Consider the following 144,179-nt stretch of genomic DNA (forward strand, 5'->3'; position numbering starts at 1 on the left):
TCTCATAATGAGTAGACAGCAGTCATAGAGGTTCTATCAGTCTAACTTATATATGTCTTTTCTCCTGAGGAGACAGCGAATGGAATAAAAAGGAAAAACAATGGTAAGAAAACATCCATTTTTGTTGTTGTTGTTACCATATAATTTTAAAGTTCCTTCCCCTTTCCCGCATAAAAAAAGGAAATTAGAAATTAAATACAGCATAAGAAAAGTATTTTATGATATTTACATAGTGTTTTTAATGTCTCTTTTTTGTTTTACAGAAATATACATAAAAATCATTAATATTTTACAACTGTTTTAGTAAAGCATTGAAGCCAAAGGCAAGTCCTGTTTTCTATATTCACTGACATCAGAGCAAAAAGTATTCCTAAACTGCAGCATGCAACTTAAATTAATTCAGGAGTGAAACTAGACTACCTTTTTCCAGGATGTTCTTGAGAGGTTCTCACTTTGTCTCTGTTTCACCCACATTGGCATATTTAACCTGTGTTATAAAAGCTACAAATGGTTACAGTTTGAAAATTTTATTGCAAAAATTACAACTACTTTTCAGTAGACTTTTAATGTAACTTTTATTTGAAATAGTTTAAGATTCAGAAGCAGTTGCAAAGTACAAAGAACTTCTCCCAATGTATATATACCATATAGTAGTGTCACAATCAAGATATTGATGTTGATTCTAGTAGACTTTTATAAAAGGAGAATATGTACTTATTCCAGCTTACAAAAAGCAATTCATCCATTATGAATCTTTATACTCTATATGTCTGGATGTTGTGGTAGAAATCCTGGATTAAAAATAAGAAGATAAGTAGAGCAACTGAAAACCTAAGGAAGAAAAAAGGAAGACGACAACAGTAACTAGACAACTCTCACTGTCTCATAACTCTATATGTCAAGATTGTTTCATATCCCAGGTACAGGTAAGTTCTTTCTTCCTCCTTTCACTTTTCCCTTCTCAGGGAGCTCTCTCATGGAACATCCAGGAAAATGGGTCAGGCTAATGACTTCTCAGACCTGTGCACTGAGGAGTAAGAACAGCCAGAAGCACATACCAAACCTGCACATGTACCCTCTGAGTCTATAATACTAATTGTAAAAGACTGCCAGAAGAACAAAGCCATATATGTTTAATGAGCATAAATAAAGTATTTCATGAGAACTAAGAATATTGATATGGCTCCGACGAGTGGAGGAACACCAGGGCTCTTGTCTTGCACCAAATTGGTTAAAACCAGACAGACACACATGGGGTGGTTTTAAGGAGTGGAGAGTTTGATAGGCGACTTGTAAGAAGGAAAAATATCCTCCATACAGAGACAGAGGGAGGGGGCTCCAAAGCTGGGAGAGGAAACCCCTGAGTATCGCAGAGACCAGCCAGTTATATGAGGAGGCTGGTGGATGCAGTGTCTGATTTGCATAGCACTCAGGGGATTAGTTTGACCAGGTATATCATTCACATAGCCCATGACAAAACTGGCCCTCCCACCTTAGCCTATTAATATGCAAACGCAGGGTGCCATGATGTTACATATATGTGGGGATGCACCATATGATGTATTTAAAATTTTCAGATAATTCTTTTTAATAAATTTTGCTCCTATCAAGTCATGCCTTTTTATTACCTCTAAGTATGATTTTTCACTTTTTAACTGATAAAGTAACTACTTCATGAGAAGTAGTCAGATTTATTTTATTGAAGTGAGGGTGCTTAGGATTCTAGGGTAATTTCTTCACTATTTTTTGTGGGTCAAATACAAACAATTCCATATGATTAAATGAGTTAAAACTAGAAACATGAATCATGAAATCTAGATTTCTAAGTGGAAACTCATTTCAGAAGAATTTTTGCCTTTTTAATCTTTGGTTACTTTTTATCATTAAAAAACACAAAATTAAGATATTAATGGAAATATTGAAAGAAATCACTTTGGTGTTGCTCTGGCAATACATTTTCTGATATTGCTAAATCCTGCTCAGTGTGAGTCACTCTCATGCTATGTTACAGAAGCTACAATGCTAAAATTGGTTCTCTAGGTAATAGCGTTTCTGACAAATTAATAATGTGATGCTTTGCTCGGCCCATGAGATTTTTCATTACATATTCCCCAACTGTTATTTACAATACGATGACAACTTGTAATTTGTCAAGAGGTAAAGAACAGCAGGAGTAGCTTTAAGAGATGAACGTAAATGAATCTCCATCATAAGAGGGGTGGTCAATGGTCGTTTGGAAAATTCACAAGTCATTGCTTTTTTCTCCCTTCTCCCTCATGCTTCAGTCCTCGTTTGTTATTTCCCTATACATAGACTAGAGCAAAGACCAAATTCAGATGTAGGTAAAAAAGACTCTTCATGCCTTGGTATAATCACCAAAATCTCTTGAAAAAAGAAATTATGGTAGCTTTCTCAAAGCTAGCCCTCTGTACTGTACCACAGAGAAACAACCAGCTGAAACACAGGCTTGCAAATGGTCAATTGCCCAAAATAAATTTCATGATTTATGTGATTTCTCTCTAGTGAGTAGTCCAAGAAGCCAATTTCATTTTTCTTCCTACTTGGTGCTCCCATTAAGAAGAGGAGTAGTATTTTCTAAATAATTTATTTGGAAGGTTGATGATATGACTGACTGGACAAAGCTGGAAGCACAGTATTCAAATCTGCCACTACCTGCTGTGGGATATTTCAATATTTCAGTATATATTGTGTAATTAATTAGCCATGATGTGAAACTGGAAACATAAATGCCAGCAGAAGAGGGGGAAATTCCAAATTGTTACTATGCAGGAAAAGGCAAAAACAAATTGGAACTGAGATAGGAAAAAATTGGAGTTGATATGAAAGAAGATAGGATTAAAAGCAAGGTTAGTCCTGGAATTAGCAGAAAGCAAAGGATATTTAAAAGAAAAGCTAAAATAAAGGCAGAAGTAATCAAAGAATAATGAGAGCTTTAAAAGATATAAAGAAAAAAATGGAAGCAGCACAGTAAAAATTTATGGTTTACAGCTTATAATAAAAGCTTATGAGTAAAATCAAAGAAAGCAAAGTGTTTTGTTTCTGTTTTTGCTTTCAAATAACTTTGAATGCTACTCTAATACAGGTATTTCAATCCTAGGCCTAGGTATAAAAAGACAATGTAAAAATCAGTTGCCAAAATCTAGGAGATGTTTCTACTAAATGCCAAGCATGTGAAACCACTGGTTCTGAAAATGTAAACCACTAATCCACCCATGCTCTGCTGCCTAAGTCACAGCTAGCTTGCCCATCTCAAAGTAAGAAGGAAGGTATTTTGTTGATTCTATGTCTTCTTCTAGGTCTCTTGTTCAAAAAATCTTAGTCTAACTAGCCAAAGCAATCTACTAAATATTCAATGCAATCCCTATCAAAATACAAATGACATTTCTCACAGAAATAAAAAATAATCCTAAAATTTATACAGAATCACAGCAGACCCAGAATAGCCAAAACACTCTTGAGCAAAAAGAATAAAGCTGGAGGCATTTTATTACCTGACTTCAAATTATAATACAAAGCCATAGTAACCAAAACAGCATCTACTGGCATAAAAACAGACACATAGACCAATGGAACAGAATAGACAACCCAGAAACAAATGCATGCATTTATACTGAACTCATTTTTGATGAAGGTACCAAGAACACACAATGGGGAAAGGGCAAACCCTTCAGTAAATCATGCTGGAAGAACTGAATACCTATATGCAGAAAAATGAAACTAGACCCGTATCTCTGGCCATATACAGAAATCAAATCAAAATGGATTAAATACTAAATCTAAAACCTGAAACTCACAGAACTGCTAGGAGAAAACATTGCGGAAACATTCTAAGACACTGCTCTGGGTAAAGATTTTATGCCTAAGACCTCAAAAGTCCAGACAAACCAAAGCAAAAATGGACGAATGGGATCACATAAAGCTAAGAAGTTTCTGTGCAGCAAAAGAAACAATAAACAAAGTGAAAGGAAAACCCACAGAATGGGAGAAAATATTAGCAAACTACCCATCTGACAAAGGATTGACAACCAGAATATATGAGAAACTCGAACAACTCAATAGAAAAAAGACCAAATAATCCAATTAAAAAATGAACAAACGATCTGAATAGGCATTTCTCAAAAGAAGGCTACAGATGGCCAACAGGTATATAAAAAAGTGTTTGGCATAACTAATCATCAGATAATTGCAAATCCAGACTACAATGAGATACTGTCTCATCCAAGTTAAAATGGCTCTATCCAAAAGACAGGCAGTAACAAATGCTGGCAAGGATGTGGAGATAGGGAAAACCTTTTACACTGTTGGTGGGAATGTAAATTAGTACAGCCACTATGGAAAACAGTGTGGAGGTTTCCGAAACTGAAAACGGAACTACCACATTCTTCAGCAATCTTGTTGCTGGGTATATATCCAAAAGAAAGAAAATCAGTATATCAAAGAGATATGTGGACTCTCATGTTTATTGCAGCACTATTCACAATAGCCAAGATATGGAATCAAGCTGCATGTCCATCAATAAATGAATGTATAAAGAAAATGGGTACATATACCCTATGGAATATTATTTAGCCATAAAAAGGATGAAATCCTGTCATTCATAACAACATGGATGGAACTGGAAATTATTATGTTACATGAAATAAGCCAGGTGTAGAAAGACAAATATTGCATGTTCTCACCCATATGTGGGAGCTAAAAATATTGAACTCACGGAGACAGACAGGAGAATGATGGTTATAGATAGTAGAATAATGGTTGCCAGAGGCTGGGAAGGATAATAGGGGGAAGGAGGATAAATGGGGGGTGCTTAATAGCTACAAAAATACAGTTAGATAGAAGAAATAAGGTCTAGTGTTTAGTAGAACACTAGGGTGTTGTTAACTATAGTCACAATAGGGTGACTATAGTTAACAGTAATTTATTGTATATTTCAAAATAACTAGAAGAAGGAAATTGGAATGTTCCTAATACAAAGAAATAATAAATGCTTAAGGTGAGTGATATGTCAATTACCCAGATTTGATCATTACACATTACACATGCTAGTACCAAAATATCACAAGTATCCCATAAATATCTACAGCTGTTATGTATCCATAATACTTAAAAAATTCTAAAAAGTCTGAGTCTCTCTAAATAACATATTAAATATCTTCCTGTGACTTGAGTGTTGCTTTTCTAGTCAGAGTGCTATGGAAATTTCTAATTTCATCTGTAACTCCCTGGTAGTAAAAGAGAGTAAAAAACATTTTTAAATGGCAGCAACTGAGTGTTTGGGAGAGTGGATATTTGGGTGGGCATGGGAGACCAGCACCGGTACATTGAATCTAGGAATGCATATTTCACACACACACACACACATACACACACACACTAAATGGTTAAGGATAAGTGAAAGAGAATGAAGAGGAAGATATTTGAAAGTGATACATTCTGGGTATTACACAATAATTTTCTCTTTATTCTGACTTCAATGTGTCAGAAATCAAGGTAGTGGGTTAGAAGATGGGCTATTTAAGAAGAAGGCAGCTACAAAAAATGGAAGCCTGATTAATGCAGTGAACTTGTCCAGAGGCTGGAAAATTAACCTGCTATTCATAGACTGATCTGAGGAGGGGAATCCAGAAAAATATGAGCAGATTGAGAATTCAGATAGGAATAATTTATACAACAGGTCTGTTGGCTATGTCTGGATAGATTTTACTTTATTCAAGCCTGGCAGACAAAATAACATATCTGTAGCTTGTGAAAACATTGTAAAATAAGCAAATCATCATATTGAGAAGTTAAAGAAAAGATCAGTGGAAATAATTTAGTATGGAAACTAGAGAAAAATAATAATATCAATAATAATGTGACAGCAATAAATCATGTGGATATCTTCAGTAGCATGCAAAAAGCAGAACCTCTGTAAAACAAGGGCAGAAATCTGTGAACAGATTTAATTGAAGAGGAAAAGTTAATAATCTGAGATGAAAAGAAGATACCTGAGTAAAAGATCACTAAGAAACTAAAAAGGCAAGATGAAAATGAAAATCTTTACTGAAATAATGAGGAGCAGAACTGGCACTGTGGACAGCTGAATCTGAAATGCAGAGGACATGTGAGAATTTTCTACACAAAGCAGATGTAAGCAAGTTAAAGATATGGGGAAGAGGGAATGAAAGTTTGCATGTGTTCCTAAAGAAAAAAAAAAGTAACAGCAGAAGCACAAGCAATTCTCAAAGCAACAAAGTTTTTCCCAAATTAAAAATATTACCCAAGAATGGAAGTTAAGTAAAATTACATACACCATACAAACAAAAAAAGACAAAATAATTCTCAACGAACTAAATAATTTTTTAATTAACAAAACAAACAAAAAACAGATTACTTGGAATGGCATAACAGTTCTGATAATCTTAGACTTCTCTGAAACATTCAAGTCAGAAGATAGTTAAAATAAATCCTTTAAGTTTTTGTAGAAAAATTGTGATGTACAATGTTCGATATGCAATTTGCATGGTATATAAACCTAATATTTCATGACCACAGAAAGTTTATCAGTAAAGAAAACTGAAAATATTTTCAAAACTTTGATGGCTCAGAAAGTGTACCATAAACCATCTTTCTTAACAAAATGTGTTCTTTTTCTTTTCTCATGAAATTTACATCTTGAATCCTTCCATATATTTCTACATCAACATTCCATTTTTACCAAATTATTTCTATCAGCATCAACAAATACTACAGTCTCTGGTTAAACTATATGGAACTGCTGCTATTTGGCTCTTTTTGACACATAAGAAAGGCAAGTTGAAATTTATACAGAATTGAATATATGAAATTTATTATACCACCTTGATGAATTTTTGCTATATTAGTTTACTCTATCAGTCAGAGTTCTCTGGAGAAACAAAACCAATGGGAGATAACTACATCTCTATCTATCTGTCTATCTATCTATCTATCTATCTATCTATCTATCTATCTATCTATCTACCTATCTATCTATCTATCTGAAGGGATTTATTAGAAGGAATTGGCTCATACAATTATGAGGCTGAGAATTCTCCTGATCTGCTGTCTGTGAGCTGGAGACCTGAGAAAAGCCAGTGGTATAATTCAATCAGATTCTGAAGGCCTGAAGAACCAAGAGAGACAACCTGGTGTAGATCTCAGTCAGAGGGCAGGAGAACCCCATGCTTCAGTTCAAATGGTTAGGCCTAAGAAAAGGGGAGGTCTTTCTTCTTCCTCTGCCTTTTGTTCTATTCAGGCCCTCAACAGATTGGATAATGTGCACCTATACTGGGGAGAAACACCACCTTTATTGAGTCAACCGATTCAAACGCTAATTTCACCACTGGGCATCCCATGGCATTAACCATCATATTTGTTTTGTCAGCTTTCATCCATATAATCTTTTTATTTCAATCAACTTCCTCTTTTTACTTAAAGAAGTTCAGTTTCATCCTCAGCAATAATCTCCAGGACATTATGGGTTTCATTTACTGCTTACGCTATTTTTTTTTTTCTAATACAGTACCACTTGCCAGCTTCTCAGAATAGCAGCAGACATTCCATACTGGCTCTATGAAAACTGGCAGATGCTGGGGCCTGCTAAGTGCTGGCCACTGGACTCTCTTGCTGTACACCCTGCTCTGATGCTAGCCCCAGGTGAGGGAACTCTTATCAACGAGGGGCTGTGTTCCTTTCCAATCTTTCCCAGCTAGTAGTGCTTGTTATTGTCATTTCATTATTTATGTATTTATTTATTATTAATTGATTCCATTATAATTATTCATCAAATAAACTTGAATATAAAAATCAAGTGGGTGATTGTTTTTATAAAAATTAAATTGACTTCTCTGGAAAGAGTCAATAAAGGTTCTTCATAAAATATCCTGGTAAATTTGGTGTAGGTGAGAAAACTGTAAAATCGTGGAGAAAAAATGCAAAAGCTCTAGGATTCTGCCCTCAGATTGCTTGGCAAGTGTCTTTAAAGTCTTCTCTTTTTTATTTCTTCTTTCTTTCCTTTGCTCTACTTTATTTGAACCTCAGATACAGGTACTACATTTAATCATTCTCTTGATTTAAGCATGCACATTGAAGATTCAAGGACTGGGTTTGCTCTAGCCTCTCTTAACAGACAGAACTAGCCAATATATATGTGAATTCCAATCATTGTAAACACATATGTCTGTAACTACTTGTAAAATATATATTTATTTGCATCTATATTGAGCAAACATGAGTTTATACTGATGTTCCCAAATCTAATCTAGTACCACATGGTTCATTCTAGCTTTCTCCCCTGGCTTACCTGCTCTATCCTAGTCTGACAGTGAGGAACTGGCTCCCCGTCATCCATCCCTTTTTTATTTGTTCAATGCCAGTATACATGTACAGTGGTTTTAAAATTGTTAACTCAGATCTTTGTGGGGAACAACTTCACCAACTAAAGTACATTGATTATGTATAGTTTCCTTTGTTTATAGTCATAGTCTGTACTCATTTCTAAAATTACTTAGGTCTGGCAGGGCGTGGTGGCTCACGCCTGTAATCCCAGCACTTTGGGAGGCCGAGGTAGGCAGATCACAAGGTCAGGAGATTGAGACCATCCTGGCTAACACGGTGAAACCCCGTCTCTACTAAAAATACAAAAAAAATTAGCTGGGCATGGTGGTGTGCACCTGTAGTCCCAGCTACTTGGGAGGCTGAGGCAGGAGAATGGCGTGAACCTGGGAGGTGGAGCTTGCAGTGAGCCGAGACGAGCCACTGCACTCCAGCCTGGGTGACAGAGCCAGACTCCGTCTCAAAAAAATAAATAAATAAATAAAATAAATAAAATTACTTAGGTCTTTAATTTACCAAAGTTTTGTAATTTTTCATGTACATGTATATATTCTGAATGCATTATGTTAGATTTATACATAAATATTTCTTTAATTTTTTTGGTGTTAAGGAAGTGTTTATTGTGTTTTATGTTCAATATCCAAATTCTAACGTTCATTGCTGGTATATAGAAAACCAATTCATTCTTGTATATTCACCTTTTATCGTGTGACCTTGCTCTCCTTGCTTGTAGTACATTTTTTGTTTATTCTTTGGAGTTTTCTACCTAGGCAAACAGACACAGTTTTATTCCTTCTTCCCAAGCTGTAGATTTCTTATGTCTTTATAAATTTATTTATTTTGTCTTATTGTCCTCCCGGTGACTTCTAGTAAAATGTTGAGTGGAAGTGGTGAAAGAAGACATTCTTGTCTTGTTCTTGATCTTGGAGGAGAAGCATCCTATTTCTTACTATTATTTATGTTAGCTGTAGGAGCTTTTTGTTGATGTCCCTTATCAAGTTGAAAAAGATTCCCTCTGTTCTTAGTATTCTGAGGGTTTTTAATTGTGAATGGGTGTTGGATTTTGTCAAATGTTTTTACTACACCTATTCATAGGATCATATGATTCTTCTTCTTTGGCCTTTTGGTGTGGTAAATTACATACATTGATTTTCAAATGTTGATCTCAGCTCACTGAAATCTCTGCCTCCCGAGTTCAAGCAATTCTCATGTCTCAGCCTTCTGAGTAGCTGGAATTACAGGCGCAGGCCACCATGACTGACTAATTTTTGTATTTTTAGTAGAGATGTGTTTTCACCATGTTGGCCAGTCTGGTTTCAAACTCCTTACTTTAAGTTATCTGCCATTCTCGGCCTCCCAAAGTGCTGGGATTAAAGGCATAAGCCATTGTGCCCGATCAAATGTAGGTCTTTTAAAATGCGCTGGTAAGTATTCCTTCCTCTTTTATTGTTTTTCAAAGATATTGTATAGAATTTATATTATTTCTTTAAGTGTTTGGTAGAATTTACCTGAGAAAACCCCTGGACGTGGTGGGTTTTATTTGTTTTGTTTTTAGATTTCATTTTTGTTGTTGTGGTTTTTTTTTTTTTTTTTTTTTTTTGAGACAGAGTCTTGCTTTGTCTCCCAGGCTGCAGTGCAGTGGCGCGATCTCAGCTCACTGCAACCTCCGCCTCCTGGGTTCAAGCAATTCTTTTGCCTCAGCTTCCCAAGTAACTGGAACTATAGGTGCACGTGCCACCACACCCAGCTAAGTTTTGTATTTTTAGTACAGACAGGGTTTCACAATATTGGCCAGGCTGGTCTAGAACTCCTGACATCATGATCCGCCCACCTCGCCCTCTCAAAGTGCTGGGATTACAAGCGTAAGCCACTGTGCCCGATTTTGTTCTTCGTTTTTAACTACTAATTTAAAATCATTAATAGACGTAAGACTACTCATGTTTTCTATTTCCCTTTTAATTAATTTTAGTAGTTAGTATCTTTCAAAAACCTGATCGTTGCATCTAAGTTAATAGGTTTGTGGTGCAAAGTTGTCTGCAATAACTCACTGATTATTGAGCCAGAGGATCAATAGCCTCTATGCTGATTATGAATTCTATGTTTTTTTCTTGGTTAGCCTGGAAAGAATTTTATCAAATTTATTAATCTTGTCAAAGAAATAGCTTTTGGCTTTGTTGATTTTCAATAGCTTTTTGTTTGTTTTCAGTTTTATTAGTTCCCGCTCTAATATTAATACTTTTCTTTTTTCTGGTTGGCTTAATAAAAATTACCTAATTTTTCTGCTTCATTTAATTTGGCTTTCTATAGGCTTAATTTGTTCTTAATCTAATTTCCTTACAGGGAAACATATGTTATTAATTTCAGATTTTTTTCTATAATGTGCATTTTAGCACTATGAATTTTCCTCTAAATACTGTTTTCGCTTCATCCTCAAACCATAAGTTGTATTTTTATTTTTATTTAGTTAAAATATTTTGTAATTTATCTTAAGACTTCTTTAATCCATAATAATTATTTTAAGGTGAATACTTTAATTTCCATATATTTTCAAAAATTTAGATATATTTTTTGTTATTAATTTCTAGCTTAATTCTCTTGCAGCCTCATAATATACTTTGTATGATTTTTATTCTTTTAAGTTTATTATAATGTATTTTATGGTCCAGAATGTGATCTAGTTTAGTGACTGTTCCATGTATATTTTACTGTTTTTGGGTGGAGCATTCTAAAAAGGTCAATTTGATCACATTGTTTGCTGTTGCTGTTCAGGGTATCTGTTCTTACTTATTTTTTACCTGCTTGCTCTAGTAATTAATGAGAGATGTTGAAGACTCAAAGTGTATTAGTGGATTTGACTGTTTCTCCTTGTAGTTCTTTCAATTTTCTTTTTATGTATTGATATTTTATGTTGTTAGGTGTATATGGTAAGTCCATACTTAGTGAAGTCCACAGGTTCTTGGAAATTGCAACACAACATAGAGCAGGTCTCCACATAATATCATTTCCTTCAATGTCATTTTGCTAAAACATTGATGAGGGGAAAAAATGGTTTTGTTATCTATCATTTCATTTAAAGTAGTGGTTTCCCAGAACCTATGGATGGCATTAAGTGAGGACTTATTGTACATGTTTAGGATTGTATGTCACGAAGTATTGACACTTTTGTTATTCTGTAATTCCCCTCTTGATCCCTGATGATTTTTCTTTGTGTGATGTCTACTTGTTGGAATATAGCTATTGATCGATGTCATCATGGTATATCTTTCTCCATCTCTTTACTTTTAACCTATCTGAGTCTTCATATTTAAAGGAGTTTCTTAGAGACAGCATATGGTTGGATTTCATTGTTCTTGTTTTAAATAAATATGATAAGCTCTTTCAAATGTTATCTTAAAACCACTTACACTTCGTGGCTTATAATCACTTATAGTGCTTATAAATATAACTGGATTAAAATCTACCATCTATGTAAGTGTTGTCTATTGATTTCATTTGTTGTTTTCTTTATTCTGCCTTTTCTACTTTTAATTGATTATATAATTCTATATTATCTACTGTGTTACTCATTTTTTAAAATTTGTTCAGTTTGTCCTACCATTTATAATAAATATTTTTAAATGTTAAATATTAAATGTCAAATCCACCTGTCAACTGACATTATAGTGCTTAATATGTAGTACAGTTACCTTACAACAGAATATTCCTAATATCTCATTTCTATCCCTTCTGGTGATGCTTTCATTTCTCTTACCCAAATTCTATAATTACCCAGTAAATTATTACTATTGTTTAAAAATTATCTTTTATATCAATTATGAATAATGAAATAAAATATTTTTATATCTTAACTTATTCCTTCTCAGTTGCCCTTCCTTTTGTGACACACAGCCTTGCTTTTGGCCTATATTATTTTGTTTCTGCTTAAATAACTGTTTTTAACATTATTTAAAGAACCAGTCTACCGGCAATTAATTAATTCCTTCAGTTATATTTGTCTGAGAAAACCTTTACTTCTTCACTCTTGAATATTCATTTTACTGAATATAGAATTCTAGGTTGGTAGGGGTTTTTTTTCCTTCTGTTATTTAAATATTTCACATCACTCTCTTCTTGTTTGAATAATTTCTGAAGAAAAGCCTCATGTAAGTCTTATCCCTATTCTTGTATAGGTAAGTTGTTTTTCTCTTTCTTCAAGATTTTAGCTTTGCCTTTAGTTTTCTGAAGTTTAAATATGATATGCTTAGGTTGGTTTTGTTTTTATGTTTTTTTTTGTTTGTTTCATATTTAACATCTTTGTTTTCTGAGATTTCTAGCTCTGTGGTTTGCTGTCTGTCAATAAAATTGAAGAGTTTTTAAACTATCATTACTTCAAACATTTCTTCAGTTTTATTCCCTCTTTCTTCTTCTTCTGGTATGCTTCTCCTTCTTATGGTTTCTGAAGTTTTGATTGACTTATTTTCTATTGCACTGATTCTTTTCCTCAACTGTGTTACCTCTACTAATTAATGCATTGGAGTCATTCTTATCTTCAGCTACCTGGTTTTTAATTTGTAGCACTTTCTTTTGGTTCTTTCTGATAGTTTCCATCTCTGCTGATACTGCCCTCCTAGCCTTGCATATTGTACCCATTTTCCATTAGCACCCTTAAAATAATCATACTTATTTTAAGTTTTTTGTGTTCCAACATCTGTGTTTTATGTAAATTTGATCCTTACACTTGTTTTGGCAATTCAGATTGCATGTGATTTTGTGTTTGCTTTTGTTTTGTCTTTTGATATGCCTTGTAAAAATTTTTTGAAAACTGAACAAGTTGTATTAGGTAATGGGTACTGAGTTACAGAGACATTTAGTATGAGGATTTTTGTTACTATGTTTGGAAATCCGGACTGTGTTTCATGTTTGTTGTAGCTATAAGTACCAGAGATTTTATAATCTTCTATTGTTTTTATCTCCTCTCATGGTGTTGGGGCTTCCCTTTTTATTGTTCTCCAGAGAAAGGTTGTGCCTTTTCCAGCTCTTTTAGCTCTCTATTATTATTCTGGAGCCTTGCTGGTGAGGTCATATGCTAATTAAAGTCTCATTCTTTCAGTGGGCCTGTGTCTCAGGGGTGAGTGAGATCTTTGCAACTGTTTCTATTGCTTATACATGGTCTACCCTCTTCCCCATTTACCCATTTCCTTCCATGGCTGTAGTGGGTTTTTTTTTTCTTGTTGTTGTTGTTGTTTCTATTTCTTTGAAACCCCTCTCCTGGTTGACTATATTTTTGTTCTTGTTTAAGTTTTTTTTTTCTTCCCTTTGGTGAGACAGAAATTCTGGATTTTGCTGGAGTGAGGCAGAATTTATTTCCTCTGGGATGAAGTTTCAGAATTGTCTTCTGAAGGAGTCCTCCTCCTTGGAGATTGGGCTTCTGGTAGTGAGAAAAGTTTGAGAGTGCCTCACAATGGTTATTCTTCTCCTCCTCAGTCAGGGCAATGAGGGGATTCTTCTCAGATCTTCACTATGACGATCTGGTAGGGGTCCTGTGGAGAAAGTCTGTGAAAGTATAGCTCCCCTGCCACCACCACCCCTCCACGTCGGCAGCCCCCTGGAGCTTCTCACTCCCATGCTAGTTCACATGCAACCTCCAGTACTTCTTCACAATTACATGTGTTTCTGCCAGTTCATGAATTCCAGAGGCTTCAGCTCCATACAGGCAAATAATGGATCCTGTATCTCTCAGGATGTGCCTATAGCTCTAGACATTAGGGTTGTAGTAACCTAAGTAATGTATAAATTTAAAAGAAGTAATTGTTTTTTAGTTTTCTAGCTTTCAATAGAATGGAAGTGATGGTTTCCAAGCTCTTTCCATGCAAGAGCTGATACTAAAATAACCCACTGGTCTTTTACCCACACAATTCTCCTGAATACCTGAGATGACCACAGATGATTCAGAATATTTGATTTTTAAGAGAATAAGTAAAATTAAATTAAAAATGTTTTTAAATATGTTAAAATATCTTGGAGAACGTGTCTGTAGACCTGAATTTGAAAATAACTGATTCAGGTGAATGCTCTTTCTGAAGCACAGGGATATTTACATCAGGATTTTCAAACTGTTTCCTTGACAGGTTAAGTTGCTTTAGGTACTGTGCAAACAAAACACAATCTATCAGACAATGAAGATTTTAACTGCCTGAGGAACCTGCCTCTATATGTTTTATATAGAAGAGTTATAAAAAATGAGTTCTGCTGCTAAAAATGTTTGAAAAACCTTAGTCCTTAATGATCTTTCAGAGCTCTTTGAACAAGGGCCGTGCCCCACAAGATGAACAAGAGGTTCTTAAACAGCTGTGTAATTAAATAAGCTCAGGAAATGCTGTGTTAAAGTTACACAGATTATTTACTTCAGTAATTTTAATATTCTAGTTTGTGTGGTGAAAATTCAGGAGGGGAACACGGTATATTAGATGCTTTATGTTTTTGAATTAAGGTAACAGTTGTATGGGCGTTTGTTTTGTTTTGTTTGTTTTTTGTAGGACACCAATCTATATTAGTGAGATAATTAGTTTCTTGCAATGAATGATACAATTTGGGAAACACTGCTCAAATTAATGATATTATGATACATCTATTGAATGCATTATATTTTTTCAGGCACTAAGTGCTTAGCATGTATTCAATTACTCCATTTTTATAGATGAGAACTAAAGGTGTGTTGTATAACATGCCTGAGGTTATACAGTGAGTGAGTCACCAGGATTTGAACCCAGGTTTGGCTGACCTTCTATTATTGTAAATTCAAGATACAATTTATTTCAAATTCTTCAAATATGTCTTTGGTCTACCAGTTTTCTGACCTCCTGGCCTATCTATTGGCTTTCAGTAATTTTAGTTATTAGATAGGTGTTAACATTTCTTGTAAAACAATTCCACAGTTTTGTCCATGTGGGGCCAATGGACTAGATAAACTAGGACACGTACAAATCTGAAATTTTCTCTTCTCTGAATTTTCACAATTATATGCATTTTTTAATTTCCCAAGTTATTTTTCCTTTTGTATTTTATTTCAAAATTTGTATTTGTCTAATTCAATTTATTATCTTTTCTTTAACTTTTGATTCTCCAGCATTTTACTTTCTGATTTCAACATATATGGACTACTTCTATGTTTCATGTTGGATGTCCCCACCTTCTTGCAGCTGAACAGATGAAGGGAAAAGTGGTTGGGAGTAGTAAAAACTGATTAATTAGTATAATGAGGACTACTCTTGGAGTACAGGAGCCTGCTAGGAAGGAAAAATAGCCAAAGTCATGATATTTGTAATGAAAAAAACATAATTTATGTAGTGTGATTATTTTTAACCTTTTATTTTCAAATACTTGTAGATCCACAGGAAATGGCAAAGATAGGACAGGACGATCTCCTGTACCCTTCACATGGTCTTCCCCAGTGCTTACAAAGTAAATATCAAAAGCAGGAAATTCACATTGGTTCAATGTGTGTACATGGTTCTATGACATTTTATCACACGTGTAGATTCACGTAACCACCACTGCAATCAAGACAGAATTATTCCGTTATACTTGGTGTGATTTTTGACTCATTGTATACTATGCTATGGATCCCAGCTGACATTTTTAAATGATCTTTTCCAGGGAATGGAACACAATGAATTGTGGCTTCTAAAGACAGTCAATGAAAGAGACAACTAGTGACGTTCAAAAAATTTGAAGCAAAACTCCACTCTGAAATAGAGATCTAGAAAAAATTATCAGAGATATCAGATAAAGCATGCAAACACTGAGATTATTTAAACTCCATGAGAGGAGAATAAAGAAATGAGTTGGGATACAGAGCCTAATGTCAGAAATTAATCACCTTGTAAGAGTCATGCAGTAGGGTCCTTTTCTCTCTAACATCTAAATTTGAACAATCTGATGCTTTGGAAAGATGCATATTTCTAGAGGAAAGGCTGCACAGCTACTCTCACAGGGGTCTCTAGCATTGATTATCAACTAGACTTCATAATAAACATTAACCCAGAACTGCACTAAAATTTGGGGCAGATCTTAGCTTGTACATCTACCTGTTACATGCCTCTTTGCTCTACATCTGGTATAATATATTGCTATTTTTAGTTCTCCTTTATTCTTAAACTTACCGTAACACCTTTTTTGTGTGGCATGCACAATTATCAGTTCAATAGTGTATTTTGTCTCACAGAGATTATAATGACACATATTCTAACTTGTAAATGTTGCCATGATTTCAAAATCATTGCTTTGCTGCATTAATTTGTAGTTCTAGTGTTATTGGTTCTATTATACTGAAGACTGACAACATTCTTTAGTAAATAATTATTAGCTAATGCTATTTTACCCTGTAAGCACAAACACTTGGTTACAGATTTTCTGATACAACTAATGTAAGGGCTTTTTTATTCAAGTTAAAACATACAATATAAAATGATAGTGTTTATAGATTTCTTATTTATTTATGACTCTTTAATGAGGCATTGTTGGGATTAAATGGCACATGGAATAGACACAGAAAGCATACATTTCAAAGGACATTACACTGAATTATCACAATACATTAAAAGATGAAAATAACTCTGAAATATATTTTGGAAGCCACTGTTTTGTTTTAAGGTGATATTTAATATGTGAATGTAGTTTCCAGCAATACTACATAGGCCATGAAAATATAATTCAAAAAATAATTATTAACTCCAAAACTACTATGATAAAATATGGCTAGAGCTTAAACTATAAGAAATAAAACATTTAACTACAACTCTGCAACTTCAGCAAATATAAATTATTTTGCCCATAATCTTTCAGAACTTGTTTTATTCATACACAATTTTGCATTTATTAATCAAAGGCAATTTTGTACTTTGCATTTTTTTATTGCCTATCCCTAAATAAGTATTTTATTTTTGGTTAAATTAGTAGTTTTTAAGAAGTTTATAATATCAATTTAAATATTCTCTAATGTTTGAACAATTAGTTTCCAAGTTTTCACTGTTATTAGTACTTTAAAATAAAGTCTTCAGAGAGATAAATACCTCGTAGTTTTCTATTACTGACTTAAACACAATCCCTTGATACACAATCATGAATAGTCCTTAAATGTAGTTAGATGAAGAAGATGTTAAAAGGGGCCCCTAAAATTTATATAATATTTTCCCTTGACTTGAGGGGAATATTTTTTTAAATCACACTATGTATTTCAGTGATGTATGCTACTTTGTATTTAAAGGAAGGCAACCCTTGTGTTCCTAAGTATCATTCATGTTCTTCACATTTAGTACAGGACAACATTATAAGATTAAGGGAAAATATTTTCTTGAATGTCAACTTAGTACAGATACTCCAATGTCACTCACAGGGGTATTGGGGTGGCGACTCTGCCTAGTGCTGCTAGGAGGCCATATCAGCCTTGGAAAGGGGACAATTGTGTGGGCCTAGATTTCTAAGGGTTGGGCAATGTCGAGAATGTTAGCTGGAGAATCCGTACAGAGATGCACATATTTATCTTGTTGTGATAGAACATGCTGTGATACCACTTTCTTGTTTTTATGGATTATTATTATTAAGCAGTATCATAATAAATAAAAGCTTTGGTAATAATTTCAACATGAAATCAATATTGTTAGTCATTCATTTCAGGTTGTCTTTTCATCCATATGATGTATTTTGAAAAGCTGTATTTTGAAAGTATACAAATTTTGAAGAAAAAATTGAAAATAATAAAAAGCTATTTATGAATAGGAAATAACCTTAAAAAATGTCTGTTAAATAGCAAATATATAGGTATAAAAAGTTATCAGTAGTTATGTAAATCCAATAAGCTATGGCCTACAAAAATTGGTAGACGGGGCTGCCACATTTTTCAAATATACAGAAAGCCCATTTAAATTTGGAATTCAGATAAACATGGATTTGTTTTTAGAATATCTCATGTAATAAGTATATATTGTATGATGTTTGGGATACACTTATACAAAAATGTCATATGTTATTTATCAGAAACTGAAATTTAACTATGTTCTCTCTTTTGTCTGGCAAACTTATTTAAGACAGGAGACTCACTGGAATTCCAGTATTTTGGTAACTAATGCAATAAAGGTTTAGTTAAGATCATATTAAACTCTGACTTCATCATTCTACTCACATAAGCACAATACAGCCAAATAACCAAGGCAACAAATTTGACTTTATCTCTTTTTAAATTTGAATTTATCTTTTTCAGATTTTTTTCACTCTTCACCCACATATACACACACATATTCATGAAAACTAACCAGTTATTTGCAACATTTTGAATCTAGTTTTAGGAAGACATGTATCTCTGTGATTGTTATTGCCTAGTTATTTATATCATAGGGTTTATAAAAGGTTCCACTAAGTAATGAAATGTTAGATGGCTTGTCTGATTTAAATAACCAAACTTTAAAAGGAGCTTATTCATTATTATATATAAAGCAATTTTCCACGAGCACAGCTGTGCAATTTTATTCCATTGAAACCTCCTCCCACTTAGCAAAATATTTAGATATGTAGACATATAGATAGAGAATTATAATAGGGCAGAGAGGAAATAGACAATGATTAAAGGATAAATTCCATTTGCCACAACATATTTTAATGATTTCCCCCCCATGAATCTACTGCCTTTGGGGTGTTTGGTGGCTAAAATAGCAGTGAGAGCTTGTTGTCGCTGAAGCATGTTGTTGCAAATGCTTTATGCCTTGCCTTTCTCCCAGTGACTCTCTTGCTTTCTTTCCTAATGGTATCATTTGCCACTCATAGAACTGTTGCAGGAAACACAGAGATCGGATCAAAGGTCATTGGTATTGATAGCGCTTACTTAGCAGGTGCCTCTGCAATCAGTTTTAATGAGTTTGAGCCCTACTTATTTCTTCTCCTGCTACTGGTCTATTGAAAAAAAAAATAGTTACACCACAGTCACAAACTTCCTTGATAAACTTTGATTTAAAGAGCCAAGAGGCAAAACCCAAAATAACTCCTGATGCGTGTGTTCCTGTGACAGAGGCAGTTAGAGGAGGCTTAGGAAACTCATCTTTGAGTGATAGTGAAGAGTCAATATGGCATTGGCCTCATTGTTATTCCACAAGGCTCATCTGCAAAGTGTATCTGCAAGGTGCAATTTGAAGTGACTATTTTAATCACAAAGTTTCAATTGGGAGCAACATGAGAGATCACCACCCAAATTTTCAGATGTTCAATGCCATTTTCAGGCAGGCTCACTTTTTTTTTTTTTTAATCAAACCCTGAATGTCCTGCTCACTATCACTTGTTGGTCTTTTTATTCATTTTCTTTGACCCATCTAGGATTTTTTTAGGTGACCTAGATCACCTAAAATAGAGTTGTGAGTTGCTACCAAATCTTGAATGGGTGGTCCAAAAAGCACATAGATAAAAAAACAAAAATTATTTAAACCTTTGCCAAGGAAAGGGCACTCACTATAACTATCATGGCTTATTTAAAAAGCAACAATAAGTCACAACTTGTGTGTTATCTACCTCCTTTAATTTATGCCTTCATCTGATCAGTTATTCTTAAAAATGTTATTAGAACACTCTGTGTATGTTTGTGTGGCAGACATGAAGTTAAGCAGTAGACAGTGCTGAACACGGGCTATGATCTTTGCCCCAGTGGAGTCTAGTGGTAATTATGTGTTGACTTTTACTAGTTTGCTAAAACCTAAGTTAATTTCTTTGATTTTATGCCGAACTTATTAACTCTTGATTCGATTTTTAAGAGAAGTCCTATGGTAGAACCTATTGAGTTTAACGCTTATTTTACATGGATAATTGCTTGGGGCAGGGATAATCTTTTTTGACCACTGGGATACATTAGTTATCTATTGCTATGTAGCAAATTACACCAGCTTAGTGACAAAAACCAACAAGTATTTATCTCACTCTGTTTCTGTAGGTCAGGAATCCAAGTGCGGCTCAGCTGCTGGTTCCGGCTCAGCGCCTCCCCTCGGCTTGCACTGAAGATGTAGGCCAATGTTGCAGTTATCTGGAGGTCTGGCTAAGCTGGTGATCCACTTTAAGTGCACTTATGTGACCAGTGGCTGGGGACTTCGGTTCCTCACTGCAAAGGCATCTCCATAGGACCGTTCATAATACAGCAGCTGGCTTCTTTAAGAACAAAGGGAGCAGGAGTGAGAGACAGTCCATGAAAAAAAGCTGCATTGCCTTTTATAATCTAATAGTGGAGGTGACACGCCATCATTTCCACCATGTTTTATTGGTCACACAGACCAACTCTGGTACAATGTAGGAAGGGATTACACAGGGAAGTAACACCAGAATATGGAAACATTGGCGGGGAGGTGGGGGGGATCCTCTAAGAGACTGCTACCACCTGTGGTTTTCATAATACCAAATATGGAAAAGTTTTACTATTTTAATTTGCAACAGCTAACAACGTCAGTGGATGAAAATAGGGTTTTTCTCTGTCAATGAAATAAAATTGTTTAAAAATTGTTACTATGCTGCCTTCTTAATTGATTAAATTGGTTTAAGCAGTTATAGGTCACCTTCTGAATCTCATATTGGTGTGCCCTTCTGTGCAGTCCTACTGAAAGTTTCTCTTTCAGCTTGTTAAAAAACATTTCTTCTTCTTGTAAAAATCATATGGGGCTATATTAGTTTTCTGTTCCTGATATGATTTATTAAATAAACTTAGTGGCTTCAAACAATATCATTTTTTCTCACAGTGTCTATGGTTTGGACCTGATGGGGGCCTCACCTTATGCTTTCAGAGGATTGGACTCAAGGTGCTGGCTGGGTTGCATTCCTTACTAGAGACCTTGAAGAGGAATTTTCTTCCACCGATATTCAGGTGTTTGGCTGAATTCTGTTCCTTTTGGTTGTAGGTCCGAGGTCCTCTTTACTGGGTAGCTGTCAGATGGAGTGTTTACTTGATAGCTATCAGATGGAGCCTGGTCTTTGCTCCCTGAAGCGCCTGTTTCTTTTGTGCTTTCCATATGTCTTGGCCCAGCAATAGCAGGTCAAGTCTCTCTCATGCTTTAAATCTGACTTCTCCTTCTGCCCCCTGTTTGCCTTCAATCAAAGAAATTTATTTGAATTTAGGGGTTTATGTGATTAGATTTTGCCCACCCAGATAACCCCAGATCATTTATCTTAAGATCCTAATCAGTGCAGTATTTGTAGCTAGGTACTTTTGTCACATTCCACTTCTTGCCAATAGAATTTGAGAGCCTTCCTTCATTTGGTCTTCTCTTTGTCCCAGGAGGTTGTTCCTGGCGCACAATTCTTGAGAACCTTGTGGATGTTGTATGAATTTCAGAGGTTCAAGCCACTAGTTAGAAGCACTGTCCATAAATCTCTTTGAGGTGATGTCTTCTCTATCTTTGGCTTCTGCTGAGATGAACTACCCCCTCAATCTTCCTAAAGGCTCTCTGGTTTAAGAGGATCTGTGAGGCACACCCTCAGTCTCTTCAAAGAGCCCTTTGTGTTACTCAACAAGCTGATATTTTGATGTTTCTGAGGTTTTAGTTAAAAAAGAAAAAAAAAAAACACCTGTAGGCCAGGCAAGGTGGCTCATGCCTGTAATCCCAGCACTTTAGGAGGCTGAGGGTGGCAAATTGCTTGAGCCCAGGTGTTCAAGACCAGCCTGAACAACACAGAGAAACCCTGTCTCTACAAAAAAATATAAAAAACAAGCCAAGCATGATGGTGTGCACCTGCAGTCCCAGCTACTCAAGGGGTTGAGGTGGGAAGATGGCTTGAGCCCAGGAGTTTGAGGCTGCAGTGAGGCATGACTACATCTCTGCACTCCAGCCTGGTTGACAGAGCAAGACACTGCCTCAAAAAAAAAATAATAATAATAATAATAATTAAACTTTTAATTTTTTGTCTTTTGCCACCTGGATAGCCAAGAATTCCCCAAATCATCAAGTCTTGGTCTCTTTTTACTTAAAAGGTTTTTCTCAATATATCTCTCTTCTTACATTTTCTTACATTTTACTACCAACAGCATAAAGGAACTAGGAGCTTTCAAACATGAATTGTTTTTTTGAAATCTCCTCAACTAATTATCCAATTTCACCTCTTACAAGTTATGCTTTCCCCATAACTGCAGGACAATTCTGTTCAGCTTTCTGCTGCCATACAGCAAAGATGTCTCTTTCTTCCCTTTCACATAGCATGGAAAACTTCCTTCTGAGCCCTCACCAATAGCACCTTTAATATCCATATTTCTACTAACCGTGTGCTCATGACAATTTAGATCTTTAAGATGATGTGCGGTTCCTGTTTAATGCTCCTTCATTGATCTAAAACTACTATGATTTATTTTGATACTGGTATAGGGCAGAAAAGATTTCTTTTCTCACCCATGACTAGCTTCGTAGCTAAGACACCTATGACAAAAGACAGATTAACAAAAGAAAAGCACACACATTTTAATGTAAGTTTTATGTGACACGGGAGCCTTCAGAAATGAAGACCTAAAGAAAGAGGTAAACTCGTGCATTTTTATGCTTAGGTTAGATGAAGAGTAGACAGCTATAAAGTGTGATTGTATGAGTGGTCTTATCTCATTATAATAGACTGGGGGCAACTTAACAAGGCTTGTTTTTTTTTCAGATTCTTCTAGGCATCCTTGTGTCTTCAGAGATAAGGATATTAACGAGGGTCTGACAACCCTCATTCAGATGAAGGTCAGAGAATTCTTTTATGGCCTGCTTTAGGTGAGAAGGGTGGGAGAAGGTGAGATTGACCTTCCTGCCTCTGCTGTTTTCTCAAATGTTAAGATGTTATATTTTGGGGTAGCATACCCTAAACCCCAAGACTGGCATACCTCACAAAATATTCTTCAGAACCTTAGAGACTTTATAAATACACATGTAAAATAATCTACATATATTCTGTTTCTAAAGTAAATTTATGTGTACTGCCTCTTCTAGTGATGACAGACATCATAACTGACGAAGACACTCTTTCCTTCTGAGCCAAAACACTGTCTCACCATCATGCTAAGCAATGCACTCCAGGCATCATTAATAAACCCTAAGTTTTTCATGTGGAAGAAAATTATTTTCCAAATACTACTTCCTCATACTATTATCTAGCATAATCATTGTAATAATATTAAACAGAAACATGCCTAAAAATACAAAACCAAAATAATGAAGATGTCTTATATGATTACTTGATGAAGCCTCTTAATTTAACTATGTATAATACAAAGAAAAATGTTTCCTATCATTTTTACACTATTACTTTTATCTTAAAAAATGATCATTGTGAAAAAACTCAAGCAACAAGAATAATACAAACAATAAATCAAGAACTACCCTCATTTCTCATCACCCAGAAATCGAAACTCAACATTCGCTGGAGATCATTCTGGATATCTCTCTCTTCCTACATTTGCATAGGATGATAGATGAATAGACAGAATTATTCATAAAAATAAAAAATTTCAAAGACAGAACATAATGCACATGTGTTTCCTATAAATGACTACATTTTATTTTATTTGAATCACAGAAAAAAAGAATAAAATTGAAATAGTGGTTAAATATCTAGTAAAAGTTTATTCATCTATGAGAATGTTTTTATCATTTTCTAAAAGATATTTATATTTTATTTACTTTTTAGAGATGAGATCTCAGTAGGTTTCCCAGGCTGGAGTGCAGTGGCTATTCACAGGCATGATCATGTGCATAACAGCCTCTAACCTCCCAGGCTCAAGCAGTCTTCTTACCCCAGTCTCCCAAGTAACCAGACTATTGGCATGTGACATTGTGTCTAGCTCATTTAAGAAATTTTTAAAGGACACTTCTAAAATAAAATAAAAATCATTTGGGTGTTAGGGACATTTGTGTTTGTTTGGTAATTATGCATTTCAACTTTAGCAGCAGGTTTGTCTCCCTGCTAAGAAAAATAATAAATTCAATTAAATATTCTTATACAAGCTGCCCTCATATTTTTTTTATTTTTGTTAGTTGTAGATGTGTTTTTAAATTGTCAGCATGGTTGATAGTATATTAATAGCATATTGTATATTTAGTCTTGATTTTATATTTTAAATAACTCCATGTTCACTTTCAGCTCTTGTCATAAAGCCTCCAGTGTTCAGTTCTTTATTTTATTTCATTTCATGATTGGTTGAATTTCATCTTCAAATAGCACCCTTTTATTTTTTTTTTTCAAAAAGGATTATTGGTGTCAGTTTGGTGCCTTTGAAGTTAAAGAAAACCTCATCTGATGATAAAATTCTTGAGACATTCTTTCCTTCAGATCTTTGTTAACATTGATCTCCTGTCTATAGGAATTTAGTATTGTGGTGGAGAAGACAAAGCCAAGATAATATTGGTCTTTTTAGGTGATTCGTTTTTCTGCTTAATTGCTCATAGTTTAGCCTTGAAATTAAATGACTTCACCAGAATTGACTTTATCAGTCTTTGTATTGTTTTTGTTTTTGTTTTTCCAAACTGGAAATGAGAGCTTTTTAGATCTGTCAACTTGCATTGTGAATTCAGAAAACATTTCTTCTAATATATTTGAACAGGTATCTTTTTTCTTCTCCCTTTTCAGCTTTATTCTTCAGAAGCACCCATTTTTATATGTTGGATCTCTTTTATCTAGTGTCCAATCATTGTAATTTCTATATACCATTGTTTATTTCACTTCATTTTATATAATTTTCTCAAATCTGCCTCTACAACGTGATAATCTAATCAGTTTTGTTTACTGAAATATATCTTTCACCTCTATAATGGTATTATTCTTCCCTTTTCAATCTTTCTTACATTCTACCAGTTCACTTATTTTTTGTGGTATAATTTATATGAAGAAAAAGTCAGCCATTACTGTTGTATGAGTGTTAAAAAATGTATAAAGATGTGTTACCACCACTACACAGCAAAAGACAGAATCATCTTGATCACATTCAAAGTTTCTATGAACCCCTTTGTAGGCAATCTACTTTCCCATCCTAAGGCCTTGGCAACCACTAAACTTTTTTGATTAGATAGTTTTGTTTTTTCCAAAATACCACATAAATGAAATGGTACAGAATATGATGTTGAGTCTTGTTTCTTTTACTTAGCATACTACGTTTTTAATACAACAATATTGCTTTGTTCAGCAATCTGTTCCTCTTTAATGCTGAATAATATTCCATTGCATGAATGTAACAGTTGTTTGTTTAATCCATTCATCAACTGAAGGACATTTAGATTATTTCCATTTGTTGGTGATTATGAATAAAGCCTTAAAAACATGCACTGCACATACAGCTTTTTGTGTGAATATGACTTTTTATCTTTGTCATATAATGAATAGTGAGATTGTTAAACTCCTTGCTAAATGTAACTTTATCTATATATATACAATTTTTATAAAGTTTTTAAATAAGAGTTTGTAAAACTTTATACAAACTACTAAACTCTTTTCCTGAGTGGTCAAACCATTCTGCATTTTCACCAGCAATGTATGAGCCCGTCATTTCACATTCTCACCAGCAGCTGGTATTGGCAGTTTTTAGAACTCCATTGTAATTGGTGTATAGTGGTATCTCATTGTAGTTTTAAGTTGTATTTCCTTAATGACTAACCATGTTGATTTTCTTTTTATGTGTTTATTTGCTCTCTACATACATATCTCATCTTTGGTTAAATGTCTGTTCAAATCCTTTTCCCATTGCTTTTACCTGGATATTTGATTTCGTATCGTTTATGTTTGAGTGTTCTCTGTAGAGTCTGAATATATATGCAGAGGTATTTTCCATGACTATTTTCTCAAAATGTATGTATTTACTTTTCCTTCTATTAACAATGTTGTTCAAAGAACAGCAGGTTTTAAGTCTGATGATGTCTAAATATTATTTTTTCTTCCATTTATCATATTTTTGGTGTCATATCTAAAAACTATTTGCCTTCTTCAATGTCAAAAATACCATTTTCTCTGTTTCCTTTTGGATGTTTTATAGTTTTAGGCTTTACGTTTTGGTGTATAATTCCTTGGAGTTAATTTTTGTATTTGATATGGGTATAGGAAAAGGTTCTTTGTCTTATTTATTTTATTTTTTTATTTTTTTGAGACGGAGTCTTGCTCTGTCACCCAGGCTGGAGTGCAGTGGCGATCTCCGCTTACTGTAACCTCTGCCTCCTGGGTTCAAGTGATTCTCCTGCCTCAGTCTTTCAAGTAGCTGGGATTACAGGCACGTGCCACCACGCCTTCGAATTTTTTGTATTTTTAGTAGAGACAGGGTTTCACCGTGTTAGCCAGGATGATCTCCATCTCCTGACCTCGTGATCCGCCCGCCTCGACCTCCCAAAGTGCTGGGATTACAGGCATGAGACGCCACGCCCAGCCAGTTATTTGTCTTTAGTTGCATGTAGATGTCCAATTGTTCCAGCTCCTTCTGTTGAAAAGACTCTTTTTATACATAATTACTTTTTTTCACCTTTTTAACCTTTTTCACCTTTGTCTTTTTGAATTTCTTTCATCAGTGTTTTATAGTTTTCACCACAGAGGTCCTGTGCATATTTTGATAGATTTTTTATTTAAATGTTTCATTTTGTGTTACTGTCCTTAATAATTTTTTTTAAATTTTCCCTTCTCAACTCTTACCACTGCTGTATAGAAATTCAATTTATTTTTATTCATTTTGTGTTCTGTTATCCTGCTAAACTCATTTATTATTTCTAGTAGCTTTTTTGAGATAGTTATTTTCTAAATATGCAACAATGTCAACTGTGAATACAGACAGTATTTTAGTCATTCCTTTTCCATTTGTATGGCTTTTATTCTTTTATCTTGCTTTATTTTAGTCTCTGGTCATCTTCAATAAAATGATAGAGTTGCTATATTGATATATGTTCCACATCTCTCTATATATTACACACACACACACACGCACACACACGTGTGCGTGTGTGTATGTGTGTATGTCAACCAGCTCAATTTGAATTTCAGGTAAACAACATATAATTTTTAGTTTTCTTTTTTGAGACGGAGTCTCGCTCTGTCACCCAGGCTGGAGTACAGTGGCTAGTGATCTCAGCTCTCTGCAACCTCCACCCCCAGGGTTCAAGCAATTCTCCTGCCTCAGCCTCCCAAGTAGCTGGGATTACAGGCATGCACCACCATGCCCAGCTAATGTTTGTATTACAGTAGACATGGGATTTCACCATGCTGGCCAGGCTGGTGTGGAACTCCTGACCTCAGGTGATCAGCCCACCTCGGCTCCCAAAGTGCTGGGATTACAGGCAGGAGCCACTGCACCCGGCCACACCTAATTTTTATTACAAGTATATCCCAACTATTACATGGGACATACTTTTACTAACTTTTTATTTATGATTAAAATTTAAAGGTATTTTCTGTGTTTTCTATGGCAACCCTAAACAGTGGTGGTGACATAAGCACATCAGTATTAGCACCCGTATAAAAAAAGAAAAGTTCAGATTTCTCCTGAATCACTGCTTTTCGTGCCTGTATCCTCACAAATGGTAAACTCACTGGCTGAAGTTCATATGAAATATTTTCATGATTCTTTTTTTCCCTCTGTTTCAAAATAGAATATCTGAATGTGTTGTTTAAATCTCAGTCAAGTCCCAAAAGTCAACATTAAACTCAGGCTCATAAAAACAACTTTTCCTCCTCCTCCAGCTCCTCCTCCTCCTCCAGCTCCTCCGTCTCCTCCTCTGCCGCCTCCTCCTGCTCTTCCTCTGCCTCGTCTGCTGCTTCCCCCTCCCCCGCCGCCGCCTCCCCCTCTCCCACCGCTGCCGCCTCCGCCTCCGCCTCCTCCCCGGCCTCCTCCTCCCCCGCCTCCTCCTCCCTCTCCTCCTCCGCCTCCTCCACCTCCTCCTCCTCCCTCTCCTCTTCCTCCCTCTCCTCCTCCGCCTCCTGTGCCTCCTCCTCCGCCTCCTCCTCCGCCTCCTCCTCCTCCCTCTCCTCCTCCTCCCTCTCCTCCTCCTCCCTCTCCTCCTCCTCTCTCTCCTCCTCCGCCTCCTCCTCCCTCTCCTCCTCTGCCTCCTCCTCCTCCCTCTCCTCCTCAGCCTCCTCCTCCTCCTTCTCCTCCTCCACCTCCTCCTCCTCCCTCTCCTCTTCTGCCTCCTCCTCCCTCTCCTCCTCCTCCTCTCTCTCCTCCTCCGCCTCCTCCTCCCTCTCCTCCTCTGCCTCCTCCTCCTCCCTCTCCTCCTCCGCCTCCTCCTCCTTCTCCTTCTCCTCTTCTGCCTCCTCCTCCCTCTCCTCCTCCTCTCTCTCCTTCTCCACCTCCTCCACCCTCTCCTCCTCCTCCCTCTCCTCCTTCTCCTCTCTCTCCTCCTCCGCCCCCTCCTCCCTCTCCTCCTCTGCCTCCTCCTCCTCCCTCTCCTCCTCCACCTTCTCCTCCTCCTCCCTCTCCTCCTCCTCCGCCTCCTCCTCCACCTCCTCCTCCTCCCCCTTCGCCTTCTCCTCCTCTTTTGCCGCCTCCTGCTCCTCCTTCTTCTCCTCCTGCTCCTTCTTCTCCTCCTCCTCCTTCTCCTACTCCTCCGCCTCCTCCTCCTCCACCTCCTCCTCCTCCTTCTCCTCCTCCACCTCCTCCTCTTCCGCCTCCTCCTCTGCCTTCTCCTCCTCCTTTGCCTCCTCCTCCTCCTTCGTCTCCTCCTCCTCCTTCTCCTCCTCCTCCTCTTCTTTTTTTTTTTTTTTTATGGAGTCTCGCCCAGGCGGGAGTACAGTGGCACAGTCTTGGCTCACTGCAACCTCCACCTCTGGGGTTCCACTGATTTTCCCGCCTCAACCTGCTGAGTAGCTGGGATTACAAGCACCCTCATCAAGTCCGGCTAATTTTTGTATTTTTAGTAGAGACAGGGTTTCACCATGTTGGCTAGGCTGGTCTTGCCCTCCTGACCTCAGGTGATCCGCCTGCCTCCGCCTCCCAAAATGCTGGGATTACAGACGTGAGCCACCGCTCGCGGCTTCTGTTGTTCTTTAAAATCATCATTTTTCTAATGTTCTCATTCTCTGCTGGCTAGTTTAAGGGCTGATTCAAAAAATAAATTTTCACACTGTGAAATACACAAGATGAAAAGAACATTTATAAAATACCCATACTGTGCATCTCTGAATAATCTTTTTTTCACATCAGCGGCAGTACAAAGTAGGTGAAGTTTTAAAAGATACTTCAGCAAATTACAGATTACAGCATGTTATGTATCTTCAAGGTGAATATTCAAAACTATCAAGAGAATACTTTATTTCATCTTTAATGAAGTGGGCTGTTTATTCAAAAAGCCCACAGGGCTAAATCCTGTAACCTGAGATAATCCAGGTACTAAATCTTTAGATTTGTTTTAACAGATACAAATAGTGGGATCAATCATTTAAGAATGTAATCAGTTTCTCTGCAAATTGTCCTTTGCTTTATTCATTTGCATATATACACTTGTGGTATGGGGATTCAAATTCCTCATTCTCAATTACTATAATGTATTTTGCTGCCTTGCTGAAAATGTAACATTCATATTACATTTTTCTTGCATAATTTTAATGATCTTATAATGATATGATTAACGTTTAGATAAACTAAATATTTACTAAGAGAAGTGAAATACAGATGTTAATTTGCTTTGTTCTCTCTTTACTACATTGAAAACTTTGGGGACTTGCTGTTTAATATAAAGATTAGTTCACTCGGTCAAGAACTCTTACTTTTGAAAAAAAATCATGTTTCATTTGTCATTTCCCTCAAACATTGAATAATGGCTTAAATGATGTTAAATTCTCTCAGCAAAGTGGGAACATGGGGCTTGGAAGCATTATTAGTTTTTATTAGTTCTAGTTTCATTTAATAAGAAAATTTTGGATTATATAAGTATTTTAAAAAGAATAAGATATTCTTTTCTGCACTGGCTGATTTGTGGAGCCAAATGATAATGTACTTATGTTTAATTCTGTCCCAAACTTTAAAAAATGTACCCCCAAATCACTTTACAAGTCATACAAATTGGACTCTTCTGAATGGGTTTCATAGACTTTCCAGAAAAATTTCAAAATGGAGTAGGAATTGAAGAGCACCCTGAATATTCACAATTATTTGCATGCTGCCTTTTGGTGGACATATAGATAGGACATCCTGCCACTGGGAAGGGAGAGCACCAAGTGTGGAGCGGTTCTATTCTTCACTTCTTTCTATTATTTTTAAAGTGATTTGAAAATACCTCATTTGTATGCACTTCCTGAATGTCATATATGTTAAGATTGGCTACATATAAGAGATCAGCCTGAAACTAAATGACAGCTTTGCCAATATAAGAATTGATCCAAATCCTTCTATGAAAAACAAAAATTGCATTTAATGAAAAGTTAAGTGCCTAGTTTTATCCATCTATAATTGTAAATGGAATTAAAACAAATTGCCACAAACAAGGAGTTGTAGTAAAAATGTCAAATCAGCATTATATATATTTTTTTTCCCTGAGATGCCACCATCCACTCGTAAGTGGAATCATCTGTATTGCAGGAGCTGAGGGGAATGACAGAGGAGTGGAGAGGAATGCTTTCTGATAAATCAACTACAGACTCAACATGAATCGTCAAATTTAATAATTTAAAGATTCATGAAGAAATAAGTGATGCCAAATGTGCTTTAAGAAAAATATCTGTTTAAATGATATTAATGGTAAGGCAGAATATAGCAAGGTGAACCACACTGATAATATTAAATTACCCCAAGAAGTTCCCTAGTCAGAATCCCTATGCAGAAATCTGCTTGCCAACTGTCGTTCCTTTTCCCATTGGTTTAGTTAAGGGTTGAAGTTCTTCTTGAAGTTTCTTTTTTAATCATCAGATCCCGACCTTACAGTTTTTGCTGACTACTTTCCTTCAGGCTGTCTTTGCTCCTGTCAATTTAGGATTTCCAGGGAATTATTCTTCTTTGAAATGCATATTCCAGGCTTGCAATGCTGGCATATGTACACTGTAGAGTAATTGTGGAGGCCAAATGTTTAATTACACATGACAGCTGGAGCTGTAGGAGTCCGAGGCTTGCTTGAAAACAACGTATGCCCTATGCAGCCTTAAGAGAAGGAACACAGTTTACACACACACACACACACACACACACACACACATTTTGTTCCACATTTTGTCCACTACATTTTTAAGAAAAATAAAATCAGCTACAGCTTTAATAGAAGTTCAACTATTTGCACTTGAATGTATTTAAGTAAGCAATATAAAAGCCTTTTTTCCTCAAATCCAACCATGCATTTTTACCAAAAATGCAGCTAAAAATTCTGGAAGACCTTTTCTTCCCCTGTGAAGGGTTTGAAGATAACATGTGGTTTAGGAAAACAAGTGGTGTAAAGACAAACTATAGCTCATGGGAACACACTACCAAAGAGTTATTAATGAAAAACCAATTAAAAAGGATCAATTGAAAATGTTGAGGGCCACAATTTTCATTATATTGTTACCAGTAAAATATGCCCATCTCTTTCATAGTTACAAATTACCATATCTCCAGCACATTTATATACCCACAAGAGGGGAAGCAACGTGACGTTGTTGCAATGTTATGTTTCACATTTAGGTTAAACATAAATTTTTAAGGTTCCCTTAGATGTGTTGACACTGAAGATTTGATAATAGCTATTTCTCCCCAAATATCACCCATTGAACATCAGTAGATGATCATGGAGCAGTCCTCGAATGTTTTGATAGTAGGAATACTAATGGCTTTCAGTTTCCAGGATTATATTGTGAATTTTAAATGCTTATTGAATCCTCGTAACCAATCTTCCCACATGTTCTGACTTTAGGACTTTTTTGGTCCCCATTTTCCTGGTAAGAAAATGTATGTCCAGGTTAAGAAATTTGCTGAGGTAACATAAAAATCAGTGGTAGGGCTGGAATCCCAGAGGCCAGGTTTCTCTATACACCTTATTATATTGCCTTCAGTATTTATTTCTGTCTTTTTGCATTTGTCAATGAAATGGAATATTTACAATGTGTGTGTATATAATAATAATAATAATTTACAATGTTAACTACCCAAAGTAAGTTCTTAAATGCGTCTGAATGGGCCTAGCACATGATCCAAAAACAAGATTGGCTTGATTATTTTAACTTTGAGTCTGTAATACAAAAGAAGAAGGGCCTCCATACCTTGTTTTACAAAGCTAGAGGAGTCAGAGGAAGGAATAATTTAAGCAGTCAAGCATAAGACTCTTTTTTTTTTTTTTCTTTTGAGATGGAGTCTAGTTCTTTTGCCCAGGCTGGAGTGCAGTGGCGTGATCTCGGCTCATTGCAACCTCCGTCTCCCGGGTTCAAGCGATTCTTGTGCCTCAGTCTCCTGAGAAGCCAGGATTACCAGTGTCTGCCACCATACCCTGCTAATTTTTATATTCTTAGTAGAGACGGAGTTTCGCCGTGTTGGCCAGGCTAGTCTCAAACTCCTGACCTCAGGTGATCCACCTGCCTCGGCCTCCCAAAGTTCTGGGATTACAGGCGTGAGCCACTGCACCCAGCCACACAGGACTCTTTCAAACTGAGGTGTAGTTTAGATTATCTATGGCTAGAAAACAAAACACATGTAAAGTAGAGATTCGGCTACTATGGGCAAGTAAGCGTCATGTCGAATCCACTTTCCACTTCCTTCACTAGAAATATCTTCTTATTGTTAAATTTATTTTCCATTTTTAATGTTTTTCTGGGCATATTTTACTTCCAAAGAAATGCTTTACATACATCTAGGGATTCCCTAGATATCTGTGAAGGACCGATGCCTCTTTTCCCCATTGTCACTGTAGCTTTGCTGGGCCACCAAGAGCGGCACTACTTTGTCTTCATTCTGCCATACAGTACTTACCAGTTTGTATCATGCCAAATGAGGCTTTCTTTCTACCTTTGTCAAGAAACAAATGACAACAGCTATCTTTATCAATTTTTAATGAGAATGTATCACCCCTGCAGTTCAAGCTAAAAGAGAACAGGATGAACTATAACAATGAGAGCTTTCAGGGACTAGCTCTGGGTAGAATTGGAAAGACACTTTCTCTCATCGTTTCCTAATTGAGTAAAGGTAAATGACATCCTGGCACTATCTGCAATGCACTTGGCAATCATGGTTTGGCATCAAATTGCAGAGCTTACCTACAAAATGAAGCATTTATTTAATTTTAAAACAGAAAATCTATGACATTTATTCATTTGCCAACTCTAAAATATAAAAATGTGAAATCACTTCAAATTGTTCAATATCATTTTAAAATGTATTCCATTTGTGTAATTGTATTGAGGCCACCTGGTATTTCAAAGTTTTTGAGTAATTTCTTTTATTTTTTTGCAACTGGAAATAGTTTAATTTTTTTTAAAGAGTCTTTAATATTTAGTTATTTGCTTTATTTTAAAGTTAGGGTTCAAATGTGTTAATACTAAATTACTAATAGGTCAACAATGGTTTAAACTTTATTGTATACTTTAGATAAGGTCTCATTTGTTTTTTGTGCTGTTAAGAGATGAATCTTTTAGTTACAGCTCTCTCGGTGCCACTCGTGAGGACCTCAACTAGGAATGCTGTTTGGTATTGGAAATAAGAGACTTGAAACCATTTTGTGGGACAAATTTTGATAAAAGGAAATTAATTTTTTAGAAAAAGCTTCATTTATAAGATATTATTATCACCAAGAAGGGAGAAATTGTCTAATTGCAGGAATTGAGATTTAAACCTTCAAAGACCATCACTGAATCTAACTTGATTTAGCTCATAGTAGAACAAACAGCAAAGAAACAAATTTCCCCATCAAAATACTCTTCTACCCTGAGCAGTGTTGGAAAATTAGGCTGATAAGGAAGGAAGGAAGATAAGCAGGGTCATTACCACGATGGGCAGGTTCTTTAAGCTAACGACAAAGCCAAGCTGGGAATTTCTTGGTTTGTTTTAAGAAGGTAGATATTTTGTAGTTAGTGGTGAATTTTTATGACATAGTTGACCAATTTGAGTAATTAAGCCAATCTTCCTTCCCTAATTTTTCTTCCAAATTGTCCAAATCAAACTAAAAATTTTCTGGGTAATGTAGACAAAATACCTAGTTGGGATTGGTTTTACTTACCCAACCAGCAGAATCAGACAGACCTTCCTGGATGTTCTCTCCTATTTACTGCATTATTTTTACTGTCTGTATCTCCCCACTCTAGTGCCTTTGTTCATAGCCATACAGTCCATGACAAATAACTGTACTTCCGGATAAAAACTTGAAAACTGATACATATTTGATCTGTATATTAAGTAATTTAGTATATAAAAATAAAACTGATTTTGGTGTGCTTTTACATAAATTTTTGAAATTCAGGCAATAAATTTTAATGTCTTCTATTTGAGAAATATAAAATGCATCTTCATGAAAATTTACTTAGTAGAAAACATAAAGTCAAGTGGTATAGAATCACATGAAGATAATTTAAATTCTGTGACTTTAAATAATGCCTTTGCAATTATAGAATTGGTTTTCAATTGGTTGAGTCATTGAAAATAATTAGCCTGAGAGATATGTGTTTGGGAAGTTTTTTGTTTGTTTTCTAAACTTCTTCATAAATTAACTGCACAACTGTAAGTTCCACGTATATCCAAAGATTTCTAGTCATGAGACTGAATCGTCAATGTGTAAGGGATATTGCACAATGTGTAAGGGGTATTAGAAAAATTGTTAACTGTGGAGTAAAAAATACCTTTTGCCTTTGTTTCAGCAATTTTAAGCTAAGTAAATGCTAAACCTTTGGCAAGTCAGTTAACTTTTCTGTGACATGTTTTGCACATCTGTGAAATGAAAAATATAAGTGCCAACCATTTAGAGTTCCTTCTACTGAAACCCAGGTAGTATTCACTCCTACCTTTTCTCTCTGAAACTAAATTGCTAAGCTTTGGGAGTAATCAAGAGTCTTAATCCTATTGTTTCTCTGGCATAGCTTAGCATCTTTTTCAGATGGTCTGTTTATGGTCCCACTGAGGGGGTGCCTGCTTCCCTTAGTCTGAAGTGATCAGAAAGTGTAATCCCATCCTTTTCCCCTGGCTGCCTTGTTTACTCAGCCTCCAGCATGAGTAAGGTAGTACAGGCAGTGAATTTTAGCACTACTGGAGGCCAATGAAGGGAGGTCTGTGCAAGGAGGCATTTCCTTTGGATGCTGCCTTCCCTGCTAAGTTAACTCTCCTCTCTTGGTGTCTTAGTCCATCTGGCTGGCTATAACAAAACACCATAAACTAGGTGGCTTATAAACAATTGAAATATATCTATCTCTCTCACAGTTCTCACAGCTGGAAGTCCAAGATCAAGGTGCTAGCAGATTGGGCGTCTGGTGTGGGCCCTCTTCCTGGTTCATAGACAGCCATCTTATTGCTGAGTCCTCACATGGTAGAAAGTGAGGGAGCTCTCTGGGGTCCCTTTAATAAGGACACTAATCCCATCCATGAAGGCCCCACCATTATCACCTAATCACTCCCCCAAGGCGCCACCTCCAAATGCCATAACATCAGAGGTGAAGTTTCAACATGTCAATTTTGGAGAAACACAAACATTCAGAGCATAGCACTGAGATTCCTACCTAGAAATTCTGTATTCCCCTCTTCAAGTGACTCTCACTGATCAGTCCCCTCATGAAAACTCTAGGCCCTCAACAGAAGGAGATCTCCAGGTTTGGTTCCCTCCTGGGTCCTAGTGTGAGGGAGCCCAGATGCTTGCACCTGTCTAAACACAGCCCCTGGGGCAGTCGAGATATTCTAACCCATTGGACTTGGAAACCTTGAGTGTTCCGTTTTCAGTTCACCCTTCCAACCAGCAGTAAGTGGCAGGAATATGGGGCTGCTGGTTGCCTTGCTCAGTGATCTGTTAAGAAAACACAACATTTGAAAAACTTAATTTTTAAGTCAATAAACTCTCATGGACAAATAGGTATCCATGATTGCGGTGATGTACTTTGTCTTATTAACCCTTTGGTGGCCTGATGACATCAAATGCACACATACAGGAGCAAAACTAAATTGCTCTTATTGTGCCACCAGCTCTTGGTAAATTCTATTTAATTAGCACCTATATCTCATCCTCCCCCTCTACAGGTAGAGGTTGTTGGGCTTTCCAGCCACATTTTCATACGTTGCCATTGTGCATGGGCATAATAAAAAGTGTTGCACAAGTGAGACATTATTACTATAGAAATGAGGGCTAGTTTGCATCTGCATTTCTTCAAATCTATGATGCCATCATTGTAAAATATATAGCATTATTGTAAGCACCAATAAGACACAAAAGCAAAACAATGATGCCATTAACTCTGATAAAACAGTGATTTTAAAATACATCCCAATTGCAGAGATGTTCAAATGTGAAAAAGTATGCATCCTAGAATCTATAAAACATAACAAATAGAAAAAATATATATGCATTTACCTAAGGGGTTGTAACAAAGTAGACTTCAAAGGCATATATGCATTTCTTAACAAGTAACACAAGTAATAATTGCAACACAGTATAACATAAGTTAGGTTCCAATGTGTCAATCAAGTTCACATAGTCCTTTTAGCTTTCCTTCTGAGGCTGGCTAACTAATTTGCATATAATATCATTTTGAATTTTTTCTATCTTAACACCATTTGTCTTAACTTCTTTTCCTGAGTTAGGCTCACTTTTGGATTTAAGACCTCTTGAACTGACTTTTTAAAAGTTGTTTTTTAGTGAAAAAAATGATGTATGGGGTGTGTGTGTGTGTGTGTGTGTGTGCTTGTGCGTACGTGTGTCTTAGGAGTCAAGGCATAAATAAGGCCACAATTAAGCTATGGCTTTCATGTGTGCCTGCTCATTGAGTGCATTTATGTCCTCAGAAGGAGTCCCTACAGAAGTGCATTCACTTAGCGTCAAATACTAGGATTTGCACTCATTCTGTGTTCTGCATTATTGTATAGCTCCTTAAGAATAATTGTATTGTGTCATTACTGAGAACAATAATAAGGTAGAGATACAACTCATAAGTGGGGACATATTAACAGTATAATAAAAATGATAGAAAAAGAAAACTGAAGTGTCATGGCTACGAATTTAGAGAATACTAAAAGTCTTTGAAATTGTCAGTATGTTTTTCAAAATGGAGACTGTATTTCCACTAGCATCAGTTCCTTTATTCAGGAATTGAATGTCTTTTTTGGGTATGAATCAGTGTCTTCTGTTTTATTTTTCCTTTCTTAAAAAATTATTTATTTGCATCTCTTTTGAGGTTATCACCCATCTTGAAGGGCTGGGGGTAAAAATCCTCACTAGCTTCTTTAAAACCGTAAAATGATATAATGAAATATTTTTACCCTGAGAAGTTAACACTAGGTGGGTGTTTAGGATCGTGTGTTTGTGACTATAAGGAATTCTTTCCTGGCTTCTAATTTACTACAGACTCAGAAACCCATGTGTTGACCTACATGTCCAAGCTCAACAGATGAGTGTTTAAGAGCACAGGAAGTGACACAGAGAAACAAAGCAGGACACCTGTCTGGGTCACTGTTGACCCATCATGCTTAACTAATTTTTCAGTGATCTCTGACCCAGATTTCCACAGTTCCACAGGGATTTCTATCTTTCATCTAACAAATCCTACACCGGCATTCAATTAATGAAACAAAACTCAACTTTGTTATCTGATGAACTGAACTCCTAGAGCCATTGAGACAATTGTTTTATTATTGTATTGACAAATTATCCTATTAACAACTGGCTACTACAAAAATCAATTAAAATCTTGGCTGACATGTTGGAATATAGTTAAATAAGTAGAAATGCGAATTAAAGAATGAGTTAATAGTTTTTTAAAAATATAGTTTGTAAATTAGTAGCAATTAGATCAAAATCAGAAATATTTGTTGAAAATAAGAATGCTAAATTATAACATGCCATATGGAGCTGCTCTGTGTTGAGTTTAATTTTATTTCATGCTGATGTACTTAGGAGTATCAATGCTTTATTTCATTTTCTCTAACATATATTCCTAGATATCCTATTTCTCCTGATTCCTGGCTATTATAAGGAATTGGTGGATTCCCTGTAAACCACTCTGTTTTTTTAGTTTACTGGTAAACTACCTTGTAAAATATTTAATATGTGGAGTGAAAAATAATTGAATCTTTGAACCTTTGACCATAAAAGTATTATTCATTAATTTATTTACTTTTTATAGTAACTGCTTATGTGTTTAGAATATTGCGATAAAATCCATGGTCAAGGGAATTTAAAGCTGACTAGTATTTTGACTTCAGGAAGTAAAATAACTTGACTTTTATTCCTAAAGTCAAAAGTTTGATTTTTCAAATTGTTGGCTCAATGAAAGTTTAACTTTTCTTTTAGCTAGTAATAGAAAAAAATCTGATAATCTCTTGGTATTTACTTTTGCCCGCTGAATAGCCCACTTAAATGATACTTTAAGTAAAAGTAAGTAAAATTAGGTGTGTTTATAAAGACAACATTATACTTAAGATGTTTAAGAATCATATAATTCAACTCTCAAAGCATACTTTCAAGAAGAATAATTAAAAAAACCACCCCTGAATGAGAGACAATGAAATCGTCAAGGAAAAAACTATACTTCTTCCAAAGTATATTACCTTTAATGGCATTAAAACTGTCTAAAAACCTGGTAAGTGTTGCTTTGGAGGGTGAGGGAAATTAATCTCACCTAGTCACTGATGTATTGCACTAGAAAGTGACTTGGAAATGTATAACTTTAAAATTTGAAAGAGAAGGAAGAATAATTTTACCACTGAGCATGAGCCAAATGTTTCATGGAGTTGTCAGTATGATATCTTTCTCTATAAATAGGTTTGCTGATTGCGGAAAGCACACATTTGTCTAAATGATACCTGATCTCTGTCATTCACTTAAATGATAGATTTTATTTTCTCCTGCAAGATGCCATCAGTCAGTTTTGAAGAGGGAATATTGATAATCAAGTGAAAGAACAATTCACCTCCAGAAGTACATAGACACAAATGTGAATACAAAAAGTAAAAATAAAATGCAAAGAATAAAAGGAGACCCAGAAACCATAAAGGCTGATGTGCAACCTAAGTTCAGGTTACTGACTGAGAACCTAAAATAATAAAAATGGATTGTTAACACATAGTGTAGCCAGCAAATACTTTCTCATATTACTAAGAGTGCTTCTACATATATTCTTTCTCGCTCTTTTAGCTACTTGCTTCAGTGTCCTCTGTTTCAGAAGTCGCTGAAATAATTATCTAAACAGGTATTTAGACATTAGAGATGTGGTTTCCAAATAATTTTACAGCACTATGAACAACAGAAGATATGCATTTTATCTTCTCCTTCTTTGAACTTTGTCCCAGCCCTTGCTTTTTGGCCAAGGGGGGTTCACTCACTGAGAATTTCAGGGGTTCTCTTTGACATTCTGCTGATCTCTACAAATGTCCTCTTCACATTGACATCTGTCTAAATGCTACCTACTTTTTAAGACTAGCACGTGTTCCATCTCTACCATGAAACCATCCCTTTGCACTTCTGTGAGAACTGGCTTTCACTCCTCCAATTACTCTAGTACTTGAAATTTGTACAACTCTTAAGAAGTTCACATAACGGTACCATTCAAGGCAAAACAGAGGAATGCATTAGGAAACACACACAACAAACAAACACAGACATAGGCACAAAATTAGAGAAAAGTGCTGTCATAGTTGTCCTTTGCAGGCTCAGGATAAAGTTCAGAGATGCTGCCATTTGCATAGATTTCCTTATCTCAGTAAAGAATAAGGGGCAGGAAAGCTCCCTTCAACTCCCTTCATAAGGACCCTAATCCCATTCACGAGGGTAGAGCCCTCAGACTTAATTGCTTCCCCAAAGATTCCACCTCTGAATACCCTTACTCTTGGGTGTTAGATTTCAGCACAGGAATTTTGGAGAGACACATTTAGAACATAGCAGAGAGCCATGGTCTCTTGTTCAATTTAAAACCCTGAGTCTGTTTGTGACTTAGAATCACCTTTAATTAAGGTTAAGCTAGGTACAGTTGAAAAGTGACTCCATAGTAACATCACAAAGATACAAATCCAGTTCCTAGTTCAAAAGGCTTGTAGTCATGTACCAAATGTACTTTGGAATGGTGATTACAGTGATTATTTCTGATATATTTTGATACTACCTCTAGATTAACAATAATTTCTGGGGACCCGGAACACCTCTGTGCTCCACTGGTCATAGCAGTGATTTACGGGAATTAGGTGATGGAGTTTCAACCAAATTCATCATAAGGTTCAGACCTTATTTCTGTATGTGTATATTCAGAATGGACTTTCTAAACTTGGCAAAAAAAGCCACTTTGGTTCCATAACCCATGGAATGGAGGCCAATTAATGTGGAAAGGGTCAATACAAAGCCTTCTAAATCACCTCTACTAATACAGTACTTTAAAATGAATACTGTATATCTCTGTATATTTATGATTTAGAGTGACAATCATAGATTTGAATGCAGGGATGGGTGTTTCCCTAATGTTTGTTTTTATTTTATTTAAAAAAGCACTTTGTTGAGATATAATTTACATGCGATAAAATTCACCTTTTTAAAGTGTGTACAATTCAGTAGTTTTTAGTATATTCACGATGTTGTGCATCAACACCAAAATTAATTTTAGAACATTTTCATCACCCCCCAAAGAAAGTTTGTACACATCAGCAGTCAGTTGCCATTCCTCCTTCGCTCGAATCCTAGAAACTACTAATCTATTTTCTGTCTCTATGGATGTGACTGTTCTGGACATTTCATAAAAATGGAATCACACAGTATGTGGTCTTTTGTGACTAGCTTCTTTTATTTAGCATAATGTTTTCAAAGCTCATCTGTGTTGTAGTATATATTGATATTTCATTATTTTTGAGTAATAGTCTGTTATGTGGATATACCACATTTATTCATCCATTAACTGTTGGACGTTTGAGTTGTTTTTCTTTGGGTTATTACAAATAATACTGCTATGAATATCAGTATACAAGTTTTTATGTGGACATATCTTCTCATTTCTCTTGGGTACATACCTAGGGATGAAATTTCTGGATCATATGCTAACTGTATGTTTAGCATTTTGAGGAGCTACAAGACTGTTTTATAAAGTGGCTGGAATAGTTTACATTCCTACTAGCAGTGCACAATGGTTCCAATTTCTCTACATCTTCACCAACACTTGTTATTGTCTGCCTTTTTTTTAATTATAGCCATCCTAGTGAAATAATATTTCATTGTGGTTTTGATTTCCATTTCTTGAAAGATTAATGATGTAGGGCATTTTTTAATGTGTTTATTGGCAACTTGCATATCTTCTCTGGAGAAATTTTATTTTGAAATTATTTGCCCATAAGAATTCTCTATATGTTCTGGATACATGTCCTTTATAGGTATATGATTGGCAAATTTATCTGCTCCCATTTCGTGGGTTGTGTTTTTGGTTTCTTTTTTTGTCAGCTTCACAGAGGCATAATTGACAAGTAAAAATTGTATATATTCAAGGAGTTCAATGTGTTATTTTGATATACATATACACTGTGAAATGATTGCCACAATTAAGCTAATGAACATATCCATCACTTCACATTGCTAACTTTTTTGTGTGTGATGAGAATACTTAAGATCTACTCTTTAAGCAAATTTCAAGTATCCAATTAATTATTATTAACTGTAGTCACCATGCTGTACATTAGTTTCTAGATCTTATTTATCTTATAACTGCAGGTTTGTACCCTTTGACCAACATCTCCCCACTTCCCCAATCCCTCCCCTCTACCCCAACAACCAGTAACCACCTTTCTACTCTGTTTCTATGGATTCTATTTTTTTAGGTTCTACATATAAGTGAGATCATTCAGTATTTTTCTTTCTGTTTCTAGGATATTTCACTTATTACTTAACATAATATCCTCTAAGCTCATTCATGTTTTTGTAAATGTCAGCATTTCCTTGTTTATTAAGGTTGAATAATATTCATTGCATGTATATATATGTGTGTGTGTATATATTATGTATATATGTGTATATCTAACTATCTATATATCAATATATATCATACTTTCTTTATCCAATCATCCTCTGACAAACACCTACTTTGTTTCTATATTTTATATATAGTACAGTACTACAATGAACATGGGAGTGCAAGCATTTCTTTGAGATAGTGATTTTATTCCCTTTGCCTCTATACCACTTCTAAACAGAAGTGGGATTGCTAGATTACATGGTAGTTCTGTTTTTACATTTTTGAGGACCCTTCATAGTGTTTTCCATAATGGTAGTAGCAATGTACGTTTCCATCAGTCAATAACTATATGAGAGTTCCCTTTTCTTCACATATTTGCCAACTTTTGTTATTTGATTTTTTGATAATAGTCATCCTAACAGTTGAGAGGTGATATCTTGTTGTAGTTTTGGTGTGTATTTTTTTGACAATTAATGATATTGAGCACCTTTACATAAACTCTTTGGACATCTATTAATATACATCTTCTTTGAAAAAAATGTCTATTTGTGTATTTTTCCCATTTATTAATCCTGCTATTTGTTTTGTTTTGTTATGTTTTGTTTTGCTATTGAGTTCTATGAGGTCCTTGTATTTTTTGGTTATTAATCCCTTATCAAATATAAGGTTTGCAAATATGTCCTCCCATTCTATAGGTTGCATTTTCATAGTGTGGATTATTTTCATTGCTGTAAGAATTTCTTTTTAGTTCCACTTGTCTGTTTTTGCGTATGTTATCCGTTTTTTAGGTATGTCCAAAAACTCATTGCCAAGACCAGTAGGAGCTTTCCCTCATGTTTTATTCTAGGAGTTTTACAGTGTCAAGTCTTATGTTTAAGTTTTTAACCTATTTTGAGTTTTTTGTTTGTTTTATTGTGTGTGTGTGTGTATGGTGTAAGATAAGGATCCAATTTCATTTTTTTCTATGTGGATATCCAGTTTTCCCAAAACCATTTATTGGAGAGACTGTCCTTTCTTCAATGTGTATTCTTTATGACTTGTCAGAGGTTAGTTGACCTTATATGTATGGGTTTGTTTCTGGCATTTCTATTCTGTTCCATTAGCCTATGTATGTTTTATGCCTGTATCATACTGTTTTGATTACTGTAGCTTTGTAATATAATTTAAAATCAGAAAATGTGATGCCTCAAGCTTTGCTTTTTTTGTTTTTCCTCAGAATGGCTTTGCTTTTTCCATTACTTCACTTTCTGTCTATGTTTTGAAAGCACAAGTGAGTCTCTTCTAGGTATCATATAGCTGGGTCTTGGGTGGTTTCTTTGTTGTTGTCATTCATTTGTTTTTTGTTTTGTTTTTAAACAGTGATTTTATCTCTTTTGATTGAAGAATTTAATCAATTTATATTCAAGATAACTATTCATAGGTAAGGACTTATAACTGCCATTTTGTTAATTGTTTCCTGGCTGTTTTGTAGATCTTTGTTCTTTTCTTCCTCTCTTGCTATCTTCTTTTGTGATTTGATGATTTTCTGTAGTTGCATGCTTTGATTCTTCTCTCATTATCTTTTGTATATCTACCATGTTTTCACTTTGTATCTATTATGATGTTTACCTAAAACAATTTATAGTTATATACTCTATTTTAAGCTTATAACAACTTCAATCGTCCACAAAAATTCTATACTTTTAAAAAAAAAAAAGAAGTACAATTAAAAAGGCATGTCAAATTCTAATAAGGAAAAAAAAAAAAAAAAAAAAAAAATTCTATACTTTTACTCCATTCCCTCCCCAAATTTTATGTTTTTGATGTTACAACTTAAATGTTTTAATATGTATCTATTAACAAACTTTTGCAGCTATTATTAATAATTTTATCTTTTAATATTTATACTAGAGCTATAAGTGATTTACACATACAATGTACATACAATGTACACATATTGTAATACCATTACAGTATTAGAGTATCCTGAATTTGACTATATACTTACTTTTATCAGTAAGTTTTACACTTTTATATATTTTCATGTTACTAATTAGCATCTTTTGTTCCAGCTTGAAGAATTCCCTTGCACATTTCTTATAAGGCAGGTCTGATGCAGATGAACTCCTTCAGCTTCTGTTTGTCTGGGAATATCTTTATCCCCTTCATTTCTGAAAGATAGTTTTGCTGGAGAAAGTATACATGGTGCAGTTTTTTTATTTCTTTCAGTGCTTTGACGATATTATTCTCCTCTTTCTCTCAGCCTGCTAAGCCTCTGCTGAGAAATCCATCGATAGCCTTATAGGTGATCCCTTGCATGTTAGAAACCTCTTTTCTCTTGCTGCTTTCAAGATTCTCATTTTGTCTTTGATTTTTTTTATTGTTTTATGTCTTGGAGTATTCTGTGTGTTGAACTGATTGGAGAGGTTTTGTTTGTTTTGTTTGTTTTGTTTTGTTTTTGAGACAGAGTCTCTCTCTGTTGCTCAGACTGGAGTGCAGTGGAGCGATCCCGTCTCACTACAACCTCTGCCTCACGGGTTCAAGCAATTCTCCTGCCTCAGCCTCCCGAGTAGCTGGGATTACAGGCGCATGCCACCAGACCCGGCTGATTTTTTTTTTGTATTTTTAGTAGAGACAGGGTTTCACCATGTTGGCCAGGGTAGTTTTGAACTCCTGATCTCAGTTGATCCACCTGCCTTCACCTCCTAAAGTGCTGGGATTACAAGTGTGAGCCACCGTGCCTGGCGGATTGGAGAGTTTTAAGTGTTGTGTTCCTAGATGTCCATCTCTCCCCAGATTTAAAAACTTTTCAGCTCATTTCTTTAAGTTTTCTGTCCCTCTTATTCTCTCTTATCTTTCTGACATGTCTAAATTTAAATATGAGTTATCTTGATGGTGTTCCATAAATTATGAAGGTGCTCTTTATTTTTTCTCATTCTTTCGTCTTCTATTTTCAAATTAACTGTCTTTAAGTTAACAGATTATTTCTGCCCAATCAAGTCTGCTGTTGTTATTCTCTATTGCATTTTGCATTTTATTTACTGTATTTTTCAGATACAGTTTCAGTTTGGTTATTTTTTATGATGTTGTTCTCTTTATCGAACTTCTCACTTTGTTCTTGCCTTGCTTTTTTCAATTTTATTGACTTATCTGTCTGTGTTCTCTTGTAGCTAGTTGAGTTTCTTCAAAACAATTACTTTAAATTTTTTGTCGGGCAACTAGCAGGTCTGGATTTCTTTTGGAGTTGCTATTGCTATTATGCTGGAATGATATTATCTTTCCTTGGTATTGTCATGTTTCCTTGATTTTTTTGTTTTCCTTAAAGGCTTTTATCGTTGTTTTTACATTTGAATAAAAACTCACTTTTTCCAGTTTCTACTGACTGTTTTGGGAGAGAATAACTTTACCAAAAAGTCTAGCTAGGGATTTGGGGGCTCTCATAACTTTGTTATGGATATATCTTCTCACACCTCTTATACTTTCTTAGGGGGTAATTTTTAAGATTACATGCCTTCTGTAGATTTTACAACTCCAGGCTGAGTGTTGAGAGCTTTTCTTGTTTTTCACTGAGTCGGCACCCTGAAATGCTCACATTTGTGTGTTTTCTGAGCCTGCATTGTCAAGCTGGCTGTCTGCACAAAACAGTTACACTCACTGAAAGTTCAGTTTAGTAAGCTGGACTGGCGATAGTAAATGAGGTGCATGGAGTCAATAAAGTGTCCACAAACCAATTGTGAGGGGAAATCAGTAGATGAGACTTCCCAGGTAGCTCATGGATGGGCTTCCTCATGGAGTCTGTTGAGTGATAAGTAGGTTCTGTAGCCTCCTTTTCCTGCTGTCAGCCTTTCTTAATCACTCAGACATGCCAGTTAACTCAGTATTCTGTGTGGAGCAACAAAGATTTGGGCCTCTTGAGCAGCATCTTATATGGGTGCTCACTTATTAGGCTTTAACTTTCTCCTGTGGAGGAAATTGTAGGACAAGGAGATCTCTCCTGGCACTGAATTGTGGAGTGGTGACCTGAGAAGAGTGAAACTGTTCAAACTGTTCTTCTTACCATTTCCCATGTATTTATTTTCAGATATTTTGCTTCATTGGTGTGCTCGAACATTTCTGGATTCCTAGACTCCCAGAAAGGTACTGTTGTTCGTGGGTAGTTGACAAAACTGATAAGTCTTTCAGGGGATGAGGGTAGAAATCTCCTATTCTGCCATGTTACTGAAATCCCTGTCTTCTAACATTGATTTCTAATTTGGCTGCTTGACCAGAGATAATAATGGGTGAGTCTTGTGTAAGAGCAGGTAGTGACTCAAATTTCAGTTATTATTCAATATATAGTTTATTCTTTTTGGAGAAAATAAATCATCTCAGAGCTACCATTCTTATCATTGGTTTTTACTCCAATAAACTTAGAACATCAGAAACAACTTTCTTTTACCTGAAAATAACAGTTATAAATCTTTTCTGTATTCACTCTGAGCTAAGCCAGTTCTTCATCATTTTATCATAATTAAATCTCTTTAAACAACATGATCACCTTATTCTCTCAGAGAATATCACACTGATCCATTTATTGATGGAATCATGACAATAAATAATAGGACCCTGTGAGGATGAAGTACAAGTATGCTAGATGTCATGGTAAGAAACATAAGTGATCAAGAGTATATAAGAGATAAATCTCCTGAAAATCTACTCAAGTATTTGAGGGTCTAGTGGTCTGGGATGCACAGATAAATTGTTGCATCACATACTCTTTACCTCTATGCCTAGAGGCTCTCTGAATCTTGGAGACAATTTCACATTGGGTGTGCTCACTGCACGCATTTATGGTGTAATTCCTAGGGATGTCAGCTTTATATGAATTCCAAGATAATAACTTCCTTATTTCTTCAGCTAATCTTGCTTCAGATCATTCAGATAATTTGACTTTATTACTAGTAAATCCAGTGTGCTATATGGACCATCTGGTGTTTTGGAACAAAATCATGCCCTTTTTGGAAAATAATCATTTTCCTCTAGAGAAAGTCTCCTGGCCTTTGCCCCTGCGCCCTGGCTGAGACTGATTACTTGGTCATCTATACCAGGAAGCCATGTGACCTGAGCTGTTCTTCATGATTTAATGCTTTCGTATTTACCAAGTCCTAGAGGTAGACATCCTCATCACTACACAATAAACTCTATAATCAAATAGAAGTGATATAAATAAGACTATACTCAAATGGACCCTGAGAACACAAATAAATTGTCTGAAAAGGTGGCTAACTCTCTGAGAAACTATACTTCTGATTCTTGCCCACACAAAAGGCATCATGGAGGATTTTCCCCTGGCAAGCTGCTTAACAAAGAAAAAAAAATGCCTGGTTTAATATGTATTTCACACACAAGATGTGGATTAGGAGTGGATTATTGCAGTATTCAAGCCATATTTAAAGTGGTTCTACAGTAAAATGAGTAAGAAAAATTTTCCCTGTTGGCAAAATTTTGAGCAGTATATCTGGTGATATGGTTTGGATTTGTTTCCCTGCCCAAATTTCATGTCAACTTGTAATCCCCAGTGTTGTAGGAAGGGCCTGGTGGGAGGTGCCTGGATCATGGAGGCAGATTTCCCCCTTGCTGTTCTCATGATTATGAGTGAGTTCTCCTGAGATTTGGTAGTTTAAAAGTGTGCAGCACCTCCCCCTTCTCTCTCTTCCTCATTCTCTGGCCATGTAAGACATTCTTGCTTCCTCTTTGCTTTCCACCATGATTGTAAGTTTCCTGAGGACTGCCTCACTATGCTTCCTATACAGCCTGTAGAACTATGACTCAATTAAACCTCTTTTCTTTATAAATTACTCAGTCTCAGGTAGTTCTTTAGAGCAATGTGAGAATAAACTAATACATCTGGTGATCCTACTTTCCCACAGGAGAGGTACAAAATTGTACTATATGATACACCTTGCCTAATGTTTTGGCTTAACAATCAGAGACTTGAAAAAAGTTAAGATTGGAGGAATGGTAACAAGGAAGTTTGAGTTTTCTCAACTTGATAGGTGGGCATCTCAAAATAGGACCCGAATAATGTTTTTATCTCACCTGAATACTCATTGAAAGATCCACTCTACAAAGGAGACTCTACATTAAGGTGGATATGATGACCTAGCTTGTGGAAGTCAGTCATTTTCTGTAGGAATCTCACTGTTTGCTCATGGGCTAGAGGACAAATGGTCATTGTGGCACGTCTAGAGTTTATACTTGGGCTCAGCAACATAGACTTTTTCTCAAAGGGACAATTCTGGTTGCAAATTTCTTTTATTGATTTATTTTTATTTTATTTATTTATTTATTTTTGAAATAGGGTCTTGCTCTGTCATCCAGGCTGGAATGCAGTAGCATGATCATTGCTCACTGCAGCCTCAATCTACTTCAGCCTCCTAAGTAGCTGGAGCCACAGGCATGCACCACCATACCCACCTAATTTCTTTCTTTTTTTTTTTTTTGAGAGATCGGGTCTTACTGTGTTGTCTAGGATGGTCCTGAACTTTTGCACTCAAGCAATCCTTCTGCCTCATCCTCCCCAAAGTGGTAGCTCACTTCTGAGTGGCCAGTATACTGACAGCAAAAATAAGCACTGATCTTTAATATAGGGTGGGATGATTCATTTTATTTGTCAACTTGGACAGAATATGGTGCCCTGTTGGCTGGTCAGAAACTAGTCTAGACATTGTTGTGAAGTTATTTTTTGATGTAATTAATGTTCACAATCAGTAAACTTCAATTAAAGCAGATTAACCCTCATAATGTGAGTAGGCCTCCTCTGATCAGTTGAAGGCTAAGAACAGTTTCCCAAAGAAGAAGAAATTCTGCCTCAAGACTGCAACATAGAAATCTTGCCTGAGCTCCTGGCCTGCTGGCCTGCCCTGTGGATTTTAGACTCAAGACTGCAGCATCAAATTTTTTTTTTTTTTTTTTGGTCAAAAAGATAGGGTCTTGCTCTGTCCCCTAGGCTGGAGTGCAGTGGCGCAACCTCCACCTCTCGGGTTCAAGCAATTCTCCTGCCTCAGACCCCCAAGTAGCTGGCACTACAAGCATGTGCCACCCTGCCCGACTAATTTTTGTATTTTTAATAGAGACAGGGTTTTTCCACATTGGCCAGGCTGGTCTCGAACTCCTGACCTCAGATTATCCACCCATCTCGGCCTCCCAAAAAGTGCTGGGATCGCAGGCGGGAGTCACCGCGCCCAGCTGCAGCATCAACTCTTACCTGAATTTCTAGCCTATCAGCCTATCTTACAGATCTATACATTTTAGACTCACTGGCCTCCACAGTTGTAAGAGACAATTCCTTAAAATAATCTCGCATTCTCTCTTTCTCATCATATATATCCTATCGATACTGTTGCTCTATAGAATGCTAACTGGTATAGATTTTGTTACCATTAGTGGTTAAAGATGATGAGTTTTTCTGAATTGGTTCTGAGATGTCTAGCATTGGTTCTCTAATCTGATTAGATTTAAAGTCACTAATGTCTCTATTTCCAGCTGTAAAGGTAGAATTGATAGTTCATGGTATGATGTGGCAATAGAGATAGACAGATTACCATTGGATAATCCTATTCAAAATCTATAAAAGGCAAGATTCTGAGTGACCATGTATTTGACACCTTAGAACACTTTTGTCAAACTAATGTGCGTAATGAGATTGACCCCTAATTGTACTAGGCAAAGTGATAATAGTAAAGGATGAGCTCAGGGACTCAAAATCCCAGGTGCTGTATGAAAATTTGTATGTTTGCCCTGAAAGAAATTCTTATCTTCTGTAGCTGCAGAGCTTAGATTGCCAAAAACCAAAGCCAAAGCCTCATTCTGTGAGTGGCTAAATTATCAGCCACAATGAATTCCCAACCTCATAAGGTGGCTGCTGTGAAAGTAAGGATATTGGCTAAGAGAAGATAAGATTCTAAAAATTGAAATGGGAATATGTGAGAAAACCCTGAGAAAACTGGGGACATTGAACCCCTAAATGCTGACGAGACTCATTGGCCAAAAAAGCAACCTTTCCATTTCCATCTGAGGGATTAACTCTGTTTTGCCTGGTGAATGGTCTCACTTTATTCTAATTGTCATGCAAGATAATACTGAGTTTCCTCAGGACCTATCCTCATCACCCTTCTTTGTTTGTAGAGCTATAACCAGATTCAGGTTTTAGCAGGCCCCTAGAGAGGATCTACAAAGTGTGACCTATGAGGACGTGCACTAAGCTCCAACTAAGTTATTTTTCCAATTTATGGAGATAAAAATCAGGGGAATATGTGTGGAAATGAAGTAATAGTGGAAGAAATATACAGTCTGAGCAAGATATGTTTATTGACATGAGCCTACTAAGCAAAGATTCTGAGTTTAATGTTGCAGTTTGAGAAGTTAGAAAGGGATCTGTTTGTTTGATTAGTTGGCTGAAACATGACCCAAAAGATGGCCTACTCTTAGTGAAATTGAAATGCTAGATTTTCCTTGATACACTGTAAAGGAAGTTATCCAAACGCTCGTGGAGATTCGTATGTTAGGGTGGGTTGATCATGTCAGATCTGCTCACTCACCCTAGGAGGTGAGTGTGAAAAATAAATTTGAGAGTGCAGTCCTGCTAACTGGGAGAGCTCTTTGGTTGCTCTTTTCTGAAAATCAGTAATTAAGGTGGGAAACGCTGCCAGAATGATGTTAGCTATGGATTTAACCTCTGTTTATCTAATTAGAATTACTACTTATAATTTTGGTTTTCTATTTTTTATTCCACATTCCCTTTGCCCTCAGTCAGCATCTCCCCTGTGAAGATAGTTTTACATGACAGATTTAACTAAACCTGCATTCCAAATAGGTTTGAGCTCTTTATGATTCTAATTTTACTGGAAGTAACATTTACCTAACTAGTATTACACCTAAATATTCAGTGGGCCATTGTGAGAAGGGTGAGATACCTGGTAATATCATTGATTCCCATTCAATACAAAGCCTCACTTATTTTTAAGTGAAATAATTTTGTGATCATAAACAATCAGCACTATGGTGGTGAGCAAGACAGTTAGGAGTCATTGGGTATTGAAAAGAGGAGAATCTTTAATTGCCTCTTCCAGGCTTTTCTTGGCTTTTGGCTACATAATACCAAACTCTGCCTCTGTTTTCAGATCATCGTCTCTTCTGTGTGTCTGTGTCTTCTCTTGGTCTCTCGTAAGGACATCGGTCATAGGATTTAAAATCTACTTGAGTAATCTGAGATGATTTCATCTCAAGTTTCTTAATAATATTTGCAGAGACTTTTTTTCCAATTAAGTTCACGTTTACAGGTTCATGGTCTTAAGACAAAAGCATATCATTTTTTTGAGGGGAACAGCATTAAACTCACTACATTCATCCATTCTTCTTGTTTTAAATCAAGAGTTCACATTAGTGCTGAGTAGTATCCCATTATTCCATTAAGTGGATATGCCATGATCTATTTACCCATTTGTTTTTTCTGTTGTTTGCTTGTTTGTTTGTTTGGAGGTGGAGTCTCACTCTGTCGCCCAGGCTGGAGTGCAGTGGCACGATCTTGGCTCACTGCAACCTCCACCTCCCAGGTTCAAGCGATTCTCTTGGCTTAGCCTCCTGAGTAGCTGGGATTACAGCCGTGCACCACTACGCTCAGCTAATTTTTGTATTTTTATTAGAGACGGGGTTTCTCCATGTTGGCCAGGATGGTCTCGAACTTCTGACCTCGGGTGATCCACTCACCTCGACTTCCCAAAGTGCTGGGGTTACAGGCATGAGCCACTGCATCCAGCCTACCCATTTGTTTTTTGATCAACACTTGGGTTATTTCTAATTTACGGCTATTGGGGGACAAAGACTGCACTGAACATTTCTGTAGAAGTCTTTCTTGTGGACATGTATTTCTATTGTGTAAACTTCCAGAAGGAGAAATCATCTGCAGATCTCCTCTCTGAACAATTCTCTCCACTTTGGTAATTTGCCCTGCAAATTCTACCAACCTTGCCTTACCTGAAACCTAACCTGTATCTTCACCTCTTGGGTACCCCATCTCTGCCCTGCATCCTGGAGATGCTCTCCAAGCAGTAGGTGGGTCAATCACAGTGCTCACCCTTTCTGTTTCCTTGCTCTCAGGGATCACTCGCCTATTCTGCCTGTTGTCAAATGATTAAAAACTGTTGTTTCATGTATTTTGTTCATGCTTTAGTTGTTTAAGTCAAGAGGTTATCTGTTATTATACCAAACTAGAAGAATGTCTGTTATCTGTTATTATACCAAAACTAGAAGAATAGCTCTCCTTTTACAATATATTCTTTTGATTTAGAAATTAATTTTTCTTAATGGAAAAGACATGCAAAATTAGACTTGAGCAGGTATGCCAACTTTTTTGGGTTGCTAAACAACAGGCTATATCTTTTAGAAATAGTTTTCTTCTTTCCTAGTTGGTCTTGCGGCAAACCTATTTAATATTTCTACTATCATGCTTGGATGAGCCCAGCTCATTCTAGGTTTTTGCCTCCCTGCCACAGTTTCTATAGGTTTCTGCTCTCTGTGTTGTGTGTTTGCATTATGTCTGTTTGTGCATCACCTACATTTGTATATCCACGTTTTTATTGATGGTTTTAAAGGGAAAGGAGATTTATGCTTCACAGGGCCATCTCTTTTCTGAATTATTTGGTACATCATTACTGATTTTCTCACTAAATATGAAACACAAAGCAAGATTGCATTTGAATATATTTCAAACAAAACTGTATGCTCACTGTATTTATACCTCATTATTTGGTTTGATTATATACATTAGCAAATTTCCTGGGTAAAATACCTAAAGTCTCACTGAAATTGGCCCTTATTGTCTCTGGAGATAAACTCTAATGTAATACAATTAGAATGCTCATTAAAAATGAGCATTCTCTTGGGAATCTAAAATCAATTCAGTTTTTTCCATACTCTAGACAGTAGTATTTTAAATAAAATTACTTGCAAGTATTTATAGAATCTGAAAGAAAAAGTACAAAATCAAATATTTGGGCTATAATAAATTATTGAGTCAGTTATATATGTATGCCTATGTGTGTCAATGTACACACATGTGCAAGCAAATATATATACACACTTATATAGAGCTATTTATAGAAATAAATGATATATGACATAAGTAATTATAAATACTTAAATACTTTATGACATTTATGATCAAATCTTTATAAAATACATTATCTATACAATGACAGACCACATACATGAATGTGGTCCCAAAAGATTATAATAGCATTTTTAGCCAGGCACGGTCACTCACATCTGTAATCCCAGCACTTTTGGAGGCTGAGGCGGGTGGACCGCCTGAGGTCAGGAGTTCGATACCAGCCTGGCCAACATAGTGAAACCTCGTCTCTACTAAAAATACAAAAAATTAGCTGAGCGTGGTGGCAGGTGCTTGTAGTCCCAGCTACTAGGGAGGCTGAGGCAGGAGAATCGCCTGAACCTGGGAGGCAGAGGTTGCAGTGAGCCAAGATTGCGCCATTTCACTCCAGCCTGGGCAACAAGAGCAAAGCTCCGTCTCAAAAAAAAAAAAAAAAAAAGATTATAATAGTATTTTTACTGTGTGGTCTCCATGTTTTGATACACAAATATTTACTGTTCTGTTACAATTGCCTTCAGTGGTCAGTACAAAAACATGTTGTACAGGTTTGTAGCCCAGGAGCAACAGGTTAGGTGTGTTTAAGGCTATACCACCTAGATTTGTGTAAATATACTCTATGGTATTCACATAATGACATATTTATCCTAAGATGTCCCTAGTGTTAGCAATTGCATGCCTGTATAGGCAAATCTAGATATAAATAAGATTAATCTAAATAAGAGTGTAATGATTAGTGTATTCTATTACATATGAAGATTATGGTTCTTTGATATTCTGTAAGTGTTGCCATTAGTAATATGTTTTATTAAACAATTGGAAGAATAGGGTTAACCAAAAGAAATTCCACCATGAATGTCTGCTTAGAACTTGCTTACCACTTCATTTTTATTTTTTAAATAATGAGTCAGGAGAATCGCTTGAACTGAGGAGGCAGAGGCTGTGGTGAGCCGAGATCATGCCATTGCACTCCAGCCTGGGTTACAAGAGCAAAACTCCGTCTCAAAAAAAAGAAAAATAAAAAATAATGCTCAGAAAGTCTTATGAGCTTACATATAAGACTACTCAAATGGTAGCATAAACATGACTCACTCTGAGGAACTGAAAATATGACAAATGAACACCAAACTAAGATCCAACATTTTAGTACATTCTTTTTAGCACATTATCAAAAATCTTTGTAAGAGATCACTTACAGATTAGAATTTGCTTATTTGTCTTAAATTTTGAAAATATTTTCATTGCAAATTTAGTCTTATTTAACAAATTAGTTCTCAGAATTTTAGCATATCCTTTCCTTAAGATTTTTTTCATGAAAATAATGTATATTTACTACAGACTTTTAAATAATCAGATACTTTATAGAAATAACATTGCTTTCTTTAACCATGTTGTTCCTGGTTGGTAAATGGAATTCATATTTTTTTTTTGTCTTGTACTTCAAACTCAATCGATATCACCTAGTGTGTTAAATGGTATACCTATTTGTTTAATATTGTGGAATGTTATAGCCATTGGTGCATGGGAGAAACAAAATCAATTTCAATGCCCACACATTGGATATGTAAGCAGATGTAGATTTGAGATTACTGCGAGGGAAGACTATGTAATGAAATGGCTGACTGCCATTTTAAGTGGCTAAGGAGAACTCTTTCCATAGCTCCTGGTTGTGTGCAGGATGAAGAGCGTAACGCTGAGCACAGCATAAAGAACCCTCTACAAAGTAGCCCCTGCCTGCTTCTCCAGCTCATTGTCATCTTCTCCTTCACATACGTGACCGTGGCCACAGTCTGGTAATTCACATGTCTGGAACATCCCATATGTCTAGCTCTCTGCTACGAAAACTTTCTCAATCTGTGTGCCCTTCTCATTTCACCTCACCTGCCTTTCTTGCCCTGGGTGAGAGCATTTCCCTAACACAGCATTTAGCATAGAATAATTCAGTTTAGTTTAACTGACCATGCCCTCAATTTTCAGTACAGAAGCATGGTTCACAGTTAGTACGTGAGAGAATGGGCCCAGCAGCTGGGATCTTTGTCTACCTTTACTTCCATCTAAATCTTCAGAAACTTGTCATCTCCAGGCCTGGCAGCTTCTTCAGCCCCCCACGAAGAACAGATATAAATGATGAAAAAAATGTGTTTCTCTCTGTAACAAGTAGTAAGCTATAATCTGGAATCAAAGTGACCTCATTTCTAACGTTTCACACATTTTTTTTTAAATCATGGAGCTATTTCTACATCTAATAAAGATGAAAATTCCCAATTGAAAGTCTCAATGGAATTTTATATCCTCTCACCTTTGTGATATGTAAAAGCTAATCATTTGCACAATCGTCAAGCCATATGTAGTGGCGTCTTTCTGTTCAGGGCCCTGTGATGGGCATGGCAAAAGAGCAAATTACACAGACATGATCCTGTCAAACAGTTTTCAGTCAACTCTCATCAATGGAGAAGTCTGTCCTGATATCTCTCCTTGCTCTCATTCTTCATCAGAAAAATTCCAAAATGAGGATGTGGTATCCTCATGGATGCCCATGATGTTTATGCTGTTTAACCAGAACCTTCGCGAAAGACGCCTCTTTCCTTTCTTTTCTCTTCTTATTTAATTCCTCTTTAATGTATGACCGACCATCTCTGCCCACTGCAGGACTTCGTCCAGCTCTTTAGCTGTGGAAAATCTTTCCCAGAGCACTGGCTTCACACTTCAGAGGGCACGTATGGGTTCTGCCCTGTCCACCAGCAAAAACGAGCAGTCTTTGCCCCACCCCTTGCCAAAACACTCATTTTAATTTTTCTATATTTCATTATTTATTTATTCTGAGACAGGTTCTTTCTCTGTCACCCAGGCCAGAATGCAGTGGCACTATCACAGCTCACTGCAGCCTTGACATCCTGGGTTCAAGTGATCCTCCCACCTCTGCCTCCTGAGTAGCTGGGACTACAGGCAGGTACTACCACGCCTGGCTAATTTTTGTATTTTTTTGTAAAGACCGGGGCTCACTCTCTTTCCAAGCCTAGTCTTGAACTCCTGGGCTCAAGTGATCCTCCTGTCTTGGCCTCCCAATGTGCTGGGATTACATGTGTGAGCCACTGCACGCAGCAGAATATCCATTTTTAAACCAAGCAGTCTCAACCTTCTTTTTCCCCTCCATGAAATTGCTTCTACAGAAGGGCCTCTTGCCCCTTCCTATGTTGCTCAATTTCGATATGGAAGCTGCTGTTTTGCTACTGGGCAAGTGCCCATGGGCAGACCTTAGAGTTCTCACCACTCTCCAAAAGCCTGGGGCCCAGAAAATCTCTATCTGGGGGTTTGGGGGTGTAGCCCTGGTGGGAAAAGTGCAGGGTGTGGAATGGAGTAATAGCAAGGCCTAAAGAATGGACTTCTTCTAGGCCTGATGTCTAAGGTGAAAGCCTAGATTTTAATCTCCAAGAAAACAGCTTTCTTAAGAAGAGGGCACAGAGACAATCTGTTCATGAGGCCTTAGGTAGCTATCCAGGTGTTTCCTAAACTGTTCTCTACAGATATTGATGTAGGCTATTTTTGTTGTTTGTTTATTTTGTTTTGTTTCTGGAAAATCAGAATAGATTAAAAAAACAGTTAAATCAAATTTCTACCACTCCCTAAAAGGGCACACTTTGTTTTAGGCCTCTGCATTTTCTAATGTCTCTCATAGTTCCCTCTGCCTCTCTACATTTGGCTACTTCTAGTTCATCTGGTCCTACCTTAGAGGTCACCACCTTCAAGAAGCCCTTCAAAATCCCGCAGTTCTAGATTAGGTGCCTGTTCTGTGAAACTTGGCAACACCCAGCTTTTGTCTGTCGTGATTGTTTGTTGAACTGCAATACACTCTACTGTTTGATCATCAGTCTCCCCATAGGATCTTAAATTGCCTATGATTTTGTTTTTCACCATTGTGTTTCTGTCATCATTAAAAAATTCTGTTCATATTTTGTGTTCAATATGTATTTAATAAATTAAAGTGCATAGAACATGTTTGCTACAAATTTGTTTCTTCTTCCTCTGCTCTTATTATTAAGCATATAGAAATGAAAGTTTCTTTCCACAGATATTTTAACAGACAGATGATATGAAAGTCTCTTCTAGGTAAAAACATGTTATAAAGTATAATTCAGCCAAAATTTCTGACATCTAATGACTAAATTAGATGGCGCATTCAGGGTTAAATTAGAAACAGTAACTTAGAATGATCGACAAACACAGATGATGAAAAAATAGGAAGCAAACTTTAAGGGCCCAGTTTATGTTGCGTGTGTGTATGTCATAAAGCTACACATATATAAACACACTTAACAAATGAATTCCCTTTCCTTAAATAAATTCCAGCCTTTTTAGCCATAAATACAATAAACAAGAGGTATCCATTGGAGAAAGAAATAACCACTGATTAGGTAAAATTGGAGGATTTCAATATAGCAATTAAAAATATTATTGTTAATATTTTATTTACACAGCCATATAGTTACCCAAACTCCAAATTTCCACACTGCTATGTAGAAAACAGATAGCTTAGCGATTACTGTCATTGTATCATTTTTTTTAAATATAAAGGCTGAAGTAATTTGTGGATATAAAATTTCCAGATATCCAGATGAGAATAAATACAACATACGAATAAACTTACAGTTAAAAGATTATAAAACAAATTAGAATTCTTAATTTTAAAGATTTGATATTCATCTATAATGTTTGTCAAAATTTGCATAATTATAATCAATAAATTATTTAATAAAGATGAAAACCATAAGAGTTTTTAAGGATTTGCAATATAATATGGCTTAATTATTTTATTAAATATTTAAATTGTAAAACACCCTAACTTATATTTGTAATTAAAATATTTCTGTGGTTAAAAGTTTGTAACAATTTTGTGCAAAAAAAGAATTTAAAAAATTTTGTTTTAATGTATGTGATATCTTGACATTTTTCATTTTGCTTATTTTTAAAAGAAATTACAAATTGTACAGTCTGCATTATAATTTATATTTGTCTATTTAATCAGCAACATAATTATTATTTATAGAAAATAAATGTCTAAACATTAATTTATTTTACATAATCATTAAAAATGACAGCATATAATTTTTAAATTTGTCTTCATTGCTGTAAGATATTTCTCCACATTTATTAATAATTTGTTTAGCATAATTTAATAATGAGATGTGGACACATATTTACCAAAACTCAAAATTTCCTCAGTTTTTTGTAGAAAACACATAGCTTAGTAATCACTGTCATTGTATCATTTCTTAATATGGAGGCTGAAATAATTAGCAGGTACAAAACATACGGCTTCATGGCCGGGTGCGGTGGCTCACACCTGTAATCCCAGCACTTTGGGATGCCAAGGCAGGCAGATCACGAGGTCAAGATATCAACACCATCCTGGCTAACATGGTGAATCCCCATCTCTACTAAAAATACAAAAAAATTAGCCAGGCGTGGTGGCGGGTGCCTGTGGTCCCAGCTACTCCGGAGGCTGAGGCAGGAGAATGGCATGAACCCGGGAGGCGGAGCTTACAGAGAGACAGATCGCGCCATTGCACTCCAGCCTGGACAACAGAGCAAGACTCCATCTAAAAAATATATAAATAAATATATATATATAAATATATATGTAAAAATATATATATACATATATACATATATAAAAATATACATACACATATCTACAAAAATATATATACATATATAAAAATATATATGTAAAAAAAATATAAAAATATATTAAAAATATACATAAATATATAAATATAAAAAATATATATAAATATATAAATATATAAATACATGAACATATATAAACATATATAAATATATATCAATATATAAATATATATAAACATATAAACATATAAATATATATAAACATATAAATATATAAATATATATAAACATATAAATATATATAAATATATAAACATATAAACATATATAAATATATAAATATATAAATATATAAATATATAAACATATAAACATATATAAATATATATATAAATATATAAACATATAAACATATATAAATATATAAAAATATAAATATATACAAATATATAAATATATAAATATATACAAATATATAAATATATAAATATATAAAAATATATAAATATATAAATATATAAATATATAAATATATATAAATATATGTAAATATATAAATATATAAATATATAAATATATAAATATACATAAATATATATAAATAAACATATATAAACATATATAAATATATAAATATACAAATATATAAACATATAAACATATATAAATATATAAATATATATACATATATAAACATATATAAATATATAAATATATATAAACATATATAAATATATAAATATATAAATATATGAAAACATATAGATAAATATATATAAAAATATAAAAATATATAAATATTTATAAATATATATATAAATATATAAATATGTATATAAATATATGTAAATATATAAATATATGTAAATATATATAAATATGTATAAATATATAAATATATAATATATAAATATATAAATCTATAAATATATAAATATATATAAATATATATAAATATATAAATATGTAAATATATAAATATATATAGAAATGTATAAATATATATAAATATACATAAATATATAGATATATGAATATATAAATATATATAAATGTATATAAATGTATAAATATATAAATATATATAAATATATAAATGTATAAATATATATGAATATACATATAAATATATATAAATATATATGAATATATAAATATACATAATATATGAATATATAAATATATAAGTATATATGAATATATAAATATATATGAATACGTATATAAACATCTAAATATATATAAATATATAAATATATAAAAATATATATGAATATATAAGAAAATATAAATATATATAAAATATATAAATATATAAATATATAATTATATAAATGTATAATTATATAAATATATATAAATATTTAAATATATAATTATATAAATATATAATTATATGAATATATAAAAATATACATAAATATATAAATAAATAAAAATATACATATATAAATATATATAAATATATAAATGTATATATAAATATATATAAATATATGTAAATATGTATAAATATATACAAAGACATATAAACATATATAAATATATATAAATATGTATAAATATATATGTAAACATATATATACTGCTTCATTTATGTCTGCTATATATGAGACTGTTTTCCAAGTTACATGTCAGGGCAAGTTAAGATCATACTGATGTTTATAAGAAATTTTTAACACTAACTTTAGAATTCAATAAAATAAGGCTTTTTTCACCCCCCCTACAGAAACACAATCATGTGATTTTTTTTCTATGGAAATGTTTCACATTTGAGATGAAGAAGAAAGTATTAAGAAAGGGAATGAAAATCTGTACAGTCAAGAAAAGAATCATTTTATTAGCTACAAAATATACAAAATATCATATTCAGAAAAACTTTTATCATTTTTAATTACGTTGAAAACCTAAATGTCATGTTCAGTGATAAAAGTTAGAAAAGCAAAGCAGCTCGCTGTGATTTTGATTTGCATTTCTCTAATGACCAGTGATGATGAGCTTTTTTTCGTATGTTTCTTGGCCACATAAATGTCTTCTTTTGAGAAGTGTCTGTTCATATCCTTTGCCCACGTTTTGATGGGTTTTTTTTTCTTGTAAATTTGTCTAAGTTCCTTGTAGATTCTGGATATTAGCCCTTTGTCAGATGGATAGATTGCAAAAATTTTCTTCCCATTCTATAGGTTGCCTGTTCACTCTGATGATAGTTTCTTTTGCTGTGCAGAAGCTCCTTAGTTCAATTAGATGCCATCACATGCCAGTTAGAATGGCGATCGTTAAAAGTCAGGAAACAACAGATGCTGGGGATAATGTGGAGCACTAGGAACACTTTTATACTGTTGGAGGGAGTATAAATTAGTTGAGCCATGTGGAAGACAGTGTGGAGATTCCTCAAAGATCTAGAACCAGAAATACCATTTGACCCAGCAATCTTATTACTGCGTATATACCCAAAGGATTATAAACCATTCTACTACAAAGAAACATGCACATGTATGTTTATTGCAGCACTGTTCACAATAGCAAAGACTTGGAACCAACCCAAATGCTCTTCAATAATAGACTGGATAAAGAAAATGTGGCACATATACACCATGGAATACTATGCAGCCATAAAAAAGGATGAGTTCATGTCCTTTGCAGGACATGGATGAAACTGGAAACCATCATTTACAGCAAACTAACAAAAGAACAGAAAACCAAACGCTGCATGTTCTCACTCATAAGTGGGAGTTGAACAATGAGAACACATGGACACATGTAGGGGAACATCACACACCAGGGCCTGTCAGGGCACTAGGCAAGGGATAGCATTAGGAGAAATACCTAATACAGGTTGATGGGTGCAGCAAACCACCATGGCACGTGTATACCTATGTAACAAACCTGCATATTCTGCACATGTATCCCAGAACTTTAAGTATAATAAAAGAAAAAAACAACAACAAAAAGAAAAGCAGCAGGTTACTTATGCAACATTTATTATTAAGGCAAGTACATTTTAAAATGTGAGAAGCATAAATGGAAAAATAAATGAGCTTGATGACAGAATCCCACATAACCACACCTTCAATCCCAACAGTTTGGGAGGCCAAGGCAGGCTGATCGCCTGAGGTCGGGAGGTCGAGACCAGCCTGACCAACATGGAGAAACCCCGTCTCTACTAAAAATACAAAAATTAGCTGGGAGTGGTGGCGCATGCCTGTAATTCCAGCTACTGTGGAGGCTGAGGCAGCAGAATCGCTTGAACCCGCGAGATAGAGTTTGCGGTGAGCCGAGATCGTGCCACTGCACTTCAGCCTCGGCAACAAGAGCGAAACAAAAACAACAAACAAACAAAACCCAATTTTCTAGATATCATCTAGCTTGTTTCTAAAATACTTTCCAGGTAACTATGTGCTTAGTCCTCTATTATTTTAAAAGGCAATTATCCGAAGAAGCACATATGTCTAATAGAATGTAGCTGATTGAGTGAGTGTAAGAGCTTATTTAGGTTCACTTTTATTTAAGAACTTATATTACATTGTTGGAAATTTACATGATTGCATAGCTTTCCTTTATCCAGTATGCACAACTCAATATCCTTGATGAGATTTATAGTTTGGACCACTTCGATATTCTTCCCTGTAAATTACTTCACCTTCTATTTTGCATCACTCAGGAGACTACATGTCAAACACAATGCTCTGATAACTGCGTGACCTGTATTCAACACAGTGGAAATTTGACTGCATAATTACAACAATTTCCCTGTGTGCACATCCTATGATTGACTTAATCCCAAAACCATAATTTGGTCAACAAGCATTACAGGTCTCTCTCCTTGCATGATCAACACGCAAGCCACCATGATTTGGTAGTAGCTGACGTATAGAGTCATAATTTTGATCCCTGAAGGAGGTGTTTTAGAAAACCCTTGGCTTGATTCCCTCCCCAGGTCAGCACTCTTGAACTCGGGGCTCTCACTGCTTTGGTGAGATGTGGCAGGTGGTGAAGACAATGTGATGATGAAGCAATAGCGTGTGTGACTCAAGGCAGGTGTGAAGGCAGTGCCATGCGTCTATGCTGAGGAGGCTCCTGCCATCCCAGGATATTTAAGCCTGTGGGCACTTTCTCCATTTTCTGGCCTCTCAAGGAGAAGCCCCTCTCAAGCCCCATGAGTAAAAATGACATAAGCTTGTATTTCCCACTCATGACAAACTTAGTTTCCAAACAGGGGTAATGATTTCTCTTACTAATTTTTAATTTCCCTTCTGCTCCTTTGTATTCCTGAGTTTGTTTCTTAATTTAAATATTATGAAATTATTTCATCAAATGCTGAATTATTGTTTAATTATAATAATGTCACTGAATTCTCCAAACACAGTTTTAGACATAAATATACATAATTAGGTATAATATTAGAAAATGTATCTTATACAATATATTTATGAACCAAACTATATTCCCAAGTAATGAAGTAGTATAAGATTTTGTTTACAGAGATGACTGGTTAGAAATAAAACATTATGCAAATATGTGTATGCATGTCTTGGGTGCGTGGAGAGAGAGAGATTGATTTGATTAAAGAGGGCAAAATGCCGATTTCAGAAGGTGCTCTGAAGCACCACTCTCCAAGTTCATGCTCTCATTATCTCTCTCTTCCTCTTTCTATCTTTCCTCTCTCCTTGCTCCAGTTTATCTTGCATACTTCTGCCACAGTGCCCTTTTTAAATTCAAATTTGATCTTGTTTCTCTCATGCTCAAGGTCTTTCAGGATAAAGTAACACTTTCTCAGCAGGCTTCTGCCTCACTTCAGCCATTCCTGGCTTATACACTCTTTTTCTGGCCAGCCCTGGCTCCCCAGTGTGCCAGAGCACTGATCACCTCGAGCATTTGCCTGTGTGGTTGCTCTGTCCCACCCTTGTCACTGCATTCTTGGTCACTTTGTCCTTGGTGCTGCCGTGACACTTGCCTTGCTGAATTGCAGCGATTTGCATCTTGTTCCCATCTGTCTCTTCCCTTAGAGAATGTGCTTCCTGGGCGAAAGTCCTTTGATTTTTATACTTCTGTTCTCAGGGTCTGGGGTTAGTAAGTGCTCATTAATGTAAATAAAATAAAATAAAATAAAAAATAAAAAGACTGATTTAAATACTTGCAAAATATGTTCCAGATAAAGAAAATAATATGTTCAATATAAATCTACAAACAAAAATATATTCTCAGAAAAATATTTTTTTAAAAGATTTTCCTGAAAACTTGAATCAGTTTTCGACAGAGATGGTCTAAGCTTTATGAGCAACTTTTTCTACAGCTGATTTCCGTTTTTGATCTTGAGAATGTTCACTTTGCTCTCTTTGACTTTTTGACTTTAAGGAATGTGACTTTCTCAGGTAAATACTATATTTAGTACCAAGGACGTAGCAACTCCATTGTAACATTACTTAGTAACATGCACAGAAGAAGTTGGTATAGACTGAATGTTTTTGTCCCCCAGGAATTCATATGTTGAAATCTTCACCCCCCCGAGGTAATGTATTAGGAAGTGGGGCCTTTGGGAAATAATTAGCTCATGAAAACTGAACTCAGGAATAGGATTAGTGCACTCATAAAAGATATCCTACAGAGCACTCTCACCCTTCTACCTGAGAGGACACAACAAGAAGGCACCACCTATAAACCAGAAAGTGGGCCCTCACCACACAGTGAATCTGCCGGTGCCTTGATCTTGGACTTTACAGCCTCCAGAACTGAGATAAATAAATTTCTGTGGTTTATAAGCCATCGGCTCTATGGTACTTTGTCTCAGCAGACTGAACAGACCAGGAAACAGGCTATCAATAAATATTGCTTTACAAAGAAATGAAGGAGTAGACAGAATCCAGAGTGTGGATACAGCTGATGAGGCAGGCATTTCTACTCAAGGGCAGGACAATGCAAAGGAATGAACCACTCCTTCCTTCTCTTTCGATGATACTATTGAGAACCTATCCAGGCTGGCCTGGAAACAAGTGAAACGTAGCAAGGAGGTGAGCTGTGGGATAGAACAATAGGGCTGTAGGGGACAGAGGTGTTTCACAATGTGTCTTCTAGAAGGGCAAGTGTCCTCATGGCCAAGTAAAAGTCATCTGTAATGGGATGTCAATAGTTTGTGGACTTCTTGTTATTGAACTTGAAGAACATTCAAAAGAGGCTTTTGAGTTACTCAAACAGAAGAAGGTCACCTCTGTGATGGATAATCTCATGACATTAAGAACATCACAGTTTTAGTCTAAGGCACTGGCTGAAAAAAATAGGAGGAAGTGGTCAATCCATTCAGAGGCTTTGTGCCATAGGATTTTTAGGACTCAGATCTTCTGTTTTATAAACTACTTTTTGATAGTACTAAAGGACAACCTGATCTAGCGATTCTAAGCTGTATGTGAAATAAAGAGAGAAACAACTCCTGGGAAGAAATGTTCCCTGATGGTTTAGAAGAAGCCAAATTAGAAATCAGAAAGATTATACATAGACCTTTAAAGAACAAGGACTTCTCCCTCTAGTTTCCTCTCTAGTTCATCTAATTCACAAAAAATGAAAAGATGTCTGCTTCTCCCCTTTACATCTAAATATCAGTAAAATCCCAGCATGAAATAAATGAATTTGAATTTACAACAGCTCTGTGAACCGGTGCAGGGTCAGATGCTGACACAATGGTAGAGGGGCGCTGATGCCGAACTTGCTGATAATACTGTCACCTGGTGTATGTGTTGACTTTGAGACTGATGAGAGGGCAGCCTCCGATATGTCAAAGAGGATGGTAATAATAAAAAGTAACAGGGGCACATAAGAGAGTTGAGGAAAAGCTAAAAACACAACTGCTGTACAGTGACATAGGGCATAGGCGTCTTGCATTTTGACCCATTAGAGTTATTGCAATGCTGATCTGAGGCATGTACGCACATAGAGACAAGGAACAAATTGGAGTTGGCAAGAAGTTCACCTTGCTCACCTCTAAAACTCCAACAAAAGGAATTAAAAGGCTGGGGCTCACAACTTATTAAAGACACTATATTGAAAAGGATTTGACTCAGTCACCCAGGGACTTGCCTGAAAACAGCACCTAGACAGCAGGATCTTAGGACTCAAGACAATGGGAAATGTACAATTGATCTTAGGTTATAAACAAAGGCTTTTGTATTTAATGAGTATCGATTCTTTTGAGCAAGGAAAAGTCTCAGTAATTCAAAAAATATATATTTTAGAATTTGAATTATGTAGGAAAGAGATGTGAGCTGAGGTTTACCTTCTAACTCTTTATAAACGAGAGTACAAGGAAAGGGAATACTTGAAATACTTAAGGGAACAAACCATTTCCAAATATCCTAAAGCACTTTGCACTCATTCTCATTTTTAAAAAGTGTATGCAAATTGCTAATAACTTTTAACCATTTATTACCTAGCATTCTGTAACAATTTCTTTTCTTTTTCTTTTTTTTTTTTTTTTTTTTTTTTTTTTTGAGACGGAGTCTTGCTCTGTCGCCCAGGCTGGAGTGCAGTGGCGTGATCTCGGCCATGCCCAGTTCCTCCCGGGTTCACGCCATTCTCCTGCCTCAGCCTCCCGAGCAGCTGGGACTACAGGTGCCTGCCACCACGCCCGGCTGATTTTTTTGTATTTTTAGTAGAGACGGGGTTTCACCGTGTTAGCCAGGATGGTCTTGATCTCCTGACCTCGTGATCCGCCTGCCTCGGCCTCCCAAAGTGCTGGGATTACAGGCGTGAGCCACCGCGCCCGGCCAACAATTTCTTTAGGAAAAAAAAATGTTGTCCTATTTTAGGATAGTGCAAATAACTTGAAAATACTACTACTTTAATTCAAGTTCATATTAGAACTATTAATTGGCTTAGGTTGGCTTCCTCTAATTGGTTTAAGATACTAATTTTACTATTTAAGAAACAGTTCATACTTTTTTCGTAATTTTTGTAAGCTTATACGTGGAGGGAGCTTTTGAAACAGAAAAGGAGTCAGTGGTATTTTCTTTTCTTTCTCTAAAAAAAAGACAAGAGTTATTTCTAAATTTCTAAATACCTCCGGTCTGTTTTTTAGAGAAAGAGAAGAAAACACCATTGTGTTTTTTTGTTTTTGTTTTTTTTTGTGAGACAGAGTTTCGCTCTGTCGCCCAGGCTGGAGAGCAGTGGCGCGATCTCGGCTCACTGCAAGTTCCGCCTCCCGGGTTCACGCCATTCTCCTGCCTCAGCCTCTGGAGTAGCTGGGACTACAGGCGCTCACCACCACGCCCGGCTAAAAAACACCACTGGGTTTTAAAGCATTAAGCATTGAGTTTAATGCTTTAAAATAACTAGCGGGAGGGCAAGACGAATAAAGAATTTTTACTATTTGTCTGATAAAGGTAGACCTTTCCTAAGTATATGTCCTGGTATTTTCAAGCATGTGGGCTTCCCTGGTAGAAAGGTTATATTCCAATACTTCACATAGATGCAGAAAATCATGATTAGCTTCCATTAAAAAAAGGTCCATCAAAGTTACAAACCTAACAACAATAACATAAAACCATTTACTTCCCAATTTCTCTTGCACCAGTCAGTACATCAGACCTTAGCACTTCATGACTGGACTATTAAAGTTACTCAATTGATCTTTTGTGCCCTTAAGTCTAGATTGTCTTCAAGCATCACCTTCATCACATCCCTGTCCTGTGAAAAGGACTTCCCCAGCCTGAGACCCTCAGTCCCTTACAAATCAGGCCCTGCAGGATCTAAACCCTGCCCTTTCATGCTCACTGCTCCCAACAGAATCCATGTAGTTCAGGACAACTACTCAGGGTTCTTGAATAGACTTCTCTCCATAATTTACACTTGCTCCAGGGCAAATACACAATATGCACACTATATATAGAACACTATATGCTTAAAAGGAAGATGGAATGATTTGGGGTGAAGGGAGTATTTTAAAACATATGAGATTTCATAGTATCTCCAGTTATTATCTCTATAGCTTTGTTGGGAAAAAGAACAAGCAAACATAAAAAATGTATCTTTGGCTATAAGAAATAAAGTTGTGTGTGTGTGTGTGTGTGTGTGTGTGTGTGTTTGATTTCATTTTGTTCATTAAAAGTTTCCTGGAGAAAAACAGTAATATATGTGTTGACAGTTATGAAAAATTCTCATGTTTAGTATTCTTATGCACTATTATGAGGTGGGTTATGGGCATAATGAAGAAAACCTAACTAGTAGGCTGAGCTTATTCTTCTTGTCTAAATTATTAAAGTAGATACTCCTTATGGTTCATTGCCTGCATTATTCTTTCTTTTGTGGCAGGAACTGAATATCTTGAGTTCTCATCTGGTCAGTAATAATCCACATACCATCATTGTCTCTTATCCAGCACATGGCCAAATTTTATATGATTATGTTATGGAGGAAGCTCGCAAGAGCATGTATGTTGTACCTACAGAAGCGGAGGTGAAGCCAAGGAGGCACCTCGCTTGGTATAAAAAAGACTAAGCTGGCATATTCTTATAAGTTATACTAAAATTCTTTATTTCTTGACCCTGACACTAACTAGTTGTATAAAAGAAGGTAAGTTATTTACTGTATCAATCAGATTTTTCTTTGAAGAAGATTATAACCCTTTTGAATTTATGATATTAGAAGGTAGGTAAGTCATATAATTTAAAGCTATTAACTTCATACATTCAAAGTAATTCTGAAAATGTCTACATTCTTTAATCTTGTTTAGAACTGATGCTCCCTCAATTGCACTGAGTATATCAAAGAACTTATTTTTTTTTCCTCCTTCTGACCTGGAGCTCTCTCCTTAAGAAATCTTGATATTGCTGATCTCAGTGAAGAATGCTGTCAGCTTTAAACTCATTCTATATGTTTCAAAGAAATCATTTGAAGATAAGTGCAATGTAAATTTTTTAACTCCCTGTCACTAATTTAAAAGAAAAACAAACAAAAAAAAGATTAGAAAAAGAATCTAGAGAAATGCAAGAAATAAAAATGATGTGAGAATCAAGGGCATTTTAAATAGCAGAAAGTAGCCCCAAATGTACGTTACTGGAAGGGGACTAGCTAATCGGTTTTTAAGTGTTTATTTAACAAATGCCATAAACATAAGGACTTAAGTAACCAAAAAGAGAATTTATACTAAAGCAGCCATAACAAGCTGAAGTTAATTCATCACAACTTTCACATAGACTTTTGTAGGCAGTTGGCCAGGCCCAGCACATTATCTATTTGACTCACTGAGTCACTGCAGCTAATGGAATTTAGCCCCATGTTTGTTGTTGCCATGGTGATGCGGTATTCTCAGGCATGTCATGTTCACAGATCAGTAGCAGCAGCACGGTTGCAGACACACAGCTGCTCTCAGCCTTTGACCATCAACAGGAATTCACTCTGCAGTTGGTCTGCCAGGAAGGAAGTCGGCTCGGGGAAGGAGCTCCGGGCTGAGGAGAGGGCCCTTCCTTCTTCCTTTGTCATCGCAGTGCTATTATCATTAAAATAACCTTGAATTTTCATGAATTCGCTCATTCACAAACACTGTCAAAGAAGGTGCAAGAGTTCAAGAGAATCCGGAGGGTCAAAGAGAGGACTAGTTTTAAATCTGTGCCTATTGAACCTGGAAATGACATCGTCTGTTACATATAATCTTATTCTTACCATAGCAAATCAAATCGTGCTGACTGGCACCAACGTCCAAGGCGATTCAGCACCATGAAAGGTTACTGGGAGCAAAAGGGTCATATCTTTTGTGGCACCGCTCTGAGAAATAGACACAGACATGTGTGGGAATATTCTACAAAGAATAGATTTCTCCACAAAGTGAAAAACAAATCCTGCCAGCAATCTATAAAGGGAGTGGGTATTCTATGCTATAGATATATTCAGATTTCAAACCAAAGATATAATTATGAGCTTTTCAAGATATAAAATGTTTGAGCAAGACACAGGTCTTGTGCAAGATGTTCTAATTTGTATACAAGAAGTGGTAAAGAGTAAAACAAGATGAATTTCCTGGAAAGTATTTTTGCCAGTTGGAAATATGCTTTTATTGCATTATAATTTCCATGAGGGGTGAAATATGCAGGTAAAGCAGATAAATTTAAAAACACTTCTGTAAATGTTTGTCTATAACTCTAGGCCCTAATACAAGGTCTGGAGTTAATGATAACAATACAGTTTCATATTTCCTCAGGATCTTCTTTTATGCTGGGCTCGTACTGTTGGTCTAGAACATCTCAATAACGACTCCCTAAGCTTCATGGGGAATTGCTGGGGAATTTGGTTCTGGATACATACCTCAGAGGTGAAACCTGAAATCCAAACCAAGACTTCCAGAATTAGTATTTTAGTTTTGCATTTAATTTCTGGGTACATGGCTCAGGATGATCAGGTTGGGGAGACTGGGGAAGTGAGGGTGGTGGCTTCTTAATTATTTTTGCTTTTCTTCTAGCACAGCAGTGAGAGGATATTATGTTGCAGAATTTGGTCAGAATATGAAGTTTGGAAGACCCTATATTCCTGCAGATGCTTGGATTGAGGTTAATTAGAGAGCAAGGCTATGAGCGAAGTAGCCTTTATTACTCATCATGTGTTTAAGAATGATGCAATGAGGCTTTGTTCTCTGCCTATCTGAATCATGTGGCCCAAGCAAGAGATAATATTGAAATAACAGATAGTAGTGTCATTCCATTATAATTACCATTATTTGAGCTTCAGAGACGTGGCATTGAATAACTCAATTGGAGAATATGCAAGTAAAGTTAATAAAATCGTAGACTATTAAAAAATGACTTGGTAGATTCCTTCCAGAAAACTTAGAAAACAGAATCTCATAACTCTCGGCATACTTTATCTCAGGCCTCTGAGCCCAAGCCTGCACATATACATCCAGAAGCCCTGAAGTAACTGAAGAATCACAAAAGAAGTGAAAATGATCGGTTCCTGCCTTAACTGATGACATTACCTTGTGAAATTCCTTCTCCTAGCTCATCCTGGCTCAAATCTCCCCCACTGAGCACCCTGTGACCCCCGTCCCTGTCCACCAGAGAACAACCCCCTTTGACTGTAATTTTCCACTACCCACCCAAATCCTATAAAATGGCCCCACCCCTATCTCCCTTCACTGACTCTCTTTTTGGACTCAGCCCGCTGCACCCAGGTGAAATAAACACCCTTGTTGCTCACACAAAGCCTGTTTGGTGCTCTCTTCACACGGACGCGCGTGACACTTCATGATTACTTTTATTTGGACAAAGAGAAACCCTTGAATAATGAAGGTTCTCACATATAAAATGTGCTTTTAATTTTTAATACCTTACAAAATTATCAGATTAAATGACGTGGTAAAAAGTAATATGTAGGTTAACATCAGATGTTATCGTTCACTGCATCTTCTGGTCAGATAATACTGAGGTTATTGAAATACACAATGGTCTCAAATGCATTAAGAGCAAAAATAAAAAATTTCCCACTACAGCTAGCAATTTAAAAAAAGTTGTCAAAATAATTGTTACTTGATAATATCTACCAGAAGCATTTATGCTCTCATAGACAAATTAATATCAGCCATTGGGGAGGCCTCTCATAGCTGGAGTGTCCTTGCTTGAACGCTACTGCTGAGAGCCACAAAGCAAAGCGAGCATGGCACGTAGCTAGTCCAAGAATAAATTCAAATAACATGAAATAAAAATAAAATCAAACCTGTTGTGGACTACAAGTAAAAGGCAGTGTCTATTTGCTCAAATTCAATCCAATTACTTTATTGTCCCAGGATTTTGTTTTTTAATTTTCATCTCCTTATAAATGAATGTTTCCTCATAGTCATTTGGTACCAGCATATTTATGTTCACTTTTATCCAATACAGGCTGCAAATATGCCCTTCACTCGACCCAGTCTATTAATTTTGAAATGCCTAAAGCCAAAACTGACAGTGGAAGAAAATCTTTCTGGGTTGTAGTTCCAAACTGTTGGAATAAAGCTACCTGCTTCAGTAAAAATGCATAGGCATATTACTTTTCTTTCAGGAAATGTTAAGCTTTCCTTGAAATTAAAAAAAAAAAAAAAAGGTTTTAGAATTAAATGTAGGAAAACTCAATTTCTCAATTATTATTTTCAATATAGGGTCTGCATATGCTTTATTTGTACTATGTTTAAGAGTATACAACACCTATGCTAATATAAATGTGGGCCCTAGGAGTCTTAATCATATTAAAAATTTTGGAGTTTCTTGTCCTAGTATATATTTGCTAATAAACTTCCATTGCTTCCAGAGATACAAAAATTTCTCCTGGTTATTTGCTGTTTTTACTTTTAAGAACCAAGTGAAAATTTGAATGGCTACTGTATTTTATAATTAATGTTAATATTCATAGGGTATAAAAATATGTTTTTCTAGCTCTAATCCAGTTATTTAGCTTCTATTATTATTTTTTATTTTCTCCTATGCATTATAGAAATCTGCCATCAAAACCAAGTCACTGGCCCTACCACATTTGCTACAACTCTGATATTCCACATTTTACAAAGGTAAAAGAATTGAGCCTTTATGATTCTCATCCATATGAGGTTTATCCAAAATAACGGCAATCCAGAAGCTGAGTAATTAGCTGTGCACCTTATGTTACTTGCTTTCTTACTTTCTACTTTCCTAAGGTATCAACACCTTTGTCTACCTTCTACCTTTGTAATTTATTCTTTTGACTCTTGAAGACATGTGGTCTTCAATAATCTTTATTAAAAAAAAAAATAACCAGGCACTTTGAGGGTCTGAGGTGGGCAGACTGTCTGAGGTCAGGAGTTTGAGATCAGCCTGGCCAACATGGCAAAATACTATCTCTATTAAAAATAAAGAAAATTAGCTGGGCATGGCAGCGCATGCCTGTAATCCCAGCTACTCAGGAACCTGAGGCAGGAGAATCGCTTGAGTCTGGAAGGCGGAGGTTGCAGTGAGCCGAGATCACGCCACTGCACTCCAGCCTTGGCAACAAAGTGAAATTTTGCCTCAATAAAACCCCACAAAAAAAGAAACGAAAAGCCAGGCTGGGCAGTGGTGCAAACCTGTTTTCCTTGCTACTTGAGAGGCTGAGTCCTGGGCAAGAAGATCCCTTGAGCCAGGAGTTCAAGTCCAGCCTGGGCAACATGACAAGACCCTGTCTCTTAAACAACAACAACAACAACAACAAATAACCATGAGCCCTCAATGCCCAACACAATACTTGCATATTAATACTCTTCAGTTCTCCATATTCTAGACATAGTGCTAGATATTGTTTGTGATTTAGCTGTGACAAATAAACAAAGACAGAATTTGAGGAAGGATGGAGGAGGTTATAGGAGGGGCAAAAATGTCCTTAAGAAAGGAGGAACAAGTGCTTCAAGACAAATTTGCATAGCACAGACACAGCACTTAGTAGTCCCTATACCTCCCGTTTTGGCTTTTTCAAACCCAAATTCCCTATAAAATCCAGAGAATCAACAAAGGCGCTTGTCTCATCATCTCCTATGCTCAGTTGACTGCACGAGTCCCCATTGCCTGCAGTGTCTGCCCCACAGTGGGTTCTGAAGGACAGTAATAGTCTCATGAAATGCCGTGGAATAAAAAGATTCAGTGATCCAAAAACTATGGGGGAACACTGAAAGCTGTATCTCTGTCTTAGAGATTTACAATACATGCTAGTATTTTAAGGACTCTGGAAAATCCTGGTAAAAAGGACTCTGTTAAAAAATGTGTTCAGCTGAGTTTCTTAAGGTGACTATGGAGCCGTTGTATTAAGGCCCGACCAGGGAGCACAATTTGGGAAATCCTGACCTTTAGGTGGAAGGGCACATGCATTAGCATGGCCGTCAAAGCCTCCTACTCCACACTAGCCTCCCTCATGCCTCTGCTCCCCAGCTTTGTTCCTTGCTCTTCAGCAAGACTGAATTTGCTATCCTCTGACCACACACGCAGCTGGGTTCCACTGCCAACATTCTTCCAAGCCGCCTTTTCTATCCTGAGTGCTCTGCCCCCGCCATGGGCCTGCCCCTCCTACTTACAGGCTTACTTCAGCTGGTTTAGGTGTTCTGTGGCTCTTCCTGAGAAGCTCTTGTGAGACTTCTTGTGTGTGAATACTGCCTCTGCCATTCACTCACTGTGTGACCTTAGGCGAGTCACTTAACATCTTTGCCTCTCAACATTATCCACACAATGAGGATATAAACAGTACCTACCTCATGGAGTTATGGAGAGGACTGACTTCATCAATACATACAGAGAGCTTAGAGTCAGGCTCCACACATGGTTAAGTACTCAAGGATGTCATGAATGCCGTGGTCCCTTGTGCATGTCTTTACCATTGCACACTATTGTATTATCCTTATCTCCTTATGCATCTATATTCCCCATCAAATTATATTCTACTTGAACATTAGGGCTGTGTACTATTTATCTTTTTTTTAATCTTTGGTGTCTAGCACATAGTAAGCAATGAATGAAATTCAAGAATGACTTTATCTAATAAAAATTGAACAAACTTAATGAAATATATTAAACCTATGGTCTGGGTAAACTTGGAATATTTTATAATGCTAGAAAATCTCAGCTATGGCCACTGAGGTGAGCTATCTGTTTATAATTTGCTTATAGTAATATTAATACCAAAGCACATATTCAGTCCACAACCATCTGTTTCAAAATGTTAGTGCACATATGAGGAAGCTAATGTTGCCTTCAGAAATTGCTAGGGGAGATTAAAAAAGAAAAGTATGAGACAATTTCTCTGGTCTCTTTCGTCTAAAAAAGTTTGTGGTCCTATGATTGATGAGCCAGCACAGAGCAGATTAGAAAACTGAAGAACAGTCAGAGTCAATTTGTAGATGCCCTTCAATTTTGTGATAAGACAATAGCAGTGATTATTGTCTCTTGCTTATTTGCTGCTTAATTGGAAGTAATACATTGTAAAATAAAAAGCACAAATAATGAAATCCTTATTTTAGTTCATTAAATTTCTCTGGGCTACAAATATTTCTTTTAATTAAAAAATATTATGCTACATTATTTTTCAGTTGGTTAATCATTAGAATTTAGCAAGTAATTTTGGTCTACCTCAGTAAACTTTGGAAATTTGAAGGGGAGATCATCTTTAAATAAATTATTTTTGGTTACAAAATTAATTGCCATGTAGAAGTTTGAAGACAATGCAGTCTTTTGGGGCAGCTTTCTGACTTTTCTGTACTTGATATATTTTCTTCTGACCTTCCATTAATAAACTATTTTATCGTACTTTATGTTCTTAATGTCAATATATTTAACACATTACCCAAAATAAATGAATATATAAGTATATAATGTTAATTATTGATAAGTATTTATCAAAAGATGTACTAGGTTTTACCAAAACATCTAAGTGGACAACACCTAAATTAATGATTTTTTTCCTTAAAATCACTTCTGGCTATCTCTCAAATGACCAATGAAGTCACTTATCTACAAAACCTTAGTTGAAAGTTGTTTCTTTTTCTAAATTATTTCCGTAGGTGAAGCCACTAGGGTATCATTTGTTATGCTAAAAGTCACATGCTATATTCTAAATATTGCCCCAATGATCTGAAGGAGTTCATATTTGTCTCTCAAAATGCCCCCTACCTTTACATGGAAAGAATGAAATATAATAGCCTTTGACTTTATCTACCTGTCCATAGCATTATACATATGGTAAGTAACCAATGATTTTTTAATAATTAATTTTTAAAAAGAATTAAAACCAAATGATTTGGCATTAAAAATCATGGTAGCATCAATTTTTATGTAATAAATGAAAACTACCTAGATTGCTATGCCATGGTTTGAATGAATTTTAATTAAAATAGCTTAATTGTATGTTTCTGACACTACATAGCAAGAATTATTTCTTTTCACAATGCAGATATGGATATATAAAATTTTAATGTGCTACATCAATGCTGTAGTTTGAATTAATATCCAAATGTCTAGCTAGATTAAAGCAATGTTTTAATTGTATCACAAATATTAATTAACATAATTCTCATAACTGCACTATTGTTGCCCCATGTTCTAGATAAGGAAATGGAAGAGTAGATTGTTTAAATAACTTAAAAAGAAAGTTAGTGATAGAAATAGAGAATAGAAAGAACTGAGGGCAGAGTTGATGTATAAACTGAGATTTTCCAATTCCAGAGCTTGTATTCTTTCCTCTAAATCGCACCACTTCCTTAGAATGGCATTTTGGTGGGGGTTTACATTTGGATTTGGCATTACATGGTCCCCAAAGATATCCATACTATGGGCTTTACCTTAGTTTCCTGTTACCTGCCAACTTTCTCTGTGATTCACAATCACTCAGTTTATTGCTTATTATCTTATTGCCAACTTTCTTTTTACTTTCCAATTCGACTTTCTTTTATTAGATTTTTGTAACCTTGGATAACACTGTCCTTCATGTTAAAATAAAATCACCTTAATTTTTCTTTTCTCTAAAAAGTTTACCGTGATAAATTGAGCTGTGAATACTTTTTTACTATCACAGTGTATGTAGTCAAAAATATGCTGCCCAACAAATTTTACAGGATCCAGTCCTTATAGGTAAAGGCTTTTCCAGAACTGAGTTAATAGTTAATGGAATGGAAGAAGCACCATTGTTTTTTCATATTTCCCTGCGTACTAACTGCCATACTTTACAATTAACTTCTGGAAAACCTGCACAATAAAGTTACAATGTATATTTCCTCCGATTTTATGTACATTAAGATTAAATATTATACATTCTGTGTCCAGATTGTTTTCTGTTGTGTCTTTTCGTTTTATTTTAGATTTAATTTCCTCAAACTTCAATATTAGAATATTCAAATAAACAAACATAAGTACCTCTATTCATGAATGTCATTTTATTTCTGATAGCCTACAGATAACTTGAGAATACCAAAAAAAAAATGAATATTTAAGCCAGAACTCATTGCCAGAAGCAGAATTGTGTACATGTGTGCATGCACATGTGTGTGTACGTTGTGTGTACTAATCTGCTTAAGTATGAGTTTTAAAACACCACATTTTAATCTTTACTCACAATACCACTGAGAAGTTTATATTCAATATATCTATTAAATAATAACAGCACTGGACTAAGAAGCTCTGAAAAAGAGAGGTATGTAAAGGAAACAGTCTACATCTCAGAAGAATGTAACATTGTCCTAAATCCACACAAATGAATGATTCCATTTGCCTGATAAAAGTCATTGCGGTTCAAAGAGATTTCCAAGGCTTCAAACACAGTTGTCAGTGTAGCCATGGTCCTAAGGCGCTGTGTTCCAGGAGCAATAAGTACCCACTCATTTGTTCATTTTCCTTTTTTTTTTTTTTTTTTGAGACAGAGTCTCTTTCTGCCACCCAGGCTGGAATGCAGTGGTGTGATCTCTGGACACTTCAACCTCCACCTCCAGGGTTCAAGCGGTTCTCCTGATTCAACCTCCTGAGTAGCTGGGACTACAGGCACCTGCCACCTCGCCTGACTAATTTTTGTACTTTTAGCAGAGACAGGGTTTCACCATGTTGGCCAGGCTGGTCTTGAACTCCTGCCCTCAAGTGATCCACCCGCCTCGGCCTCCCAAAGTGCTGGGATTACAGACGTGAGCCACTGCACTTTGTCCATCTGTTCATTTTCTTGATGTAAACTCAAATTAGAACAGATTACTTTCATTTGCTCTTCTGTTTCTTCTCTAACTGCAGTGAGCCACAGAGCTTAACATCCCTCTCAACATGGTCTCCTGTTCCACTCATGGAAGTGAGGACTGGAAACCAAGAAATCCTGATAAAATATCTCAGCTTGATGCAATGGGGTGGCAGGGTGCTATAGAACAGTACGATGCAAGAGGTAGCATGATGCAAAAGTGGCATGAGGCAATAAAGTGGCATGCTGCAATAAAGTGGCATGATGCAATGGGGGCATGTTGCAATAGGTTGGCATGATGCACTGGAGCACCATGAAGGTGTAAGGGGAAGCAGAATGCCATGTGGTAGCATAATGTTCTATCGGTTTGTGTCCTGTACACCTGCCTACCTCCAATACCCTTTAGCATTCCTGAAGTTCCCCGACTCTCCTTTTTTTCCTTATCCTTGCTTGCTAATTTATCTGTTCTTTCTTCATTCATCAGTTCATGTCTAGCTGCTTCACGTCAGAACACTAGAACTCTGTACCATGCCTTGCAGAAATCTCATTCTTGGGAGCAGATAGATTGGACAGGCTGTATGAATTCCTCATAAATAGTGTGAAGACCTTGGGCCTCCCCAGCCTTGCTTAATAATTTCATGGAATAGAGATGACAGATGCCAGCTCACAGAGTTGTTTTGAGCGCTAAATGCAGAGCAACCAGCATTGGAGAGCTTCTTGGGAATCTTTGGTTCCTCCTGCCCTTTCAGGAAAGGATGAATGTGTGTAAACAAAGAAACAAAATTTGAGCAAGTTTGAGGCTGCAGGGTGAAGGCATTTCTTTCAGTTGGCTCTGGGAGCACCTGCAGACCTCGAATCCTTCACTCTTCCTCCTTTCTTCCAAGAACTCACCACGCCTTCCATCCTCTTTTCCTCCATGAGACAAAGCACCCTCCAGAATGATGCTAAGTGCAGTATCTCCATGCTCAAAAGCTGCTGATATCAACATTGGCCTGTTAATAAAATATGGAACCTTCAGACTGACTCTCCAGGTTCTATGTGCACGCCAGCTTGGGCACAGTCCTCACTGCTGCCCGGCGGGTCCTCCCTGTCCTTACCAAACTGTGCTGCTTGCCATCCTCTGAATATGGCCCCACATCTGCTTCTGCTCTGCCCAGCCATCTACTGGAGGGGTATGTCATCATCCCACCTCCGCCCAGGGAAAACCTGCCTGCTCTCAGAACCTGCCTCAGTCCATCAGGTTGATGAAGTCTAATTTGGTTCAGCTTTCAGAGATTCCTGGTAGTTTTAAACTGAAAAGTTCATAAGTGTTGTGGGGGCCATTGCCATTTCACCTCGGAGATGAGATAACTGATGTTCATATCTAAAAGATTCTAAGAGAGACACAGTCTGCTAAGTCCCATAGCATTTTAGGGAAAACTACTAAATATATTGAAGATACTTGTGTACATTTCTTAGTTCCTGTTATGGGCTGAATTTTATCTCTCCTCTCCGGGTAAATTCATGTTTGAAGCCCTAATTTCAATGTGACTGTATTTGGATATACAGCCTTTAAAGGGGGTAATTAAGGCTAAATAGGTTCATAAGGGTGGGGCCTAATCCAATAGGACTGATATCCTCATAAGAAGAGGAAGAGACCTCAGGGACTCTTGAGCACAGAGGAAAGGCCAGATGAGGGCAGACAAGGCAGCATCTGCAAGGCAATGAGAGAGGCCTCAGGAGAAACTGCAGGCACCTTAATCCTGGACTTCCAGCCTCCAGAACTGTGAGAGAATAAATGTCTGTTGTTTAAGGACCCCAGTCTGTGATACTCATTATGGCAGACCTAGCTGACAAATACGGCTCCCCTATGAAATGTAAAGCTCAGTCATGTAGTCTTTGAATCTCCCAGGGTTCTGAGATATGATTTAATAAATATTTGTAGAATGATAAAATTGTATCTGTGATGACTATGTCACACACACACACACACACACACACACACACACCCCTTTAGGCCACCCACTATGTCATATTCCTCTCCCTTCTTTCCTTGAAAGTACTGCTTCCAAGGAAAGAATAATCACTTTACTTGGAAATAAATTATCCTCTAAATTAGAAATATGTGCCTTTCAAAATTTGAATATCAATCTCTCTAGGTGAATTTTATCTCCCTTTATGCTTTACAAGTAGGTTTACTTGCCCCACAGAGTGCCACCTTGGTCCAGATAATAAATTAATATCATTTGATTGTAAATACAATATAAACCTTTTTGAAACAGGTCTCATTCTCAAGTTATTTGTTGTTTAGAAAAGTCTTATTTCAATGACCAGAAACGTAAAACTGGTACTGTTTCAAACAGGCCTGCAACACACAATTTATCATTGATTAAAATGTATTTATATTATGGCCAAATGGATTATCATTGAAGCAGAAGTGATTGAGTGAAGTAATTTAGAAAAATGTCTGGCTATTTAAAATAAATTTGAGAACTTTATGACATTGTTTTATTCATCAGAAAGAATTACATGTAGATTTAAACAAAAAAATCAAGATTTTCAAAAGGAAATAAATGCCCTCTGCCAGATCTACCACACTTTAAGCCCTCTAAAACCAACATATTCCTTATTAGCTTCATTGCTCAGACCATGTTTATTTTCTAAGTGAATGGCATTACAGGGCTTGTGAACACAGTGTTAAGACCTGAAGTATTGTGACCATTACTATGTGGAACATATTTCTCTGGAGTCCAAAGATTTTCCACATGCATTAATTTTCCCCCTTTCTCAAATGTGTGCTCTGTGGCTATACCTCAGCTTCTTCATTGATGTGAAGTATTTTGTTGTGTGTTTGTTGTTGGGGGGGTGGTGAGGGGAAGGGACATGTTTTATTTAGTAAATGTCACAAGGCCTAACAGCTCTCAGAGGTAATCAGATTTGGTAATGACTAAGCTGGATCAGTTTTTAAATGGTTAAAACAAACAAACAAACAAAAAAGCAAATAAAAGCTCTCATGTTTTCTCATTACTTTAACAATCCCAGCCAACCCCTGACAAAAGAATTTAAAGTAATATTTTAAAAATAGTAGTATCTTTTTTATATGTGCTCTGCCCTTTTTCAATGTTATAAAATATCCCTGTGTTGACTTACTGTACATTGATTTTAATAGGCGTTCTCTACAGAGCAATATGAATATCATTGGAAACTGTATAATACAATTTTCTACCCCTGAAATGCTATGGAAAACTGCACATTTTATACTGACATGTGCCCCATCAATAATAGAGTTTTTATATCTTGTTTGTAGCTATTGATCTCAACAGCATAATGAAAAATTGATTGTAGCGAAGTGCACCATTTCTTAAGTATAAATTTCAATGTCAAATTATTTTTATCTATGCTTCCCAATTATACATGGAACTTATACATTTATATATGTTTGCTTCCGCAAAACTCTACTGCAATAAATTAGATATGACAAAAGAATCTACTGAGTCAATAGAAACCATGTTTCTCTCACTAAAATATGATTCCAAAATTAAATACGCTAGTTTGGTACTAGTTTCATTTCATCATTATGAAGAGAATTAACACCTCAATATATAGGTATCACCTTCCCATGCAATTTAAAAATTTTAAATGAGGTCTTAAATCTTCTGGGGATATAAATACACACACACACACATACACACACACATACAGAAAAAACTATGTACCCAGAAATCCATGCATTCATTTGGTAGTCCACATGATACTTTAAACAAGGTGCCTGTTCTTTCTTATCTCTTGAGACCTTATTATTTTAGAGGGAACATTCTGCTAGGAAAATCTACAGGTATAGGTCTGATAAAAAGTAAGAGGTGAATCATTTCTGCTCTTCAACAGTGATCCACAAGTCCAATATTACAGACAGAGATGAGTGAGGGTAGAAATCCACTAATCTAAACATAATCTACAAACAGGAAGCAAAAGATCCAGAGATGAGAAAAAAATATTTCTTAAGTTAACTTGTCCTTTCTATCTTATTTTGAATTGAAACAATTAATGAAAAGTTTTTACAATTTTTCTCGAGCTATGTAAGTGTAAACATAACTATATTATTCAATAAAATATATTAATCTCACAAAAGAAAGTCTGAAACATATGTATTCCTCTGGATAAAACACTTTTTTCAGCATTTATGCTGAGATAGTAATATTCATAGTATGGTAATAGTAGTAACAATATTATGATCATGTGCCCTGCAAAAATGATAATCAGCCTCATTCACACTCATTAATAATAAAATTTGGAAAATTATTTTGCCCTTTCAATCTCTGCATGGGTTTATAACATCCTTGAATTAACGGCAGCTATTTGGCAGTAGGGTTTTGGAGGGGTAGAGTATTATTCATTTTTAAAAACAGATTTATTGAAATTTAATTCATATACTATAAAATAGATCTGTTTATATTTTACAATTAAGTGGTTTCGACAAATCCACAGAATTTTGAAACCATCACACAATTGAATTTTAGAACATTTTCATTATCCCTAAAGGACATCCCATATCTATACCCAGCCACTCCCTCAACCCTCCGCCTCTGCCAGTCAATAAACTATGTGCTTTTTCTCTCTATGGGCTTGCCAACTTTGGACATTTCATATAAATTGAATTATACAGTATGTGACCTTTTGTGTCTGGCTTCTTTCACTTATCACAATGCTTTCAAGATTCATCCATGTTATCTAGCCCTAAACACCTACATCAAAAAGCCTGAAAGAGCACAAACTGACATTATAAGGTCACACCTCAAGGAATAGAGAAACAAGAACAAACCAAACCCAAACCCAGCAGAAGAAGGAAAATAACGAAGATCAGAGCTGAACTAAATGAAATTGAAATAAAAAAATACAAAAGATAAATGAAACAAAAAGCTGACTCTTTGAAAGATAAATAAAATTGATAGACCATTAGCAAGATTAACCAAGAAAAGAAGAGAGAAAATCCAAATAACCTCACTAAGAAATGAAACAGGAGATATTACAACTGACACCACTGAAATACAAAAGATCATTCAAGGCTATGACGAACACACTTACACACATTAAGTAGAAAACCTTGAAGAGATGGATAAATTGCTGGAAAAATACAACCCTCCTAGATTAAATCAGGAAGAATTAGACACCCTGAACAGACCAATAACAAGCTGTGAGGTGGAAATGATAATTAAAAAATTACTAACCAAAAAAGCCCAGGACCAGATGGATTCACAGCAGAGTTCTACCAAACATTCAAAGAAGAATTGGTACCAATCCTTTTGGCACTATTCCACAAGACAGAGAAAGAAGGAATCCTCCCTAATTCATTCTATGAAGCCAGCATCACCCTAATACCAAAACCAGGAAAGGACCAACCAAAAAAGAAAACTACAGACCAATATCTTTGATGAACATAGATGCTAAAATCCTTAACAAAATACTAGCTAACTGAATCCAACAAAATATCAAAAAGGTAATCCACAATGATCAAGTGGGTTACATACAGGGATGCAGGAATGGTTTAACATACACAAGTAAATAAATGTGATACACCACATAAACAGAATTAAAAATAAAAAACCACATGATAGTCTCAATAAATGCAGAGAAAGCATTGACAAAATCCATCATCCCTTTATGATTAAAACTCTCAGCAAAATCAGCATACAAAGGATATATCTTAATGTAATAAAAGCCATCTATGACAAACCCACAGCCAAGATAATACTGAAAAGAGAAAAGCTGAAACCATTCCCTCTGAGAACTGGAACAAGATAAGGATGCCCACTCTCATCACTCCTCTTCAACATAGTACTGGAAGTCTTAGCCAGAGCAATCAGACAACAGAAAAAAATTGGGCCGGGCATGGTGGTTCATGCCTGTAATCCCAGCATTTTGGGAGGCTGAGGCAGGTGGAACACCTGAGGTTAGGAGTTCGAGATGAGCCTGGCCAATGTGGTGAAACCCCATCTCTACTAAAAGTATGAAAATTAGCTGGGTATGGTGGCAGGCACCTGTAATCCCGGCTATTCGGGAGGCAGAGGCAGGAGGATTGCTTGAACCCGGAAGGCAGAGGTTGCAGTGACCCATGATCGCGCCATTGCACTGCAGCCTGGGCAAAAAAAGCGAAACTCCATCTCAAAAAAAAAAAAGAAAGAAAGAAAAGAGAAAAGAAAGAAAAGAAAAGGGCATCCAAATCTGTAAAGAGGAAGTCAAACTGTCACTGTTTGCTGATATGATCATTTACCTTGAAAACCCTAAAGATTCCTCCAGAAAGCTTCTAGAACTGATGAAAGAATTCAGCAAAGTTTCCAGATATGAGATTAATATACACAAATCAGTAGCCCTCGTATACACCAACAGCGACCAAGAGGAGAATCAAATAAAGAACTCAACCCCTTTTACAACAGCTGAAAAAATAAAATAAAATGCTTAGGAATATTCCTAACCAAGGAGTCCAAAGACCTCTACAAGGAAAACTACAAAACACTGCTGAAAGAAATCATAGATGACACAAACAAATGGAAACACATCCCATGCTCATGGATGGATAGAATCAATATTGTGAAAATGACCATGCTACCAAAAGCAATCTACAAATTCATCGCAATCCCCATCAAAATACCACCATCATTCTTCACAGAACTAGAAAAAACATTCTGAAATTCATATGAAACCAAAAAAGAGCCAGCATAACCAAAGCAATACTAACCAAAAAGAACAAATCTGAAAGCATCACATTACCTCATTTCAAACTATACTGTAAGGCCATAGTCACCAAAACAGCGTGATACTGGTATAAAAATAGGCACATAGACCAATGGAACAGAATAGAAAACCCAGAAATGAACCCAAATACTTACAGCCAACTGATCTTCAACAAAGCAAACAAAAACATAAAGTGGGGAAAGGACACCCTTTTCAACAAATGGTGCTGGGGCTGGGCATGGTGGCTCAGTGCTATAATCTCAGCACTTTGGGAGGCCAAGAAGGGTAGACCACTTGAGGCCAGGAGATTGAGACCAGCCTGGCCAATGTGGTGAAACCTCATCTCTACTAAAAAATACAAAAATTATCTGGGTGCGATGGCGCATGCCTGTAGTTCCAACTACTCGGGAGGCTGAGGCAGGAGAATCACTTCAGTCCAGGAGGTGGAGTTTGCAGTGAGCCAAGATGTCACCACTGCATTCCAGTCCAGGTGACAGAGCAACACTCTGTCTCCAAAAAAAAAAAAAAAAAAGAAAGAAAAAAAAATGATGCTTGGATAATTGACTAGCCACATGCAGGAGAATGAAACTGGATCTTTATCTGTCACCTTATACAAAAATCAACTCAGGATGGATTAAGGACTTAAATCTAAGACGTAAGACCTGAAACTATAAAAATTCTAGAAGGTAACATTGGAAAAACACTTTTAGACATTGGCTTAGGTAAGGATTTCATGATGCAATAAAAACTGGGACCTAATTAAACCAAAGAATTTTTGCACAGCAAAAGGAACAATCAGCAGAGTAAACAGACAACCCACAGAGGGAGAGAAAATCTTTACAATCTATACATCTGACAAAGGACTAATATCCAGAATCTATAACGAACTCGAACAAATCAGTAAGAAAAAAACCAACAATCCCATCAAAAAGTGGGCTAAGGACATGAATAGACAATTATTTAAAGAAGATATACAAATGGCCAACAAACATATGAAAAAATGCTCAACATCACTAATGATTAGGGAAATGCAAATCAAAACCACCATGTGATGCTACCTTACTCCTGCAAGAATGGCCATAATCAAAAAATCAAAAAACAGTAGATGTTGGCGTGGATGTGGTGATCACGGAACACTTCTACACTGCTGGTGGGAATGTAAACTGGTACAGCCACTATGGAAAACAGTGTGGAGATTCCTTAAAGAACTAAAAGTAGAACTACATTTGATCCAGCAATCCCACTACTGGGTATCTACCCAGAGGAAAAGAAGTCATGATATGAAAAAGATACTTGCACACTCATGTTTATAGCAGCACAATTTACAATTGCAAAATCATGGAACAAATCAAATGCTCATCAATCAACGAGTGGATAAAGAAACTTTGGTATATATGTACAATGGAATACTACTCAGCCATAAAAAGAAATGAATTAACAGCATTTGCAGTGACCTGGATGAGATTGGAGACTATTATTCTAAGTGAGGTAACTCAGGAATGGAAAACCAAACATTGTATGTTCCCAGTGACATGTGGAAGCTAAACCACGAGGATGCAAAGGCATAAGAATGATACAATGGACTTTTGGGACTTGGGGGGAAGTGTGGGAGGGGGTGAGAGTTAAACGACTACAAATAGGGTGCAATGTATACTGCTTGGGTGATGGGTACACCAAAATCTCACAAATCACCACTAAAGAACCTGCCCATGTAACCAAATACCACCTGTGCACCAATATCTTATAGAAAAAAAAAGATTCATCCATGTTATAGCCTGTGTCAGGACTTCATTCCTTTTCATGGAAGAGTAACATTTCATTGTATGGACACATCACAGTTTGCTCATCCATTTACCAGTTGGTGGACATTTGGGTTGTTTGCATATCTTGGCTATTATGAATAATGCTGCTGTGAACATTATCCATAATAGACAAGATATGCAAACAACCTCAAAAAAAGTGTACACTTTTTTTTTTAGTGTACAAGTTTTTGAGTAGACGTGTTTTTATTTATCTTGGGCATGTATGTCTAGGAATGGAATTGCTTGCTTTCTATGTTTAACTTTTTGAGCAACTACAAACTGTTTTCCAACTGGTTATAACATTTTACATTTCCACCAGCAATGTATGAAGGTTCCAGTTTCTCCAGAAAACTGTTTCTTGACAATAGTTTTATTATCTTTCTTTTTTATTATAGCCATCCTAGTTTGTATGAAGTGGTGTATTGTGATATTTGATTTGCATTTTCTCAGTGACAAATGATGTTTCCATTGGCCCATTGGCTATTTCATGTGCCCGCTGGCCACTTGGATGTCTCATTTGGAGAAATGTATGTTCAAATCCTTTTCTGTTTTTAGATTGGGGTATTTATCTTTTCATTGTAGAATTGTAAGATTTTTAATATATATATTTTGGACACAAGTCCCTTATCAAATAGATGATTTGCAAATATATTCTTCCACAGTATTTTTTTCAATTTTTAATTTCAGCCAAGTTTTCTGTCTACAATTGAAAGTTCTACCCTTGACAATAGTAAACAAATATGGCAAGCTTGTACCAAATGGAAATGGATCTTCAGCTCTACATGAAAGATCTGACTACAATAGGACTTTAGTTGATATGAAATAGAAATGCAGCATATACAGATACAGGCTGGATTCCTGTTGTACTATCCCAATTTTCAATTTACTTAGCAAAAGCTTCAGAAAACTGTCAAGTGTCAAAGTCTGTAGCATGTCGACAAAAATCTGTGAAAGGGTGTAAGTAAATGAATAGTAGAGAAAAATGTGCAGTATTAAAAACAAGGATCTTTAGAGGGAGGCTGAAGTGCTATAGCAACTGAGTATGAGAAAACTAGCAGATTTGACTGAGGGGAAGTCATAATTGTAACACTTTGCTATTGACAGATGGGGGCCCAGAAGGTAGCTTGGAGTCAAAACAGAGCACCAAACACAGGAATAACTCGTGAGAGTAGATGAGATCAAATGCATGTTTATAAAAAGATAATTATTTTAGAAGAGGCTCTAAATAAAGATTCCTCAGCTGTGAGGGTTCAAAGCAACAATTATTTTCATTCTCTTAATTTTCTGTTACTGACATTGATGGTCCAGTTGAGAGCATCAGCATTTTACTGCTTAATTGTATATCGCTCTCTGCAAAAATGACTATTCTACTGTGAAAAAGTTACAACAAATCAGGAAGCCATCATTTCATACAGGTTTAGTGCTTGTAACCTCATCACTCATTCATTTCATTCATGTCATAAGTCCTTAATGAATAATCTTACATATCTGGAACATTGCTAAACCGGTATAATGTTAATCAAGGCATAGACCATGCCACCTCACAGCTCAAAGTTCATGGCTTAGTGGGGAGCAGATAACAAATAAAAATATAATTGTATATAGTAAAATTTTATACCATCAATGGCATACCACTGAAGTTTTTTGAAGTCTGGGGGTGCCAGATATTAGTAAGTCCTGAGTCCATTTGTCTATCTGAAAGAAGCATGTTGAACTTGCCCAAGGAATAAAGAAGAATGTTGTCCTTGCAGGTAGGATACCTGTGTTTCCCCATGATGGCTGTCTCAGTTCTCCATGGAGAAAAGCAAAACTTGTGTACTCAGAGACTTGGTTAAGAAGTGTGTATATTGAAGAGGGGAAAATACTATATCATTATTAGTATGGCTCCTTCATTTACCATGACATTACAAGGAAAGAGCTAAGACCCTGAAGCCAAACTGCCTTGGTTTAAATCTCGATTCTGCCACTTAGCAGACGTGTGACCTTTAGTAAGTTACTAATTTTTTCTGTGCCTTAATATTCTCATTTGTAAAAGTGGGGATGAAAATAGCACCTGGGTTATAAGGCTGTCATATGCATTGAATGTGGATAAACATGTAGAGTTTGGGGGACACGATCTGGATTATGGAAAGCATGCAAAAGATTTTTTTTTTAGCCTCAATTTAGTTTTTCCAAAAACTGTGTGTGTGTGTGTGTGTTGGGGGGGCAGTGATAGGGAGGTGCATGGGGGCCAGGAAATTCTCTTTATGGGCTTTTATTGCATAGCTGGCAAGGAAGAAAATTTACCACCCGTAACCTCAGGAAGAGGGCATCTGTGTTTGCCTGGAGCAATTGCCAAGTGACATTTGTGGAGAAACTGTTTTCCTTCTTTCATTCCACAAAAATGTCTTGACAGCCTACTCTATGTCTCATTACTGTGTTTCACTTTCTTCCTGGAACTTATGCTTCTCTGAAATCATCTTACTTGTTTACCTGTGCATTGTCTGTCTTTTTGCATGAGAATATAAATGCTGTGAGTGCAGTGCTATCTGTGGCTATATTCCCAGGGCCTATCACCATGTATGACACATCATAGTGTGATGATAAGTATTTACTGAATAAATCGATACCCAATAATGTGCTTGTATTGATGGAGGGATGCTGCCTATTAACCCACTTTCTGGATGGGAAGAAGATATGTGAATATATAGCCCCAGCTCAAGATTTGATTAGGAAAACCCAGCATGTCCACACCCTCTCAGTGGAGATAAGCTGTGTTAGTTGCCCAAGAGCTTAGTGCAATACTCACTGAACACAATATTTTCATTTGCTTGTATTTTTCCTGAATAGACTCATGTAACATCTGGGCTCACATAGAGGCAAGCTATGTTATACTGGGGCAATGTATAACTCAGATGTTTGGATTCTATGTGTATGGGTTTGAATAGGCCTCTCCTTCTGTGTGAATGATATGCTTAGTGCTAACGGCATTTACTAGAAAATTAACTTTACTACTCAATGGCTAAGTTCATATTGGCATTCAAATATCCAAGTGTCTGCCTAGACTCCTCTCCAAAAACATAAAAGAGCAAAAATGTCAAAATCAGTTGTTTTTTTCATAACTTTCTTTTATGCTCTAGATTTTTCAGGTTGAGATAGTTAGAAATGGGATTTGCTTCTATTTTTTAACATTCAGAAAATGTCTATTTCATTCACAACCAGAAAATATTGACATGAATACCCTGCACAGATTACTAAAAAGTCCCAGAAATTGCATCTGAATTTGTTTTAAGATTTTCCTGAAACTTGTAGCTGTCTTCTCTTTTTGATGAAGGTCTTACTTTTTTGTGATTAGTAATTGCTCAAAAAATTGGAAATTAAGCACCAAGCATTGTCCTAAGAACCTCAAATCTAATTTTGCAATCCTGGGAGGCAGATGCTGTTATTATTCCCTTTATATAGTTATGGAAACAAAGGCAAAGATTAAGTAAACTGCCCAATGTCCTACAGCTAGTAAAGTGGTATAACTGGAATTTAAACCTGTGTCTATCTGACCACAAAATGGCTGCTGTTAAGCACTACACAATAATATTGTTCTTTTTTTCCTCTTACTCCATTCATTGATCTGATATTTGTTTGTTTGTTTCTAATCATTGCTTTTCATTCTCTGTTATGTTTTCTCTTTTCTGTCATCTCTGGCAATTTACAATTATCCAGAATATTGTGGAATTTGGAAATTACGCTGCTTGGTAACGGCCCAGATAGGAATATCTTAATCCTCTAGGCCTTCCTGGATGTTTTCCTCTCATCTTGTTTCTTTCTCTCAAAGACCTCCTGAGTTTCTCTTATAGGTAATCTCTATCCAACCTCAACCGCAAACCCCTGTGCCATCTGAGACAGGGCTGTCTCTCTCATCCCCACAGCCAAGAGTGTTGAATTATATGTCATTATAACATCTATAGGAATTTCCTTTCCTAAATTTCTGAAGTTTCAATCAAAATATATAATAATATCCAACTTTGCCCTTTGTAAAATTGTAATGGTTCTGCTAGACCCCTGGATATCTGGTAGCTCCACTTCTTCCTTCAATTAATGAACTGCCCCCTAAAATTTACTTCAACTGCTTTTAAACCTTTTGTTCCTTCTCCACGGGTTCCTTTTCTCAACAATTTACTGCCCTAGAATTCAGCAGGTGAGTATGCTATGATGAGCTTTCTCATGATATAAATTAAAAGGAGCTGTGGGTCTGAATCATACCTTCTGTAATCTTAGGGACATTTCTACTCTGCTAAAATAGGGTCTTCTCTTTCTCATCTCCCTCCCGATAGCTGTATTACTTATGAACATTCTTTTGCTTTGATATCATGATAAAAATATTTATAACTATTCTGTCATACTTTATTCACTGTTACTAGGTAGGTTCTATCTCTTTTGTCTAGCTTTCTTCAGAAATCTTTTTTCCATAAATGATGTATCGCAGGCAAAAATGAAGCTCTTCTGAACAAAGAGAAAAGAGTAGGTCTCTTACTATTACCTTCTGAATAGGGGAGAATATCCTCCTTCAAAAGAATGAGCCTTTTTTTTGAGGAAATTGGTGTTACTACAAATGCAGGGGGTGATTTAACTGTACTGGTAATAACAACTTTAGTATATTTTCAAGCTAGCAGTACTGTGGGCACGATCAATGGTGCAGACCTGTGGATCTTCAGTCTTCATTAAAGTAATTGTTAGCAGAGACCCTCCAACATTCTTTACAAAAAATGGGAAGAACATCACGGTGCAATCCTGGAAGAATATAAAATGCCTTCTTTTCTAAATTGTCTTCTAAACAACACAAGTTCTAAGGCATGCTATTTTTGGGGAAAAAAGGTGGGGGTTATTTCAAGTTGAAAATGTGAAACACATATTCAAGAATAACCTTCTTTGACCCAGTGACTCTCCTGAGTTTCTGACATGCTAATGAGCTCTTTAAGTTCCCATGGGGTGAAAGTGGTGACAAAGAACAAAGAACACCTCATTTCCTGAACTTCAACTGCAGTGGACTTACTGTAGGGGGCGTTTCGTGGAGTAGTCTCTGTAAGGCACAGTGGGAAGGAATTCTCTAACTCTACCAAATTTTTCCTTTGGCTTAGACAAGACCATAAGAAAGCTTTCAACCCAGATTATTTTATTTTAGCTATTCAAAAACATTTATATTTTGTATGTGCGCTGTCAAATCTCACTGAAAGGCATTTCCACAAACAGGACAATGACATTTACTGTATCATTTCTTATAAGAATTTTGTCAACTCTGCTTGTTATCTCAGATAGTAGGACATTTACAGGGACCCATGAGGGTACTTTCCATTACATTGTGTTACCAGGAAAAACAATGCTATTTAGCAAATTTTGTGTTGTCCAAAATTTTCCCATTAAAAACATAGCAAAAAACAGTAATTATTTTATTGATGCTTAATTTAGCTTTAAAAGAAATAATTAATAGTTTAAAAAACACATTTTAATTTTAAATATATTCATATTCAGTAATTATTTGTATACAAAATAAAATGTGCACTTACCAAACAAATATATTACACCTTGCAGTTCTCATTCTGTTTCACTGTTTTACATTTTAAATACAAATTAAAATGAGAATTTCAGAATGGAACAAACTCAATTTCTGTCTTATAGTATTATGCTATTATACTTTAGTTTATTTAAAACTGACTGTTAAACACAAGGATATCTAAAACCGCAGGGACCGGAGACAATAACTGTGCCCGAAGTGAGTTTAAATTATTTCAAACTGTTATAAACCTATTCTCGAAATGAATGTATGTAGCGAATTCCACATGGTACAATTAAAACTGTGTTAACAAGTTAGTGACCATATAGAATGCCATGATTATTAAACATAAGTAATAAAATTACATGCATTTGAAGCTGACATGTTATTAAACTTAAAGGTAACTGCAACAATTGTTAGAACTTAGGCCAACAAATAATTTTAAGTTATCTGTAGAAAATACATCTTGGGTGAGCCATTACCATCACTGCTCTCCCCCACCCAAACTTCTGCTTGGTACTCCTTGTCCTCTGGATATTTATTATATGCACTACATTCAACTAAACTCTATGTAAATTTTGTAGTCATGTTTTCCTTTGTTCCGTCTTGGTTATTTATACCATAGTGATGTATAAAAATGGCTTATCATCCTTTTGCTAAGTGTTACAGATTGAATTTTGTCTACCCAAAACTTGTGACATAATTTGGAGATAGGGTCTTTACAGAGGAAATCAGGTTCATTAGGTTGGTTCTAATCCATATGACTCATGTCCTTATAAAAAGGTGAAATTTGGACACAGATATATACAAAGGAAAAAAGATGTGAAGTAACACAGAGAGAAGATGGCCATCCACAGGACAAGGAGTGAGGTTTTGAACAGATTCTTTCTTCACAGCCCTCAAGAGAATCCAAACCTGCCAACATCTTGATCTTGGACATCCCGTCTCCAGAACTGTGAGACAAGACATGTGTTGTTTAAGCCACACAGCCAGTCTGTCATACTTTGTTATGCACTAAATATGAATATGAACAAAAAGTAAAGAAGCTGACCATATTATTAACATAATTGTCGTACTTCCAACCTTATTGCACCTTTGCTTGTGGTTCTGTGTTCATTCTGACAGCCCCCCAACTTCCCTTTCTGTCATCGAGGAGGCCCTTATGCATAGTCATTGTGTGTTAGACTGCCCTACTCCAAACCTGTCCCTTTGCTCTCAGCACATGACCTGGCCAAAAAGATTATTTAAAACAGAACAAACAACAAACTAGAAAATGGGGCTATTTGGGAGGATCAGTGTCATCCTCCAAATATAAAGCTTCCTATATTCCTTTCTTCAGTTTTATGTTCTTGCAGTACTGAGAACGAAATCCAGCAACACTACTCTACTTCCATCATAAAGTATTCTGGAAGATAATTCATTATCATCTCTCCTGCTTCTAAAATGGCCCAACCCCCATCCCCTATGCTTCCCTTCAATATATGCTTATTCTCTAGCATTTTCTCCAGTTAAAACAAAACAGCCGGGCGCGGTGGCTCAGGCCTGTAATCCCAGCACTTTGGGAGGCCGAGGCGGGCGGATCACGAGGTCAGGAGATCGAGACCATCCTGGCTAACACGGTGAAACCCCGTCTTTACTAAAAATACAAAAAAATTAGCTGGGCGTGGTGGCGGGCACCTGTAGTCCCAGCTACTCCAGAGGCTGAGGCAGGAGAACTGCGTGAACCCGGGAGGCGGAGCTTGCAGTGAGCCGAGATCGCGCCACTGCACTCCAGCCTGGGCGACAGAGCGAGACTCTGTCTCAAGCAAAACAAAACAAAACAAAACAAACCAAAACAAAACAAAACACAGGACTTAAAGTCCTGCTCATAGCAGAGTATGCAGGGTTGAGTTCCTGCTTACCCTCTCACTGTTCACAAATCTACAGTTGAACAAAATGTACAATTTAGGCTGGGCACAGTGGCTCACGCCTATAATCCTAGCACTTTGGGACGCTGAGGTGGGCAGATCACCTGAGGCCAGTTCAAACCCTGGCCAACATGGTGAAACCCCCGTCTCTACTAAAAATACAAAAATTAGCCAGGTGTGGAGGCAGGCGCCTGTAATGCCAGCTACTCCGGGAGCTGAGACGGGAGAATTCTGCTGCGAGGCAGAAGTTGCAGTAAGCCGAGGTGGCATCACTGCACTCCAGCCCGGGTGACAAGAGCGAGCAAAATGCCGTCTCAAAAAAAAAGTATGTATATTTAATATATATTTAATATATTATATATTTATATATATTATATTTATATATAATATATTAATTTATTTTTATTTAATAGATTAGTTATTTATTTATATATTTAATATATAAAATGTATATTTATACATATATTTATATATAAATGTATATTTATATATAAGTATATTTATATATAAATATATTTAGTATATAATATATAAAAATATATTTATATATAATATATAAAAATATACATTTTATATTATATATTATATATTTAATATATATAATATATTTAATATATATCTAACATATATTTAATATACATTTAATATATATCTAACATATATATTTAATATACATTTAATATATATCTAACATATATTTAATATATAATATATATCTAACGTATATATTTAATATATATTTAATATATATCTAACGTATATATTTAATATATATCTTATATATATATTTAATATATATTAAATACATTGGAGGCTCTCAAGAGCAATGCGTGGGGACTGTGATCCTTGAGAGAAGAAAGGCAAACAAGTTGAGCCCCACAGTTCTTTGGCTTTCTGCTCATGAATGGTTTGTGTTTCTTTTTAAACCACTGAACGAGGAAATGGACTTCAAGTAGAGAATGGGTAGTCTGGTTGAATGGAGGAAATACAGCGCAGAATAGTCATATGATGGAATTTCACGCCTAATAACAAAAGCAATAAGTATTGATACACACTACAAATGGGTAAATCTCAAACATGTAATACTGAAAGAAAAAACAGAAAAACATCACCTACTTTGTGATTCCATTTTTATAAAGACCCAGAGGAAGTAAAACTATCATTACCAAGAGCAAGTACAAGTGTTGTTATCATGGGAGATAACGACAGAAGTCAGTATAGTACCTTGTACGAATACCAGCGTGAAAGGGGTATGGACCCTCCTGGCTTGATGGGAAATATTCTCTATTTTTATCTGTATGGTGGTTAAATGCAAAAAAAAAATATTGTACTGTGTACTTATATCTTTACACTTAAACCTCAATAAAAGCAAATAATAGAAGAACTGAAGGAATAACAAGAAAAAAAAATACTACCCTTATCCCTGACTCTCACTTTCTCTCTTTCTTGAAATCACAAACTTCTATAAAGATCATTACTTATTTTCAATTGTTATTTAGTGCTTTCTTGTGGAATCTATTAATACCTAGCAATAGTAGTATTAGCCTGTCTAAGCTATTCTTGCTAAGCTCATGTGTCAATTGCCAAGTATAATAATTTGCTTTCACTTTTTAAAAATTTTGTTAATGATGACTCTATTCTTATTGAAGCTAACTTTTCCTTTGGTTTTCATGGTATGCCTTTCTCTCTCTCTCTCTCCTTTTTTTTTTTTTTCTGTGCCAACCTTGACGTCCTTTCCTCCTCAAAGCTTCTTTGTGATTTCTTAGCCTTTGCTGATTTCTTAAACCAGTGGTTCTCAACTTTCATTGAAATCACCTGGAGGAAGGGAGCCTTGACAACATAATGATGCTCATGCATGCATTCATCTTAGAGCAATTATGTCAGAATTTATTGAGATGGAATCTGAAATTTTTAATTGAAAATCTTCTACATAATTTTAATGTATGTCCCAAGTTAAAACCCCTATCTTAAATATTCATGTTCCCCAGGAGTTATTTTATCTGGAGTCTTATCTTCCTACAATAAATGATCTCTGGGTGCAATCTCAACCTTGCCCATTTTCTTAGTAAGCAAAGGCTGAGTTCTTTTGTTATCATAAACAAACCCTACATTTTCAGTAGCTTAACACACAGAGATTTATGGCTTTCTGTTATAAAGTTTTCTGTGGTCTACTGGCCTTCCAGGGCAACTCTCTTCGAAGCAGTGACTCAAAAATCTAAGCTGTTTGCATCTTGTAACTGTCCTATGGGAAACACTGCAGAAGGGAAGAGAAATGGAAGGCTAAGCAGTGAACATTAAATGCTTCCACATGGAATTGTCACCCATTACTTCCACTCATAGCTCATTCACCAAAAGTCAGAAACCATCTGACTCGGAGGAGTTAGGAAATGTGTGAGAGAATCTGCATCTTTGGGAAGCAGTAAATGTCTCTGTCATACTTGTTTTCAACAACCTTTTCCAAATGAGTGTATGTGACATAGACCTCTGTCACTTGCCTCAGTTCATATTTTTAATGCTCTACTAGAAACCTTGACTTGGTTACTACAAGTTCTTCCAACTCAATATGTCTCAGAGAATTCTTTCCATCTCCTCGTGATCTTCCAATTGTAATCTTGTGAACAACATCAATATTTACCCAATGCTCCAATTCTGGATTTAATCCTTGACTTTTCTTTTAGTAAGCCATGACTATTCTTCCTTGAAATATCTCTCTAGTCTCTCCTTGCTCCTCTGGTCAAACTGTCATTATTTTGCCTCTAGTTCTCAGTAGAGTTAGATTGGACTACAAAAATTGTCTCCTTACTGGCTTTCCGCAAATATATCCTTTCACTACTGATAGTGTGATTGCTCTTTTTTTTTTTTCTTCAAGACAGGGTCTCACTCTGTCACCCGGGATGGAGTGCAGTAGCACGATCACGGTTCAGTGCAACCTTGACCACCCAGGAGATCCACCTATCTGAGCCTCCTGATTACCTGGGACCATAGGCATGCACCACCACACCCAGGTAATTGTTTGCATTTTTTGTAGAGACAGGGTTTTGCCATGTTGCCCAGGTTTGCCTTGAACTCCTGGGCTCAAATGATCTGTCACCCTTTGGAGATATCTCAAAGACTGGATTCTTTGTTCTCTTCTTTTTGTTATTCCCCAATCAGAGCACAAGGCCTGACATTTTCTATGCACTTGATAGCTCTCTGCCCTTGCAGTATGACTTTTGTAGATCTCTTCAATCTTCAATGACTTATTAGCCTCTATTAGTTTCTCTTTAATGTTTAGCATGTACAAGGAAGAATGACACTGAATCCATAGTGCACAACTTTGTCTCAGGTTCAGTGAGAATAGCATGAGTTTTGAAAAGGTAGAGAACATAGAAGGAGCAGCCTGGGGTCTTTGGCCAGAAATAAAGACAGATCCCTACAGACCATGCCTGCATTTGAAAGAGGATTTTGAAGTTCTTTGAAGCATGGGGTCACAACGTTTACCACACAGTAGCTTGTGCTGTGGTTCTACCTTGGCTTAGGAGTTCAACTATAGTAGCCTTAATATGAGGACAGAAGCTTCAACTCTTCCCTTACCTTGTATCATTCATTTCTGGAGTCTAGACTCTCTCAAACACTTAGGCAAGAAAATTAAGCCTGATGCCCCAGAGCTTCCATCATTGGTAATGAATTAACTTCTCTCTAATGTGGCACTCGCTGCTACCACTCTGGAAAGAATTACGAAAACAGCTAAATTATTTTTATGAGGCTTGATTCCCCTTGAATTTTTCTGTACTCTGTATACGATAAGAAATAGCATCATTTGGCCGACTTCCCAAGGCTGCTGTGTGGATAAAACAAGAGTCCTTATAAGAGCAGTTAACTAATGGCAAATCGCCACACATTTCTGGTCTTTGTATGTGCATAGCCCACATGTCAGGTCTCTTTTTAAGCCATTACCCCTGAATCCGCACGAACTGGGGTTCATGCTGTACCGACCAGGAAGTTGGGGTGATCAGTAAGTCCTTTATCACTCCCTCTCCCCTCCAAATCCTATCTACCACTGGGAACCCCTCACTTCCCTTGCAGTCCCCTCCATTCTCAGCACACTTTCAGGAGCAACTCATTTCCTTTCTCTAGCATAGAACCAGCGGGGCCAGTTTACCACATTTGAGGCCTTGGGAGGCCGGACTTCTATCCTAAAGTGGACTCAACCAAGCCCTTTCTTATCCACGGAGAGCCTTGCAGCATCAAGTGCAAGGAAGATAAATTGTCCCCATATTATTATTCCAGTCACCAAGAGAACAGCAATTAAATGGTACAAATCGCCTCTTGTTATTCTTTGGATGCCTATTTGCTTCTCCTCTCAATTTAATGTGTTGACTTGAACTTCAGAAATTACTTGAAACTTATTATATTGGAAATGACCATTATAGGAAGCTCTTAGAGGGTTGTGGATTCATTTGGGAGCTAGGGAGGGGGTTGGTGACCAGGTTAGGACTTGGATGTGGAGCTGAGTGAGCTGTCAGGATTTCACCTAGTCATGCTTGGCTATTGCATGTGATTCCCCAAGCTGGCAGCCTGAGCAGGAGGAGCCATCCATGCGTCAGTTCTGTATAGCACAGCTTCCTTCTCTTGCACCCCAGGATGGGGGAAAGTAGTCAGATCTTCCATGTTGTATAGGAAAGACTACCTGTGTTCCCCCACCAAAAACGTGACTAGAACTTAATGATATAAATAATCTACACAGCAGGACAAAGCGAAAGCCTGAATAGCAAGTATGAGGGTGGACCACACATGGGATTTCCAGATATCAGAAAGTAGACGGGTATTTTTCCTGCCTTTTGACCTGTTGAAATCTATCTTTACACCTTTGTCATGTTGTCTCCAGTATAGAAGTCCCAGACAACTACGACTAAGCAAGTTCTATCCAATCTCTAATATTCAGTTAAATTCCTTCCTCATCGAATGTCTTCAGTTTCTAGTGACCTCTCTTTACTGAAAATGCTGACTGTATCTCAAAACTTAAAATTTCAAGATATCTCATTCTATATTACCTTCTCATTGTTTAATGAGTTTTAACTACAATCCTTAAATAGGGTATAAACTAAATACATTTTACACACACACACACACACACAACAACCTTTGTGAGTCTCTGTAACCAGTTCAGGGGGTCCAAAAGGTGCTACCATTTCATATCAGTGTAAAGCTGTATTTTCTTCATATCCTTCAACTAAACCCTACATGTCACAACAGAATGAATGCAGACACAGATGTAAGAATACAGCCATCTTTTATCAAACCAGACAATGAATATATACGTAAAAATGTAAATCAGTCATTCACTTCACTAATGCGTTTGTTTGGAAACACATAGGGCTTTACAAATTGTTATTTAGTTAAACATATAATAGAGTCATTGTTATTTTAAATGATTTATAAATTTTTAAAGCCATAACTTCAAAAAAAACCCCAAGTTAAGTTATTACAATATGTTAAATATCAATAGATATAATCTACATGCCACAAAAGCTATTTGGATTTCACAATAATTTTTAAGAATCTAAAGGAATTCTTAGACCAAAATGAAGACTTTTCATTTTGAGAACTAAGATTAAGAACTTCTGTTCTAGTTTATTGCAGCACTTTTTTTTTCTTCTGAGAGTGAGACAGTTCTGCAAACATCCATGATATATAAAAAGTACAAGTTTATTTCCAGGCTTGAGTAGTGTCTAAAGAAGGTGTGGATTTCTAGCCCCAGAATTTCTGACGTAAAGAAAGAGAAATTGGCCGGTCGCGTTGGCTCACGCCTGTAATCCCAGCACTTTGGGAGGCCGAGGCGGGTGGATCACGAGGTCAGGCGATCGAGACCATCCTGGCTAACACAGTGAAACCCCGTGTCTGCTAAAAATACAAAAAATTAGCCGGGCGTGGTGGCAGGCGCCTGTATTCCTGCTACCCGGGAGGCTGAGGCAGGAGAATGGCGTGAACCCGGGAGGCGGAGCTTGCAGTGAGCCGAGATAGCGCCGCTGCTCTCCAGCCTGGGCGACAGAGCGAGACTCCGTCTCCAAAAAAAAAAAAAAAAAAGAAAGAAAGAAAGAGAAATTATTTTCTTGCTGTTTTGAGACTGATGTGTGTATGTGCCGGAGGATGTGAGAAGGAGTGGAGAAGTTATAAATTATATTAGCTGAATCAAGCATAGCAAGGTGGGTTCAATGAGGGGTGTTATCTCTCCCCTCTGGGCCTTTTCCCTCTATGTACCTCAGTCCTCCCATACACCCCAAAGTCCTGGCAGGAACACAAGGTAGGGTGAGTTTAGCAGACAAAAGATGGTCCATGCAAAGTTTCAGGATTTTCTAACAGACATTCAACTACTGGTGATATATGTCTTTGGTGTAGGAAGATAGGTGCTCTGGAAGCTGGCTGTTTTTAAAACAAAAATAAAGAGGAAGATGACGGAAAAAATATCTTTAAAAAAGAAGTATCTTTCAGGAAGGAGAAGATAGCTCTAAATGGAGCTTGAAAAAAAAGCTTTCTGACCAAACAGATTTTTATTTTTTATTTTTCATGGATTATTTCTTTGAAGACATATACACTGCTCTTTTGTAAATGCTTAATTTAGCAGAGAAGATTCATGATCTATGTCACTTGCCTTTTGTACATAGACTGATGCATATCTTCTGAGTGTTTTCATTTTTGTACACTCTTCCTAAACACATGTATCCATTTCAACTAATTAAATTATCCATTCTATCTATTACCTACCCACATTTTTCTTGACAGCATAAAGCTGTCTTCCTCGGAATATGTTTATCCTCCTTTAAATCTTTGCCTTGACCTTCACTGTCCCTACATATTCATCTGATTTCTTTTATTTTCACTTTCAACAATTTCCCAAATTCCAATGTAATAATGTAGTCATGTATGAATAGAAGACTGCATTCTAAGTCACAGGACTAATATTTGCAACTCTCCTTTTATTTGATCTTGAATATTTTCTCTGCCTTTCTGTGACTTGAGTATTTGATTTGTAAAATTATTTTAATAATATCCAATTTTTCATATCTCATGGAAAATCTGAAGGAATAAAAGATTAGATAGTATATGAATCTATTTTGCATATAGCAATGTACTGGTAAATAGATACAATGTATAATATTGTCATTATACTGCATTACTCAGCTATTATGTTTTGACCTCTACACTGTCATTTATTGTCCTCAAGCTATATTTCCTTGTTGGTCTAAGTAAAACCTTCATTTATTTATTCAATAAGCTTTTAGTGAATTGCTGATCATGATCCAACCCTTATATTGGGAACTGTGGATATAACTTCAAGAAATAGGACTCTATGGTTGTCCTCACCATGGAGAACCTACAAATTAGTTCCTAAGACAAGGGGAATGTTTTAGCCAGGATAGCCTAGGGTCTGCTGCAGTGACAATTAACCTCCAACTCTCAGGGACTTAACCCAATATGGTAGGTAGCCTCCACAGATGGCCAGCAGCAAAGCCTCCTGTCCCTGTGGGCCTGTGCTAAACTTCTCAGGAGGGATGAAAACTCCCTTTGAATCTGGTCTGTCCTTGTGACTGCTTTGGTCAACAGCATATGCAGGTTCTAGACCTAATTCTTAAGAGACCTGGCAGTCTCTGCTTTTGCAGAGACCTGGAACACAGCCACCATGCATTAAGAAAGTTCTGTAGAAAGTCCCTGAAGCATAAGAACACATGAAGGAAGGAGACCATATGGACTGAGACCAATTGGAGGAGTGAGGCCACATGGAGAGGGAATGAGCCCATGGAAGAGAATGGAAGCCAGAGTGAGCCTAGGTGAGACTAGTAGAACTTCTTAGCAAACCAGCTGAATCATAAGAAGTTATCAATTGCTATTCTTTTAAGCTACTACATCTTGGGCTGTCTTTTTTTTTTTTTTTTTTTTTGGGAGGCAGAGTCTTGCTCTGACACCCACCCAGGCTGGAGTGCAGTGGCATGATCTTGGCTCTTGGGCTGCTTTTGTTACATAGCAATAATAACTAAAACATAGTACAAAAATTTAATTCACTCATGCTACCTGCTCATCCTGTGTTTGGCAGAAAAGCTCTGTTCCATAGAGTCACATAGGAGCTCAGATTAACAGAAGAAACACAATGTTATAGCTGCCCCATGTGTAATACCAGACCTCCTTTGTCATTGAAGCAGAGGAAAAGAGCAATTAAATGTGTTTACGTTCTGGAAGTGACCCCTTTCATTTCTGCTCACCACACCTTGGCTAAATCTGGTAATACGGTTCCAAATAACTGCAAGGGGGTAGAGCAGTGTAGTCCTCCCATTTCCCCTGAGAGGAGAGGGAAATCCAAAGTAGATGAGCACTAGAATATCCAATGGCATGGAACCTCACAATATAGTGTGCAAAGTGCTAGAATAAGTAAAAATGAGTCCAACCCTAGGTTACTCAAGAAAGTCCTTTTAAATGAACTAACAGCTCAGTTTAATGTGAAAGGATAAAAAGGGTAATGCAACAGAGAAAGAAGGTAGGGTCCCAGCAGCCAAAGGGAGCAGCACAGTCAGCAGCATAGAGAAGCATGACGGCATGATGAGGCGTGATGAGTCATGGTGAGGCATGATGAGTCATGGTGAGGCATGATGAAGCGTGATGAGGCACAACAAAGGCATGATGAGGTATGACAAAGACATGATGAGTAATGATGAAGTATAATGAGGCATGGTGAGGCATGATGAAGCATAATGACAGATGACAAAGGCATGATGAGTCATGATGAAGCATGATGAGGCATGATACATTCTGAAAAGGGAAGTAGTGCAAGTGGTTGCAGCATAAGTTAAATATCTAGAGATGAAAGTAAAGAGGTAAGTATGTACTATGTTTTGAAGGGCTTCATAGAATGCTGCTAGGTTCTACTCTGTAAATTATCATGACTCCAAAGGAAAACTTCAAAAGAGGGATAATCTGGATATATTTACAATTTAATGAAGAAACTGTGCAAGTGAAAAATGGGTTGGAATATAGGAATGTACATAGCAGAAAAACTATGAAGACATGAAAATGGTTTCGGTGAAAGATGACAGAGAATGAATATGAAGGGCAGATTGGAAATGTAATTCTGAAGTAGAATCAAGAAAAGGTGACCACTGATTTTAGAAACATGGAAAATAAGTGAGAAGAAGAAGACAGGAATAATTGTTGGATTTATTGCTTAAGATACACATTGAAAACATGGAATATGTATCAGGTTTGTACTGAGATGAGAGAAAAAGACACTGAGTTCCATTTCAGACATACTAGTCCTGGTGTCTATGGTAAATCCAGATGAAAAAGTGATGCAGGATTGGGCAGAGAGTCTTGAAGTCAGGACGTTAGAGATGAGCACACAAGTGAAATCACTCAGGAAGAAGAAAACGTGGATCCAGAGAGGAGTGCATCACCATAAACCCTGGAGAATCCCACGTTCAATGGCAGACTAGAGAAGAAGGGGGTTCTGGGATTTTACCAATTTCAGAGTTTGAGCTGGCATATTGAGGAAGGACATAAGCACAATGATTACTGATTTTAGTTACCTTCCTCCTAGTTGACTGAATATACTAGTTTGTGATTTCAGTCACAAAAACATAAACATCATATTTATGTTTTATTGATTTTTGAAAATTTTATGTTTGAGGCTAACAGCTTCAAGAAAAAATACATCTTAAAGAAACTAGTAATCTAATTACATCATTGAAGATCACATACTATAGGAGGAAAGGATGGTCATGTCCATTTTTTATTTTCTATTATTTTATAAAGATAAGATGAATAATAATTTGGCTTCTGGTTCCCTACAGCATCTGATATAGGAGTCTGCCTAAAACAGATTCCGGAATTGAGTGGCTCAGTTAGTAATTCAATCCAAAGCAGAAAACAATGCTTTCCTTCAATGTTTTATTAGATATCAAGTTGAAGGTTATGGTGCGGCTTAGCACATTACTGGCTACCTAAGCAAGTTCCTTCCTCTTTCCCCTGTTGGAAGGATGGCGTTTACCCAACTCTATTTGAGATCTGTGGTTATTTTGATGTAGCCAGTCTAATGTCATTAGACAGGAAAATCTGCACTTGAGCCAAATTACACAAGTGTGTGTCCCGGCACTAACTTTAATGTGCACCTGGGTTTCAAAAAAGAAAAACAGAAACCTAAATTCCTTTCTTTTTCTTTTGGGATTCAGCCCTAACACCATTTTGTTTAAATTTCATAGGTTTAAGTTTCATCAAAGTAGAATTTGTTTATGTAAAATTACATACCAGATGTGCACTGCCATGGAAGTTGTGGAGTATTTTATTGCCAATATGGTCCTTGTGGATTCCACAATTGTAAACTGAAACCAGGTTGTCTGTGGTTGAAACCATAGACAGCGTAGAAATGTGGTAATATAGGGCCTATGATATCAAAGACAGATCTAATTTAAAAAAAAAAAATCTCTTTTGGAAATGGATATCTTAGAGCTTATAAAAGTTGGAGTTTGAAGAAGTGCAAATTAGTGGCAAGATTTTACATTTTTAAAAATATTTTGATGACTCTTGTCACCAGCTGGGCCTCTGCTATTTGAGGTGAGATAAAGTACTATATGAGGTTGCTGAGCATCAGTGACATTCTTCTTTTGCAGTAGGGATTGTCAACTTTAGTGCACAGCAATCTCGCCTACAGGGATTGTTAAAATGTAGATGGATTGATGGGCTCCACTCTTGAGTTTCTGTGTCAAGTCTTGGGTACAGTCTAATGATTTGCATTTCTATCAAGTTCCCGGGTGATGCTATTGCTGCTGGCGCCAGGGCCACCCTTTGAGAACCTGTTCATGGCTGGTTGATCATCTGGCCAAAGCAAAACTGACCCATGACTGGACGCCCAATGATCTGATGTGAAAAGTTGAACTGAGCCAATGAGCTGCTGCTTTTCAGGAATTTCAATCACCACCAGTGATCAGTGAGGAAAAATCTAAGAGAGAACAGTGAAGTAGGATGTTACAGCAAGCCAAACATAAAGAACAGTGGTTCTAAAACTCCATCTTGCAGCAGGATCATCTGGAATGCTTAAAAAAAGAAGGTTTCAGAACCATTGCATTATGTAAGTAGAGGGGATGAGCGAGCAAAATTAGTAAATAGCAGATGAAGCAAATTCATAGGTGTCCAAAAGGAGTAAACAACTAGAACAGTGTCCTTAAAGTGTGATCTCTAATGAGAAGTATCAGCATCAACTGGGAAATTATTGAAAATGAAAATTCTTGGGCTCAACACTGAGTCTACTGAATCATAAATTCTGAGGTTTGGGCTTAGAAAACTGTCTGACAGGACCCCAAGATGATTCTGACTCATGCTAAATTTTAGGAACCCATGAACTAGAGTATAGCTGTATTGACTTAGTGACTCTACCTACAAAAGAAAACTTCAGATCTAGTATTTATGATGACCAGTGATATTATTTTACCTCTTCTTGAATTTCCACAAAATTCTTTTTATATTACCATTTAAAACTTTTGAATAAAACCTTTTCTCTGAATGTGGCTTGAGGGCTTACTGCTCCATGCAAATGACTATACTAACTTAAAGTTAATAGAAAATTTCAGCCCAAGAAAGAGGTGATGAATCAAAGAACAATTATCTGCTTTAAACAAATCCCATCCTCAGAATAGTCATCTCTGATTGTTCTTTAGAATCACCTGAGGAAATTTTAACAATTCTAATACCTAGAACATGCCACCAACATATATCAGATTCTCTGGGGTTGGGGCCAGACTTCATATTTTTTTCAAAGTGATTTGAATGAATAGCCAAGCTTAAGAATAACTCCCTTATTCCCAAAAAGCAGTTTCTCAAAATGCAGATTTGGAAAACACAATCAGTCTTTTTTTTTTTTTTTGAGTCAGGTTCTTGCTCTGTCACCCAGACAGGAGTGCAGAGGCATGGTCTTGACTCACTACACCTCTGCCTCCCAGGCTCAAACCATCCTCCTACCTCAGTCTCCCATTCCGACTAGCTGGGAGTACAAGTGTGTGCCACTGTGTTCAGCTACATTCAGTAATGTTTAAGGTGTCATGGGATATTGGCAAGATTCAATGTGCCTGGAGAAGAACAATTGTTCTCATTGCACATAGAAGGACGGAATGCAAGAGGTATCATTACCATTTCCAACTGAAGAAACTGAAGCTTAGTGGGATCACAATGCCAGTAAATAGCACTAAAAATCATCCAGAGATTAAATGAGGCGTTCTGTACATAATGCAGTTTTCTTCATTAAAGGTGGACAGTAATATCTGGATGACCTTCTGCACAGATGTTGTCAAAGGAATTCCTGGAGGAAGGAGTTAGGACCAGTTCAAATCTTTCATCCTTCTGAATCTGTGATTCCTTAATATTTTGCTGGTTCCCATTTTGTTATTTCAGAAAATCCGATGTTAAACTAGGATTAAAACCAACTAGCAGAATCAATTAACCTTGAAAAGTTATTCATAAAACTATTTGTATTTTATCTGAATTCTGCTATTTTATATAAACCTCTTTAAACATTTCTAATCAAGATTTGGAAAATATCCATGTTTAGTCTTGTCAGTATGCTTTCTCAGTATTTAATACCAAAATACCACAGCAACTTAGTGAAAGCAATGGTAAATTAATATTAAAAATTGCATCTTCATCTCAAACTCTTTCTTGAAAACCAGGATCCTATATCCACTGTCTACATTTCTTCTTCACTTGAACTAAAAGGCATGACCAAATCAAACTCTAAATCTTATTTTCTGTGATCCATGGTTTCTCGGTAAGTTTTCCCTTCCTCCTTCTTCCCCCAGGCCCCCATTTTAGCTCGAATTTCCCAGAGAAGAGTGAATGTTCCTGCTTTATTGATATTGGTTGGACTTTGAAATGTATCTTGCTTTGGCCAATAGTATACAGAGGAAGTGATAGTGTCAATTTTGAGTGAGACCAAGGAGGCATTGTGTGTTTCTTCTTGCTTTTCCGGGGGCTTCTTTTGGCCTTCCATTAGGAGGAAGAATATGTCCAAATTAATTGCTGTCACTTCAGCTCAGGCCTCAGGAAAACTTTTGGAGCAGGGCTGTCCCAGCTCACTCTAGATCTGCATAGCTTATTTTTTTGTATGCCATTGCTATTTTATGTTTTGTTGTTTTATAGCATGATTAATATAGTTTCTAAAATGTCTCCTACAATCTTTCCCTTCTATTTTTCTTTCATTTATATGAAAATCTATGCATGTAAACAAATATAGAAAATATGAAGAATCACAATTTACCCATAATCAAGCTTAGCAATCATAAAAATTTGTGCAATGTTTGTCTTTTGCTTCACTTTTGTACAGTTTTCTCTTTCTCCCCCTCACCCTTGACTTCTCTGGAGTATTACAAAGGAAATTCTAGGTATTATTCCATTTCAACCATCCCAACCAAGAACATCAGTATGTATCTCAAAACAAACAAACAAACAGATTGGGCATAGTGCCTCATGTTTATAGTACCAGCACTTTGGAAGGCTGAGGTGGGAAGATCCCTGGAGTCCAGGAGTTCAAAGCTGCAGTGAGTTATGATCACCCCACTGCACTCCAGGCTGGGTGACAGAGTGAGATCCTATCTCTAAAAACAAACAACAAACAAACAATAGTTTCTATGCTAATAACGCTGAAGAATCATTCTCAAATAACTTCTGGTCTTTTTCTAGCGGCATCATTTGTGTTGTTATATGTCTTAAGGTACTGTTAATTAGACTATTATCCTCTTCCTTAATATTATTAATTTATATTTATGTCATTGACTTGTTGAGGAAATGGGATCAATTATCCCACAGAAATACCTCATGTCCTCTATTGGGTTAAGTGCTGCCTCATGGCAACCTTCAACTTGCTCCTGTATCTTAAAGATACCAGTAGATTAAAAGATAGATCTGAAGGCTTTATTAGATTCAAGTTAAAATATGTTCTGGTTGAGGAGAAGACTTGGTTGTTGGTGCCATGTATCACATCAGTAGCTATATGATGTCTGGTTATCTAGCATTTGTTGGGCTAAAATATGTCATTATTTTATAAATATGTAACAATATTTTTGTTTAATTTTTATTATACCTACATTGGTATATATGTTTTTCTTTCTTTTATTACACTTATGTGACAAAGGTGACATACTACATACATTTTTCTATTTTCTGCTTTTGATTTTACTTTGGAATATATCCTGAAAATAATTCCATTCAGTGTATGGAAATCTCTTTCCTCATTTTTCAAATGTCCATAGTACTTGCCCGTGTAGACAGACATTTGAATTTATAATCTTTTGTTGATAAAAATAATGTCGCATTTAATAAAATTATACATTCATTCCATTTTATTTTTGCATATGTACTTTGGGGATTGATTCCTAGAATCAGTATTGCTGAATTAAAGCAGGATTTCTGAAGCAAAGAGTATATGTAATGTTGTTGGATGTCAAATTCTCCTTCATATGAACTGTACAATTTTGCGTTTTCACTAGTAAAGTGGAGAACACAGACATTCCCTTCCACTTCATCATCAGAATAGATTATCAAACTTTTCCATGTCAGTGTAGCTATGTTTCTTTTATTAGGAGTGAAGTTGAGTGTGCATTCAGAGTTCAAGAGTCATTTGTATTAATTTTTCTTTGAGCCATCTTCTCATACCTTTTACTATTTTAAAAGGGTTTCTTTTACTATTTTCATGGCAGGTTATCAGTCTTTTTCTTATCAATTTTTAATAACATTTTAAAATATTATGGATATCAATCATTCTATATACCATATTTTATCATTTAACTTTGCCTTTTGGGGAAGGGACATGCAAAATATTTTATTACTATTAATAAGTGAGATTGTTCTGCACTCTTGGTGCTGTGTGCTTCTTATCAGTCTATGTATCCTCTATAGTCTGTGTTATTTGATTCATTTTTTAAAAATATATATTTTCCTTTATTTTCTATCTTCTGAAATATATTAAATAGTGTTATATCTATCTGGTCTTCACAGGTTTGGTGAAATTTTCTTATAAAGTTTTCTGGAATTATCATATGGTTTTTGCTGTTTAAATTTTTCTTCCTTCATGGATATTGATCCGAATAGACTTATTATTTCTACTGGGGTTGTTTTGCTAATTTATATTTTTTTAGTATGTTGTTTTTTTGTTTAGGTTTTCAAATGAATTTGAATGTATTTTTTAAAAAAACAATTTCTTTTATAATTCATTTGAGAATTTCATTTGTTTAAAATATTGTTTTCTCTTTGACATTTTTAAATGTTGTGTAATTGTGCTTTCTTTCTCTGTGTGGATTAAGGTGGCTAGTGGTTTGGTTGATTCATTGATCTTTCAAAGAACCAACATTTGCTTTTATTGATTCCTGTTCCTATGTTTTCAATAATTTTTCAGTAATTACTTTTCTTTTACTTCTTGCTGCTTTCCTTTGGTTTATTTATGTTTTTCTTAATTTTTGAGTTGTAAGCTTATTCTATGTATTATCATTGTATTATTATAGATATTTAATGCTCTGAATTTTTTTCTGAGTGCTCTATGACTTGTGTTTCATAGACTCTGATTTGAAATGTTTTTATTGTCATTGCTTTCCAATTGATCTTCTGTTTTAATTTACATTTCCCCTTTGATCTAAGAGTTGTTTAATAGTGAGTTTATTTTATTCTAATTTATTTATATTTTTAGTTTCTAAGTAGATAGACCTGAAAAGGCAAAGACAAATGGTCACTATCTATTTATATACTATACTAAAACCATAAATCTTGCTGAATTAAAAAAGCTCATACCTTTACTTTAATGTGTTGCAAACCAAATAAAATCAGCTATTGATTTACAGCATCTCACTTTCAAATAGTTGTTTTGAAATGCTATGAACTAAGTCACATACATATTTCTGTGGTATTTTCTAAAGTATATAGATCTTAAACCCCAAGAAACATAAATTGTAAAGCTTAAGGAGTCTTCATATATTTGACTATCCTGATTAAGTACAGCTAGGAGACACAAATTAACTTCTATTTTTTATAACAGTCAATAGTGGAGGGAAAAATTTCTTACTAATTGAAGGAGCCCTCTAAGTTGGAAGAGGGGAAAAAAAAAAGCACACCAACTACCGTTCCTGGAACACAATAGAAATTCATTACATGCGATCCTTCCTCTAATTGTCTAGAAGTTGGATGCTCACAATACCAATAAAAAGAACATTATTAGTTGCTTCCACAACTTGGAGTATTGTGTGACTGTAATGTCAATAAGCTTCATTTGCATCAGTTGTAGACTGAGTAGACATTGTTTAATTTTAAGTTTGAGAAAAAATAAGAAGTTGAGATTTTTGATGTAAATATAGATTCATGATAGGTGATAGTGAAAATAGTACTGGAAGCAAGAAGCACTAAAGGCTGGAGGAGGAAGGAAAAGGTAAAAACGGAGAAGAAAGAAGAATAATAGAAAAGACAAAGAAGGTTTTAGAGTTTAATTCTGCAAGTAAGATGCAGAATTGCCAATTTAACTAAGTGACAGATACCCAGCACAGTTTTTTGGAGTAATTAGTGCATGTTCATTGACAAAAATACAACTAACACAATACAGTAATCTGAACATAGTGAGGAAAACAACCAAAGGTGACAAAATGGATAGCAAGTTACCCCAAAATGGAGTAGTTCATTTCTCTCTGTCCTCTCACTTAGAACTGTAAGATGCTGGACATGGGGAGCCAAATCTCAGAAGAAGACTGAAAGGTGGAAAGAGAAAAGCAGACTGCCTAGGAACCCTGAGATTTGAGGAATAAGTACAACAAATTTCTGGGTTTCTTTTCTCACTCCCACATATCCTGAACCAGAATTTGTAGAAGTCACCAACCAGAACTTCCAACAAACATAGACAAAAAATAGTCCGAGAAAAGCCTGTTGTCCCTAGCTGAAGGATAGGAAGGAGGGTGGCCTAACAACAGAAAAGCTTCTTGGCAATACCCTTTCTTTGTCCCAGCCAGACATCGAAGGAAACACTGCTCCCCAACACCCCCAAGCAGGTTCCAGGTAGTGTACTGGGGTTCCAGTTCCAGGTAGTTCCCTGAAGTTCACACCCTCCCCACAGCAAGGAGACTTGACCTGGTGATGCGAGGCGGGACTTGTTCTACTTAGACATGTATCACCGGACTCTACTGTAATCTGTGTGATTTCATTCAGCATGCTCATTTCTTACTAGTTTTATTTAAAACCAAAAAAAAGCATAAAGAGGAGAATTTTGGGACGAGGAATGATGAACGAGGAGACATGGAGAATCCGAAAAGGAAAAAGGGAGCGTGTTCTTGAAGGCAGTGAGTAAGTGAAATTTAGGGGACGAGGAATGATGAACGAGGAGACATGGAAAATCCGAAAAGGAAAAAGGGAGGGTGTTCTTGAAGGCAGTGAGCAAGTGAAATTTAGAGCATCTAATCAGCCACAAAGGAGAAAGGAAAGAGTAGAAAACTAGTGTAGTTTTATGTCATGAATGCAGAGGGGAGGGCTTTCGAGTAAGAGAAATAACTTGGCAATGATGCAACAAAAGATTTAAAAAGATTGAAATAAGAGCTCCCAAACAATGGGTGAGTTGTCCATATGTGCAAGACTCTCCTGTTTATCCAGACACTTCTCATCTATGACTTGCCTCGACCTTCAAATTGTGCCATATCTGACTATTATTTCCAAAAGATGTGTGTTTTCCTTTCCATTTTGGACTCCACTGGAAAATAGGAGAACATGTTATTACTAAAGGCAAAGCTTACAAAAACAAAATACAGACGTGTCTCCAGGGGGTCCATAATGAATACTGAGATGATTAAGAGAGTAAAGGCATTAGAAATCAATGGATCAGGCTGTAGGGACCTGAAGAATGACCAGTCTATGCTGAAGGCCAAATACATAAACTGAATTTTGTGCACAACTTGCTGACTGTGTCTGATTCTTGCTTGATAACTAAGGGTCAAGGAGTCTAATCAAATTTGTGCTATTCTATTATACACTCAGATGGAGGAGAATCCCTTTGCCGGCATTTGAAATCTGTATGGAAGTACACCATCAGCAAATCCCCTCGTCATCTGTCTGCTCTTCTCTCCTGCCTTTGCCCCTAAGTGCCATCCAGGTGGCTTTCTTTTTTATTTCTTCTTCTTTTTTTAATGTACGGATCTACTGATGGAGGTTGGGAGGGACACTCTTATCATTGTGAGAAATTATAAGCAGACTCCATCTGCATTCAGAAATCACAAAGGGAAGTAAAACAGCTATGCCTGCATAATCCAGATGTTGATGAATACAAGGACCCAGAATGCCCTTCCATCCTTCAAAAACATTCCAAAGCCCAACCTACAATCAAAATCAAGACCATCCAGCAGCAATGAGTTGAACAATAAAACTTAATTACTATAGCACTTGCAAGGCCAAGATTCAATAGATGATGTGCTCTTAATCAAAATATGGAATATATCTCTAAAATAAACTTCGCAGTTTCCCAAGATCAGAATTCTCTTAAAACGAAAATAAAAGCTTTGGTTTGTACCAAATATGTTTGTTTTTCCTGCCTAATAATTCCTAGCTTAGAGGATAAGTTAATATTTTTTAAGTAAAGGACTAATATATATCTACAGTAGTGCCTTTTTTTCTTTCTTTCTTTTCTTTTTTTTTTTGACCCATCTGGTTTGTCAGAAAAGTCTCTTACCTCTGATATTTATACAATATCATGCAAATGTCAAAATCTGAATGTCATCTTCAAAGACCCTTTTATGTCAGGCAACCCCTTTATAGGGAAAAAATAAACAATTTTATGTATGCATGCTTGATGCCAGTCCAATTAATAAAAGCCTTTTTTGCTATGCTTGGCTACAAGCAAGTTTCTCTTTTGAAAATGAACAGAGGGAGAATGAGATAAAAGGTCTGTATTGTTTCCTTGCAAATTTTACAGTTTCATTTTTAATTTGTGTTTGGATGTGAGGATCTTGGTGCAGATGGTGTGATAGTCCACAGTATGTTCTGAGAACCTGAAATGATAACAAAGATATGCAAATTGAGAGGGTGCTTTGGATGAAAGCCAAGATATCCAATTTCACAATAGCTGAAAACAAATTGATGTGCCCAGCAAACTACTCAGAGTAGCACTAGGAAATGTAGCAGTGCCAAAACAAATTATATTAATGACCTTAGCAGTTTGTTGAATTCTATTGGCCAGCTTAATGTTGGTTACATTTGTCTGCATTGGCACTTCATTTACTGTGTAAAACAACTTTTCTAAAAAAATATAAAATAAAAAACAAAACAAAAAAACCTCACCAAACAAAACCAAACAAAACAAAAACTTAATGAAAAACCTATATTCATGACTATAAAAAATTATGCAAATATTTTTGCACCTGAGGAATGTTCAGTGATACTTTAGGTATCAAAATGTAAAAAAATACAAACACGATTTAAGAAAAAATGTCATAAATTTATTATTGTAAGAAAAGACAGTATTTTTTTACTGCAAATAAGATACAGTATTTCAGTAAACAGGATTTAGTAATTAATATGATTCATACTACTTCATAAGGATGTTTAATCAAAATTATTAAAATAAAAGAATTTCAACAAGGAATATTTTTAATAGATAATTTGTTACATTCCATGTGTCAGGTTGTAAAAGGGATGGTTCAGAAGGAAGGAGCAAAGAAAAGAGGTAAATAGGGAAGGGAGAGAAGAAAAATGTATTGTAAAAATGGAATCGTACAAATATAAAATCTTATTTATACCGTACCATATTCAGTTATAAATATATATCCAATTTTTCAACATTTTATGCTTGAACTAAAAAAATTTGGAAAATGTTATTTATAAGTAATTTTTCTATTGTATCTGATGTTGGCAGCTTGTTTAATAATTATTAGAATCAAACTTTCTAGAATAAAAGTGTTGCAAATGAAAATGATGTTTTAATCTTAAATCTTACTAAAATATAATTTAAGACAGGCGGAAGATTATTACTAAAAGTAGATATTTTACTGACACAGATGTATTTTCAAAGGGAAATGATTTACAAAAGAATATCAGTTTTCAGTGCTTATTTCTTGGATAATTCATCTGGCCTTTCATTAAGAATGAAAAACAAACAAATGCAAACATAATTGTGGGGATGCAGTTAAACTTTCCAAACCAAGGAAATGTTTCTAAAAGTAACCTGCAACTCTGTTGACGTTTCCATCACTTACACTTTTGCAAAATAACTCACATGTAAACAGTTCACAGCTCCAACCCTTACAAGCCTAGGGTTTCTTAAAAATTGATGGCACCACTTGTTGCTCAGAAATTAGTCTACTAAATGCAAGAGCCATGCCAGTAAGTGAATAAAGACGAAGTTTATGAAAGGATTTTGATTTGGGGCTCATGGTGAGAATGAAAAATGTAAGGCACCATTACTGACAGCATGACTCCACATTTCTTATCACATCCTAATAGTGAAAAAGTATTTTAGATGAAAATTCTCACAGGATTCTATCCTCCTATGAGAAGGGAGCGTCTGTTCACAATACGACAGATAATAACTGAATGGGACCGAGGCATAGACAAATGCACATTCCCTGATAGAAACGGTCACTTATCCAAACTAAATATTTATCCAGAAACTAGAAATCCACTCTTCATTTTTAGGATACAGGATTATTTTTGTCACAGAATTCCTGTTTATACTCCTGCCTTTCTTTTTTCTTTGTATTCTTTTATTTCCAGAATATTTCTGTTTTGAAAATTTTAAAAGGTGAAATGACAGGAAATGGAGAATGCTTTTATTCAAAAAACAGGCAAATGTTATACTGGTGTTCGTTCTACATGGCATATGCCTTTTGATATTAGTTCAAGGTCAACTGGGCTTTGGCAAAATAATGGAAGTCAGAAAATTCCAAGTTTAGTCATGTATAGAGCAACAGGTTAATATGTAACTGTTACGATGAAGTGTAGATATGAATAGTATTTATGTAGAATATCTTGCAGCTAGAAGCTGAAGAATAGGCTATGTAATTAGAAAGTAGCATATCTATTTAAAAAAAAAACTCTTCACAAGAATAGTTCTGCAGAGAAGTGCTCTTGATGTAGGTTAGGCAAATAGGAAAAAAGCCTCAATCTGCAACAAATAACAGCCCTTACTAGCTGTTTAATCTAAGTAACACCAAAATACAGGGTTTCTGATAAGCCGCCATGTGACCCCTGGTTTAAGGGGAAAAAATGCACTAAAAGGAAGATCTTGGAGCTGTCCATCAATTTCTGAGACGCACAGAAATCCTGAGCAGTGAGGCAATGTACTCTCCGTCTTCATGCATAATACATACCAAATAGGTGAAGTAGTATGTAAAGTGAATTTTAATTGGTTATAATTGTCATTTCATTTAGTAAAGTATTGTCTGGAGACCAGGATATCAATTAGCACTCTATGGACTCTGTTACTTATGAAAATATGCATATAGAGAGATGATGTGCTCAAGCAGTAGATATACTTTAATTAAGAAAATGGTACAATAATTTAAATACCTTTAAAATATCAATTAATTGCTCTACAGGTAGATTTTGAGTATCAACCTGGTAAAGTCAAAATCACTGTGTCTGATTTAAATGAACTTGAAAAATATGTTTTAGTTTTGCTACCTGATTTCCTTTTCTCAAGGCATTCACTTGATATGCTGTAAGAAAAATTCCAACATTAAAAAAATGCACCAAAAAACCCAGAGATGTTTGATAACGATGAAAATTTTCTTTTTTAACTTTAAGCCTCGATATGTATGCATTTCATGAAAACAGAAAAAAAACAATATTAAGCCAAGAGTCCTCTATGAAGATCTCTTTCATATGTCCTTCATTTCCTTAGCATTAACGGATGTTCAGGCATCAATAAGGTAGAAAAAAAGATGATTGATGTATTTCGTTTTATTATTAAATTGTTGGTAACCAAGGCAGCTTTTCTTTTTTCCATGGGGATGAAGAGGGACCTGTCCCTTTTTAACCACTTGCTCTGAATGACTTTTATACCCAATATCAGTGAGAAGAGAGGATGAATGTCACCTCTCTTCTCTTCCTCCTCCTGCCGATGCCTACTCCCTCCTTTGATTGACAGCTACTAATAACCTTCCTGCCCTAAGTGCCATGGAGACACTTTATTAGGACAAACAGCCAAGGAAATCTAGGAATGAAGCCAAGTCTGCAGTGAGTTATTATCGGGCTTGTATTTATCTCAGCTTTGTAATTTTTTTCAGTGATATGCAAATCCTGAAATAGATCTTCTGCTGTTGAAGGACAGGTCCCTCTGTTAATTGATCCACTGAGATTCACTCTACTGTCTTTCAGTTCTCAGCCAGGGAAACGTGCTACATGAAAGACGCTCAGAGCCATACACAGGACACAGAAATTCTCCATGCTCTTCTTCCACAAGAAGAACTTCCATAGCAAAAATGAATTTTTGTTTCATAAAAACACGTTCTCTCTCAATATTATCTGCCCAGTGGATCAAACTGATTTGTTTATTTGTTTATTAGTTGCATAGGAAATACTCTTTCAAATTATAACCAAATGTGATTTCAGATGGGATTTACATTTTCTCTCGAAATACACAGAGCTCACACATATTGTAAATATATTAAAACTAATTCAGTGAGAGCTAACATTTATTTTTTCAGGAGGAGAAAAGAAATGTGGGAAAGACCATGAAGTAGAGAAATCAGTTTTCCTTTGAACAGCTCCTTCTTTGTAAATTAAAAATACAGGTGTACATCCCCAGCCTTTTCAATTCTATAAACATTTATTTTATTTATTCAAAACCATTCTCTGTGTGTGTGTGTGTGTGTCTGCATGCACACCTCAAGAAGTTTACCAATAGGACATTAATAACAATGATAATAATAGTAATGTGTCTATATTAAATCTTCATTGACTTGATAGTTTTCTGGCACTTTAAGTGTTTATATGGCATGTGAAGACACCACCGGAACAAAGGCAAGCAAAAATTATGAGCTACATAGCTAAATATTGATTAGCACTCTGCCCAGAATCTGTGTGGCCTTGGAAGACCCATAGACAGAATCAGAAAGACTTGATATAGATACTGAACTCCACAGTAATGCTCTTCCTTTCAAACTCAGTTTTTTCATCTGTAGACCAAGAATTAATAACATTACTACTTTCTTAATGACATAACATTTCTTCTATAAGCATAAAATAAATGAGTGGGTGTGGAATTGTTTCATGAAGTGTCATTCCAAGATAAAGTATAAAAATAAGTGAACAATTGCCTTATATCATTATAGTTTATAAAGTAGTAATTTTTTTAAGTGTGATCAATTAAGTTTGAGGAACAGGCTACATTCATAGGTTCATAGTATACAGTAGCTATTACCTATTCATATTTTATTACATCCGTAATGTACGGAACATATCCTCTCAATTTTGCACATTAACATTTTGCAATTTTCATTAACATAGGAAGCAACAAGCATATTCCTGGTATGCCATTGGTTATTTAAGAGCTGTCTTCCCTTCATCACCGAGGTTTGAAACACAATAAAAAAAAATCCGGTGAGGTTTCATTTTATTAGCTCAGGGAATACCTCCACACTCTACGCCCCAGAGCCCCTTTCGGCTGATCTCTCAAGTTGCCATCCCCTATAGCAGGCTTTCTCAGGGTGGGGATGGGGCTAATTTTGTTCCCCAGGGGGTATGTGATAATATCTGAACACATTTTTGGTTTGTCACAACTTGGGAGAAAGGTGCTACTGACATTTAATATAGACAGACAAAAGATGGATACTGCTAAACATCCTACAACGCCCAGGTCAGCTTCCCCAACAGATAATGATTTAGCTTAAATGTGAATAGTGCCCAGGCTGAGAAAGCCTGCCCTGCAGTTCCATCTCAGTCCTCTTTTCATAAGTGCTTCGAATCCATGTGTCTTTGAGAAGGTCTCTTCAATGCTTGGGGCTGCATTCCTTCTAAGCCTTGCCTCCTTGTGCTGTGTTTGGCCCAGGTGAAGCATCTGGGATTCTGCCACCAAGCCCAGCTCAGACTCCCAGACTCTTCTTAGGTAGGAGAGTGGCAAGAATAGGGTTTTTCTTGCAGAAAGAAATTGGGCTATTCTGTAGGATTCTGTAAGATTAAAAAAAATAGATTTTCAATTTCCGGTAACAATTTATATTTTAATATTGGCTAAATGTATCTGTTTTTCAATAAAATTTCCCTTAGGTATATAAAAGCTCCTGATGAATTACAAGTGAACACACAGAAAAATGTGGTATCTCTATACGGAAGTCAATGCACATGTCAGAGAAATATGGATCATGGTTTACATTGTCATTCAAAAAGTCATTGGACAGCCCAGCAAAATTCTGAGACCTCAAATTTACTATGCATTCATTATTGCATTCATTTTTCACAGATGCTGCTTGTGATAAGGCCTATTCTGCAGTCCATGACTGCCATATCCCAACGAAACTGCTAGTTATCAAGCAGCTAATTCAGAAGACTTTTTAGACTTTCTATAGCCATATTTAAGAATAAATAGATACAATAAAAGTGTCTGTATGGCTATGAGACTATTGCTTTAATAATTAAATATTGAAAAAACAATATTTGACATGTAGTTTTTTAAAAATCAAGAATAATAACTTCTTCTTCTAAAACCAGTTATGCTTATCAAAAGAGAAAATCTTTTTCAGACATTCTCATCTCCTAAAAGGAGATATATAATATAACCCATTGTTATAATAAGGAGACTTGAAACCATTTAAGTAGAGCAACAGTCATAGTCAAGGAAATTATTTCTAGATTTCCTGTAGCTCCCAAGAGGAATTAACAAATGTGGTGCACACAATGCAGATTTATATTCTAATCAAATATTACCTAGTTTGCGTAAGTGAAATGTGAACTCAAGGAGAAGTGTGCCTATTATAATGGCACTGAATATGCGAGGAAAAATAACATCGTCCAGGCCCTCTAGAATTTTAGTCTAGTCAGCAAACATGCATTTCCAATTTTTAGTAGGTGATACAACAAATGCTACATTAAGATATAATACTCTCTTGCTAGTCTCAAATAGAAAAAATAGGGCTTTAAATATGCTACTAGACAGAAAGGAATTGTATTTCAGTATCTAAAATGACATGTTCATGACTTAGTTGTTATTCAAATAAATTCAACTTTTTTTTTTTAGACAGAATTTGGCTCTTGTTGTCCAGGCTGGGTGCAATATAGCATGATCTCAGCACACTGTAAATCTTGCCTCCCAGGTTCAAGCGATTCTCCTGCCTCAGCCTCCCGAGTAGCTGGGATTACATGTGTGCGCCACCACGCCCAGCTAATTATTTTTTGTATTTTTAGTAGAGATGGGGTTTCACCATGCTGGTCAGGCTCGTCTCAAACTCCTGAACTCAGGTGATCCACCTGCCTCTGCCTCCCAAAATGCTGGGATTACAGCCATGAACCACCATGCCCAGCCACTCACTGAACTTCTACTCTGTTCCAGGAACTTAATGGAGTTTACCAAGATTAGTTTTGCTGTATTCATCACTTTCAAATACTTTATTCTACAGACTGAGAGAGACTGAATCCTTGCTATAGAATTACCAAGTTCTGTTAATGGACAATTATTTAACCCTGAAGAAAACAAAACAACTGAAAATAAAATGTCTGACAAAATCATGATCTGGCTCATAAGGTGTTGTAAGCATGGAAGTTGCATATAAAGTTCTGAAAAGAGTGTCCAGAATAAGGTACATGCCCAACCAAAGACACAAGCTATGACTAGACTTTAAATATGACAAGTGGAGGTAAGCGCAACAGTAAACATCCTTAATCTGCAGCCCTCCAAAGTCAGCAGACAATAAATTCCATTGAAGTGTCAATCCATCCATAACCTGTGGTAAACTGAATGCATAACTAAAGCGAGGGAAATATTCCTGTGTCTCCTGGCGTGAGATGGAAAACATTACTGGCTATATTTGGATCCATTATCCATTACGAAGTTCTGGTGTTTGTAAATAATTATGGTGTCAATGGTTGCTTTGTAATCATCATTTACCTATCAGGTGAAGAGTCAAAATGGGGAATATCGCCTCATTTTCTTATGGGAACACAAGCATCTTCCATTAACTAGGCATTTCTCTGTGCAGGAAGAGTAGCCTCCAGGGCTACTGAAGTTATTCTGCACGTAAAAGTTAAAGCAAAAGCCAAAGTAAAAAAAAAAGAAAAGAAAATGCAATAATCTGAGATGTAGAAACAAGATGGTTTGAGGTTTCCCATTAGTGTGAAGCAAAATGACTTATTTAAGATCAGCTTTAAAAAAAATAGAATTTTGGAAGATAAAACTGGGAGAAGGGAAAATATAACATTTTAAAAGTGACAATTTCACAATTTGAAAAACTATTAAAATGATATATTCTTTAAGAAATAAAAGCATGTTGTTGAGATGTTTTAAAATGATGAAAACATACGGAAGAAGTTACCCAGGACATCACCCTGACTGAACATCACACTGAGGGACAGAAAATATGGATGAAATTATACTATAAGCATATAGCTGCTAGGCCAAGTTTTATAACTCTTTACATTACAACAAAGGGATAGGGTGATGAAGCCGATTCTCATGGGAGACGGCATCTAGAGCTCAAAATAAAAACATGAGTAAAACAATTCTCAAGGACGGCTTCATTAGGATTATTTTAGTAAGAATTATTATGCAGGCCGGGCACGGTGGCTCACGCCTGTAATCCCAGCACTTTGGGAGCCCGAGGCGGGTGGATCACGAGGTCAGGAGATCGAGGCCATCCTGGCTAACACGGAGAAACCCCCTCTCTTCTAAAAATACAAAAAATTGGGCGGTCGTGGTGGCGGGCGTCTGTAGTCCCAGCTACACGGGAGGCTGAAGCAGGAGAATGGCGTGAACCCGGGAGGCGGAGCTTGCAGTGAGCCGAGATCGCGCCGCTGCACTCCAGCCTGGACGACAGAGCAAGACCCCGTCTGAAAAACAAAAAACAACAACAACAAAAAAAGCATTATTATGCAAAGCAGTTTTATTGTAAGGGTCTAAGAATACAAAGTGAAAAACCGCTAAGCTTGAACAAGACCCCAATAATCTACTCCCTAACAAAAGGCAATCTTCTGTCCCAAGGCTGAAGTGGGCAACCATGGCCTTTATTCTTGAGCTCCTGCTTCATTTGCACAAAAGCCTTTGCACAAAATACACACGAATGTACATATATATCGTGTATATGTAAATATATATAAGTAAGCACATATATACAATGTGTATGCATGTAGATATATATGCACAGACACTATAATGTATATGTATTATATACGCTGTGTGTGTGTGTGTCTGTGTGTGTGTATACATAGTATTTTTTAAAAAGGAGATATATTTGTGGACATAATTTTCCTGAGAATAAACATTTTCAGATATATATCCAGAACAAAATTTTTAAATAAGTTATGCACTAGCTAAAACAGAAATTAATCACAATATTATTTTACTGCTATTTTGGTATCACAACTTGGGTTTCTGCAAATGAGTGTCATTGGCTGATGTTCCTGTGCATTGGATCACATTCATATTCAACCAACTCAAAGATGTTCCACTCACTGCTCACACCCACATAGATGTTTATTTTAAGCAAGTCATCAGAATGTGTCAACTACAGTTGTCAATATGGTACTTTATAAGAAAAAGCATTGCATGTGCATTTTAAGTAATTTAAAAACAATTAAATTACTAATTAACTAAATTTAATAATTAAGTTACTGATTTAATAATGCACAAAGTTACTTCAAACTGGAAAATAAGGAATATGAGCAAAAATTGAATCAGTTTGCTCAAAAGAGCAAATCTGAAGGACTATAGAAGAATGTGACCCGACTTACGGATTATCTCACCCAAGCCCACACTCTCACCATCCTGTGAAAGTTAGTGATGCTCGATACTAATTTTCGAGGCTTCGAATGTCACGATTCTAATAATGCAGCTGTTAGAAACTAACAGGGAAACTGTCCAGCCCTATATTTTTCCTTTTCTCCTTAATGTATATGTGTAAGCGTTTTTTAAAATACTTGAAATTTGTGTGCTTTGCCTTTTATTTCTTTGGAACTTTTAAGAATGTCTAGCACAGGTATGCAATAAAACAGAAATAATAGTAGTTCTATTAATGCTTCTGAGTTCAGGACATTCCTCAACAGTGTTTTACTAGGGGACCAACATGTAGTGCCTCCTCAATGGGTCTACTTCCTTTGGAATAAAAGTAAACTTCACAGCTTGGACCGAAAGCTGCCTCTAATATTCCTCACTCTTCCTCTTGCATTCATTCCCATGACTTCCTCCCCTACTTTATTCCTAAACTATTTGAAATTAACTTTCAACTTTGATGAAAACACAGGAAAGAAGACACTACCCAGAACATCACCCTAACTGAACATCATGCTGATGAACAGAAAACATGGATGAAATTGTAATATATGCATACCGCTGCTAGGTCAAGTTTTACAACTCTTCTCATTTTAACAAAGGTATAGGAGGAATGAAGCAGATTCTTACAGTAGATAGCATCTACTCAAAATTTTAAAAATGAGTAAAACAATTCTCAAAGATGGCTACAATAGAATACTATTCTAATAAGAATTATTACCCAAAGCAGTTTCATTGTAAGATTCTAAAAATGCAAAGTGAAAGACCCCTGGGCTTGAACATGCTGTTTCCTCCTCACTCACATCCATTCCAGTTGCCATGTCCTATTCATCACCTATTTCCAAGTTTAAAATGCATCTCCAGGATATTTTAATCATATGCACTTATGTCCAGGATGCTTGCTCTCTGCAGGTGGTACAAGGGTCTCCTTCCCTACACTGACATGCCATGCTATCTGTGTATATCACAACATCTATTAATTTCGAATCTGTCTATTCGTGTCTCAGAAAAACCAAGGAGCGTCTTTCATGTTTGTACCCTTTTGCCTGCTACAGTGTCTGGCACTTAAAAGGCCTCAATAAATCTTGAGTGAGTAAATGAATGGATGGATTTTGTTTCTTTTTTCTGGAAGCATTAGAGCATTAGAGTGTCCCAGGAGCTTATACCTTAGTTCTGTGTTAAATTGTGTTTTCTTAACTGTAGCATTCATTATCATGCTGAGATAAATTTACCAAACATTTGTTTGAAAAGCATGAGCAGCCCTTAAATTAACCTCAGGACAATTACTATATATATCAGTTTGTTCCAAAATGAATGACCAGAAAAGAATGTGACTAGTTTTATATTTGCATAAAATATAATTCTTTAAAAATGCATTATTGATCCAGATAATTTTCTTCTTGAACTTCACAAAAGACTCTAGAGGCTCAAATATGATCAGTGTGTTTAGTTCTCTTTCAGGAAAGAAGCAACCCAGGGGTTAGAACTAGTTCTTTCCTGAAGCCAAGGAATGGGGACAGGGAGGACTCTCTGGTATGGGTGATGGTTAAATTAGGTGTCAACTTGACTGGATTTAGTAACACCTAGAAAGCTCGTAAAGCAAATTTTGGGGTACGTCTGTGAGGGTGTTTCTGGAGGAGATTAGCATGTGAATCTGAGTAGACTAGGTGGGAAAGGTCTACTATGTGGATGGGCCCTAACCAAATGGCATGGGGGCAGGGTGCAAAAACAGAGGAAAGGCAAATGTGTCCACCTATGTCCTGGAGCTGGGACACACTCTGCCTCCTCTTTCTTGGACATCAGAACTCGAGGCTTCTGGCGTTTGGACTCCAGGGCATGCACCAGTAGACCCCTAGGTCCTTAGGCCTTCACTTTCAGACTAAGAGTTACACAGTTCAGTTCCCTGGTTCTGAGAGTCTGACTTAGACTGAGACACATCACTGGCATCCCAGCATCTTCAGCTTGTGGATGGTCTATTGTGGGACCTCCCAACCTCCGTAACTTTGTGAGGCTATTCTCTTAATAAATCCCTTCTCACATACCTATATACGTATCCTCTTGGTTCTGTCTGTCAGGGGACCCTAACCAATACAGTGTGCACCAATGTGTCTGTTTGTACACAGTTGTGGGGATGGCAGGAATGAATGGGGTGGGAACCAGTTGGAAGCTGAACAAGGCAATGGGAGATTTTAAAAACTAACGGGCAGGAAAATGTCAACCGACGCTAGCAGAGGACTGATGTTCACAAAATTTGGAGGGGAATCTGTAGCATCCCCAAACTCAAAGAGCCCAGGGGACCTGGGAAGTTTCCAGTAAACAGCCAAGGTTCTGAGGTCCAGGATGAAAGTAAACAACACACGATTAAAAGGAATGGAGAGGAGAGGGGCTGAACTTCTAGAATACTGGTTTCTAAACATCTTTGCTTGTATACCCAATTAACAAAATTATTTTGAACATGTACTCTCAAAATAAATGTATTTTTTAATTAAATTATATGCATGTACTATTGTCTATTGTATGTATGTAAAGCTTTCAAAGCTAGAAATGTGAAAGAATGAGAAAAACTGTGTCCAAGAATCTCTCCATAGTTTACTTATTTTTAAAGAGGAAAAAGGGAAAAGTTTTTAATTATAATGAATATATCTGAGGGACACTGCCATAACCAAGTGATCAAATTGAACGTCATCAAAAAAGTGACAAACTGACATAATTTATCCTATTGAGACATACTGAGAATAGCAATTCATCACCTATGTGGTTTGCCTGCCAAAAGTATTTATCCTAATGTAATCACAGGGAATGAAAGGAATCCAGATCATAAAGGAAAAAGTGAAGATATATCTAGTTGTATATGACATAATTTTGTATATAGGAAATCTTATGGAATCTTCAAAAACTGTATTTAGAAAGCTAGTAAGTGATTTCAGCATTATGCACAAAATTAATTCTATTTCTACATTCTAGCAATGAACACTCTGAAAGTGAAGTAAAGAAAGCAATTTTCATTACAATAGTATCAAAAATAAAATGCTTAAGAATAAATTTAATAAGAGAAACTTGCACATTGGAAACAAAAATAACTTCATGGAGAATAACCAAAGACCTAAGTAAATGGAAAGACATTACTTGTTGATAGATGTGAAGACTCAATATTGTTTAAATAGCAATACCCACTTACTCCAAATTGATTAGAGATCTCTTTTAAAACCTCAACCTCCTTTTTCTCAGAAATTAATCTGATTTAAAAATCCGTGTGAAAATGCAAATGACTCATAATGCTCAAAACAATCTAGTAAAAAGGAAAACAAAATTGGAGAACTCACATTTTCTGACTTCAAACTTACTCCAAAGCTACAGTAATCAAGACAGTGTGGTAATGGCTTAAAAATAGTCATATAGATCAATGGAATATAATTTAGAGGCCAAATTAAAAACAACAATAACAGCCAAAGCACTTACAGTTATAGTCAATTTATTTTGATAAGGGAGTTAAGGAAATTTAAGAAAGAAAATAATCTTTTCAACCAATGATGTGTGGCAACTGGATGTCTTTATGAAAAATAGAAAAAACAATTAAGTTATACTTGTAATTCTCAAAATGTGCAAAAAAATCCCTTAAAATCAATACCTAAATATAAATGCTAAAACTAAAAAACTCTTAGAAGAAAACAAGTATAACTCTTCATGATCTTAAAATAGAAAATAGTTTCTTAGATATGACACCAAAAGCACAAGAAACAAAAGAAAAATATATAAATTTACTTCATAAAAATGGAAACTTCTGTGCTACAGAAGACATTATCATGAAATTCAACAGACAACCCAAATAATGTAATACAATATTTTAAAAATCGTATATCTGATAAAAGTCTAGTGTCTAGAATATATGATGCATACACTTAACCATTAAAAAGACAAATAACCCAATTTAAAAATGGGCAAAAGATTTGAACAGACCTATTTCCAGAAAAGATATACGAATGGCTAATAAGGACAGGAAAAATGCTTCAACAAAGTCATTAAAGAAATGCAAACAAATCACAATTAGATACCACTTCACACTGTCAAGGATGGCTATGATAAGCAACTCAGACAAGACGTATAAATGCCACACATGATTTTTGATTAATGCTTTATGTAAAATAAATAAATAGAAAACACTAGATTGTGACAATTGGCACTGTATATTGGGTACTAGTAGTATATCAATGTCAGTTTCCTGAACATAACCCTTATATTGTGATTGTGGAGAAAAATATCCTTATTCTTTAGAGATGCGCAGTTAAATATTCAGGCTTTTGTTACTCTGATACTGGCAACTCTTAAACAGTTCAACAGCAATAATTTTTAAAATTATGTATATACAGATGAGGTAAATGTAGCAAGATGTTAATAATTTGTAAATCTAAGTAAAGATATATGGTTGTTTCTTTTAGTTATGCTTAATAATTTTTGCATTGTATGTTTCAAACTTTTCAAAATAAAAAATTAGAAATAATAAAAGGCTAGAGTAATTATAAATATAAAAATCAATATTGTTATATTTTTAACCATACTTCAATGCATCATCTGTGCAAACATACTTTGGAGATGATCATGTCTAGCAAAAAGAGATTTAGTTTCTAGGATCTGGTGGTTTTGTGTGTTAAATCTACTTTTAGAAGTCTTAAAACTTTCTAAAAGTTTTAATATGTATTTCAGGCACCTCCAAATACACTGTTTAAATATCTCTATAAACCTACGGTTCCTCTCAAAATTTAATAAGTAGCAGCACTTCAGTTAAAGAACAAATTAAAGCTTCTGTTATTTGAAAAGTAGCCTGTAAAGACCATTAAATGTTATTAACATCTTTGAATGGGCATAAAGTGCCTTGAAAAGTTAGAGATGTTCTCAGTTGAGCAAAGCCATCAACTCTGGACTTCTTTTTCCTGGAGCATTGATTGTGCTCTCAATCCTCTGAGCATGATGCGTGAGATGTATTGTGGCTTTGTACAGCAGTGAGGGCACCAGTTACACCCTGACGCATTTTCATAGCCTCTTCCTAATAGTGCCACCTGCTGTAACAGGGACATGAGGCATGAAAAAAATTGTACCTCCTTGTGAGAAATACCTTTCTCTTACAAATACAGATCTAACTATCACCACTAGAGGTAATAGTAACACACAAAATGTTGGGAGGAGTTCTAATAGAAAAGAGTCAGCTTCCCCACTTATAGATAGTAATTCAAAGCCTCTCAAAAGATTTTTCTTACCCTCATATTTTCCTCTGGCTTCTATGTTTTTCCTATATTCATTATAGATTGCTTTTCTGTGGATTTGCTGAATTGAAGGAAACACTGTGCATTGCTTTTCATATGTTATTTTATATTAGAAATCAGAATGTTTTTTCAATTGCTAGGGCAAAGTAAAATAAAAGGAGAAAATTGTTACTAGTCATAGCACCTATAAATAACAATACTGTGATTCAATTGTTCTGGCAATGTTTCATTGGGGTGCACTATACTTAGATGATGTAGCAGGTGAAATTGAAATTCTGATGGGTGTGAGGAAGATCCTGAACCCAGAATTCATTATTCATCCTAGAGTTCATGTAAGAACCATGTATTGCTCAGCATTACAAGGTAATAAGGAAAAATAAAGTCAGTATCTACCTGAGTCACAAAAAATAAAATTATATGAAGGCAACACTATCACCATCTTTATAATATATAATGTATAAATATATTGAATATTGTATGTACATACTAGACAAATTTGTACACAGACACAGAGGATGAGGTAGAAAAAGAAGATAAAGCCAATTGGAGAAACTGTAACAAGCCAGAGAATCTGGTCAAAGTATATAGGAGAGTCCGTTCTGCTACTCTAATACATTTTTTATCTGTTTGAAATTATGCTTCTCATTTTTTAAAGAGTTGGGGTCTCACTCTGTCAGTTAAGCTGGAGCACAGTGGTAAGATCATAGCTCACTGCAGCCTTAAACTCTTGGGCTCAAGTGATCCACCTGCCTCAGCCTCCTGAGTATCTGGGACTACAGACATTCACCACCACTCATGGCTAATATTTTCATTTTTTTGTAGATACAGGGTCTTGCTATGTTGTCCAGGCTGATCTCAGATTCCTGGGCTCAAGTGATCTTGCTGACTCCGTCTCCCAGAACAATGGGATTATAGGTGTGAGACTCCGTGTCGGGCTAAAATTATATTGTAATAACAAATTACTTAGAATAATCTAAATGCTCACTTCCTCAGAAAATATAGGGCATACCTTGACATTTCCCTCTAACTATTTAGCAATAGTTTTTTTCTCTTGTTTTCTCTTTGTTGAGTTAATCTAAATAAAATTATACCTGCTTTGACACATCAGAATTTTAAAAATATTTTCTCGAGATGCCCATGGCCTCGTAAGTGCTATGTGTACAAATTATACCCTTTTCAAATCTTACCTTTTATAGTACTTTATGATCCTATTTATGAAGTATTTTGAGATGGGAGCACTTTGTGGTGCTAGAAACTTCAGAGCATCTATTTCACCTGATTTCTTCAAAAATTTGGTGAAATCATTATGGTAAGTATTATTATGCCCATTTACAAATGAGAAAACTAAAAGTCATAGGGAGTAATTGCTGTCATAGAGTGTGTGCATTCTGAAGAAACTGACATCCACTTCTACATCCTGCGGTGTGGGGTCCCAGTGTAAAAGGCAGTTCACTACATGGCTTGTGCCTCACTGTATTAGTTTCCTAGGGCTTCAGCATTCAGTTAACACGAGTTTAGTGACTTCAAACAATACGGATGAACTCTTACAGTTCTAGAAGTCAGAAGTTTAAAATGTCTAGAGCTGCATCCTTTCTGGGGATTTATGGGAGAATCTTTCTCCCCTTTTCCAACTTCTAGCAGACACCAACATTCCTGAGCTTGTGGCCCCTTCCTTGATCTTCAAAGCCAGTATAGCACCTTCTCTCTGACCTTCTGCCTCTCTCTTACAGGGATCCTGATGATTCTATCAGGTTTATCTGGATAATTCAGAATAATCTCCCATCTCAAAATACTTAATCACATCTGTAAGGTCCCTTTTTCCATGTAATGTAATATATTAGTAGGTTCCATGGATTAAGATGTGCACATGTTTAAAGAACCATTATTCCACCTAAAACAATCATCTTATAAAAAGATCCACATACCGAAAGCTTCTAATTAGCTTTTTAGTGTCTCTTATTTATTTTATGATCAGTAGAAACAAAAATAAAACCAAATCTGAAAATACAAGAGAAGATAATAAATTAGAAAGTAATTGAGGTGGTGCAACATTTGACTAATGGAATTTCAGAAAATGAAGAGATCGTTACCAAAAAAAAAAAAAAAAACACATATCCCCTACTAAAAATCATAAACTCCAGAAATAAAGGGTACAAGACTTTAGATTTAAAATCCTAAGGACAAAGTTCAATAATTGATAAATTTCAGGATCCAGGACATGGAGACAATTTCCCAAAACTCCAGAGGGGTCAGGGAAAATAGCTTTACTAGAGATATTTGGAACCAGGTGGCTCTAAATTTCTCAAGTGATGATATCTGCTTTGGGAATGTCAAAAACTATCTTTACATTTATTAGAAAAAAAGTTTTTCCCAGAGATTTCATATTCAAACAGTAAAACAAGGATGCTATAGTTTGAATAATTGTTTCCCCTCCAGCATTTACCATAAAATATGATCCTCTGTGTGATGGTATGAAGAGATGTGAGGAGATTAAGACATGGGAGCTTAGTCCCTAGGAATGAGATCAGCACCCTTATAAAAGGCCTAGAGAGAGCAGGCTCCTCCTCTTCCATGCTCCTTCAAGGTGAAGTCACAGCAACAAACCTCCATCTTGGAAGCAAGGGCAGTCCTCACTGGACACTAATGCTGGTTCTTTGATCTTAGACTTCCCAGCCTCCAGAACTGTAAGAAATAAGTTTCTGATCTTTGTAAATTGCCTGCTATAAGATATTTCGTGATAGCAACACAAATGGAGGAAGACAAAGGGTGATGGTTGAATAAACTTTTTGCAGATATGCAAATAAGTTTCAGATATGCAAAGACTAAAATAACTTGACTTCCCATATATATTTTCCCAGCAACCTGCTGTAGGATTTTTTTTTTGGCAAATAAGAGAGTATGCCTAGAAAGCAGAATTTCTAGAATTCAGAAAACAGTCTTCACACTATGAAATGGTAAAAAGTCACCCCAAAAAGAGAGCTGTGCAGCAGATGTGGAGAGCAACCAGTCACAATCAAAACAGAAAATACACTGCGATAAGAGGTAGCTCTTAAGGAAGGGAGCAGAGGGAAATTTTGCATTTTTAACAAGTTTCCAGGTGCTGCTGATGCTTCTGGTTTTGGATCTGCACTTTGAGGGCCATCATCCTAGGGCATCAGTGGCCTCTATGGCTGAAGGCTTTTTGCTGACTACAGGGGTACAGCAACTTAGTTACAGCCAAGACACAAGTGCCCTGGAATTAACAGCCCTCAACATGGAGGAAGTCACTGGATAAATACCCTCACTTTCATGCCTTTAGGTAGGAGAACTCTGAATCTCCAGATGGGTAACTGGCTTAATGATGAACTCCTTATTGGCTTCTCCCTCTTTCTTGTCTCACTTCACCAATTTTCTACCAATGTTTCTTGAAATAACCTCCCAAATAAGCTTCTGGGAGAACCCAAACTATAATAGTGAGTGCTCAAGAAAATTAGTTTAATTAAATGAGCATAAAAACAATTAAAAAAATTAAACCTCACAGTAGTCCATTAAAATACTTTTGTATAGGCATCTGTTTGCTTTTATCATGCACTGCTGTTCAAATGGTTTATCTACTGCCCAAGAATTAACAGTGAGGCAGCATTAGAACTTTAAGTCTTATCTATCAGTCTACTACTTAAAATGATTTTAAAAGTCATATTAGTCATTTTCTTCAATTTCAAAAACAAATTTCCAATTGGTTTCATTGAAATTTGAGCGGTCCTGTGGAAAGTAAAATATAGTAATTGCTATAGTACCAGCTAGGACATTGTTGGTAGACTTATAACTGACACAGAAACTGGAGAAAGAAATTCAAATGATTTTTATTGATGCAGACTTCCAAAGAGTAACATTTCTACACACTAAGCTGGGAACAAGGAAATCTGTCAAACAGGAAGCACTTTTAAAAGCTGAGACATGAGAATAATCCTCGTCAGTTTTCCTTGGTGGACAAAGTGAGAGCGAAAGGTTTAGATCCTAAAAGAAAAGAGAAAGAAGTGCTTTTCAAAGCCTGGGTGATACTGCAGGTGACAGGGACCCCACTGCCTCAGGGTATTTCCATGGGCCACTGCAGCCTTCCTCCCACATAATGCTGGTGAAAGCGTGGTTTTATCCTCAGGCAAAGCTTCCTGGATTCAGTGAAAACCCCTTTCGAACATCAGATGTCATGTCACAGAGCTGCACACCGTCTCCTCCTGGGCTTATAATGAGTTTTCCTCACTGCTACTACCTAAGCCCCAAAATGCACATTAAAGGACACTGTCAATTAATGTTTGGATCAAAATGTGACCTACATTACTACTGACTGTCATGGAGACAGTTCTGCAGAGTCCAAATGTCTACTCATATATTTTCAACACTCTATTAATAAGAAGGTGTAATATTCAATTAAAAAGAGGTGATCCCTTAGGAACCACAAAAACAAAAGAATTCTGTATATTACCATTATTATGTGATATCATTTAATAAATTAACTGTTCCCTTGGAGCTATGCTCTTATCACCAAGAATAGAGAGAGATTCAGAAAACTTGGGCTCAATACCCCCAACTTTTTCACTGAGAAGTCAGATCCCCTTACACGAATCTCACTCCCTTTCTCGGTCCCAGTGTCTTTCTTCATAAAAAGGGGAAATTTGACTGCATGACCTCAAAGTCCACTTCCAACTCACATTCACCTACCTCTCTCTTCGTTTATCGATACTGGTACTTCACTTTCTCCTGGAACTTCATGAAAGAAACAAGCAAAACAGGGCTAAAGAAAGGCTGGAGTTTATCTGATGTCGAAAGATTGAAAATAGCAAAAACAATAAAAACATAACTAAATATAAATGTATTCACAAAGAAAAACAGGCTTCCCAAATCATTTGGATATTTGTCCTCTCCAAATCTCATGTTGAAATCATCATTCTCAGTAAACTATCGCAAGAACAAAAAACCAAACACCGCATATTCTCACTCATAGGTGGGAATTGAACAATGAGAACACATGGACACAGGAAGGGGAACATCACACTCTGGGGACTGTTGTGGGGTGGGGGAAGGGGGGAGGGATAGCATTGGGAGATATACCTAATGCTAGATGACGAGTTAGTGGGTGCAGTGCACCAGCATGGCACATGTATACATATGTAACTTACCTGCACATTGCGCACATGTACCATAAAACCTAAAGTATAATAATAATAATAATAATAAATAAAATAAAGAAAGAAAGAAAGAAAGAAATTTGATCCCCAATGTTGGAGGCGGGGTCTGGTGGGAGGTGTAAGGGTCACGGGGTCAGATCCTTCATAAACAGATGAATGACCTCGGGGAAGGGTGTGGGTGAGTGAGTTCTCCCTCCATTAGTTCATGAGAGAGTCGACTGTTAAAAAGAGCCTGGCATCTCCCACCTTGCTCTCCTGCTTCCTGTCAAGCCATGTGATAAAGTGATATCTACACACACCAGCTCACCTTTGCCTTCTGCCATGAATTACAGCAGCCTAAAGCCCTCACTAGAAGCAGATGTTGGCACCATGCTTCTTATACAGCCTGCAGAACTGTGAGCCAAGTAAACCTTTTCTCTTTAAAACTTACCCAGCCTCAGGTATTCCTTTATAGTGGCATAAAGATACTACATGACTTCTGGTTATTTTTTTCTTTTATTGTAGTAGAACTATGCATCTACAGGTTATTCTTCTGTCTGCTGCCTCAAAAAGAGGATCACCCTTCATGCCCATGTGTAAAGGTGATTGGGGCAGGATTTCAGAATCCTGCTCTGACCTGTAAAGACCTAGAAGTTGTTACTTTTTCAACACGTAAAAAAATAAAAAACGAACAAAAAACCCTGAAAATTAATAACTGTTTTTAAACCCATCAGAGAATCTGGCTATACTGCTATCTCAAAATCTGGAAAGGTGTATGAATCCAGAGATCCAGGGTAAGAGCCAAAATCTGCTTACCTGAAACAAAACCACTGGAGTCATACACAAGTGGGAACACATGAACAGTAATTTTGACAAATTGCTAGAAGCTGCATGTGGACTGTTGTGAGAGTAAGAGGCTCACAATTTTAGGGGAAGCACACATTTTCATAGGCTTTATCTGCAGGACCTTATTGGGTTATTATGGTAAAAATTTGCACAAGATCCTGTCGTGGCTCTGGATGAGGGAGGGGAAAGTAATCATTATAAAATGTATGAACTCCCATAGCCTTCTAGATAATGAAGATCTACCTGCCAGACTATGGGAGACTTATACCACTTGGGGAAGGTCATTTCCCTGAGTTCAGCCCCTTCTAGTCTTCCCGTCTTAAATAAAAGAATGAGGGTTAAGAAACAATGGTTAGGCCGGGCGGGGTGGCTCACGCCTATAATCCCAGCATTTTGGGAGGCCGAGGCGGGTGGATCACGAGGTCAGGAGATCGAGACCATCCTTGCTAACATGGTGAAACCCCATCTCTACTAAAAATACAAAAAATTAGCCAGGCATGATGGCGGGCCCCTGTAATCCCAGCTACTTGGGAGGCTGAGGTAGGAGAATGGCGTGAACCCAGGAGATGGAGCTTGCAGTGAGCCAAGATCACGCCACGGCACTCCAGCCTGGGCAACAGAGCAAGACTCCGTCTCAAAAAAAAAAAAGAAACAATGGTTGGTTAACGACACAGACCAGGAAAAAATGCCCACTAAAAGATTTAATCATAAGATTGTAGACACTTCCCTTCCTTCACAACTTGCCACCACAGGGCTCAAAGAGCTGTAAGACATGGACTCTAAGGAGGAAATTTTAGCAAAGCCCAGAAACAACAGGGAAGACAAGGGCACTAGAGGAATTTGAAGCATCTCTCACCTACAGCTACAGCAAACCTTAAACACAGCCTACTTCCTAACCAGACTAGTGTAAAACCTCACACTAGAATCCTTTTTATCAAAATTTCTAATACTTGAAACAGTATATTCAGATTTCAACAAAGAAGTTACAGGCATAATAAGAAACAAGAAGAAACTCAAACTGAAGAGACAAAGCAAGCATCCGAACAAGACTAAAATATGGCATAAATTTTGGAATGATCAGACAGGGATTTAATCATAATATGTTAACTCTAATGCAAAAAAGTAGAAAATATGCAAAAGAGGTGGTTAATAGAAACAAAAATATAGAAACAGTAAGAAAAAAAGCAAAAACAAGAAATCGAAAACACTGTAACAGAAATGAAGAATGACTTTAATTCACTCAATAGAGTGCATAGGATGAAGAAATAAGTGAGCTTGAAGAAATGTCAATAGACATTTTTCAAGCTAAATTTCAAGAGAAAAAACATTAAACAATGACAAAGCAGAGCAGAACATCCAAGAACTGTGGGAAAATTTCTAAAGATGTAACTTTTGCAAAGTCTAAGGAAATCACTAATATTTTCAAAGAGTATAACTGATATACTAAGAAAGGAGATACAGTAGAATATAAAATGCTCAATTAAAACCAGAGAAAGCCAAAAAAATGAGGAAATAAAAGAAGCAAAAAATATGTGTAACAAACAGAAAACAGTTACAAACAAGCTATTCTAATAAGTCTATTAAAAATACATGAAGCTGAATTAAATTTTTTTTTTTTTTTTTTTTTTTTTTTTGAGACGGAGTCTCGCTCTTTCACCCAGGCCAGAGTGCAGTGGCGCGATCTCGGCTCACTGCAAGCTCCGCCTCCTGGGTTCACGCCTTTTCTCCTGCCTCAGCCTCCCGAGTAGCTGGGACTACAGGCGCCCGCCACCGTGCCCAGCTAATTTTTTGTATTTTTAGTAGAGACGGGGTTTCACCGTGTTAGCCAGGATGGTCTCGATCTCCTGACCTCGTGATCCACCCGCCTCAGCCTCCCAAAGTGCAGGGATTACAGGCATGAGCCACTGCGCCTGGCCTTAAATTTGAATTTTGTATAATATTGTGTGATGTTTTGGTATAAGTATGACCCATGAAATATATGGGGCAACTTACTCGAACTATTTATAAAAATATAATCAATAATCACTTTAAATGTAAATGATCTAAATATACCAATTAAAAGACAGAAATTTAAAAAGTGGGTATGTTGTCTACAAGAAATTATTATTAAATATAAAGACTCAGCTAGATTAAAAGTGAAAGAATGAAGAAAGATACGCCTTGCTAACACTAGTCAAAGAAATTTGTCATACCTATATTAATTTCAAACAAAGCAGACATCAGAGCAATGAAAATTATCAGGAAAAAGAGGAACACTTTAAACTGATGAAGGGATTACTTCTCCAAGCAGTCATAGCAATCCTTAAGGAGTATGTAGCTAACAAGAGTATCAAAATACAAGAGGCAAAAACTGATAAAACTACAAGAAAAATAGACAAGCCTAGAATTACAGAGGAAGACTGTTAATACTTCTATTTTAGTAATTGATAGATCAGACAGACATAATATGAGTAAGGTTATAGTTGACCTGAAGAGCACGGGCATCAATTTTATCTAACTGTCATCTATAGGCACTAAATTCAACAACAGCAGGGTATACGTTGTTCTCGAGTTCAAATGCAACATTCACAAGAAAAACCACAATCTGGGAAACTCAACACACATTACAAATTTTAAAAGAAGATAAATCATATAAAGCATATTCTTAGACCACAATGAAATTAAACTGGAAATTAATAACAGAAAGCAAGCCAGAAAATTCCCAAATTTTGGAGGAAAAAAGCATACTTCTAACAACACATTGGTCAAAGAAGTCTTGAGAAAAATTAAAACATATTTTAAACAAAAAATATAAGTGCTTTTTATCAAAACTTGTGGAATAGCAGAAATAATGATTAGAGAAAAATTTATAGCATGGAATGCATGTATTAGAAAAGTAGAAGGATCTAAAACCATATTTCTCAGCTTCTATCTTAACAATCTCGAGAAGGAAAAGCAATATAACCCTAAAGCAAGATGGAGAAATAGTATAAATTAAAGCATAAATCAATGAAATTGAAACTGAAAACCAATAAAGAGAATCAACAAAACTAAAAGCTGATTCTTTCCAAAGAGTAATAAAATCGATAAACTTCTAGACATAACAAAGAAAAATTTAAAAGAGTCAAATTAATAATGTTAGAAATGAAAGTTGGGTCATTACTAATGCTATTATGAATAATAAAAACAAGTAAAAACTTTATTTCTAGCTAATATATGCCCACAAATTTGATAACTAAATGAAATGGACAAAATTCCTTAAAAGATACAAACCACTAAAATTCACCCAAAGAGAAATAGGTCATCTTAATAGCCTGTAACTGTTAAATAATTTAAATATATTATTAATAACCTTTCATAAGATAAAGCACCTAGCCTAAATAGTTTCAGTGGTAAATTCTACTAAATATTATTAAAAGAAATGATGTCAATTCTTCACAGTCTCTTCCAAAAAGAAACTGCAGCAGAGGGAACACTTCCTAACAGAGCCAATGAGGCCAGCCTTCTCCTTACCAAAATCAGATAAGGTATTACAAGAAAAGAACAGTTACAGACCAATTTCTCCCATCAATATTGAAGCAAACAACCTTAGCAAAATATTAGCAAACAAAATCCAACAATATATACAAATAAATTTTTGATATGGTTCAACATTAAAAAATCAGTCAATGTAATCTATCATGCCAATACACTATAGAAGAAAGATGCTATTATCATCTCATTTTGGTACCAGAAAGGGGTCTATATCCAGACCCCAAGAGAGGGTTCTTGGATCTCTCACAAGAAAGAATTCAAGGTGAGTCCATAGAGCAAAGTGAAAGCAAGTTTACTAAGAAAGTAAAAACAATAAAGGAGTGGCTACTCCATAGGCAGAGCAATGGCTTGAGCTACTCAATTGAGGACACCGTTACTTCCTGATTATATGCTAAAGGAGAGTGATTATTCATGAATTTCCCAGGAAAGGGGTGGGCAACTCTTGGAACTGAGAGTTCCTCCCCTTTTAGACCATATAGGGTAACTTCTGAAAGTCGTTATGGCATCTGTAAACTGTCATGGTAGTGAGAGTGTATTGTAGCTTGCTAATATATTATAATTAGCCTAGAGTGAGCTGTGAGGACACCCAGAGGTCACTCTCATCGCCATCTTGGTTTTAGTAAGTTTTGGCTGTCTTCTTTACGGCAAGCTGTTTTATTCGCAAGGTATTTATGACCTATATCTGGTGCCGACCTCCTATCTCATCCTGTGGCTTAGAACGTCTAACCTCTTGGGAATGTAGCCCACAAAATCTCAGCCTTATTTTGCCCAGCACCTATTCAAGATGGAGTTGCTGTGGTTCACATGACTCTGACATTTCCTGCCTCCCTTTTACAAGGGAACCCTTAATCCTAAGGATTGCAGATGTATGAAGATCCGTCTTCTGTAACTTCTTCATGCTGAATAGGGGCAATGATATTCCTGCCTAAGTATTAGGGTCTTTTGTAATCGGGGTAGAGAGGAGCTCAGCCAGAAAGTGCTAGTATGGTAAGGGCTGTTCACAACTGTGAGTTCTGACAAAAGGTGATATCTGGAAGATTAATAGGTGTTCAGTTTAAGAAAACATTTGGTAAGCTTATCCTGCATTCCTACACAAAGAATACAATAGCAATATATTAGACAACAGCAAAGCAAAATAAGCAAAATTATCCCAAGGAAACTAAATAAGAAGGTTTTCCATGAATTGGGAAATTGTTGGAAATAGGCTGATATGGGGTTGCTAGCTGATTCCAAAAAGTGTGCAGAATTAGAATATTGATTCAGGTTTTTACATTACCCATCTCTCGTGTTTCTTCTGAGCAGCAGCCAGAGATCACTGGTTGGTTCACAGGAATAAGAAGAATTAGTTTAAATGGCAGAAAAAAAAAAACTCAAAAACAACTGATGAGACTAGAATCTAATAACAAATGTGCCATAGTTCTTGAAATATAATTTTTTCTCTCCCCAATTTTCCATTTTTAAATTTATTTTAAAATTATACTTTAAGTTCTAGGGTACAAGTGCACAACGTGCAGGTTTGATATATAGGTATACATGTGCCATGTTGGTTTGCTGCAACCATCAATTCGTCATTTACATTAGGTATTTCTCCGAATGCTATACCTCCTCCAAACTCCCACCCCCTGACAGGCCCTGGTGGGTGATGTTCCCCACCCTGTGTCCAAGGGTTCTCATTGTTCAAATCCCACCTATGAGTGAGAACATGCAGTGTTTGGTTTTCTGTCTTTGTCATAGTTTGCTGAGAATGATGTTTCCAGCTTCATCCATGTCCCTGCAAAGGACATAAACTCATCCATTCTTACAGCTGCATGGTATTCCATGGTGTATATGTGCCACATTTTCTTAATCCAGTTTATCATTGATGGACACTTGGGTTGGTTCCAAGTCTTGCTATTGTGAATAGTGCCACAATAAACATATGTGTGCATGTGTCTTCATAGTAGCATGATTTATAATCATTTGGGTATATACTCAGTAATGGGATTGCTGAGTCAAATGGTATTTCTAGTTCTAGATCCTTGAGGAATTGCCACACTGACTTCCACAATGGTTGAACTAATTTACACTCCCACCAACAGTGTAAAAGCATTCCTATTTCTCCACATCCTCTCCAGCATCTGTTGTTTCCTGAGTTTTTAATGATCACCATTCTAACTGGTGTGAGATGGTATCTCATTGTGGCTTTGACTTGCATTTCTCTGATGGCCAGTGATGATGAGCATTTTTTCATGTGTCTTTTGGCTGCATAAATGTCTTCTTTTGAGAAGTGTCTGTTCATATCCTTTGCCCACTTGTTGATGGGGTTGTTTGATTTTTTCTTGTAAATTTGTTTGAGTTCTGTGTAGATTCTGGATATTAGCTCTTTGTCAGATTTTGTCAGATGGGTAGATTGCAAAACTTTTCTCCCATTCTGTAGGTTGCCTGTTTGCTCTGATGATAGTTTATTTTGCAGTGCAGAAGCTCTTTAGTTTAATTAGATCCCATTTGTCTATTTTGGCTTTTGGTGCCATTGCTTTTGGTGTTTTAGTCATGAAGTCCTTGCCCATGCCTATGTCCTGAATGGTATTGGCTAGGTTTTCTTCTAGGTTTCTTTTGGTTTTAGGTCTAACATTTAAGTCTTTAATCCATCTTGAATTAATTTTTGTATAAGGTGTAAGGAAGGGATCCAGTTTCAGCTTTCTACATATGGCTAGCCAGTTTTCCCAGCACCATTTATTAAATAGGGAATCCTTTCCCCATTGCTTGTTTTTGTCAGGTTTGTCAAAGATCAGGTGGCTGTAGATGTATGGTGTTATTTTTGAGGGCTCTGTTCTGTTCCATTGGTCTATATCTCTGTTTTGGTACCACTACCATGCTGTTTTGGTTACTGTAGCCTTGTAGTATAGTGTGAAGTCAGGTAGTGTGATGCCTCCAGCTTTGTTCTTTTCGCTTAGGATTGTCTTGGCAATGCGGGCTCTTTTTTGGCTCCATATGAACTTTAAAGTAGTTTTTTCCAATTCTGTGAAGAAAGTCATTGGTAGCTTGATGGGGATGGCATTGAATCTATAAATTGCCTTGGGCAGTATGGCCATTTTCACTATATTGATTTTTCCTACCCGTGAGCATGGAATGTTCTTCCATTTGCTTGTGTCCTCTTTTATTTCGTTGAGCAGTGGTTTGTAGTTCTCCTTGAAGAGGCCCTTCACATCCCTTGCAAGTTGGATTCCTAGGTATTTTATTCTCTTTGTAGCAATTGTGAATGGGAGTTCACACATGATTTGGCTCTCTGTTTTTCTGTTATTGGCGTATAGGAATGCTTGTGATTTTTGCACATTGATTTTGTATCCTGAGACTTTGCTGAAGTTGCTTTTCAGCTTAAGAAGATTTTGGGCTGAGACGATGGGGTTTTCTAAATATACAGTCATGTCATCTGCAGACAGGGACAATTTGACTTCCTCTTTTCCTAACTGAATAACTTTTATTTCTTTCTCTTGCCTGCCTGCCCTGGCCAGAACTTTCAACACTATGTTGAATAGAAATGGTGAGAGAGGGCATCCTTGTCTTGTGCTGGTTTTCAAAGGGAATGCTTCCAGTTTTTGGCCATTCAGTACGATATTGGCTGTGGGTTTGTCACAAATAGCTCTTACTATTTTGAGATATGTTCCATCAGTACCTAGTTTATTGACAGCTTTTATCATGAAGCGCTGTTGAATTTTGTCAAAGGCCTTTTCTGCATCTATTGAGATAATCATGTGATTTTTATCATTTCTTCTGTTTCTGTGATGGATTATGTTTATTGATATGCATATGTTGAACCAGGCTTGCATCCCAGGGATGAAGCCGAGTTGATCCTGGTGGATAAGCTTTTTGATGTGCTGGCTGGATTCAATTTGCCAGCATTTTATTGAGGATTTTTGCATCAATGTTCATCAGGGTTATTGGTCTAAAATTCTCTTTTTTGTTGTGTCTCTGTCAGTCTTTGGTATCAGGATGATGCTGGCCTCATAAAATGAGTTAGGGAGGATTCCCCCTTTTTCTATTGATTGGGATAGTTTTAGAAGGAATGGTACCAGTTCCTCTTCGTACCTCTGGTAGAATTTGGCTATGAGTCCATCAGGTCTTGGACTTACTTTAGTTGATAGGCTATTAATTATTGCCTCAATTTCAGAGCCTGTTATTGGTCTATTCAGAGATTCAACTTCTTCCTGGTTTAGACTTGGGAGGGTGTGTTGAGGAATTTATCCATTTCTTCTAGATTTTCTAGTTTATTTGCATAGAGGTGTCTATAGTATTCTCTGATGGTAGTTTGTATTTCTGTGGGATTGGTGGTGATATCCCCTTTATCATTTTTTATTGCATCTATTTGATTCTTTTTTTTCTTCTTTATTAGTCTTGCTAGCAGTCTATCAATTTTGTTGATCTTTTCAAAAAACCAGCTCCTGGATTCATTGATTTTTTGAAGGATCTTTTTGTGTATCTATCTCTTTCAGTTCTGCTCTGATCTTAGTTATTTCTTGCCTTCTGCTAGTTTTGAATTTGTTTGCTCTTGCTTCTCTAGTTCTTTTAATTGTGATGTTCGGTTGTCAATGTTAGATCTTTCTTGCTTTCTCTTATGGGCATTTAGTGATATAAATTTCCCTCTACACACTGCTTTAAATGTGTCCCAGGGATTCTGGTACATTGTGTCTTTGTTCTCACTGGTTTCAAAGAATATCTTTATTTCTGCCTTCATTTCGTTATTTAACCAGCAGTCATTCAGGAGCAGGTTGTCCAGTTTCCATGTAGTTGTGCCATTTTGAGTGAGTTTCTTAATCCTGAGATCTAATTTGATTGCACTGTGGTCTGAGAGACTGTTTGTTGTGATTTCTTTTCTTTTACATTTGCTGAAGAGTGTTTTACTTCCAATTATGTGGTAAATTTTAGAATAAGTGCAACGTGGTGCTGAGAAGAATGTATATTCTGTTGATTTGGGGAGGAGAGTTCTTTAGATGTCTATTAGGTCTTCTTGGTGCAGAGCTGAGTTCAAGTCCTGGATATCCTTGTTAACCTTCTGTCTCTTTAATCTGTCTGAATTTTACAGTGGGGTGTTAAAGTCCCCCATTATTATTGTGTGGGAGTCTAAGTCTCCTTGTAGGTCTCTAAAGACTTACTTTATGAATCTGGGTGCTCCTGTATTGGGTGCATATAAATTTAGGATAGTTAGCTCTTCTTGGTGAATTGATCCCTTTACCATTATGTAATGGCCTTCTTTGTCTCTTTTGATCTCAGTTGGTTTAAAGTCTGTTTATCAGAGACTCAGCTTGCAATCCCTGCTTTTTTTTTTGCTTTCCTTTTGCTTGGTAGATCTTCCTCCATCCCTTTATATTGAGCCTATATGTGTCTCTGCACATGAGATGGGTCTCCTGAATACAGCACACTGATGGGTCTTGACTCTTTATCCAATTTGCCAGTCTGTGTCTTTTATTTGGGGCATTTAGCCCATTTACATTTAAGGTTAATATTGTTATGTGTGAATTTGATCCTGTCATTATGATGTTTGCTGGTTATTTTGCCCATTAATTGATGCAGTTTCTTCATAGCATTGATGGTCTTTACAATTAGGCATGTTTTTGCAGTGACTGGTACTGGTTATTCCTTTCCATGTTTAGTATTTCCTTCAGGAGCTCTTGTAAGGCAGGCCTGGTGGTGACAAAATCTCTCACCATTTGCATGTCTGTAAAGGATTTTATTTCTCCTTCATTTATGAAGCTTAGTTTGGCTGGATATGAAATTCTGGGTTGAAAATTCTTTTCTTTAAGAATGTTGGCCCCCACTCTCTTCTGGTTTGTAGAGTTTCTGCCAAGAGATCCACTGTTAGTCTGATGGGTTTCCCTTTGTGGGTAACCCGACCTTTCTCTCTGGCTTCCCTTAACATTTTTTCCTTCTTTTCAACCTTGGTGAATCTGTCAATTATGTGTCTTGGGGTTGCTCATCTTGAGCAGTATCTTTGTGGTGTTCTCCATATTTCCTGAATTTGAGTGTTGGCCTGCCTTGCTAGCTTGGGGAAGTTCTCCTGGATAATATCCTGAAGAGTGTTTTCCAGCTTGGTTCCATTCTCCCCATCACTTTCAGGTACACTTATCAAACGTAGATTTGGTCTTTTCACATAGTCCCATATTTCTTGGAGATTTTGTTCATTTCTTTTTACTCTTCTTTCTTTAACCTTCTCTTCTCACTTCATTTCATGAATTTGATCTTCAATCAGTGACACCCTTTCCTCCACTTGATCGAATTGGGTATTGAAGCTTGTGCATGTGTCATGAAGTTCTCGTGCCATGGTTTTCAGCTCCATCAGGTCATTTAAGGTCTTCTCTACATTGTTTATTCTAGTTAGCCATTTGTCTATCCTTTTTTCAAGATTTTTACCTTCTTTACAGTGGATTTGAACATGATCCTTTAGCTCAGAGAAGTTTATTTTTAGTGACCTTCTGAAGTCTACTTCTGTCAACTTGTCAAATCATTCTCCACCCAGCTTTGTTCCACTGCTGGCGAGGAGCTGCGATCCTTCGGAGGAGAAGATGCACTGTGGTTTCTAGAATTTTCAGCTTTTCTGCTCTGGTTTCTCCCCAGCTTTGTGGTTTTATCTATCTTTGGTCTTTGATGTTGGTGACCTACAGATGGGGTTTTGGTGTAGATGTCCTTTTTGTTGATGTTGGTACTATTCCTTTCTGTTTGTTAGTTTTCCTTCCAACACTCAGGTCTCTCAGCTGCAGGTCCGTTGGAGTTTGCTGGAGGTCCACTCGAGACCCTGTTTGCCTGGGTATCACCAGTGGAGGCTGCAGAACAGCAAATATTGCAGAACAGCAAATATTGCTACCTTATCCTTCCTCTGGAAGCTTCGTCCCAGAGGGGCACTCACCTATATGTGGTGTCTGTTGGCCCCTACTGGGAAGTGTCTCCCTGTTAGGCTACACAGAGGTCAGGGACTCACTTGAGGAGGCAGTTTGTTCATTCTCAGAGCTCAGCAGCTATGCTGGGAGAGCCACTGCTCTCTTCAGAGCTGTCAGACAGGGATGATCCAATTTTCCATTTTTACTAAAGACAAATCATGGTAAGACCTATTTGCTTTATTATACTTGGCTATTTGTACAAAGTACAGCAAGGTCGTCTTAGCAGCCTGAACTGTTAAAGAATTTAACAGTTGGCTTATTTGTATAAAGCACAGCAAGAATAATCATTTTTCACATAAAATTTTGTTTGTTTGTTTGTTTTCTTTCTGTTTTTTTTCAGATTGGCTTTTATGGAACTTTGTTCTATAAAAGGAATCTCACATAAAACGTCTTTTGAAGCCAAGCCCAGCCATGGGTTTGTACCCTCAAATACCTATGAATTGAGTAGATTCCTCTCCTCTTGAGGTCCCAAGATAACTTGGGGCTACTGGACTGTCAGAAAGTGACATTCTCTACTCACCACAGGTCCCTGTACAGGGACTGTATAGGCAAGGTATGAGGCCAGAAAAAGATATACTTTATAGTTTGATTTTGCAGTTTGTCAACTATCAAAGGTTTAAGACATTTGATATAAAAATAGAATTTCAAGTCACCAAAAGTCACTCATTTAGCCAAAATGATAACTCAGATATTTTTAAAAAGCATGACTCTATACTCACTGAGAGAGGAGAGAATCAGCTTTCTAAACAAGACACAATAAAGACAGCATGATACCAGCTGAATCTGTCTCCTCTCTCTCCCCTCCCTTTTTCCCTGTCATTTACCTAAAGACACAGCCAAAAACCTTTCATTATCTTTTAATATTACATAAAAGTCTTTTTCAAAAGAG

This window comes from Pongo pygmaeus, chromosome 12 (assembly GCF_028885625.2).
Source record: "Pongo pygmaeus isolate AG05252 chromosome 12, NHGRI_mPonPyg2-v2.0_pri, whole genome shotgun sequence".
In the NCBI taxonomy this organism is placed as follows: Eukaryota; Metazoa; Chordata; class Mammalia; order Primates; family Hominidae; genus Pongo; species Pongo pygmaeus.